The 144,179-nt window shown below is 40.0% G+C and overlaps 1 protein-coding gene across 1 annotated transcript; it reads left to right on the top strand.

Moving 5' to 3' along the window:
• Nucleotides 1-30,822: 30,822 nt before the first annotated feature.
• On the top strand, nucleotides 30,823-136,429 carry MDFIC (MyoD family inhibitor domain containing). The gene is given in 6 exon segments (XM_070947873.1): nucleotides 30,823-30,871; nucleotides 32,931-33,068; nucleotides 34,397-34,513; nucleotides 115,214-115,480; nucleotides 136,192-136,218; nucleotides 136,221-136,429. Coding segments are annotated over 6 exon segments (807 nt in total).
• The last annotated feature ends 7,750 nt before the right edge of the window (nucleotides 136,430-144,179 follow it).

Below are 144,179 nucleotides of genomic sequence, written 5' to 3'. Positions count from 1 at the left end.
GCAGCATACAGCATAATAAAAGCAAACATTAAAGATGTAAAGGTTTCCCAACTTCCGGTGGCACCGTAGGCGTTGAAGACGCTCCTTTGTGAGCGCCAGCCCCATGATCATGTAAAGCTGTTAGAACAGCACAAATCAGCTGTCTAGCGGCTTGGAAACTTTCTCCCCGGGAAAAGGAGAGGAAGAGAGCAGACAGGTGTAGGTAGAGCTCCCCAAGAGCCCCAGGAACAATTCTGGGGCTCGAAGGGTGAGAGCTCTCTGGAAGCCCAACAGAGCTCCAGATCTGGAATGTTTCTGCTTTAAGCAGAACAAGACGTCATGACCTCCCCTGCAAACAACGCTTTGAATAAAACATTGGATTTGGAAACAGGCTGAGCAAAGCCAGGAGAGATCAGATTTGCAAGTACTAAACTTTAACTCTAAATGTGTATTACTTCCTTCTGAACTATTAAGGGAAGAAAGTGAAAGCAAGATGGCAATTGAGTTCTAATGGGGCATGGAAAGTGAAAGCTAAAAGGAAAGTTTCATTTAGCACTGGCAGCCCCTGTTTAAAACTAGAGATTTTTGCTTTGAAAGAAAGAAGATTTAAAGGCTAAAAAGACTATAGTAGTGATTTTAAAAAATGATATTATTAAGGACTGGAAATTTTTGGACCTGGTGGATTTGTTGTTCTGGTTGCTGAATAAATTCAAATTGAAAACTAAAAATAAGGACAGTTGTCCCTAAAAGTGCTGGGAGTTCGCCAGATCAAATGTCTAAATTGCAGTCTCTCTCTGCTCCAACAGTACCACAAATATTAACACTTGAAATGTTGCAGGAAGCCCTTAAAACACAAGCCTCTGTTACAGAGAAAAAAATTACTTCTGTGTTTGAGGATAAATTTCGAGATGTCGCTGATGAGATGGCTGAAATTAAAGAGTTTATTCAAATTCGAAATCAGGAAATTAGAGAAGATATCGTCATGGCAGTTCAAGGTCTGGCAAGCCATATTGAATTATTAGATGAAAAAGTGGAAGAAATTAAGCAGTCTAATGTGAATTTGGAAAATAAGATGGGAGAGGTTCGGAATAAGATGGAAAGAGCAGAGGCCGACGTAATAATGATACAAATAGAGACATGGAATTTGCTTTGAGAATAAGAGGTCTGGGACTTCCGGTTGGCTCCACGCACTTTGAGACGCTCCTCTGTGAGCGCCCGATCCCCAGCACCGTAAAAGCCTCCAGAACAGCAAAAAAACAGCTGTCTGGAGGCTGGAAACCCTCTCCCTGGGCAAAGGGGAGAGAGGAGAGCTGACAGGCGGAGGTAGAGCCCCCCAAGTGCCCTAGGAGAAATTCTGGGGCGCGAAGAGCGAGTGCTCCCTAGAAGCCTGTCAATCTGCTCCGGACCTGGGTCGACTCTGCTAATTAGCAGAGCAAGAAGCCGCGACCAATTCTGCTAAATACAAATGAGGGGAACTACAACATCCTGAGTTGCTGCAGGCAGAACAAGCCAGGAGAAGTCAGACTGCAAGTATTTAACTTAACTCTAATGTTTATTGCCTCCTTCGGAAGTAACAATTTAGTAAATTTGCAACAAAATGGTAATAGAAGCTTGAAAAGGGCGTGGAAGGTGAAAGTTAAAGAAAAGTTTCATTTCGCTGGAAGCCTCTTGCCTGAAAAGAGCTTTTGTAATGAGAGAAGGAGGATTTTAAGACATCAATTTAAGATTGGGGAAAACTTTTGACTTTGATGAACTTTTCCTTTTGGCTTCTGACTAAAATATAAAGATTAATTTAACCTAAACTGAGAATGGCCTCAAAACCTGTAAAGACTGTTTCCACTAAAGGAACTGGGAGTGCTGGAAGTTCCCCAGCTCACACTTTTAAAATGCAAGCCTCTTTACCCCCAACAGACCCACAGACTTTAACGATTGAAATGATACAAGAAGCCCTAATAGCTACACAGACTAAACTTGCCACTGTGATTAACGAAAAAATTAATGAAACTAATGAAAAAATACAGGCTGTTTCAGAGGACATTTCAATTTGGAATCAGGAAATTAGGGAAGATATATTACTGGCATTTAAAGGTCTGGCAGGCAATATTGAAATATTGGATGACAAAGTTGAAGAAATTAAGCAATCTATAGAAATTTTGGATAATAAAGTTGCAGAGACTCAGAATAGAATTGAAAGGGCTGAAGCTGATGCAATCATGATTCAATACAGGGATATGGAATTCGCTTTAAGAATAAGAGGGGTGAAGGAAAACAAACAAGAGAATTTGAAAGAAGTGATGTCAGAGGCATTGGCACAGATGTTAGGGGAGAAGAAAGTGGAGTTAGGCTGGCAGATTAACAAGATATATCGTGTCAATTCGTGGGTGGCCAGACAGAAACATCTACCAAGAGACATTGTAATATATTTTACTACAAGGAGATTATGCAATGAAATTTTACAGGCTACCTTCAAAAACAAGCTTCAGGTGGAAGGCCAGGAGGTGATGACAATGAAAGAAATTCCTCCCAAAATGTTGAGAGCTAGAAGGGATTATGCCTTTCTGGTGGATGAACTGAAAAAGCGTGAGATACAGTATAGATGGGAAGTGCCAGCCAGCCTAGTGGTGACATATTCGGGAGAGAGATATCGCCTTAATACAATATGGAAAGCAAGAGATTTTTACGTCAATGTGTTAAAGGCTGGGACATCCAAATCACCAGAAGGAAAAAGAAAGAAGGAAGTAATGGAAGGAGAGAGAGAAGAGCTGATGACAGTAGTCCAGGGGGGAGTTTCAACGAGTCAAGAAGAATTGTTACAGATTGCTGTTCAAGATTTGGATTTAATTGATATATCAGAAGAACCGAAGGATCAAAGACAGACTAGAGCAGCAACAGCTAAATGCAGGGAAGAATTAAGACAGCTACAACTTCAGATGGCAACTCAAGAAACTACCAAAACAGAAGCAGTGGGAGGAGCCAGACCTAAAGGTCAAATGAGGCAAGAACATCAGAAAGTGCTCCAGATGCTTCAGAGGCCCAGAGATGGGAACTAGATTTTTAACCTGGAATGTCAACGGTTTGAATTCGCCACAGAAGAGGAGGAAAATATTTCACTATCTTAAATAATTTAAGAAAGATGTAATTTGTTTACAAGAGACTCATATTAGGATACAAGATCAAAAATATTTGACAAATACAAGATTAGGTACACATTATGTAGCAGCAGCACCAGAGAAGAAAAATGGTATAGTCATATATTTGAAAAGAGACTTAATTGCCAAATTAATTGAAGCAGATGATCAAGGAAGATTTTTAGCGATTGAACTTTTAATAAAAGGAGAAAAATTACTGGTAATTGGAGTATATGCCCTGAACCAACAACAGGAAAAATTTTATAATCTTCTACATTCAAAGTTGATACAATGGGGATACAAGACTTGTATCCTATTGGGTGACTGGAATGGTGTTTTGGACGTAAAAAAGGATAAGAAGGGACCTAAGCAAAATGTTTTAACAAGAGCAAGATTGCCCAAGTCATTTTTGGAGATGATGGATGATTGGGAGTTGAGGGATATTTGGCGTGAAAGAAACCCAGAAGAAAAAGATTTTACTTTCTTTTCGGATAGACACCAATCCTTTTCAAGGACTGATTTTATACTAATTACTAATGATCTTTTTTCTAGGGTGAAGAATACAAAGATTTGTTCAAGAACATTGACAGACCATAGTCCAGTTTGGTTGGAACTGGAGTATGGAAAAGGGACTAGGAGGTCCTGGAGGTTAAATGATAATCTGTTTAGATATGAAGAAAATGTAAAAGAGTGTAACAAATTTATGAAGGAATTTTTTGTTATGAATATGCAAAAGGGTACATCTATGGAAATGGTATGGGATGCAAGTAAAGCATATATGCGAGGCATTTTGATATATTTGAATAATAAATATAGAAAAAAAAACAGGGCGGAAAAAGAAAAGAATTAGAAAACAGGAACGAGCTTTGATAGCTAATCCAACAGATAAGAAAATTAAAGAGGCAATTAATTTACTGAAAGGTCAATTTAATATGTTAATAGCAGATCAAGTGGCAACTAACTTACAATATGCTAAACATAATACTTTCTGTAATGCTAATAAACCAGGCAGGTGGTTAGCATATATGTTAAGGAAAAAGCAGAAATTAAGGACTATAGAGAAAATAAAACACAAGGGTAAAGAGGTTTATAAGCAAGAACTGATTAAAAAAACTTTTTTACAGTTTTATTCAAGGCTGTATGCTGGTGAGAAAATTCAAGATATAGATATAGATAGATATTTGCAGAAAGAGAACATCTACATAACTTCAAAAGAGCAGAGGGATAGTTTAAATCAATTGATAACTTCCGAGGAAATTTTGTTTGCAATTAAGCAGTTGAAAGTGGTAAAGCTCCTGGGATGGATGGTTTGACAGCTGTTTATTATAAAAGCTTACAGGAGGAAATGGTGGAACCATTGAAGGAATTATTCAATAATATACAACAGGGAGGAGAGGTACAGCTTTTATTTCTTTGATCCCAAAAGAGGGTCAGGATCATACAGATCCAAAAAACTATAGGCCAATTTCACTTTTAAATACAGATTATAAGATTTTTGCTAAAATATTAGCAAATAGATTAATGACAGTTATACAGCAAATGATTCATTATGATCAAACCGGTTTTATAAATGGTAGACAAATGAAAAGTAATGTAAGGCAAGTTGTTAACTTACTAGAGTATTTGGGAAGGAACAACCAGGTGCCCTCAGTGCTAGTATTTTTGGATGCTGAGAAACCCTTTGATAGATTGAATTGGCATTTTTTATTAAAATTAATAGAAAGGATGCAACTTGGAGAATGTTTTATACAATCCACCTATTATTTATTGTATGATAAGAAAGTAGATTTATTTATTTATTTTATTTATTTGTTTAAATTTCTATACCGCCCTTCTCCAATGTAGGACTCAGGGCGGTGAACAGCCAAAGTAAAAACAAGACATACATACAAAGCATACAAAATCTAAAACTGTTTAAAATAATTAAATAATTTTGGCCGTAATTAAAACATTCCAATTTAAAATCCGTTTAAAATTTGGCTCAAGCCAGCCCAGCTAAAAGTCATATATTAAGAAATGCTCTATTATGTGTCTGGAAAAAGTATCAATATAAATTAAATGATAAATTACCAATATGGACAGTACCCAGTACACGCGATAGAGAATATAAATTTGGAGCAAAAGCAAGATAAGACTACATACAAAGAACTCCTTTATAAAGAAGGAATCAGACTACAATTAAAACCTATGGAGCAATTAAGAGAAGAAGGAATAATTAGAACTTGGTTTCAATATGGGCAGCTGCAGGCCAGGTGGAGAGAAGATCAAAAAATTGGTATTTCGCAACAGGATGAGAATTTGATAAAACAAATAAGAGACAAAAGTCAAATGCATATAAAAGGGTTGTATAATGTGTTAGTGGAAATAGATTCAGAAACAGAGCTAGTCAAGGATTGTATGATAAAATGGGCACAAAATATAGGAGAACCAATAATGATGGAAACATGGGAAAAGATATGGGTTAGAAATGTAAGATTTACACAAGCTCAAAACTTAAGAGAGAACTTTTATAAAATGTTTTATAGATGGCATTTAGATCCAAAAAAACTAGCCTGTATGTATCCAAATTTACAACCTAAGTGTTGGCGATGTGGATGTGAAGATGCTACGTATTTTCATATATGGTGGACATGTAAAAAAATTAAGGCTTTTTGGATAAAAATATGGTGGATTATGCAAAATATTTTAAAGAAAAAGATTAAATTTGCACCACAGTTTTGTTTTTTTTGTTGGGAATAGTTACAGATTGTACTGTAATAGAAACTAAGTTGGTTTTGAATTTAATAACAGCTGCCAGGTTACTGGTGGCACAGTATTGGAAGAAGGAAGATCCACCTACTATTGAGGAATGGACACTAAAAGTTGTGCATTTGGCAGAGATGGCAAAAATTTCAGCATATTTTAAAGACCATTCAAACGAAAGATACATAACGGAATGGAGAAGATTGATTGACTATATTCAAAACAAGTATCAGACTAAGAAGATTCATATAGCTTATGAGTGAAACACTTTTAACTTTTAGCTTATGTTTATAGTGTTTTGAGTTATAAGGAGTTAAAGACCTAGAAAGAATTGAAGTCAACAATTTGTTAGCATATTTTAGTTTTATGTTTGTGGATGCTATACCCTGTGCTTGTTCTGGGAAGTCAAGGGAGGGGGGTGGGGGGAAGGCTGAGGGGGGATGGGTGGGAGGGCAAGGGGGGAGGGAAGGGCTGAGGGGGGAAGGGCGGGGGGGGAGAAAATGTTTGTATTTCTTATAAAACTTTCAATTAAAAAAAAGAGAATAAGAGGTCTGAAGGAAAATAAGCAAGAGAATTTGAGAGAGATTTTTTTCAGAAGCATTTGCACAAATAATGGGAGAACAAAAAGCAAATTGCCAGACAGAAACATTTACCAAGAGACATTTTAGTCTATTTTACTACAAGGAGGATACACAATGAAATTTTACAAGCTACTTTTAAAAATAAACTTCAAGTGGAGGGGCAGGAGGTTTTAATATTGAAAGAAATCACCCCTAAAATGTGGAGAGCCAGAAGGGATTATGCCTTTCTGGTGGAAGAACTGAGAAACCGTCAGATACAGTACAGATGGGAGGTTCCAGCTGGACTAGTGGTGAACTATTCAGGAGAAAGATATCATCTTAATTCAGTGTGGAAGGCAAGAGATTTTTACACCAATGTACTAAAGGCTAGATGCCCACAGTCCCCAGAAGCTAGAAGGAAGACGGAAGCAGAGGGGGCAAGAAAGTGGGAGAAGGAAGAATCGCTGGCACAGGCCCAAAGGGGAGCTTTGATTATTCAAGAAGATTTAATACAACTTTCGACTACTGCTCAAGCTTTGGGTGTATGCGAAAAAATAGAAGAACCTAAGGATCAAAGACAGACCCGAGCAGCAGCCAAGCGTCAAGAAGAAATAAGAGTGCAGAAACTCCAGATGACAACTCAAGAAACTACAAAAACAGAAGCAGTGGGAGGAGCAAGGCCAAAAAGCAATATGCATGAAGATTTCCAACAGATGCTCCAGAAATTTCAGGGAGCCAAGAATGGCAACTAGATTTCTGACTTGGAATGTTAATGGCCTAAATTCACCACAAAAGAGGAGGAAAATATTTCATTATTTGAAACAGTTTAAAAATGAAGTAATCTGTCTACAAGAGACTCATATTAGAATGAAAGATAAAAAATATTTAATAAATGCAAGGCTAGGTACACATTTTGTTGCATCTGCTCCAGAGAAGAAGAATGGTATAGTTATATGCCTAAAAAAAGACTTAATTGCTAAACTAATTGAAGCAGATGATCAAGGAAGATTCATAGCAATTGAACTTTTAATAAAAGGGGAAAAATACTTTTAATTGGAGTATACACATTGAATCAACAACAGGAAAAATTTTACAAGCTTTTACGTTCCAAGTTATTACAATGGGATTATAAATCATGCATTTTATTGGGTGATTGGAATGGAGTTTTGGACACTAAAAAAGGTAAGAAGGGGCTCTTGCAAAATATCTCAACGCGCGCTAGATTGCCAAAATCTTTTTTTGAAATGATGGATGACATGGAGTTGAGAGATATCTGTCGAGAGAGGAACTCTGAAGAAAAAGATTTTACCTTTTTTTCTGATAGACACCAATCTTTTTCTAGGATTGATTTTATATTAATTACCAATGATCTCTTTTCTAGGGTGAAGAAGACAAAGATATGTCCAAGAGTTTTAACGGATCATAGTCCAGTTTGTATGGAATTAGAGTATGGAAAGGGATTTAAGAGGTCTTGGAGGTTAAATGAAAATTTGTTTAGATATAAAGAAAATGTAAAAGAATGTAAAAAATTTATGAAAGAATTTTTCATTATGAATATGCATAAGGGTACATCTATGGAAATGGTTTGGGATGCAAGTAAAGCATGTATGAGAGGTATTTTGATATATGGCACGCAGCAAAGAGGGGGTTGAGGGGTTTTTTAAAATTGTCATTATGTAATCTTTTAAGGGGTTTTAGGGGGAGGGAGGGTGTTCTGGTGGGGGGTGAGCCAGGCCCGGCACGGGATTGTGTCCGAGGAGGTGTGGAGCGGGGAGTGGAGGGGGTTAGTGTCGGTATGGAGGAGGGCGATTCCATCGGGATTATTGGTGGGAGGGGCAGATATGGTGGGAGCAGGGGTCACATCGTGTGGGGGGGGCACGTGCCCGCTGTCTTCAAGCAGTGAGGTGCTCCGGTCCCCAATGCTCATCTCATTCCCTGGGTTGTCCAGAGTCTCAGAGCCCTGGTCTTAGGCTGATGCTGTGCAATGCCAGGTCCGTGGTCAATAAAGCCCCCCTCATTTGCGAGTTAATTCAGGAGGGGGGAGTGGACCTGGCGGGTATTACAGAGACCTGGTTGGGCCAGGAGGGGTAGTTCCCCTCATTGAGATGTGCCCACCGGGTTTCCGCGCATTTCATCAGCCAAGGGCTCAGGGTAGGGGTGGATGAGTGGCGGTTATTGTAAAGGAGGGTCTCAATCCTAGGGAGGCCACTGTACCTCAGATTGCCGGATGTGAGTCTCTCCTTGTGAAGTGGGGCCATGGGATGCAGGTGGGCCTGCTGGTTGCGTACCTGGCTCCCTGCTGCATGGCAGCGGCCCTGCCTGAGCTCCTCGGCGTCATAGCCGGGGTGGCGGTTGAGACCCCCAGGCTAATGGTCATGGGGGATTTCAACCTGCCGTCTATCGGTGAAGCGTCTGAGGTGGCTCGGGAGTTCATGGCTTCCATGACAGCCATGGACCTGACTCAGTTAATTCATGGCCCTACTCATATAGGAGGACACACTCTGGACCTGGACCTTGATATAGGGGATATAGTCATTGAACCCCTGTCATGGTCAGACCATTCTCTCCTTAGACTTGACCTTCTGACTGCCACACCCTGCCGCAGGGAGGCGGAGCCGACTAGGTGGTTCCGCCCCAGGCACCTGATGGATCCTGATAGGTTCCAAATGGAGCTTGGGTCATTTCCTGAGGCTCACGACTTGACGGAAGACCTGGTGGCCGCCTGGGATAGGGCGGCCGCTGGTGCTTTAGATCGGGTCGTGCCCTTGCGGCCTCTGACCTGGCGCCGAATCGGCCCAGCTCCTTGGTTCTCCGAGGAGCTGAGGGAGATGAAGCGCCGGAAAAGACGCCTAGAGAGTAGTTGGAGGGCTAGTCGTTCTGGATCTGACCGAACACTAGTGAGGTCTTATATCAAGACCTACTTAGTGGCGATAAAAGCGGCGAAGTGTAATCACTTCTCCGCTCTTATCGCGTCTGGGAGCGCGGGAAGACCCCTTGCAAGGGCATGCTGAGGATTTTGCATGTTATCTGCACGATAAAATCGCTCAGATTCGGGACGGCTTGGACTCTGACTGGGTGGGTTCAGGCGATGTGTCTGAGGCGGGTCTTGAGAATGTCATCTGGGAGGAGTTCGATTCTGTGACTCCCGAGGACATGGACAGGATGCTGGGGAGATTGAACGCAACCACATGTTTATTGGACCCGTGTCCCTCCTGGCTGGTGCTGGCTACCCGGGAGGTTACACGAGGCTGGCTCCAGAGGATCATTAACGCTTCTCTGAGTGAGGGTGTTTTGCCTCCCGCCTTGAAAGAGGCGGTGGTGAGGCCCCTCCTCAAGAAGCCTTCTCTGGATCCGGCTGTTTTGGCAAACTACCGTCCTGTCTCCAACCTTCGCTTTGTGGCGAAGGTTGTTGAGAGTGTGGTTGCGTGACAGCTCCCACAGTACCTGGATGAAGCTGTCTATCTGGATCCATTCCAGTCCGGCTTCAGGCCTGGGTACAGCACGGAAACAGCTTTGGTCACGTTGGTTGATGATCTCTGGAGGGCTCGGGACAGGGGTTGTTCCTCTGTCCTGGTCCTATTAGATCTCTCAGCGGCTTTTGATACCATCGACCATGGTATCATGCTGCGCCGGCTGGAGGGGTTGGGAGTGGGAGGCACCGTTTTACGGTGGTTCTCCTCTTATCTCTCTGACCGGTCACAGACCGTGTTGGCAGGGGGGCAGAGGTCAACCCCGAGGCACCTTGTTTGTGGGGTGCCACAAGGGTCGGTCCTCTCGCCTCTCCTGTTCAACATTTATGTGAAGCCGCTGGGTGAGATCATCCGTGGATTTGGGCTGCGATGCCATCTGTACACTGATGATACTCAGCTGTACATCTCCACCCCAGACCACCCCAACGATGCCCTTGAAGTGATGTCCCGGTGCCTGGAGGCCGTGCGGGCCTGGATGGGGAGGAACAGGCTTCGACTCAACCCTTCCAAGACCGAGTGGCTGTGGATGCCGGTGTCCCGATATAGCCAGCTGGTGCCAACTCTGGCTATTGGGGGCGAGTCAGTGGCCCCCACGGAGAGGGCTCGCAACTTGGGCGTCCTCCTGGATGCATGGCTGTCTTTAGAAGAACATATGACGGCCGTGGCCAGGGGGGCTTTTTATCAGGTTCGCCTGATACGCCAGTTGCGTCCCTTTCTGGATCAGGACTCCCTATGCACGGTCACTCATGCCCTCGTCACCTCTCGCCTGGACTACTGCAATGCTCTCTACATGGGGCTCCCCTTGAGGAGCACTCGGAAGCTCCAGCTGGTCCAGAATGCGGTCGCGCGGGTACTTATGGGAGCGACCTGGCACTCCCATGTGACACCTTGCCTGCGCAAGCTGCACTGGCTCCAAGGTATTGGTTCTCACCTTTAAAGCGCTCCATGGCTTAGGGCCCGGCTATTTGCGAGACCACCTTCTGCCACCGATAACCTCCCACCGGCCAATTCGGTCCCACAGAGAGGACCTCCTTAGAGTGCCGTCGGTCAAGCAATGCCGACTGATGACCCCCAGGGGGAGGGCATTCTCTGTGGGGGCACCCACCCTCTGGAACGAGCTACCCCCAGGAATACGACTAATCCCGGACCTCTGGACCTTCCGTCGAGCTTTGAAGACCTTCCTATTCCAGCAAGCTGGGCTGGCTTAAAATTTTTAAAGGATTTTTTAAGGGTAATGGGTTTTTAAATATTTCGGGAAGCCAATTGGATTTAATTCTGTTTTAAATTATTTTAAATTTTGTATTGTATGTATTTTAATTTGGCTGTGCACTGCCCTGAGTCCTTCGGGAGAAGGGTGGTATACAACTTTAAATAATACATAAATAAATGAATAAAATAAATATTTGAATAATAAACATAGACATAAACAGGAAAAAAAAGGAAGGACTTAGAAGAGGAAATTAAGAAAAAAGAACAAGCTTTGATATTGAATCCAGCAGACAAGAAAACAAAAGAGGCAATTAACCTACTGCGAGGGCAATTTAATATGTTAATGGCAGATCAGGTTGCAACTAACTTGCAATATGCTAAACACAATACTTTTTGCAATGCTAACAAACCAGGCAGATGGTTAGCATATCTGTTAAGGAAAAAACAAAAGTTACGGACTATAGAGAAAATAAAATATAAAGGTAAAGAGGTTTATTAGCGAAATATGATTAAAAAGCATTTTTAGAATTTTATACAAGGTTGTATACTAGTGATAAAATTCAAAGTATAGATATAGATAGATATTTACATAAAGAGAATATTTCTCTAATTACAAAAGAGCAAAGGGAGGGTTTAAATCAACCAATAACTTCTGAGGAAATTATGTTTGCAATTAAGCAGTTGAAAGAGGGTAAAGCCCCTGGGACGGATGGTTTGACAACCGCTTATTACAAATACTTGCTGTTAGAAATTGTGGGACCGCTTAAGGAATTATTTACCAATATACAATCTGGAGGAGATGTACCCCATCTTGGAGGACAGCTTTTATTTCTCTGATTCCAAAGGAGGACCAAGACCACACCCAGCCAAAAAATTACAGGCCTATATCACTTTTAAATACAGATTATAAGATTTTTGCTAAAATACTAGCAAATAGGTTAATGCCAGTCGTGCAACAAATGATTCATAATGATCAAACTGGTTTTATAAATGGTAGACAAATGAAAAGTAATGTAAGGCAAGTTGTTAACCTATTAGAGTATTTGGGGAAGAACAACCAAGTCCCTGCGGTGCTAATATTTCTTGGTGCAGAGAAAGCATTCGATCGATTGAACTGGCATTTCTTATTGAAAATAATAGAAAAGATGCAGTTTGGAGAACATTTTACACAAGCTATTAAGGCAATATATCAGAAACAAACAGCACAAATAATAATCAACGGAAGTTAAATAGATACTTTTAATATAGAAAAAGGAACAAGACAAGGAAGCAAATCAGGAGAACACAAAATGCAAGTATTAAACTTTAACTCCATTTAAAAGAAAAAGGAAAAAAGATGGCGCTTAAGGGCGTTTAAAATGAAACTTACAAATGAAAGTGATCGTTAAAGCTGCAACATTGCAAAAACTACCGGATTACGCAGCAAGAAAAAGATTTAAAGTGCTAGTGAAATGAAAAAGACTATGGTATTGACCTTAACTACTTTATATTTCTAAATTGTGTGGAAAATTATTGGATTTATTGAGCTGATAGCTGAACAAACTTAAACTGGGAATTGAAATATGGCTGACATCAAGGATGGAGGATCATTACTATATGAGCCAGCAAATTCACAAGTTGTTACTGTAGAGGTTTTACAAGAACTTTTAAATTTCTATACTTCTGCTATACTGGAATCAATTAAAAGGACTATTCAAAATTGTAATCTGGAGAACAAAAATGATTTGCTGGCCGGAAAAAAGGAAGAAAATCAAATTAACTTGTCTTTGGAGCAGGGAAAAGAGACTGTCAGGAACACAATGGAAGTTACCACATTGAAAACAGAGGTGACAGTTCTTGGTTTTATAGACAGAATCAACTTTTAAGAGACGAAGTGATTGATTATATAAGCAGGAAGAGTCAAAATGGAGGTTTCAAAGTGAAGGAGATAACTTTTAGGAGAGAGCGATCTTCAAAGATGCATCAGTCTCAAATCTACATTCAAAAATTTTCAAAAAAAAAAAGCAGGGGGAGGTGCAATGCTGAAGGAGAAACTATTATTGAAGATGAAGGATTGGAAAAAATATAGAAAGAAAGGGAGAATTGAAGATTAATTTCTTTTGGGGAGGATTTTAATAATAAATTTGAAAAGTCTCTTGAAATTAGCAAAAAAAAAATTAAGTTTAAGTAAAAATGTTTAACTAAAAATGGATAGCTTTATTAAAAAATGACTGTGGTATTAAAATGGTTAACTTTAAAGTGAATGGATAGTTTTCTGAAAGTTTTGAAATTGATATTTTGAAGAATGAACTGAAGAGTTAGAAATAATTAAACTCAATGGATTAATAGTATCTTTAAGGTTATATTCTGAAGAATATTCTATTGAAGTATTTTTTTTTTTTTGAGAGAGAGAAGGAGGAAGGGGAAAAAAAGAAAAAAAAAGAACTTAATGAAGTACTAAAATGGTTAATTTAAAATTGAATGGATGCAAAATAATATTCCCCCCCTTTTTTTCCTTTCTTTTTCTTAAAGAGATATGCTTTAAAGAAAGTTTTAAAATGTTTAAATTAGAATTTTAAAAGGGGAGGCTGATGAACAATTTTTAAAAGAGGAGTTAAAGAGGGTGAGGGAGTTTTGAATCTTGTAGCAAGTTAGCATATTTTAGCCTATGTTTAGTTTAATGCTATACCCTGTTTTTGCTCTGGGAAGTCGGGGATGGGGGTGGGGGGGTTGAAGGTTGTGTGGGGATAAAATGGTTGTCTAATTTTTAATATAATTAAAAGATAGATTAAGGTATTTATAGAGAAGTAAGAAAAATGGGGGAAATGTTATAATAAAGGGAATGACAATATTAAGATATGATAAATATTGGAGGAGTAAAAAGAAAATTTAAAAGATGTATTCAGAAGATATATTGAATAATTGATTATGTATTATTTGTTTGTTTGTTTACAATATTAAGATATGATAAATATTGGAGGAGCAAAAAGAAGATTTAAAAGGTGTATTCAGAAGATATATTGAATGATTGATTATGTATTGTTTGTTTGTTTATAAAATAAAAAAAAATGTTTAAAAAAAATAATAATTTTGTCTGGGCAGGAAAGAGACCGAGAATAAAGCAAAAAATAATGCAGGATATATGTGAAAGAGGAGGTCTCAAAATGCCCAATTTAAGATTATATTATGAGGCAGCTGCCCTATCAGCAATTAGTGACTGGATGAATTCAACAGAAGAAAGAATATTGAATATTGAGGGATATGATTTGGTTTACGGTTGGCATGCTTACTTATTATATGACAAGAAAGTGAATAAGACTTTTAAAAGTCACATATTAAGGAATGCTTTACTGCGTGTCTGGAAAAAGTATCAGTATAAATTAAATGATAAGTTACCAATGTGGGCAATACCCAGACACGCGATAGAGAATATAAGTGTAGAGCAAAAACAAGATGTGATTACTTATAAAGAGCTTCTTAATAAGGAAAGAGGTATACTACAACTTAAGTTGTAGCTGTCTGGTAACAAAAGACCTGGAGTATTTTCAGAGAAGTGATTGGTGTGTCTCTTGCCAGCTTTTCTTCTTTCCAATGTTACTAAAAATTGCTCTACAGTGTGTGAAAGAGGTACTTCTGGTAGGCATAACAAAGAGATTGCCAGTCTCCCCAGTTTTCCAAAGTTAATTCCTTCTCATTTAGTTTATATTTAGCAAATGGAGACTGTCCAGTGAGTTTGATGAGCTGTGTTACCAGCAGCAGTTCTTGTGGCTCAGAGGTGGTATTCAGCCGCTTCACACCGGTTTGGGTGAAACGTTAGCAGAAATTTGGCATGGTTTGCTGAACCGGTAGCAACCTCTGGCTGGCCACACCCCTGAACTGGTCGCCCAGTCCCCATTCACTCGCCCTGCCCGCCTGATGCTCGCTTGCCCTGCCCGCCTGCTCGACGCTTGTCTTGCCTGCCCACCCACCTGGCCCAGCCACTACTTGCAGAATCTAGCCATGTACTTCTGCTCACCGCTACTGGCAAAGGTAAGGACAAAGAGCACAGGCCAGTGGGTGGGGGAGGGAGAGCTGGCGGAGGGTGATACCAGCAGTGGGTGGACCGATGCGTGCAGGGAGGAAGGGGAGCACACGGGAAATTGCGGCACTGGAGCTCTTCCCATGTGTTTCCCCAAGTCGGCCTGGCCTGTGAGGGAAGTACGAGGAAGATCCTAGCTGCAGTTTACTTATGAGTAACATTGGCCAGGAGAGGCAGGGAGAAAGGCCAATGGTGCTCAAGAGTAAACTGAGGCTCCTAAGGTGGGGGGGTCAAGCCTCTTTGCTCACAACATCTTCACCTGAGGGCATCGCTGGCAGCTGCTTCCTGTGTCAGGAGGTCCGTGCTCTTCCTGCTGCTGCTCAGCCTCCTCGATGCACGGAGGCAGGAGGCAGTTGTTTCTTTTGCTGCCTGCGACTTGCAGGTGGCGAGCAGCAGAGCGAGTAAGCCAGCAATCTGCTGGTTGCCTCTAATCTGCAGTTTACTCATGAACACCATAATGTTTAAAAGAAAATAGAAAAATGGCTCTTTGAGTGTTTAAGGCTGCAGATCCCTGAGTTAGCCAAACACCATGGTCATTAAGTGAACTTTGTCATCATTAAGTGAACACTATGGTTGTTAAACAAGTCCATTTTCCCCAATGGGCATTTTTAAACAGAAATCAGAAGGAATTGTTGGAAACTGGCAAAAAACATAGAAAACCTCAGTCACATGACTGTGTGGGATGTTGTAACTGGTCATAAATGTGTGTTTGTGTGTATGTGTGGGTGTGTGGGTATATGCATGGCTGTCAAAACTCCAAAAATAGGTGAAGTAGCTCTGGGGAGATCAATCGTAAATTTGAACACTTGCTAAGCAACCAGCCATTAAGTGAGGAACACTTGTTTTTGGTTTGCCTTAAAGGTTCAGAATTGTATGGAATCTGGTTTCCTTTGACCCTTTGGGGGATTGCAAAAGGTCCAGATGCAGGAATCCTCGTAGGGGGAACTAGGATTGTAACCACCTAGTCACACCAGCCCAGTCACATGACCACCTAGCCACGCCCACCCAGTCACATGACCATCAAGACACGCCTACCAAAAAGCCACACCCCCAGAACCAGTAGTAAAAGAAATTGAATACCACTACTGTTGTGGCTCCAATAAAAGGGGCTATCGAAAAGCCAGGAAAAGCACCATATTAACAATGTCCAAAATATTCTTTTAAATGCCACTTGAAGACAGCTACAAATTTCTAATCAGATCATTTGCAGAATTCCACCAAAGCTACGGTTGCCTCCCATTCCAAAAAGTCCTGGGCTAAATTACTGTATGCTCAGGTTAAATTGATGTAATTAGCATACTGGAATAAAATTGAAGATCTCTTTTTGGTGGTGTTCTTAAGGGAAGATATTTTCCAAATAACAACTACAACTCATACATTTGTATTCATAATATTTCTTTTTTGTAGAATGTTTTCTTTTCTTACCAATGAGAATATCAATGTCATGGTAGACTTGCATTTGGTCTTACACATAACTATTTTAACCCCAAATAAATTTAATCTCAAAAGAAATAGACTGTGCAAACAAAGAGTCTGAGAGTCGTATCTAAAATGCCTTTATCAAAAAGAACAGTGACTGCCAGCTTAGTATCATCTTCAAATTTGGTGAGTTGCCCTTCATTCCCTCATCTAAGTCATTTATGAAGATATTGAAGAGTACTGGGCCTAAGACACTTGTGGCACTCCACTGCTTATTTCTCTCCATGTAGACTTAGACCCATTAAGGACTACTCGTTGAGTACGGTTTGTTAGCCAGTTGCAAATCCATCTGGTGGTGAAGCTATCTATCTATCCCACTTCTTTCTAGCTTATGAAGAAGTAGGTTGTGGTCTACTTTATCAAATGCCTTGCTGAAGTCTAAGTATATTAGACAGGGGTTATTCCTCTGTTCTGGTCCTATTAGATCTCTCAGCAGCTTTTGATACCATTGACCATGGTATCATGCTGCACTGGCTGGAAGAGTTGGGGGTGGGAGGCACTGTGTTGCGGTGGTTCTCCTCTTTTCTCTCCGACCGGTCGCAGTTTGTGTTGGCAGGGGGGCAGAGGTCGACCTCGAGGCCTCTCATCTGTGGAGTGCCGCAGGGATCAGTCCTCTCGCCCCTTCTGTTCAACATTTATGTGAAGCCGCTGGGTGAGATCATCTGTGGCTTTGGGGTGAGATACCATCAGTACGCTGATGACACCCAGCTGTACATCTCCACCCCAGGCCACCCCAACGATGCCCTTGAAGTGATGTCCCAGTGCCTGGAGGCTGTGAGGCTCTGGATGGGGAGGAACAGGCTCAAGCTCAACCCTTCCAAGACTGAGTGGCTGTGGCTCCCAGCATCCCGATATAGTCAGTTGACTCCATCACTGACTATTGGGGGCGAGTCTTTGGCCCCCACTGAAAGGGCTCGCAATCTGGGAGTCCTCCTGGATAGGCAGCTGTCTTTGGAGGAACATCTGACAGCTGTTACCAGGGGGACCTTTTATCAGGTTCGCCTGATTCGCCAGTTGCGGCCCTTTCTCGATCGGGAATCCTTGTGCACAGTCACTCATGCCCTCGTCACCTCTCGCCTTGACTACTGTAATGCTCTCTACATGGGGCTCCCTTGAAGAGCACCCGGAGGCTCCAGCTGGTCCAGAATGCAGCAGCGCGGGTAGTGATGGGAACAACATGGCGCTCCCATATAACACCGCTCCTGCGCGAGCTGCACTGGCTCCCGGTGGTCTTCCGGGTGCGCTTCAAGGTGTTGGTTATCACCTTTAAAGCGCTCCATGGCATAGGGCCTAGCTATCTGCGAGACCGCCTGCTGCTACCGACGACCTCCCATCGACCCGTGCGCTCCCACAGAGAGGGCCTCCTCAGGGTGCCATCAGCCAAACAATATAGGCTGGTGGCCCCCAGGGGGAGGGCCTTCTCTGTGGGGGCTCCCACCCTCTGGAATCAGTTGCCCCCGGAGATAAGGAGAATCCATGACCTCAATGCCTTCCGTCGTTCCCTGAAAACCCATCTTTTCCAGCAAGCCGGGTTGGCTTAAGAAGAAATTTTTAAATTCTTTTAATTAGTCTGTGATTTTTTAACTTTCGGGCCAAATTTATATATATTTTTAAATGTTTTAATATTTGTATTCTATGTTTTTTATCTTGGCTGTACACCGCCCTGAGTCCTCAGGGAGAAGGGCGGTATATAAATTGGAAATTAAATTAAATTAAATTAAATTAAATTAAATTAAATTAAATTAAATTAAATTAAATTAAATTAAATTAAATTAAATTAAATTAAATTAAATTAAATTAAATTAAATTAAATTAAATTAAATTATATTGACAGTATTTCGCTGGTCTACTAATTTAGTCACTATGTTGAAGAATGAAATAAGATTGGTTTGGCATGATCTGTTTTTAACAAACAGATGACTGCTAGTTATTACTTTACTCATGTCTAGGTGTTGGCAGATGTTTTTTTGTTTTTTTTTAATCTGTTCCAGTATCTTCCCAGGTATTGATATTAGGCTGATTGGTCTGTAGTTTCCTAGGTTTTTTTTTTTTTTTTTTTTTTTTGAAGATGGGAACCTGATCAGCTCTTTTCCAGTCCTCTGGTAGTTCCCCGGTGTTCCAGGATTTTTGAAAGATGTGGTGCAATGGTTCTGAGATGACATTTGCCAGCTCCTTTAGAACTCTGGGATGTAATCCATCAAGTCCTGCTGATTTGTATTCATCAAGATCAGACAGATATTCTCTTGCTTGTTTTAACTTTTATTTCCAGTCTGTTTTTTACAGTTAAGTTTCTGGTAGGTTGGGCTATAGTTTCTTTTTGTGTGAAGACCGATGCAAAGAATGAGTTAAGCAGCTCTGCTTTCTCTCTATTGCCTGTTACTTCCTTGCCATTTTCTCTCTTTAGTGGACTGACTGTTTCCTTGATTTTTTTTCTTGTTATTTTTCTTGTTATTGTGTGTTGGAAGAAACTTGTTATCTTTGACTTTTGTTGCAACTCTTTGTTCATTCTGAGCCTTTGTTTTCCTGATTTTGTCTTTGCAGATTCATTTCATTTTTTTTCATTTTCATTTTATTAGATTTCTATACCGCCCTACTCCCGAAGGACTCAGGGCGGTGCACAGCCAAACAATAAAAACACATACAATACAAAATTTAAAAAATAGAATAAAATCAAATTAAATAATTTTGGCCCCGACAAATTTAAAACCCCAAACTTTTAAAACCAATTTAAAATTGAATATATAAATACTAAAAGATATTTAAAATTTTAAAAATCTTTATAATTAATAATAAAAGATTCTGGCTGTCTGCTGATATCTTGCCTTAGTTATGTGTCCCTCTTTCCATTTTTTGTATTTGTCCTTTTTGTCTTTTAATTTGTCAAAGAGATCTTTGTGTAGCCATGCTGGTTTCTTCTTGGATTTCTTGTTTTTCTTTCTCAGTGGTATTGCACTGGTCTGGGCTTTTATGATTGTATTTTTCAGTTTCCCAAGATTCTTGAGTTGTTTTCCCCTTAGGATTTTCATCCAAGGAATCTTTCCCAAGTTCTCTCGAGTTTATTAAAATCAGCTCTTTTAAAATCTAAGACTCTGGTATCATTTTGTTCTACTGCTTGTGTTTGTATTATGTTGAATTCTAGTATGACATGGTCACTCTCACCCAAGGTTCCTGCAGTTTCAACTCCCTCTATCACTTCTTCTCTGTTTGTAAGTATTAAGTCCAGTATGGCTGTCCCTCTAGTTCCGTCCTCTAACTTTTGGACAACAAAGTTGTCAGCTAGGTTGGTTAGGAACCTATTTGATTTTTCACTTGGTACAGAATTAGTTTTCCAATTGATATCAGGGTAATTGAAGTCCCCCATTATTATTGTAGTGTGTTTCTACATATGTTTGTTAGTTGGTTGGCAAAAAGGATATCTATTTTTCCTGCTTGATTGGGTGGCCTATAGTATACACTTATGGCCATGTCATTCTTTTTATCTTTTATGTTGACCCATATGCATTCTAGGAGGTTTTCATTTTTGGTTTCATGCAATTATGTAGCAATATAGTGGTCCTTTACATACAGTGCAACTCCACCTCCTCTTTTATGGGGTCTGGTTTTTTTGAAGAGTTTGTATCCTTCTATCAGTATGTTCCAGTCATGGGTTTTGACTGGATATTTTGAATAAAAAAGGGGAACTTAAAACTAAGCAGGAATGTCAATTATTGATTTGGCATGGTGGTCACATGTGCAAATACAATGAAGACATGAGAAAGATGCTAAAATGTATGGTTTTTACAAAGAACCAACAGAACTGGATCAGATATTAACAGGGACAGATGAAAACTAATTTAAAAAATTTATAACTACCTACTAAGCATTAAAATGGAAGAAGAGCAAGTAAAGGAAACAATGATATATGGTCCAAAAATTTTGGTTATATACTATAGAATTAGATAAATGGCAGAAATTGTGGGATAGGAATTATAAACTAACAATGTCAATTGCATAGAAAGAAAATTTATATAAAATGTTTTATAGATGGCATTTTCCACCAGCAAGATTGGCAAAGGTGTTTAAGGATATGTCTGCTAAATGTTGGAAATGTAATCAGATACCGGGTTCGTACTATCACATGTGGTGAACATGCCCAAAGGCAAAAAAAAATTTGACAAAAAATACATGCACGGTTGGAAAAAATAGTAAAGCAACACATAGATCTAAAGCCAGAAATATTTTTGTTGGGTATTCTACCAGAAAAATATAATAAAGGGAATACATATTTAATTTTACATGTGTTAACTGCTGCTAGAATTGTGTTTGCACAACAATGGAAAAATGAAGAGATCCTTACAGATAAAAATGTTATTTAAAAAAATTAGAATGTGCAGAAATGGATAGACTAACATTCAAAATTAAGGAGAAGGAAGAAACTGAATACTTTTTAACATGGGATTTGTTTTATCAGTGGCTAACTAGCAGAAACAGAAGTTAGAAACTTAAAAGCGTAAGGGAATTATTAACTTCATTGAAGACTTACCAAAATGGATAAGCAAATATTATTACTATGTGATTATTATTAATGTTATGAAAATTGTTATTATTATTATTGTGTTTCCCTGAAAATAAGACAGGGTCTTATTTTCTTTTGGGCTTCAAGATAAGCACTTGGGCTTATTTCTGGGGAGATCTTACTTTTTTAAAGTGCTACTGCTGGCCCCGCTCTCTCTGTCATGCTGTCTACTCCCCAAAAGCAGCAAATGGAAGGGAAGGAAATGGGTGGGGGGAGAAGGGAAAGAAGGGATCCCAGAAGCAGCAATGGAAAGGAAAAAGAGTGGGGGGGAAGGGAGAAGGGAAAGAAGCAATCCCAGAAGCAGCAAAGGAAAGGAAAGAGACTGAGGAGGGGAAGAGGGAAAGAAGCGATCCCAGAAGCAACAAAGGAAAGGAAACAGACTTGGGGGTGGGGAGGAGGGAAAGAAGCAATTCCAGAAGCAGCATGGGCCGAGATCTGCCTCTCATTCTGTCTCTCTGCAGAGGCCTCCCAGTGCTATGCGCTGCCACAGCTTCAGAGCAAACCTCTGCCTTCCCTGCAGAGGATTGCAAGGCTGGAGGCTTCCGATCAGCAGGAAAATCCCCCCACTTTCTCTGCCAATCGTTCTATCCTTGGGGAGCTCTGCACAGACACAGATCCCAAAAATATTCCCTCTGAAGCCTTCAGCCTTGCAATCCTGCGCAGGGAAGGTGGAGGTTTGCCCTGAAGCTATGGCAGAGAGACAGAGAGGCAGCTCCTGGCCCTTGCTGGCTTAGCTGATCTGCGGGCCACAATTAAGGTGCTGAGCTTCCATAAGGTAACCAGGGAAGGGAAGGGCTGCCTCCTGTGCTGCCCATGCCCACCCCTTCACTAGGGCTTATTTTCAGGGGAGGGCGTATATTTACGCCCACCCCAAAAATCAGGCTTGGCCTTATTTTCAGGACATGTTGTATTTTCGGGAAAACACGGTACTATTTCTCAAAAACAACTGTACTCGGACAACACACTGTTTATACAGACATTGAATTTTTATGTTTAATATTTAAAAAATTAAATAATAATACGCTCCCACAGAGAGGGGCTCCTCAGGGTGTCGTCGGCCAAACAATGCCGACTGGCAACACCCAGGGGGAGAGCCTTCTCTGTGGGGGCACCAGCCCTCTGGAATGAGCTGCCCCTAGAGCTATGTCTTAGCCCCGACCTGCGTACTTTTCGCTGCGCCCTTAAGACCTTCCTGTTCCAGCAAGCCGGACTGGCCTAATATGAATTTTATTATGGGTCTATGTGTGTTTTAAATTTGCGGGCCAATTTTATATATTGATTTTAATTTGGTTTTAAATTTTATAAATCTATGTGTTTTAATATGGCTGTACACCACCCTGAGTCCTTCGGGAGAAGGGCGGTATAGAAATCTAATAAACTTGAAACTTAAACTTGAATAATAATAATAATAATAATAATAATAATAATAATAATAATAATAATTCTTCCTGATTCTGCCACTGAACAGGCAGTTAGGCCTCTTTCCTACCCCCCCTGCTAAGTCCTCAGACTTACGACTGGTCCTCGGACATACGACTTATCGCTCCCATTGGCTAAGACGCACCCAGAGCCGGCAGGAGAATTCCAGCAGCCCCATTGGCTGAGGGGTTTGACAGCTACTGTATAAATAGCTGTCAAACGCCTGAGTTGCTGTTCTAGTTCTGAAGCTGTTCTGTTAGCTGTTAGCAATAAACCTTTGTTCCTTTTACACCTGTCTTGCCTCAGTTACTGCCCACCGTCACTCTACAGAGCACTGGCGACGAAGGTGGGATCCTGGGCATGAGGTAATAGGTAGCTAAAGTCACTACGAGCTGGAGCTGGCCATGTTAGCCAAGTGCCACCTGAGTCACTTGCGACAATACATCGCCCAGACAGCTTCGCCTGAGAACTAGAAACCTGTCCTTGTCAGGATGGCACCTCCAACCTTCGCTCCCTTCAACCCACTGACGGAGACCTGGAACTCGTACGAAGCCCGTTTTGAATGCTTCCTTGCAGCAAATGACTACACAGGTCTGACCAGCAACCATAAAAGGGCTCACTTTTTGAACTCATGCAGCCCAGAAATGTTTACCACAGCGATGGCTTTGATGGCCCCTGTTCCTGTCCAGTCGGTCCCCTGGGAGGTCTTGAAGGAGAAGCTTAAGAATCACTACGCGCCAACCCCCTCATGCATCGCTCGGAGGTTCAACTTCAGGCAGATTCTCCAAGGTGAAGGGGAATCTATCAACCAGTATATAGCTTCCCTCAGAACTGGAGCCTTGAACTGTGAGTTTAAAGACTTGGAGGATTCCCTATTAGAGCAATTTGTATGCGGGGTTAAAGACCCGCGCATACAACGCCATTTGCTTGAAAAAAGGGAAATCACCCTCCTGTCAGCTATTGAAGAGGCACAGGCGTGTGAGCTGTCAAGCAAATCCACCACGGAGATAAGGAAATCACAAGGTTCCATCTCTGCCAACAAGCCAGTCACATTCGGAAGAAATGGAACCTGATGAAGAGGACAAAGAGGAGGACAACATAAGTCGCCTCAGAACAGTGAGGGGCAAAATTAATGCCCCGGAAAAAGAGTTTGCCGGCCCACCGTGCCAGGGCTGTGGTGAAAAACATTCCAGGGCCAATTGCCGCTTCAAAACAGCAGTTTGCCGCAGGTGTGGAAAAAAAGGACATTTGGCGCATGTCTGTAGAGCCAACCTACTGACCTCCCTGACACCCACCAGCAGACAGCCCTTCCAAAAAAACTGCGAAGCCTCATGGGGACTGCTACACCATTCATTGGGAAACCAGATTCCCTGATGTGGCCACCTGCCAATCCAAAACACCATCCAGCCACAAAATTTACCTTACAATTACCATTGAGGGTGTCCCTTGCCGCATGGAGGTTGACACCGTATCCTCAAAGTCCCTCATCTCATGGGACACCTTGCTAAAGCTGGTCCCCACATGCAAGAAACAAACCCTGGAACCCAGTCATCTGCGACTGCGAGATTACCAGGGGAACCATATCCCCACACTGGGCCAAATCAAACTCCTAGTGGAGTACAAGACTTTCACAGTCAGCCTACCCTTAATCATCGTAAATGGCCACCTCCCCAGCCTGCTGGGTCTCGACTGGTTTGGCGCCCTTGGGCTTGGCATTACTGGCATCTGTTCAACCACCTGTGACGACTTCAAAGATGTCCTGACTGAATTCGCTGAGGTTTTTGACAACGAATTAGGTAAATATAATGGGTCACACATCTCCCTTAATCTAGACCCCCAGATTGCACCAATTAGGTTAAAGGCCAGGAGAGTGCCTTTCGCACTTCGTCCCTTAGTAGAAAAGGAACTTGACAAGCTGATAGCCCAAGGTGTTTTAGTGCCCACTGACCATGCCCCCTGGGAGACCCACATAGTCATACCCATCAAGCCAGATGGGTCTATAAGAATCTGCGCTGTGTCAGCGTCTCAGCACTGACATAGAAAAGGGAGGATGAAGTTTGAACTTTTGCCTGCTAAATCCCTTTGAAGTTTCGATCTCCTTGGAGATGAAGTGGGGAGGGGGAACATTCCTGTGAACTGACAGGAAAAGAAATCAGGAGAGTGACTTGGAAGATAGCCAATGAGAAGCAGAGAATTGGGGATCGGAAAGGGAGGGATTGGGGGGCAAAGGTCAGTACTGACCGCACAGAGTCATGATCCGGTTGCCGTACTTGAATAAAGCGAAAATTTCCTTAAAGATTGGCAGTTTGGAAAGTCATTTATTTTGAGATAGCACCGAAGCTTGACAGACGGTCAGTACTCACAACTTTCCAAGCCAAACTGGCAAACCTCCAGCCCTCCAGCTCTCTGCCAGATGTTTGGATGGAGTGGCGCCAAAGTTCCGAAGCCATGGCAGGAAGCCAGCTCTCTACTGAAAGTTTACTTCAAGTAGCTGTGAACCAGCCCCCCTCCCTACTCCAGCCATCTTGGATGCAACAGGGCCACCCCCTCCCCCAGCAAAGCTGCAACCCCCCCCTTCCCCCCCCACTGCCACAGAATTACCAAGGACAGATGATCATGCTCCAGCCCAAGAGAAGAAAAAATGATGAACCTTGGTGGATTTTGCCAAAATCTGCAGAAGCTGAGTTCCCCTTTCCAGACGCTAAAGGTAAGGGGAAGCCTCTGAGTGAATTGGGAAGGGCGGATTGGTTATGGGAGTGGCAGTAGGCCAGACAGCAGAAAACTTCAAAGCTGCCACTTGAAAGCCCCATGGAGGAGTTAAAGCAAGATTTTGAATGTGCCGTCAGACTGGAAGAGGGTCCATCCTGCAGGCACAAAGATAGAGGGAGAATACACCCCGTTTTTCACAGTAGCCTCCTGAAGCCTGTGGTAGGTTCAACTTTAAGGCCGGTGCCACGTCATCCCCCAGGGCCCTTGACTGTTGGAGGCCAAACCCACTATGAAGTACAGCGAATTCTTGATTCGAGGTGGCACAGAGGACGCCTCCAATACTTAATTAAGTGGAAGGGTTACCCCTTGTCAGAAGCTTTCTGGGTGAAGAGCATGAACATTCAAGCTGACCGCCTCATAGCTAAATTCCATGCAGATCACCCGGACAAGCCGGGAGGGGGTGGGACACACCCTCAGACGGGGTAAGATACTAAACTTGTTGTTTGTCTCACACAGGCCTCACCGGGAGAGTGAAGGGAGAGTGGCCAGATGTCAACATCTCAGCACTGACATAGAAAAGGGAGGATGAAGTTTGAACTTTTGCCTGCTAAATCCCTTTGAAGTTTCAATCTCCTTGGAGATGAAGAGGGGAGGGGGAACATTCCTCTGAACTGACAGGAAAAGAAATCAGGAGAGTGACTTGGAAAATAGCCAATGAGAAGCAGAGAATTGGGGATCGGAAAGGGAGGGATTGGGGGGCAAAGGTCAGTACTGACCGCACAGAGTCATGATCCGGTTGCCGTACTCGAATAAAGAGAAAATTTCCTTAAAGATTGGCAGTTTGGAAAGTCATTTATTTTGAGATAGCACCGAAGCTTGACACGCTGACTATAAATGTACAGTGAATAGGACCCTCCAAGCCAACCCCTACCCAGTGCCAGTGGTGCAGCATCTGCTGCACTCTCTTGGGCGGGGAACCATTTTTGCAAAAGTAGACAAGCCTACCAGCAGCTTCCTGTGGATGCTGCCATGGCTGAGGCTCAGACAATAGTGACCCACTGGGGCGCTTTCAAGTGCTAACATATCCAGTTTGGCATTAGCGTCACCCCGGGCATTTTTCAGGGTCTTGTGGAATGACTCTTGCAAGGCTTGCAAGGAGTCGTTCCCTATTTTGATGACATGCTCATCTCAGCCACCAATCAGGCTGACTTGAAGCACAAGCTGAGGGCAGTCCTGCGCCATTTCCAAATGGCTGGGCTCAAGCTAAAGAAACAAAAGTGTAGAATTGGAGTGTCGAGGGTGGAATTCCTAGGGTACCTCATCGATGCCACCAGCATCCATCCAACACCCTCTAAGGTAGCTGCCATCAGGAAAGCCCCAACCCCAGCTAACAAAACTGAATTACAGGCTTTCTTGGGGCTTCTCAACTTTTATAGCATTTTCTTGCCCCATAAAGCATCTGTTGCGGAGCCTCTGTACAGGCTTCTGGACAAAAAGACCCCTTGGTCCTGGGGCCCCACAGAAGCCGCTGCTTTTGCAGCTGTCAAAACCCTTCTAACCTCTGATGCTGTCCTAGTCCAATATACTGACAGCCTCCCCCTGGTCCTAGTTGTTGATGCCTCCCCCTTTGGCATTGGGGCTGTTCTCAGCCATGCCTTGCCCAATGGCACAGAAGCCCCCATTGCATTCTATTCAAGGACCTTGTCCTCCATGGAACGCAATTATGGCCAAATAGATAAAGAAGCTTTGGCTGCCGTCGCAGCCATAAAACTTTTCCATGACTATTTATACGGCTGTCCTTTTACATTAGTCACTGACCACAAGCCCCTACTGGGGCTGGTGGCAGGAAACAAACAACCCCCCCCCCAAGTCCTCTCACATGCATGTCAAGATGGGTAGAATTCCTAGCTTCCTACTAGTACCACCTCATTTACCGCCCTGGCAAGCATCTTGCCCACGCAGATGCCCTCAGCCGCTGCCCACTTCCACTGTCCGTGCTAGACCCCTCCACAACCTCATCAGTGCTCCTCATTGACTTCCTCAATTTGCCAGCTTCTGATGTCGATGCGCTATCTGTCAAAGACCCCGTACTGTGCCAGGTCCTTGACTGGGTGAGTAGGGGCTGGCCTATGGGGAAAGTGCCGTTGGAGTTCAAACCATACCAGGCTAGACAGCACGAGCTGTCAGTACAGTGAGGGTGCCTCCTGTGGGGAAACAGGGTAGTTGTGCCATCCCAGCTACAACACAGGGTCATGGAATACTTCATGAAGGACACCCTGGCATCGTCAAGATGAAGGCATTGGGTCGCAGTTACGTCTGGTGGCCCAATTTTGACCAGTCAGCCACTGCGTCGGTCACAAGTGCCAGGCATGCCAACTATTATGCCCAGTTGCCCCAGCAGCCTCTGTGAGAGAGTGGGAAATGCCCAAAAGCCCATGGCCCAGGATTCATGTGGACTTCGCAGACCCCTTCCATGGGCAAACATTCCTGATCGTGGTGGATGCATATTTGAAGTGGGTTGAGATAGAATTGATGGCATCCACCACAGCTAGCACTTTAATCAGGGCAATGCGGAGACAATTTGCCACCCACGGCCTCCCTGATGTCCTCATCTCTGATAATGGGCCGCAACTAACTTCTGCCTCCTTCCAAATCTACCTGGCAGGGCTTGGCATCCATCATGCCAGGGTAGCGCCATTTTGCCCGGCCAGTAATGGGCTGGCTGAACCCGCCGTGAGATCGGCCAAGGATGCCCTATCCAGGTTCACAAAAGGAGACTGGTCAGAGAAAGTGGCAAGGTACTTATTGACCCAACACGTAACCCCCTGCCCTTTTACCAACAGCAGCTCTACTGAACTGTTAATGGGCCGTCGGCCTATACCGGCTTGGTCGTCGCCCGGGTTAACAAGGACCACGTCGGGTGTTGGGGAACCTGGGCATCCGTCGACAAGTGGGCTACAGGCCACAGGTCCCATAGCTGAGCAACCAGGGCATGGGCCTGCAGAGCTACTGGAAGCTGAACAACCTCAGAAGTGGCAGAAACACATCATGTCAGAGAACTGCACAGTAATGAAATGCTACTACAAAGCAGAACCAGAAAAACGAGGCTATCAAAAAAGGATGTACAAATTATGGAAACAAAAATACCCAGACTCAAGGATAACTGAATTACGATTAGCTGATCAACAACGATTCATCACTCAGAACAAAGTGCTCAGTGAAATCGAGCTTGAAGAAATACGGAAAAATTGTGAAACAGGAACACAGACTGCTGAACAGCAGTCTGCTGAAGTGGCAGCAGAAAATACTCCAATAACATCTGGAGCAACTGAACAGTCTGAATTCGAAGAAAATGCGGATATTTTGCAAGATTAGGATCAGCAAGGGTCTGAAGTCATCATTGACGCACCAGGAGTACTCAATGCGAGGCATTGAACTGAAAGCTAAAATCTTGGCACATGCTGCAACAAATGCGGAAAGAAGAAGGCTTCCAACATTGAAGACTGTGCCTAGAAAACATTTGGTGCCATTGATGATAGATGTGAACTATGCACTTGCAGTAGTCCAGATAACATCAATTGAACAAACAAATCAGCTTGCCTACAGTACAGCAGTCATAGTCATAGAGGCCGATCCAACTGCCAATCAGCTGCTCATGCTGAATCAGGCTGCAATAACGTGCTGAAGCTGACCGGGCTGTTTTCTGTTTGCTGCAAGGACGCTAGCCAGATGAATACTGGTAGGCAGAGGCAGAATTTTTTTTTTCTGGTTTTCCTTCCCAAAAACTAATGTGCGTCTAATACTCCAGAGTGTCTTATACTCTGGAAAATATGGTATTTATAAAAATAAAAAGGCAGGATTAAAAATCTAAATAAAAAATAAAATCAGATCAAAAGTTTTCCACTAAATCTTGTAATTCCATTCTTCTTTTATAGATTGTATATACAACTTTTCCTGTGAATAAATCGTCCCTCCTCTGCTGGAATATACTATTAAACAGTTTGTCTTTTAGTACAGACTCCTTTTTCTAGTGGAATGTGATGCTAAACTGTTTCCATTTACTCATTTAGAATGCTTCTAATTTCTCATAGTCTTTGAATGGTTGTTCTTCTATTGATGTAAATTGACACTTGTCTTTCCATGGTCAAAAATGGTATATCAACTCATTTATAATATTTCTAATTTCTTTTGCATTGCATACGGGAAAAAGATTGTGTGTACGAAGTGATTGTGGATAGACTAAAGATCTGCTGAGTTTCTCAACAATTAGTATAGCCTTTATTGTCATTGTACATCATGTATACAACAAAATTGGTTTTAGCCTCACTGGTGCAGTCCATGACAAAAAAATACAAACAACATAAATAGTATAAAGAATAATCCCTATGCAAGCAATTAGGAGGAAAAAAGAAAAAGAAAGAAAAAGAAAAACTAGTCATATGTTTCCGCATGTGTGTGGAGTGATTGTAGTTGTGTTTAAGAGTCTGACAGCTCAAGGATAGAAACCATTTGTTCGGCTGGATATGCTTCGATGTCTTCTGCCCGATGTGTGAAGAGACACTGAGCAGGGTGTGAATCATCTCTGAGTATCTTTCTTAGTCTGCTAAAGCAGCAAGACCTGGCAATGTCATCCAGTGGTGTTAGAGGGCAACCAATCGTTTCTTGTGCCAAATTGATCACTCTCTGTAGTGCCTTCCTGTCCGCAGCAGTTAAACCAGTGTACCATACTGTAATGCAGTATGTGAGGACACTTTCTATCGTGGACAGATAGAAAGAAGTAATCAGCTGTTGTTTCACCTGATTTTTTTGCAGGACTCTAAGGAAATGAAGTCTGTTGGGCATTGCCAATCACCAGGGATGTGTTGTTTTTCCAGGTAAGATCTTGACTAATAAGCACTCCCAAAAATTTAAAAGAGGAAACTCTCGCCACACAGCCCCCCTCAATATACAGTGAGGCAAGTTCCTCTCTGTGCTTTTGGAAATCTAGCACCATCTCCTTTGTCTTACTAATATTTAGAAGTTATTTTTTGAGCACTATGTGGATACCTTCTGGATTTCTTCCCTGTATGCTGATTCATCCCCTCCAGTTATGAGACCCAGCACCATTGTGTCATCTGCAAACTTTATCATGATGTTGGATGGATCAGAGGATATGCAGTCATGTGTATACAGCAAGTACAGGTAGGGGCTGAGCACACAGCCCTGAGGGTAGCCTGTGCTGAGCTTCAGGGTGGAAGATGTAAAGGAACCAACTCTTACTGCTTGTGGATGATCTGTCAGGAAGTTTTTGACCCAGTCACAAGTGAGGGGAGGAAAATTCAGGTCAGTCAGATTTTCAATGAGAATGCTGGTAAAATGGTATTAAAGGCCGAGCTATAGTCTATAACAGGGGTCGGCAACCCACAGCTCTGGAGCCGCAAGCGGCTCTTTGGGCCCTCTGTCATGGCTCCCTGTCCCATCACTGGTTGGCTCCGCCCCTCACCCCTCTTATTTCTTTTTTGGACTCCAGCTCGAAATGGCAGGAAGCAAAGGCTGCCTTACATGCAAATGTGACGTGAAGGCAGGTACAGGGCCACTTCACTCCTGCACTCTCCCCCTCCTCCTCTCATAATCCCCTGGCCAACTGTGTCTGAGCCGGGAGCGTGCACATGTGCAGGGAGACCCTCCTTAAGCAAACTGTTTCCTGCCCCGCATGCGCCTTTCCTGAGCTTTGGCGCTTGCTTGAGAAAGGTCTTCCCATGCATGCACATGCTTCCGGCTGAGCCACAGTTGTCCGGGGCATCCTGAGAGGAGGAGGGGGAAGAGGGTCATCAGAGAGTGCAAGAGCGAAGCAGTCCTGTACCTGCCTTCACTCCACTTTTGCATGTAAGACAGCCTTCACTTCCTGTTGCTTCGGGCTGGAGTTCGCACGCTCCGTGCTCGGCTGAAGAGCTGCCGGGGATGGGGGATGACATGGCAAAGCAATGGCCGGAGCATTAGTGCAAGAGAGAAGCTGTGTCTTGTTAAGACCCTCCTAAGAAACAGCCGCCCACCCTGTGCACGTCTTTGCTGCACTTCGGCGCTTGCTTGAGGAGGGTCTCCCCGCGCATGCACATGCTCCTGCTCAGCCACAGCTGGCCAGGAGGTTACGAGAGGAGAGGGGAGGAGGAGGGCGGTCGCCTGAAGGGAGGGGGGAGAGAGAGACACACACACATACAGAGAGAGAGAGACACACACACACACAGGGTGATACGTAGAGTGGGGGAGAGAGAGATACAGAGGGAGAGAGACACAGAGGGGGGAGATAGGGAGAGAGACATAAAGAATGGTTTTGTGGCTGGGTAGGCATGGCTAGGGGTCATGTGACTGGGTGAGAATGAGTGACATCGAGTTGGCCATGCCCACCCAGGTTTTGTGGCTCCCTGTGTGTTTTTATTTCTGTAGGAAACTGGTACAAGTGGCTCTTTGAGTGTTTGAGGTTGCCGACCCTTGGTCTATAAAAAGCATTCTGACATAATTCCCTGATTTCTCAAGGTGGCTCAGTGCAATATGTAGAGAAGTGGCAATGGCATCTCCTGTCGACCTCTTGCTTCTATAAGCAAACTGGTGTTGATCAAAATTTGGTGGAAGACAGGACCTGAGGTGTTGTAGGACCAGTCTCTCAAAGCATCACTATAGACATCAGTGCAATGGGTCTATAATCATTCAGGCTGTTTATGGCTGCTTTCTTCGGAACTGGGATAATTCTGGCTACTTTCAAGCATGATGGGACTCTAGCCTGTTGCAGGGAGATGTTAAAAATCCTAGTCAGGACCCCTGTTAATTGGTCAGCACAGGTTTTTACCACTTTCCCCAGCACCCCGTCTGGACCTGAAGCTTTGTTGGGATTTACAGCCTTCAGCACAGCTCTCGCTTGATGTTCATCCAGGGCGAGTGGCTGGAGGTTATAGGGCCTTTGGACTAGAGCAGGGGTCTGCAATCTTAAATACTCAAAGAGCCATTTGTATCCATTTCCCACAGAAAATAAAACACCGGGAGCCACAAAACCTGGGTGGGCATGGCCGATGTCACTCACTTCCACCAGTCACATGACCCTCCTAGCCACACCTACCCAACCGGTCATTAGGGCAGAGAACCAAAAACACCAGGAATCACAAAATCCTTTTGACATATATCTCTCTCTCTCCCCTCCCTCCCTCTCTCTCCCCACTCCCCCTCTCTCTGTATCTCTCTATGTCTCTCTCTCTCCCCCTCTCTCTGTATGCCTCTGTCTCTGCCCTGGCCACTTCTACATCCCCTGCCGCCGCCCTTACCTTCTCAGGCCAGGCAAGGAGTGACTGGGAAGGGCGGGTGAGGGGTGGGGCCAGCCAGTGGTGGGATCATCTGACAGGGAGCCACAAAAGAGCCGCTTGTGGCTCCGGAGCCATAGGTTGCTGACCCCTGGACTAGAGCCACAGAGACAAGTCTTTTGACCTCAAAGCGGGCAAAGAAGCTATTTAGTTCCTCCACCAGCAGGGCATCAGCATTGGCTATTTTTTTTCATATTGCCCTTATAGTTGGTTAGGTGTTGTAGCCCCTGCCACACCTGTCTTGACTTATTATCTTCCAGATGCTTCTCTACCTTTTGTTTGTATTTCTGTTTAGCTGCCTTAATGCCTCTCTTCATATTTGTCCTGGCCTCGTTGTATTCATCTTCATTTCCTGCCTTGAAGGTGGAGTTTCGGGCTCTCAGTACAGGGGTACTCCCTGTACCCCTACTGACATCCAGGGTTTACGATTACTGTAAACTCTTATGGGCTTATTCACTGTTACATTGTCTGTGCATGTTTTAATGTAAGAGAGTACAGCATCAGTGAATTCTTGCAGCTCCAAATGTTCAAATATACTCTACTCGGTAGTCTCAAAGCAGTCCTGCAACTTGCCAGTTTGCCAGATTTTGACAATTTTCCTGACTGGCCATATCCTTTTCCTAAGAGGGATATACTTTGGATACAGTAGCAGAGAGATGTGATCAGACGTACCCAGATGGGAGAGGGGGATTGGTCTATATGCCTGTCTTAAGTTTGAGTACATATGGTCTAGAGTGTTCTTATCTCTGGTGGTATACTGCACATACTGCACAAACATAGGGAGAACAGACTTTAGTCAGGCTTGATTAAAATCCCCAGCCATGACAAAAGCGCCCTCAGGGTAAGTTTGCTGCTGCCTCTCAATGACGTCATATAACTTAGACAGTGCTGTGCTAACATTTGCATCAGGTGGAATATAGACAGTGGTGATAACTATAACAGAAATCTCTCTAGGTAAATAAAATGGCCAACAAATGACAGTTAAGAGTTCCACATCTGGAGAACAGTGTGTATAAGTAACTCTACTGTTAGTACACCAGTCATTATGTGTGTAAATACAAAGTCCTCCACTTTTGCTTTTACTAGAGTTGCTGTTTCTGTCGAAGCAGTGTGTGGTGCAGTTAGTTAGCTCCACTGATGCATCTGGTACAAATGGATAGCAGTCACGAATGAGCTTATTTGCTGCTACCCATAGGTCTAGTTCATCAGTTTTGTGGACAAAGGAACTAGAGTTGATTAGAAAAATGCTTGGTAATGCTGGTCTGTGAGGCTGCTTCTGTAACCGAGCTAGTAAACCAGCTCTGCATCCCCGCCTCTGCTTCCATTCTCTTCTCTGCCTCCTAGGCCCAACAACAATCCATGGAGAGCCTGGGAGTTTTACTATGCCACTTGGTATATTATGAGACCACTGGAAGTCACTGGTAATATCTAATCGACTAGAAGATCCAATCTTTAGTAACTCCCCGTGGGTATAGACTAGTTTTTGCCTACACACTCCACTGTGATATCAGGAGCTCAAAGCTGCAGCGTCTATGCGCGCCGCCATAGTCTTCATGTAGTATAATAACGGTAGTATATTGAATTTTTGTGAAAAACTATTCTTTGTAGAGTGTATCAGTAGAGAGTCTTTGTAGAGTGTATAAATCCCTAAAGGTCTATATGTCAACTAATTGGTGAAACTCATTTATCACAGTAAATTTAAAAATGGAAAAATAAAATGTTAATCTTAATGTTTTGTGGTTCTTAGAAAACACGGTTAAGACAAAACAGCTGTAGGAGTGCTAAGAGGACCAGAACATTCACATAATCAAAACATACAAGCAGATACACATGCCCAGTCCATCTGGGGAAATGGCAGTGATGGTAATCTCATTAGAAGTAAGTATTTACAAAATAGCAAAGCTACTGTCCTTTTTTTTGAGGGATGGGGAGGAAGCGGTTTTCAATGTAAACTGCCCTATAGGCTGTTAATGTACTACAATATGTTACCAAGTATATCAAATTTCTCCCCAAGAATTATTTCTGTAAATCTTATGTATCAAAGAGGAGAAACTGTGACACAAATACATTATATTGGTGATTTTGGTTAGCTTCATATGTTGTGCTGAATTATAAATAGTTTATAAAGTATAAATAGTATAAAATAGTATAAAGTATAAATAGTATAAAGTATTCACATAGTGTTCTACCCTAACTAAACAAACCACATTGTAATTTAGATTGGTAAATAGATCCATCCAGTATCTCAATTGCTCTTTTTTTATAATTATAGAAATATGTGTTATATAGTTCTAAGATGACATATTTTGTTAAACTGCAACAGGATCTGTTTGTGGTTTAGAACAATGTTTCCCCATCATTATTGTTCATTATTGCCCATCATTATTGTTTATAAACCAGGATCATTATTTTTGCATTCTGGATGACCCAGTCTGTTATATTTGTCCATAAAACATAGCTAAAACAAACTATGGCTTAGCATGAGGTATAGCCTTATTGGTTGGTGTATGAGTGTGCAGGAGCATTGTAGGATAACTAGAATATATTTCAAGTAAGATTTATTATGGTATCATTTAAGTTTCACATAAGAGGCTGAACAAACCCAATAGCAGCAATACTATTGTGGCAGTTGAAGAATTTACTTTTGAATAATTACTATGGAATTAAAGGATTGTAACATCTAACAGTGTTTTGATTTGTAGGCTCTACAGTAGATAGAATAGAACAGGGTAGAATAAAAACTTCATTGTCACTTTAAATGTATACTAATCAGCATACATTAAAATGAAATTTTGTTGCATTCAGCTTTCAAAAGATAACCATTATGCATATTCCCATATACACACACTTATATGACACAGAGAAACATCACATTCTAGTTGAAATGTATACATATACTTGAGGGAAAAAAATCCTGCAAGTTTACAAGACGGATAGCATATGGAACAAAGCTATTACAGAATCTAGTAGTCCTGCTATTTTTGAAACCTCCTCCCAGAGTGGAGCAACAGAAACAGACCATGAAATGGGTGTGTGGGGTCTCTAACAATGCTTTGAGCTCTAAGCACATAGCCCTTATAAGCAGTATCCTGAATATCAGGAAGTGAGCTTCCTATAATCTTCACAGCTGTCCTTCCCACTCTCTTTATGGACTTTCTATCTGAGGCACTGCTACCAAACAGTGGTGCAGTTTGTTAAAACGCTCTCAATCTGTAAGAAGTGGCCAGGACAGAAGGAGAAAGATGTGCTCTCCTCATCCAACTCAGGAAATGCAAACACTGATTTGCATGATTCACTGAAGATAAAGTATGAAGAGACCAAGTCAGGCTGTTAATTATCTGCACTCCCAGATACTTAACACTATTGATCACCTCCACAGCTTCAGCCTTGATACAAAATGGTGTATGACTATGCTGGTTCTTTTTAAAACAAACAATGATCTCCTTTGTTTTGTTAACATTCAAGACCAGGTTATTTTAATTGCACTGGTCCACCAAAGCCTTCACCTCCTCCCTGTAAGAATCTTCATTGCCATCCCGGATAAGACCCACCACTGCTGTGTGTCATCCACATACTTCACTTGGCACAGCAGTCATGGGTCATCAAGGTGAACAGTAATGGACTCAAGACATAGCACTGTGGGGAACGCATACTCAAGGAGATGGAATTGGAAACGTTTCTTCCAGCTCATACAAACTGGGGCCTATCAATAAGGAAATCAAGTATTCAGTTACATAAAGAAGTATTAAAACCTAATAGACACAGTTTGTTCACCAAATGCTGAGGAATAATTATGTTGAACACTGAACTAAAATCAACAAACAGCATTTGCACATGAGTATACTTCTCCTCCAGGTGCGCCAAACTAAAATGAAGTACACAAAAAAGTATTTTGATATGTAGGCTCTATAGTAGATCATGTGAATAAACAGAACACGAGAAGAACTTATTTGTTCCAAGAATCTGTGCTAATGTGATACCTCTTATATAAGACAAGGACCTTCCATCTGGATTCAATTCTGATTAGGGATTCATTAATTTACAAAGCAATCTTTTTATTTCTTGTGAGTAACAAGTGCAAAAGTATTTCATCAAGATAGAGCTCTTGGTCTTGTGAAATGCTGAAACAAATCAAAATTTATAGAATATGTTAAACAAGATATGTATTATAATTCATGTTAGTTAAGTTTATAGAATAATGTAAATGTTTATCACATTATTATTTCATGTATCACATTATTTCATGTATGAATCCAGGTTGGATGCACGTCGATACTATCAAGTCAAGCAAAGATGGTCTTGATTAATATAAGAATTGGAAATTATGAGGAAATCTCAGGAGTATAGCTTTCTGTAGCTATACCAGAAAGTCCAAAAACAAAACAAAACCATCCTGGGAGAAGATAATAGCAAACTATTTTTAAGTTTGTTGCCAAAAACAGTATATGCAAGAAGTAATGAAAACAGAATTAAAGAAAATGTCAGTGCTTTAGATTTTTGATCTGTTAACAAAGCATAGGTAGGAATAGAATAGTTATTTTAATCTTGCTTTTGTTTATATAATATAATATAATATAATATAATTATTTATTTATTTATTTATTTATTTATTTATTTATTTATTTATTTATAATCAAATTTCTATACCGCCCTACTCCCGAAGGACTCAGGGCGGTGAACAGCCAAGATAAAATACAGATAATACAAATATTAAAAATCCCTTAAAATTATTAAATATTTTGGCCGAAACATAGATTAAAACACCCAATTTATAAAGCCACAAATTAAAAAAAATTAAAAAATGTAAAAGAGGGGAGTTAGGCCAGGCCAGCTTGCTGAAATAGAAAAGTTTTGAGGGCACGGCGAAACGTGCGCAGGTCCGGGATCTTCTGTATCTCTGGGGGGAGCTCGTTCCAGATGGTAGGTGCCCCCACAGAGAAGGCTCTCCCCCTGGGGGCTGCCAGTCGACACTGTTTGGCCGATGGCACCCTGAGGAGCCCCTCTCTATGGGAGCGTACTGGTCGGTGAGAGGCTGTTGGTAGCAGAAGGCGGTCTCGTAAATACCCCGGTCCGATGCCATGGAGCGCTCTAAAGGTGGTAGCCAAAACCTTGAAGCGCACCCGGAAGACCACCGGGAGCCAGTGCAGCTCACGCAGGAGGGGGGTCACATGGGAGCGCCACGTCGCTCCCATAACCACCCGCGCGGCTGCATTCTGGACCAGCTGGAGCCTCCGGGTGCTCCTCAAGGGGAGCCCCATGTAGAGAGCATTGCAGTAGTCCAAGCGGGAAGTAACGAGGGCATGAGTGACCGGCATGAGTCCCGATCCAGAAAGGGGCGCAACTGGCGAAACAGGCGGACCTGATAAAAAGTCCCCCTGGCCACGGCCGTCATGTGCTCTTCTAAAGACAGCCGTGAGTCCAGGAGGACACCCAAGTTGCGAACCCTCTCCGTGGGGGGCAATGACTCGCCCCCAATAGTTAGTGATGGCACCAACTGACTATATCGGGATGTCGGAAACCACAGCCACTCGGTCTTGGATGGGTTGAGCCTAAGTCTGTTTCTCCCCATCCAGATCCGCACGGCCTCCGGGCACTGGGACATCACTTCAAGGGCATCATTGGGGTGGTCCAGGGTGGAGATGTACAGCTGAGGATCATCAGCGTACTGGTGGTACTTCACCCCAAAACCACGGATGATCTCACCCAGTGGCTTCACATAAATGTTGAACAGAAGGGGCGAGAGGACCGACCCTTGTGGCACCCCACATACAAGGGGCCTCGGGGTCAACCTCTGCCCCCCTGTCAACACAGACTGCGACCGGTCAGAGAGAAAGGAGGAGAACCACCGTAGGACAGTAACCCCCACCCCTAACTCCTCTAGCCGGTGCAGTATGATACCATGGTCGATGGTATCAAAAGCCGCTGAGAGATCTAATAGGACCAGGACAGAGGAGCAACCCCTGTCCTGAGCCCTCCAGAGATCATCAACCAACGCGACCAATGCCGTTTCCGTGCTGTACACATTTATTGGCCAAATGTGATTGAACACACAAGGAATTTGTCTTTGGTGCATATGCTCTCAGTGTGCATAAAAAGACAAGATACATTCATCAAGAATCAGAAGTTATAACATTTAATGATAGCCATAGGGTACAAATAAGCAATCAAATCATACCAGGAAACAATCAATATAAATCGTAAGGGTACAAGCAATAAAGTTACAGTCATGCAGTCATAAGTGGGATGAGATGGGTGATAGGAACGATGAGAAGACTAATAGTAATAGTAGTGCAGACTTAGTGAATAGTTTGACAGTGTTGAGGGAATTATTTGTTTAGCAGAGTTATGGCATTCAGGGAAAAACTGTTCTTGTATCTAGTTGATACATTCATGACTGAATATTCCTTTCTCCTGAATGGATTATTTATATACCTACATAGTTTCAATTATTGTTTTTTTGTTATAAGAGCTTTTAATTTTTTTGCTGTAATTATTTCCAGATGTTTCTTTTTTATTTTTATATTATGCAGTAAGATAATAAACCATGGACCAATCTTACTGGCAAATATCCATGAATGTTATCATAGTGTCCAAGAATATAACTTTATTTATTAAAATTGGAGTATTGGGAGGGGGGGTTGTTGGAGATAAACTGCTGTCATTTCCTCAGTACCTGAAGAATATTGCAAGACCTGTCTAGGCTGCTGTTATTATAAATTGCTTTCTGAATCAACTCCTCCTCGCTTTCTGAAAATTCTTCATTTAGTATTCTTTGATTGAGATATAGTATATACAGTGGTAGGATTCAAATAATTTAACAACCGGTTCTCTCCCCTAATGATTTCTTCCAACAACCAGTTTGCCAAACTGCTCAGAAAGTTAACAACCGGTTTTCCCGAAGTGGTGTGAACTGGCTGAATTCCACCACTGAGTATATAGTCTTACTTTTGATTCTAATGACTGTTCATACTTCTTTTGATTTGCTCAGGAACCATATATGAATGGCTTATAAACAATTTTATTTATTTGTTTATTAAATATATATGTTGCCCATCTCACTGTCACACAACTCTGGAATTAAGATGCTGATGCAGAGTCCTTGTTTCTTTATGTCTCTTGATGCAAGAGAGCAATATATTTCTATTAGAAATTTAATTGACTTGATGAAGATATTTATATAGGGGCCATTAGTGAGAAACATTTATACTCGTATAGATTGCCATAAAGTTTAATTTTTATTAATACAGTACTATTACAATACTTAGCTACAATCAGGAATTTGTTACTCTTTCAGTTAAAATACTATTCTATTTAGAAAATTAAAATTGTAGAACAAGATCTGAATGCAATTATAAGCATACTCTTGAAAAATAGTAACTTGTGTTCATAAAGAAAATCTCACTTTGTAGTCCCTAAGAGCTGATAATATTTATAGCAGATAATTAACACTTTTGAAATGGTTGTCATCAATTCATATTTACTTAATTGCAGTGATAAAGTGAAGATGGACTTGACCATTTTAAGTATGAAATTAAAAACAAGGTGTTGCGGTGTTCATTTCAAAAACACATATTTACTTCCAAAATGTTAGGCTTACTGCTAAAGCAAATTAGATATTCCCTGCTCATATTATCCTTGTTGTAATAAAAATTATTGCAAATATAGGACTGTATTCTACAATTCTGCTTGTTCTGTAACTTTAAGAAAGGTATAAAAGATATTATGTTTGTTGTAAAGAAAACAGTTTAAGACATTCCTTCCCAGAAAGAAATATTGCATACTACTATCTTCCCTCATCTGCTTTCATTACCATGCTTCAGTATCTTATGATTACACTCATTTTATAACAATAATTAATTTGGGAACTAATCTAAGTCTTCCTTTCAGGTAAATACGCTTAAGTTGAAATAGCAGTAGACATTGAAGATTGTAGTATCTTGTACATTTACTCAGATTTAATCTTTCTGTTGCTCAAACAGGACGTCTGCTTTGTGATATTTAACAAAACAAGAAGCATCTCCCATATATTCAAACTGTCATGAATAATTGATTAATAATAATCCAGTTCTCAAGATTAAATAGCCTATTATATGCTGATGTTTTACAGATAGAAAGGTCACTGCCATCCATCACTTCAGCTTCAAATTTATCCTCTTTTTCATTAAACATATACCTTTTTTTCCCCCTGAAAAGGCATGTTTTCATCCATATGGGAAGAAGAAAAACTTATGATGGACATGTTTTACTATCTTATAAGTCTACTCTTCAGTAAGAGGAGAAATTTAAACTATCTAGATATGTCAAAAATGAATGCCTTTAAAGGTAAAGCATGACATTTTAAAAATTCAAATTCTCTATGGTACTTGAGAAATTGAAGTGGCTATTTTTGCAGAGTCCCCATTTGCAAGAATTAGTGAATTGTCTTCTGAGAGGTAATCATTTAAGGTGGCTTCACATGATCATCTTTTATCATATGATGATTACAAATATGCTAGTGAAATCTCTATTGCAAATCAGCTCTTACTATTAGAGATTCCTTATTGGGACAGTTGACCGAGGCCTCACTAAAAGCTAATTTGTGCTGAAGTTTTTCCAATCAGACAAAATGATAGTTAGCAGGAAGTGATTTTAATCATGCATGGGATTTTCATTCATAGACAATGTGATATTTTGAAAGTGACTTTAATTTGTAAATCAATACATGAATGAAAAAGCACTATTAGTACATATTTCAGTGATGTACTTTTATATCAGTCATTATTTCAATAAGCTCTTCCACATACAGGGTAATCTTAAATCTGAGAAGAGGCAAGGATTCCAAAGGGATTTCCCCAAAAGTAGTGATTATAAAGTAGATTAAATTTTATTACAGGGAATGTATTACATAAGCAAAATAACTTTTGTTTCTTGGATAAGATTTGATGTTTTTATCTTGTTTTTATGTTTTACTTAACTAAAATTTACTTGTTTGGAATAAGCCCCAGCAAGCAAACTGAAATTTTATTTGGTAAAGCATGCATAAAATTATGCTATGTGTGTGGTAATTGGTCATTATTTGTTTTTTAATAACATGGCACATTTACATCACATTTTGATGAAAACAAGATAAAAATACAAAATATGAAATCTAAAATATTGTAAACATATGTCTAGTTTACAGATATATTTTTTTCTGCTTCATTTGTCACAGCCAGGAAATCAGCAAAGCTCCATTATAGGCTCTGTTTTGACACTTCATCACTATATGTTGGATAGTTTGTTTTTTGGCCCTGCAGTAACAATTCAGTAATAGTATTTTGCTCCACTTATAGAGAGCATCTGCACATTTACTGTGCTTCCCCGAAAATAAGACCCGGTCTTGTTTTCTTTTAAATTTGAAAATAAGCACTCAGGCTTACTTTCAGGGAGGTCTTATTTTTTTTGATGCGCAGGAGGCAAATGCAGTCACCTCATGGTGGCTCAGAGCCTTAATTGTGGCCCACGGATCAGCTGAGCCAGCGAGGTCCAGGAGCTGCCTCTTGTTCTGTGTCTCTGGGCACCTGGAGGTGTTTCCAGCACACTCCTGCCATCTCCCACCCTATCCGTGGTGCCAAGCAACCTCGCAGCCAAGGGCCCCGCTCTCCCAGAGCTCACCTTGTGGCTCTGGAGTGGCGGTGACCACGGTTTGCACTCCACCAGGCCTGGAGCTCGGGTCTTGATCAGGCTGCTGCTATGATGAGGCAGAATGCCATGTGGTGTTTCAGAATCAGCTTCCCCCACCTCTCCCCGGCTGCTGGGCCTGCTGTACCTGCTGCTGCTGGCTTCATCACCCTCCTAGCTGCACTGCACTCAGGAGCCCTGCTGGGTTGCTCCTGCCTAGCATGGGGTCCTGGCAGGCCCAGATCTCTGGAGCACGTCCCCTGCCAGGCCCCCTTTGCCAGCGGTCACGCTGCATTGTGCGAGCTCCATGCAGTGAGATGAAGAAAGGGGGAGATTACCCCTTCTTCCTTTGCATCCCAAAACCATGTCTTCCCTGGCTGCCAAGCCCCCAGTCTGCATCCCACTCACTGGAGCAAGACGTGCAACTCAATATTACCTGCAGAGGTCTCCCAGTGCAACGTTCTGCCTCAGCTTGGGAGCAAACCTCTGCCTTCCCTGTGCAGGATTGCAAGGCTGAAGGTTTTGGATGGAGCCTTTTTGGGATGTGTATCTGTGCTAGTCTCAAAGGACGATCAGCAGGAAAATCCCTTCCCCCCCCCCCCCATTTTTTTGTTGATCACACATCTCAGGGAAGGCAGAGGTTTGCTCCCAAGCTGAGGCCGAGCATTGCACTGGGAGGCAACGTAGCAGCAACCTGACCAAGACCCGAGCTCCAGGCCTGGCGGAGCACAAACCGTGGTCGCCGCCTGCTCTAGAGCCACAAGGTGAGCTGCAGAAGAGAGGGGCCCTTGGCTGCGAGATTGCCTGGCGCCACGGGCAGGGCTGGGGCTGGCAAGAGTGCAGTGGAAACACTTCCAGGTGCCCAGAGAGACAGAATGAGAGGCAGCTCCTGGCCCTCACTGGCTCAGTTGATACATTTCTGTTGTGCATTTTAAAAATCTTGTGAAAAATACTGCTAAAGTCTGTGTTTAATTGGAATTCCAATGCTTTTGTTGTGTTGTTAGTTGTATAATATATAAGAAATAAGAAACTGCCCACACTGTACTTTAAATAATGAGTGAGCTGACATTGTAGTAGCCTGCAATTTTCTGTGGTAATGATATATTCAATTATCCATATTTAGCATTTGAAATATAAAAGTAGATGTAAAAACTGTGAGCCACAGGATATGCCCCTACTATATCCTGGTTAATAAAACATTAGCCATCTCTAGAATAAGGAAAAGATCAACACAAAATATTTAAACAAAAAATGAGTTGTAATATTTCTAAATGCCTCCAGACTTATAATTCTTATATTCAGATGTAAATATGGGAGATACATTGTATGAAATAAATTTCATCTACGCTAATATAGGAAGTTTGCAAATTGATTTCTTTTACAGTAGTTATGGAAGACACAGCATTTACTAGAAAACCTGTATTCCAACAGCAAGTAATAACTCCTGCTAATGAATGCTAAAATTGTTGGATAGTTGTACTTATTTCATATGCTAATAAGAGACCCTCAAAATTTTGCACCCAGAGTTAAACAATACATTCAACAAAACTACCACAGGAACAAGTTGGTTTCAGGAGAAGCAGAAGCACCAAAATCACATTGTACAAGTACACAATTACTAACAGAAAAGGCAAGAGTTCCCCAAAATATTTTTGCTTTATCAGTTATTAAAAACTAAATTTTTTGTTTGTGTAGACCTATACAAATTATGGATAGCCTTTAAAAGTCATCTCCATCTTGAAGAATTTGAATGCTGATTAGGAAGCGACAATTTAGAACAGAATACGGATTAACTAAGAAAGTAGTTCTTTAGCTCAAAAATCCACAGGTGCTGTGGTTATACTCCTGAACAAATAAAGTAATATTTGTTTCTTGGGAAAAATGTGAAAAATCTAGACACTGTACCACAGTGTACAGATACTATAGTGGCAGCTAAAATATGCACTGGCTGTGTGATTAGGAAAGTTGGACCATCAGAAAGGCTGAACAAAGAAAAATATGTGATTTTGAACTATGGTGCAAGAGCAAGTAGTTGAGGTCACCTTAGAGAGCAAGCTGAATGCAATATTGTATTTGCCCCTGTTCAGTTCTGTATCTAGTGTTACTCCCCCTACTGTTCACTTGGACATGGAACCAGGTGTAGAAAATGGAAGATAAGTAGAATCTGGAGACTTGGATATATGCGTAATATGGGATTATGACTGTACAGAATATTACAATAATCACATTCTTATGGGTTGTACAGCATTGCAAAAATAGTTCAAGTTTTGTTTATTTTATCCTTAATAAGGTAAATTCTGGTGCTAGTAAATGCTTCAGCAATTCATTCTACTATTAGTAAAAATAAGGTTTATTATTAAACACACACACACACACACACACACACACACACACACACACACATATATATATATATATATATATATATATATATATATATATATATAAAAGGGTAATATAATTGCTTTTGGAAATATACAACAAAGACACTGGAACAAGACTACACTAATTTTTCTTGATATTTCTGGAAAAAGCAGTGTTCAACTTTTAACTGAAGAAACTTGTCATCTCTAAATTGTTGCATACATATTACAGAATGCCTTAGTTCTTCAAAAATATTGAAGATCAAAGAAAATAGTCTAAATATATTGGTTCCCATTCAGTTAATTCCATAAGATAAGGACTTTTGAGTACCCTGCCCTCAGCTATATTGAAACTATGTGAGCAGAATAGAGATTTATATCTTGTCTGAACTGAAAGGAGGAACAGAATTTTAACTTGGAAAAAAATTGCATGGATAATTTCCTCCCATTACAGCAGTCTTTACCATCTCTTCTGTGAATGTTCTATTACAAATGTTCAAGATGAATATGAAAAAGTTTGTCCTGTTCACTTTCCTTTTAACACTCCTTATTAGTGATTTCACATAATCTTATATTCTAGTAGTAAGAATCCTGCAACTATTAGGGAGTTTGAAATTAAAATAACTACCTTTTATGGCATTGTAAAATAAGTGTAATGGCATAACTTTTCAGCAATCCATGGCTATGTATGTATGTATGTATGTATGTATGTATGTATTTAGTTATTGGAACTCTCATACACCTTTTGATTTGACTCCTTTACTTTTTGGTTTTCCCCTACTAAATAGGCCTGCATCGTGGGTTGTATGGTGAATGAGTGAGTGGCTTGGTCACCCAATGAATTTCTAAAGCTAAGAAAGACAACGATTGGGGTTTCTCAGTGCCCACCTAACATTGCATGGGCTTCTTCATGCTTTATTGTAGTAAAATATTCATACGAGAGGCAGATAAGAATTATATTAGTAATATAGCTAAAATATCTTTGCCATGTCATGAATATTACATGTGAGACTTGCTGTATTTAAGGCATACCTGAATTCTCATTTTTTCCCACTATGGAGTGAATTTGAAAGACTTTCTCCTAACAAATAAATCTAAAGTTAATATTTTTCTAATTATGAATACTGAATGCATATTTCATTGATGTCCTCATTATGTTACTTTGTTGTGTAAAATGTCTTAATGTGAGGACATAAGTATTTTGTAAAAGATTTAGACTCTTTTGGAACTTGTGCAAGTTCAGCATCTCTTGGTTATTCTGTAGGAAGCCACTCTTTCTTGGACTGTGGCACAAGCCTGGGGTGGGAAACTTTCTTACCTTAAGGAATGGATTTATAATACAATTCCTAAAGAACTATGCTCCTTATGGGAGCATAAGATAGCATTCTTCAAATACATGAAATAAAGTGAAAGCCTATTCTGTTATTCCAGAATGCAAGACATGAAATAATTGATTTAAGTTAAAGAAGCAAATTCTGATTGAATGTTAAGAAAAAGCATTAAAAATCGTTACCCAAAGACATGGACTTCCAGAGCAGTTCAGAGCCTGGACTGCCAAGCAGATGCGAAAGAACCATCAGTTTGGGAAATTTTAATTTGATTTTAATTTTATGGTTAGATATGTATGTAACTGCCAAGTGGGTACAAGAATAATAGATGTCCTAATCACACTCAGCTGCAGGAAATTATATTACATACAGTATTTGCCTACAGTGTATGAAAATCATATTTAACTCCAATATTCAGGTTCAGGTAGGTAGTTAAAAACTTTATAAAAATTATATACACACGTTTTCAATAGTAAGTCAGGGCTCTCCCTCCCTCGGATGTGACTGCCAACAAATAATTTTAGAATTCTTTTTTTCTGCCAGAGTTTTCAAGAGATTGACCTTTGAGTTGATTGACCTTCTGCATCATTAGAAAACTTTATTATTGTCTTACTATTTTGCCTTACTATCTTTAATCTTCTCTTCATTCTTTATTAAATTTCTGAGAGGTTTTTGCCAAAACAATTTATCTTTCTATCTGAAAGAGGGAAGAGGGGGGATTTTCTTTTTTTCATGTCTGCACTTACTTTTTTTTCATTTCTCCTGTCATGGGCTTGTTGCGTTCAGCCTTATGGCATAAGGTCTGCTTTATGGATTATTAAAGGATGATTAATATACTGAATGTATGGGAGAATATATGATAAAAAAATAAATACAGATTGTCCTCAGATTACAGCCACAATTGAGCCCAGAATTTTTGTTCCTAAGTGTAAGTGAGACTGTTGTTAAGTGAATTTTGCACATTTTACAACTTTTCTAGCCATAGTTATTAAGTAAATGACTGCAGTTATTAAATTAGTAACATAGTTTGTTAAGTGAATCTGGCTTCCCCATTGTCAGAAAGTCACAAAAGGTGATCACATGACCTTGGAACACTGCAACCATCATAAATATGAGATAGTTGCCAAACATCCGAATTTTGATTGCATGCCCATAGGGAATGTTGAAATGGTTGTAAGTGTGAAAAACAGTCATAAGTCATTTTTTTCAGTGCTGTTGTAAAAAAAAGCTTATTATATCAGGTGAAATGGATGGATAAATGAAAATGAGATAAGAATTCAGAGAAACAAATGAGACACATGTATGTTGAGAATAAATATTTTAAGTATAAACCTATTTCTTTATACATACAGTAAAGGGTGAAATATAAAAAAGCATATTGATTTATGATAAGATTGAGAAAATATGTATCGATACAAGTTGAGACATTCTGAATATGGGTCAGAATTTTATTTGCTAATGTCAATATCAGATTATTAGGGGGAAAACAGACTTGGAAGAAAGATAAAAATTAAAATGAGAATGAAAGAGATTGATTGCAGGAAGAGAAAGTAGAAATTTCACATGTAAAGTATTAGGTGATAGGGCCTAATCACCTAATACTTTCAATGGAATGAATAAAAAGTGGACATGTGGAAAGATGATAATGGCTGGTTAGAACATAACAAATGATATTATTTCATGTGCCCTAGGTTGAATGATATTAATAAGAATACAGTAGAAATACTTTTCCTTCCTCATCTTCCCTTTCCTCCTCCTCCTCCTCCTCCTCCTCCTCCTCCTCCTCCTCCTCCTCCTCCTCCTCCTCCTCCTCCTCCTCCTCCCCTTTTTGGGGAATATATCAAACAACATTTTTTTAAAAAGAGTTAGGAGGGTTGAGACGAAGGGAAGGGTAAGACTAATGATTAGATGGAACCGACACTATCTTCAAAAAGAGGAAAGAGATAAGATTAAAAGACAATGGCCTTCCTCAATGCCCAGAAGGCTTTCGACAACTTAAATTGGCGATTTTTGACCCAACAAATCCAAAAAATGAACTTCAGGGGGTATTTTGAAAACGCGATAAAAGCAATTTACGATAAACAGAGCGCAAATATTATATTGAATGGGGATGTAACTAAATCCTTCCGGATTGGTAAAGGGGTGAGACAAGGCTGTCCACTTTCTCCACTCTTATTTATATTAGCCCTGGAGGTTTTGTTAAGGAAAATTAGGCAAAATAAAGAAATACGGGGATTGGAAATTAGGAATGAAACCTTTTAGAATCAAGCTTTTGCCGATGATGTAGTGTTGATAATGGAGGACCCACTAACAACAGGACCAAAAGTATTGAAAGAATTAGATGAATACGGGAAACTGTCAGGATTTAAATTAAATATGACAAAAACTAAAATGTTAACAAAAAATATCCCAATAAGAGAACAGGAAATACTAGTAAATAATTTGGGTATTCAAATAGTTAAGAAGATTAAATATCTAGGGATTTGGATTACTGCCAGATGCTCAACCTTAAAAGAAGATAACTATACACCCTTACTGACAAAGATAAAGCAAGATTTGGATAGATGGGGGAAATTGCAAATATCATTCCTCGGTAGGATAGCCACTGTTAAGATGAGTGTTCTCCCCAAATTACTATACTTATTTCAAACTACTCCTGTTAGTATTGACAGAAAATATTTTTCAGACTTAAATGGGATAGTAAGGAAGTTTATCTGGGGAGGGAAAAAACCGAGAATTGCATTACGGTCCTTGCAGGAAAAAAGGAATAGGGGCGGATTCGGACTCCCAGTCTGGGAACTATACCATAAAGTGGCCAATTTAGTATGGCTACGAGAGTGGGCCTTATTAAGAGATAAGAGAATTTTACAACTGGAAGGGCACGACCTATTGAGAGGTTGGCATGCCTACCTCTGGGACAAAGGAAAAGGGACATGTTTCCACCAACACAAAATTAGAGATACATTAATGAAGACATGGAAAGAAATCAGGCATAAACATTATTTAAAATACCCAAAATGGATATCCACAATGGAGGCACTGGTCCATCCAAATACGTTAGGTAGGGAGAAAATGGTCACCTACCAAGATATCCTGGATAACAGTGGTAACCTTATACCCAATGAGATGCTAAAAGAGCAAGGGATCCATATAGATTGGTGGCCCTATTTACAAATTAAATCCCGTTATAGTAAAGATAAACAAGAAAAGGGAATAGAGATGGGGACAAATAGTTTGGATAAGGTATGGCTAGGTAGTGAGAACAAATTATTAGCTAAATTATACTCCTACCTTCTCGAATACGACAGAGAAGGAGAAATATTAAAAGATCAAATGATCGCTTGGGGGAAAAACATCGAATCAAAGATAAATCTTGATGATTGGGAAGAAATATGGAATAGCAATCTTAAACTGACAAGAGCAACAAGCTATAAGGAGAATCAGTATAAGATGCTATATAGATGGTACTTAGCACCATCTAGAATTTATTTATTTATTTATTTATTTTATTTGTTTAAATTTCTATACCGCCCTTCTCCAATATAGGACTCAGGGCGGTGAACAGCCAAAGTAAAAACAAGACATACATACAAAGCATACAAAATCTAAAACTGTTTAAAATAATTAAATAATTTTGGCCGTAATTAAAACATTCCAATTTAAAATCCGTTTAAAATTTGACTCAAGCCAGCCCAGCTAGTTGAAATAAATGGGTTTTCAGGGCCCGACGAAAAATCCGGAGGTCTGTTATTGTACGTAGCTCTGGGGGGAGGTTGTTCCAGAGGGCGGGCGCCGCCACAGAGAAGGCTCTCCCCCTGGGGGTCGCCAGCCGACATTGTCTGGCGGACGGCACCCTGAGGAGGCCCACTCTGTGGGAGCGTACTGGCCGGTGGGAGGCTATTGGTGGCAGAAGGCGGTCTCGTAAGTACCCCGGCCCTAAGCCATGGAGCGCTTTAAAGGTGGTCACCAACACCTTGAAGCGCACCCGGAAGACCACCGGGAGCCAGTGCAGCTCACGCAGGAGAGGTGTCACGTGGGAGCGCCTCGTCGCCCCCAAAATCCCCTGCGCGGCCGCGTTCTGGACCAGCTGGAGCCTCCGGGTGCACCCCAGGGGGAGCCCCATGTAGAGAGCGTTGCAGTAGTCCAGGCGGGAAGTGACGAGTGCCTGAGTGACTGTGCGTAGGGAGTCCCGATCTAGAAAGGGGCGCAACTGGCGTATCAGGCGGACCTGATAAAAAGCCCCCCTGGCCACGGCCGCCAAATGATCTTCTAACGACAGCCGTGCGTCCAGGAGGACGCCCAAGTTACGAGCCCTCTCCGTGGGGGCGAGTGATTCGCCCCCAATAGCCAGCGATGGCGTCAGCTGGCTATATCGGGACGCCGGAAGCCACAGCCACTCGGTCTTGGAGGGGTTGAGTTGGAGCCTGTTTCTCCCCATCCAGGCCCGCACGGCCTCCAGACACTGGGACATCACTTTAAGGGCATCATTGGGGTGGCTTGGGGTGGAGATGTACAGCTGGGTGTCATCAGCGTACTGATGGAACTCCACCCCGAAGCCACGGATGATCTCACCCAGCGGCTTTACATACATGTTGAACAGAAGGGGCGAGAGGACCGACCCTTGTGGCACCCCACAAGCAAGGTGCCTCGGGGTCGACCGCTGCCCCCCTGTCAACACAGATTGCGACCGGTCAGAGAGGTAGGAGGAGAACCACCGCAAAACGGTGCCTCCCACCCCCAACCCCGCCAACCGGTGCAACATGATACCATGGTCGATGGTATCAAAAGCCACTGAGAGGTCTAACAGGACCAGGATAGAGGAGCAACCCCTATCCCGGGCCCTCCAGAGATCATCCACCAATGCGACCAATGCCGTTTCCGTGCTGTGCCCAGGCCGGAAGCCGGACTGGAGCGGGTCTAGATAGACAGCTTCATCCAGGTACCGGGGAAGCTGTTGCGCCACCACACTCTCAACAACCTTTGCAATGAAGCGAAGGTTGGAGACTGGACGATAGTTAGCCAAAACAGCCGGATCCAGAGAAGGCTTCTTGAGGAGGGGCCTCACCACCGCTTCTTTCAAAGCGGCCGGCAGGACCCCCTCACCCAAAGAAGCGTTAACAATCTTCTGGAGCCAGCCTCGTGTCACCTCCCGGGAAGCCAGTACCAACCAGGAGGGACACGGGTCCAATAAACATGTGGTCGCGTTCAGCCGTCCCAGGACCCTGTCCATGTCCTCGGGAGCCACAGGATCAAACTCCCCCCAGATAACACTCTAAGATCTACCCAAATGCAAGCCCCAAGTGTTGGAAATGTGGTCACCACCAAGGTACCTTCTATCACATGTGGTGGACGTGTCTGGAAGCGAGGAAGTTTTGGAAAAAAAAATACAAAAATGGATCCAAGAAATATTAAAGGAGGATATTAACTTCCTCCCGGAAATCTATCTCCTGGGAGTGCTAAAACGAACATTTGGAAAGGACAAGAAATATTTGACTATTCATATTGTCACAGCTGCTAGACTCTCCTATGCCAGATATTGGAAAGAGAAAAAAGGACCAACCGAGGAACAGATAGTCAATAAGATACTTGACTGCGCAGAAATGTGCAGATTAACGTATGTGTTAAACAGAAAGGAGGATTCAGAATTTTATACGATCTGGGATCTGTGGTATAGGTGGTTAGAAATTAAATGCAAAAGTTAATACTCATGTGGAATAATGCACAATGATTAGTTAACCCTATATATTATTGTACTCTAATTAAACAGTAATCAATTTTACACACAAGAATTTTTGTACAAACTGTATAAATAATTAGATAATTGACTAGATACCGGACTTGTAAATATACAATATGACTACACGTTGCCGAACCGTATAGTTTGAATTGTAATATGTTCTTAATTCAATAAAATTTGAAGAGCCTTGGTAGTACAGGGGTTTAAGGCATCCTGTTATTAAGCTGGTTATTAAGACCAGCTGCCTGCAATTACTGCAGGGTTCGAATCTCGCCAAGGCTCAAGGTTGACTCAGCCTTCCATCCTTTCTAAGGTAGGTAAATTGAGGACCCAGTTGTGGGGGCAATAAGCTGACTTTGTATAAATATACAAAAGGATGAAGGCTATTGCTGAGCACATTGTAAGCCGCCCTGAGTCTTCGGAGAAGGGCGGCATATAAATCAAATAAAAAAAAAAATTCATAAAAAAAAAAAAGATTAAAAGACAATGGCAATGGATTGTTGTAGTGAACACAAGAATGTTTTACAAGGATAAGCACATTTGGAAAGATGTAGTGAATTGTATTACTTTTAAAAAGATTTAGTTCTATTTTTATTTTCTGTTTTCTCTTGCCTTTAACTTTGTTTTGTCTTTGACTTCTTTAGTCAAGTACTTGTTCTGCTTTTTCTATTCATCCCTACCCCAAGAAGCAATAACATAATGGTTAGGTACATATGTTTAAAAGAAGGTTCCTTCTTCAGAGTTACAGCTCTTCCTTCCATTGTTACTTTCATCTCAGTCTCTTCAGAATTAAAGAGATCCTTTTGAAAGTAAACAGTCTAAGTCATTATGAAGCATGTTTCCATTTAAGCTCCCTTTCTGATTGTCTATTCTTTCTTTTTAAGACTATCTAGGCAACTAGATGATACTAAAGCTGTATTGGATGATCTAGATTTTGAGACCATTGGCTTCATCACCTACAATTCTTTAAAAAGTATTGCTCCTTTTGAATTTTATGAGTGCTTGCATGTACAGTACTTGCCATATCGGCAAATAAAATAAGACAACATGATCAGAGGTTCATGTTGATAATACTGATAAATAAAGGGAGTTTATGTGTAAAGTTTATGCATGTTTTTTGTATCATAGAACTATACGTCCTTTTCTCCATGTCTGTTTTATTTCCATGAAGAGAATATAGGTAACATGCATCCCTAATCAGAAAGCTTCCAAAAATGGTAAACATTTAAGGTCACAGTCCCCTTTCAATAATTACCTTTGAATCTATCTAGTATAATTTGCAGCATTTATATATATTGTTAGTGTATTTTAGCTTACATTTAGCTTGGTTAAAGTACTGCTATAAAACAAATTAAAATAAGCTCCAACTTATTTTAGAATATTAAAAAGAAAAAAAAATAAGGAAAGTAATTCTTAGAAGAATAACTAACTGCCTTATCTTGAGACTTCATAATTTTTATGACAAAAACAAAACACCCTTGATAATGTGATTTATGAAAGTGTAACATGCTGATCAAGAATACTAATACATAAAATATTAGATTATAAATTAGTTGATCACTATTGTAATTGGTTATAAAATCAGTAATACAATGCATATGTTTAAAACTAGAGACAACTAGGATTTGGTAAAGCAAAACTAGGATCTGGTAAAGCAACTTCAATATTCATTTACTAGAATTCATAGCTTGCATTCATTGTGATGAGTTATTTGAATCTGAATGAGATGTATTTGTTTTGTTTGATTTGATTTTCTGTACCTTAAATGCCAAGCTTTGCATTTTTCTTTGTTGAATGTCATTTTAATAGTTTGCCCCAGTTTTTTGTTTTCTATCAAGTTCAGTTTCAATGTTAGTTTTATCTTGCAATTCGGTGTCAGCGTGGCACCTGGACTGTTCCAAAGTCTCATGGAACAGATTTTACAGGGCATCCCTGGGGTGGTGCCCTATTTTGACAATGTCCTGGTGTCCGCTACCAATAAACCAAGCCTGTTCGCCCGCCTTAGGACTGTCCTAGCCAAATTCAGGAAGACGGGTCTTAAAGTTAAGCGCGAAAAGTGCAACATTGCTGTGCCCAGAGTGGAGTTCCTGGGTTACATAATTGATGGCTCAGGGACCCAATCAAATCCAAAATTGCCACCATTAGGGACGCCCCAACCCCCCAAAATAAGTGGGAGCTGCAAGCCTTTCTAGGGTTGCTAAATTTTTATACCATATTTTTGAGGCATAAGGCCACTGTTGCCGAACCCTTACATAGGCAGCTGGGAAAGAAGGCTTCCTGGGTATGGGGCTGGGCCGAGGCAGCTGCTTTCACCGCCGTAAAGAACCTGCTGACTTCTGACAGCGTATTGGTGCATTACAGTGACTCCCTGTCCCTAATTTTGACTTGTGATGCTTCACCTTTTGGGGTTGGGGCTGTCCTCAGCCACCAGCTTCCTAGCTTCTTGCTTTCTATTCTCACACATTGTCTGCCGCCAAGCGAAATTACAGGCAGCTGGACAGAGAAGTGCTGGCTGCAATCTCTGGGGTCTGGCGTTTCCATGACTATTTGTATGGCAGACATTTCACCCTCATAATGGACCACAAGCCCCTGCTGGGTTTGTTGGCTGGCGACCGCCTGCCTCCAAACATACTACCCCCCTGGGATGGTGCACTGGTTGCTGTTTCTCACTGCCTACAGCTACCGGCTTCTTCACCATCCCGGAAAGTCCCTGGGGCATGCAGATGCCCTTAGCCATTGCACTTTGCCTGCCTTGGTTGAGGACCTGCGCTGGACTGCCAGGTCCTCCTGCTTGAGGACACTGCTGTGGGTCCCGTCACCATGGCTGAAATTGCTCAACTTACTGCTAAGGACTCTGAACTATTGCAAATTTTAAACTATGTATGGAGGGACTGGCCCGGCAAACTGTTGTCGGAATCAGCACAGCCTTATTTTTCATGCAGAAATGAATTGTCTGTGTTAAAGGGGTGCTTATTATGGAGGGAAAGGGTAGTCATACCTGCCAAGCTATGAAGAAAGGAGGTGTTAGAAATTTTGCATGCTGGGCATCCTGGTATAGTCAGAATGAAAGCTCTGGCCAGGAGTTACGTCTATTGGCCTAAAATGGATCGTGGCATATTGGAATGGGTCGCCACCTGCTCCCCGTGCCAGGAATCCTGACTGGCTCCACCTGTTGCCCCACCAAAAACATGGGAGACCCCCCCCCAGGCACCTTGGGCCAGAGTGCACATTGACTTCGCAGGGCCAGTAAAGGGGCAAACATTCTTAATTGTGGTGGATGCTTACTCTAAGTGGTTAGAAGTAATTCTAATGGCATTGACCACTGCCGAGGCCGTAATCAAGGTACTTAGATAGCTGTTCACCACACATGGCCTCCCCAATGTACTAGTCTCAGATAATGACCCACAATTGAGGGCCTTCCCATTTGAAACATTTTTAGCTGACTTGGGCATCAGACATGCCCTGGTGGCACCATTTCATCTGGCCAGTAATGGCCAGGCTGAACGATTAGTGAGATTTACTAAGGAAGCCTTGGCTAGAATGGAACCAGGGGATTGGCAGGCCAGAATTGATAAATTCTTATTAGTACAGCACATTATTCTGCCCCCAACAGAAGCCCCTCGGAACTCCTCATGTGAAGGAGACTCCGATCACAATTGGATCTATTGCACCCAAATTACATTGCAGAGACTCCTCCAATTTAACTGGAAAAATTCGTAAATTCGAGATTGGGGACAAGGTTTATGCCCACAATTATGCTGGGGGTGCCATTTGGATTCCTCGCAGGGTCGTAGGAATATCTGATCCTCGCTCCTATCAAATTGACTTAGAGGATGGACGATTGTGGCGTCCATCTCCGTGGACCAACTCCGTGACTGACTTTCTAATTCTACACTCCGAACACCAGACCTAGCTCAAACCGACCAGCGGCTAATCCCTGACTGTACTAAACTGTTAAATCCAATGTCTAACACTGACTCAAACCCGATTGTGCAGCTTGAATACCCACCTGTGGAACCAAGACTCCAGCAAAGATCTCCAGAAGGGTTGGAACTTCCAGTCCACGCCACGCCCAAAGACGTGTTCCAGGAAGTTCCATTGGCAGGTTTAGAAACAGCAACTAATCCACCCACTCAGGCTGATGCCCAGGACCATACTGAGCTGCGCAGGTCAACTAGAACTCGTACTAGCCCCGCCTACCTGAGTGATTACGTTGTAAACATGTAAATATGTAAATATGTAAATTTGTTCTAGGAAGGGAGGGGTGTTAAATACAATATAAGGAAGTAAGGAAGTGAGCTGCAGGCTTCACTCAGGTCCACCAAATAGGCAGGAAAATACTTGAATCTCATTGGCTAAGCCATCTGGCAGCCCTCTATAAAAGAGGACACTGCCAGACAAGCAGGTTGTTCGGTTGTACTGGTCTACTATTAAAGAGCTGTTGTTACTGAAGAACTGTGTCCGTCTCTTCTATCATCGAATCCAACATGAACTTCATCTCCCATAAAGTTTAAGTGACATAATCAAAGGAAAACTGAATTAAGAGAAAGCTGCCTATATCCTTATGAACTAGAGCAAATTTTCAAAAGCTCCATTATCTTTAATTGTAAATAAGCCATCATTTACTTTCACTTTTGTTGAGTTTTGGTTTGTTACTATAGTTTGCATAGTTGCTTGGTAAGGATGCTTGGTAAATATGGTGCTAATTACAGTTTTGTTAGAAAATATAATAATGATTTTCCTTTTTATAAAATAAATACTGTATATAGACTAAATTTTATGCCTGTAGTTTTCTTTAACAGCTACTAAGAAAACTGTATAGATGTGGTAATCAGGAATCTGATCCATCTTTATAATTTTTATTTATTTGTTTTATTACAGATAGTTTGCTTCTTCAAAAGCATTATATGTAGAAGATCAATCAATCACAAAACAATTCATCCAACTAAAGAACATGTCCGCCCTGAGTCTTTGGAGAGGGGCGACATACAAATTGAATTAATAAATAAAAATAAATAATAAACATAATTGATATATTGCTTGATTTATTTTCTCTTTAATAGGATAAATTTTGTGTGGTGTGGGTAGTATTTTCTTACATTGAAAACAGAATATAGCTAAGCGTGCATTTCATGGATTTAAAAATTATTTGAACGTTTAATATTTAATTTGCAGTGAAAGAGAATATATAAGCATACATAATGTAAATAGGCAGATGTTTTTGACAGCTGGATATGAATTTAAAATCTAAATAGGGACTATTAATTTTTTTATTTCATGTCTATGAAATCTTGGTAATAAATACATGCTTTTATGCTATCTAGTAACCACACAAGTAAATTACAACATAATGTTGGATAAGTAACACACAAATTATTATATTAAGGTTTGCTTATGAAGTGGCCAATAAGAGTGCTTCAGTGAAACATGCTAATAGATTACAGGCTATAGCAATATATTGTCTTTGCAATAGTATTTGCTGTTTTTCTTTCAGAAATGATTCATTCTATTTAATCATTAATCTAATTCTGATAAAAATTTTACTAGTAATAACACTGTAAAATATTGAACAAAATCCACTAGTTTTGTAATATCATGAGAACAATTTAACAATTTAGATATATGATATGTAATATTTTAGCATTCTACATTGTTTTGGGTTTTAAAAAAATGTTTCTCCAGTGCTATCCTGGATTTAAGGTGCTGAATGTTCCTAAATCTAATATTGGAATTCTGATAGATATTGCATTAATTATTGAATGGGAAGAATAACATTTTGCTCATACATAGTGGAAAATAGAGTCTTTTGTAGCAGCACATGGTCTGTTTGGAATGATATAACAGACACTGCATGTTCACATATCAAAAAAAATGCCATCTTACTATAGAAAAGAGGTGTCAAAAAATTTCTTTGTACCTTTAACGTATGTGATTATGTAGTACAAAATGCAGAGTTTGTAAAAAAAAAATTCAATATACAGGCAAAAAATGAATAATTCAAAACAACTCATAAGTTCTACATTCTACTGTATCTTTTATAACACAGGCAGAAGATAGCATTGTGTTCCCAGTAGGGCTGAATTTGCACAAGTTACACCTCTGAAAATGCCAGATGGTCTATGGTCTACTTTTGAGAGCTGTCATATATGTAAAGATTTTTTAAAAAAAGAAAGACAGCTGAATGAGAGTAGTGGATCATTAAAGAGAGAGTAAGAGTCCCTTGGCATCACTGTGTTTTAAGAAAGCATTGTGTCGTTTCCTCATATTAAGCTTTTCATTGTTTTTTCCTTTTTTCAGTTGTATATAGCCTTTAAAAATAAGGGAAAACATTTTGATTTTAATTTGAATTATAGTGGTTTAATCATAAAAACTTTCAAATGTTTTTTGTTCTGTATATTAGAATTCAGGCATACACATAGATTCTAATTGGTTTCAAGTGCATTTTAAGCACAAGATTCAAGTATCTTTAGTGAAAAATGATCGATAGTTAAAATAAATTTAAATTGCTATAATTAATACATGGGTAGGCGAGGGCTTACTCATTTTTTTATTTAACCTGTATATCATTTCTGAATACTCCAAAACCATTCAGCTAAAAAGTTATATGCAAATGTTGAAAAAATAAGCCTACTTGGAAACAGAATTTATCTCTTTATCCTAATAGAAATCATAAAATTAAACTAAAACAATTGCATAGGGTTTGCTTTTTGCATATTTCATATTGCACATTATGATTTCATATTGCACATTAATTGCAATATGAAACTAGTGAACATATGCGATACATTATAATAAGACTTCCAATCTATCAGTAGTCTAAAGCAGGAATGTCAAACTGGCAGCCCTTGGATCAGATGCATCATGCACAGGCCACGCCTACCCCAGCTCCTATGTCATGTGACGGCAACGTGATGCTGTAGGTTTGATACCCCTGGTCTAAAGCATCACTGTCAATTCTAATAACTCTGTCATTTAGGTTTATAGACTTTTTCCTACGTTCTTGCCATTTACTTATTGACAAAGAATTAGAGCTTTTCCAAGAGCTGCCCAGAATCACTTTAAAATGAGATGGGCAGCAAATCCATTTAAAAACAAACAAACAAACAAACAAACAAACAAACAAACAAAATAAACACTGAAGCACTGAACGTTGAAAGCATATAATATTGGAGAAGGAAGAACTGGCTCAGAAGATAAGAAGTGCTAAACAAAACTATTTTGAAAATGCGAATAAACCAGGCAGATGGCTAGCATATAAATTGAAAAAGGAAAGAGAATCAAGGAACATAACACACCTTATTGATGAACAAGGGGAAAGCAAATTTGGACATAAAGAGATGGGAAAGATTATATGGGAGTTTTATAGAAAACTTTATAAAAGAGAGACAATAGAGGAGGAGGAAGTGTCCAAGTACTTACAAGATGCAAATTTACCTCAGATTAGTAAAGATATTGAGGAGATGTTGGAAAGAAACATAACGATGATGGAGTTAATAGAAGCAATTAAGAAACAAAAAAATGGCAAAGCACCAGGGCCTGATGGCCTACCAGCTGAATATTATAAGACATTACAAGAACCTTTGACCATCCCATTACTGGAGGTGATGAATGAAGTGATGATAAAGAAGGAAATACCCAAATCTTGGACAGAGGCATATATTACTTTGATTCATAAGGAAGATACAGACCCACAACAAATCAAAAACTATAGACCTATATCTTTGTTAAACTCGGACTACAAAATTTTTGCTTCAATATTGGCGGAGAGACTTAAGAGATACTTAAATAATTTCATACATTCAGATCAAAATGGATTTCTTCCAAAAAGACAAATTAGGGACAACATAAGAATAATCTTAGACACTTTAGAGTATTATGAAGCACACCCTGAAAAGCAGATGGCTTTGGTTTTTCTAGATGTGCAAAAAGCCTTTGACAACGTTAACTGGAAGTTTATGACCCTTCAAATGGAAAGAATGGGCTTTGGGAGGAAATTTGTGCAGGCCATTGAAACTATTTACTCTAAACAAACGGCAAAAGTAATGATAAATGGAGAATTGACGGATGCGATTGAAATAGAAAAAGGCATGAGACAAGGATGTCCTTTATCCCCATTGTTGTTTATATTGACATTAGAAGTTTTAAATAGACATGTCAGAGGAGAAAAAGAGATAAAGGGCATGAAGATTCGAAAGGAAGAATACAAGTTCCAAGCTTTTGCAGATGATTTGGTTTTTATTATTGAAGAACCATTAACAACAATAAGTAAATTAATAGAAATTATTGGAGATTTTGGAAAAGTAGCTGGTTTGAAAATTAATAAGGATAAAACGAAAGTAATGACTAAAAATATGTTGAAAAAACAGAAAGAGGAGTTGATAGAGATTTCAAAAATGCAGATTACAAACAAAATAAATACTTGGGGATACATTTAACACCAAGATGTAGTGCTTTGAAAGAAAACAATTACAACAAGCTTAAACAACAGATAGGGCAAGATTTGTTTTTTTTTTTTTAATTTTTATTAATTTAAGAAACCACATAATACATTTATAAATGCAAGTAAAACAATTTACAACAAACATCATCTTTATAACATCTACCTAATATCTGAATTATTATTACAATATCAATATCCTATATTCTTCAATATACAATATTTCTCTCACCTTATATAATGATATTATTTTATTGATATCTCGTGTCTCTTTTTTAAATTTCATTTGATTTAAAAATTTATTTTACTCTATTGATATCTTTTCTTTTATTCAATTTTTCTTTCTTTCTTCTTCTCTTTTTTTTTCACTTCACTTTCATTTGTTAAAATGGGGCAATTTACAATTGTCTTTGATTGGTAGGATTTCAACCATGAATGTCTTGCCTAGAATTCTGTATTTATTTCAGACAATTCCAATTAAGCTGGATAAATAATTTTTTATAGACTTAGATAAAATGATAACGAGATATATATGGCAAAGGAAAAAGGCGAGAATAAAGTTAAAGCTATTACAAGATGCTAAATCAAGGGGTGGCTTCGGTCTGCCCAATTTTGAATGGTACTATCAAGCTGCAAGTTTAAGGTGGGTGAAAGAATGGATAACTCTGAGGAATACTAGACTATTAAATTTGGAGGGACATGATTTGTTGATGGGTTGGCATGCTTTCTTATGGTACAAAGGAACAAAAATACAAGGGTATTTCAGAAGACATCAAATACATGAAACTTTATGGCTGAATTGGGAGAAGGTTAAGAAACTTTATTATTTGAAAATACTTGTTTGGATATCTACAGCAGAGGCTTTTTCTTATCCCGTAATATTTAGAAAGGAACAAACTATTAGGTATAGTGAACTATTGGATGAAAAGGGTGAACTCAAATTAAAACAGGAACTAGAGGAACAAGGATTTAAGATGGATTGGTTTTCATATATGCAAATATTTTCTAGGTATTGAGAAGATTGTAAGCAAGAAGGGTTTTACAATGCTTTGACTAATTTGGATCAGATTTTAATGGGAGCAGATGATCATATTATTAAAAAGCTGTATGGGTTTTTGCTAGAGTTAAAACTGGAAGAAGAACAAGTTAAAGAATCGATGGTAGCATGGGGGAAAAATTTTGATTATGGGATTGATTTAGAAAAATGGCAAAAATTGTGGTCTCATAACTATAAAATGACAATGTCTACAGCATATAAGGAAAATTTGTATAAGATGTTTTACAGATGGCATTTATCCCCATCGAGAATCGCCAGAATGTTCCAGAACAAATCGGAGAGGTGTTGGAAATGTCATCAGACCCCAGGATCCTATTACCATATGTGGTGGACATGCCTAGAAGAAGATATTGGACCAAAAAATGACCAAGAGACACAGACTTTAAACCAGAGATATTTTTATTAGGGATTTTACCAGAAATATATAACAAAGAACTGCAGTATTTAATTGTGAATCTTCTAACAGCAGCTAGAATTGTATTTGCTAAAAATTGGAAAGTGGAAATGATACCTACAGATGAAGAAATTATTAGGAAAATGTTGGACTGTGCCGAAATGAGTAAACTGACATTAGAAATAAGAGAGCAGGAAGAAAAACAATATTATTTGATATGGGATTTATTTTACCATTGGGTAGATAATAAAAAATGGTGATATATAAGTAAATGCTGAAATACTTTAAATGATGATACAACTGATATATTTTACGTAAGAATAAATTTTGGATATGTAGTGATGTTGTAAAGAGAGGAGAGCGCACTAGGGATGGAAACCGACTGATGTACTGTCTGTACTTGATTGAATGAATGATGTTTGTATGTTTTATTTTTCTTTCTTTTTTAAAAAAAAAATTAAAAATAATTTGGAAAGCATATGATTTTATTTCCAGAAATTCTAGGAAATATACCTCTCTGTTAGACTACTAAATGACAAGATGCTTGCATATTCAGGAAATATTTACACTTTTATCAATACTGATTTAGGATGAAAATGGAAGTAGATCAAGTTACTCATCCATAGGAAAAAAATGTTGAGTTCTAATCTGAGCTCTTGATTGATTAAATTGTGTCTGCTTACCCATGTAAATGGAGTCTTCTGTATAAAAGTGATCATATTTTAATATCTTTGGAGATTTTCTTTTGTTGGTGAATTGCCAGTATACTTCTGTTCACTGAAGATGCTTGATGGAAATTTATCGTTTTTGTTAATGAGTGAGGCTTTCCTGTTGTGTCTTTAGAATTTAAATTAAATTATTAGTTATCAGTCTTGCAAATAAGACCACAAAAGAACATCCCCCCCCTTTAAATAGCCTGCCTGTCCATACATATATAAAGTTTGCCATGAGACTTAAATTAACACAAAGAACCAAGGGGATTTTTTTTCCTTTTCTTTTTTTTTGCAGAACTACTGTTTGTCTGCCTAGAGGCATTGCATGCTCCTGGGAAGACCATCAGACATGTCTGACTGTTTTGACAAATATTTTTCTTTATTTTATACAAAGATATTTTAGATAAGGTGCTTTTACAAATGAGAATTGTGTTTTCGGTGAGTGAATGATTTTGAATTGTCTGCACACATTAGAACTGAAGGTGATTTTTTTTTTCACCTTATGAGAGTTAGGATAAATGTTTTAATGTATGAGTCTCCTATAGAAAATAGATTTCAAGAACTAAGGTTTCCTTTGTCCATAGTTAAATTTATGCTTCAAAAAATAGTATTAATATATAAGCTCCTGCCAATAAATTTTCAGTGCATTTCAGCTTTATATTTTCCCTGAACTTGCATTATTACACTTTAAGAGGCAGTTACTATATAATTTTATTTTTTTTTAACTTGCTGTAGCTTGTTTTCTAGCATCCTGAAACCTATAGTAGTAGTCAACTTTCAGCAACTCTTGGGAAATCTTCCCATTGTAAATAATTTGCAATGTTAATGGTTAATATGCTGCGTTATGAGCTGATGTTGAAGATTCTCAAGGAACTGATTTTAAGGTATCAGTCCAAGTAACCTCCACCAACACACTGCTCTGGATTTCTTGGCCAGATGATCTGTTCTAATATAAATTGAAAATCATCTGTTCTAATATAAGTTGAAGCTAAGACATTTTGTAAGTCTGTGATGTGGTGAATGAGGGTCCTCTGACCTCCTGGATTGGTTAGGATTAGGGCAGAGGTAAAATTCACTTACCTTCTCTACCGGTTTGCAAATGTGTGCGTGCCATCATCTGCATATGTGCAAAGCTTTCTGCGCATGCTCAGAGGCTTAAAATGTTGCAAAAAAGCGACATCATGATGTCCATGTGGATGGGCAGACCCTCCTGCAGCCGCCGCTACCAGTTTGCCCAATCCAGATAGAACCAGCTGAATTTTACCCCTGGGTGAGGGTTAGGGTTAGGGTTAGGGTTAGGGTTAGGGTTAGGGTTAGGGTTAGGGTTAGGGTTAGGGTTAGGGTTAGGTCAGATGAGGTTCTTGTGATGGGTCTTGTGATGGGTCAGGTGTGGGTCATGTCAGGTGAGGGTCTCACTTCACCTGACATGACCTTCCCATCACAAGACCCAATGTCCACATGAAGCCCTTATAAGCAGAACACCAACATGGATATCCCCTAAACTTCACTGAAGATGTTACCTAGCCTGGTAATGAAACATTTGGAAACCAACCCACAAGCTCGGAGAACGAACCTCCACCCTCATTCTGTAAGTTGTATCACTTTGATTCTTTGTATTGGAAGTGACATTTATGATGGGGAGAAATATCAATCACAAGTATTTCTTGAGTTACGACTGTAATGGAGCCTGGAATTTCCATTGTAAGTCATGATGGTTGCAAGCCATCATGTCATTGAAGAGTTCTCTTGAGGGAGTTCTGGTATAGGCACAAATTCTGTGCCAGTGGCTACTTGAAAGCGGGTGAATCCAATACTACTGTGTATGAATTATTGTATGCCACTATCAGACCTGTCCTAGTCTGATCCTTTAGCGAAGAAAAACCTTCAACTCCATTTGATTGAAATAAAGGTACTTTTACTAAGAGATGCTATCTGCAATAAAGCCAGGCAGAATCTAAGTTCCCTTGCAAAATGACAAAAGAATATTCCACACAGTTCCATCCCTTCCCCCCATGACTAGTCCAAATGCAGCCAGTGTGGTGCCGCCTGGATCTTTTGAGAACTCTGAAGGGTTTGTCTAGTAACTTTCCACACTCAGGGCAAATGGCCTTGAAGTCCCCTTAGCACAAACCAGTCCTGTGATGCTCTGATTTTCTTCAACAGGCATACCCTCTCCCAAATTCCCACACAATGGGCCCTATCTAACAACATGAAATTTAATACAGAGAAAAGCAAGGTTTTATACCTGGGCAGGAAAAACCAAAGGGACAAGTATAGATTAGGTGAAACCTGGCTCAAAAACAGTAACTGTGAGAGGAACCTTGGAGTTCAAATGGATCATTAGTTCTAATGTTCACTTAAACATGAGCCAGCAGTGTGTGACAGCAGCCAAAAAAGCAAATCCAATCTTTGGTTGTATAAACACAGGCATAGAATCAAAATCATGTGAAGTATTAGCACCTATTTATAAATCCCTAGTAAAATAACTTCTGGATTACTGCATCCAGTTTTCACCACATTACAAAAAAGATGTTGAGACTTTGGAAAATTGTAAACAAGAGGAACTACGATGATTAAGGGCCTGGAGACAAAAACATATGAAGAACAGTTGGGTATGGCCAGTCTAGAGAAAAGAAGGACTAGGGTGACATGATAGCAGTATTCCAGTATTTGAGGACTGCCACAAAGAAGAGGGAGTCAACTTATTTTCCAAAGCAACAGAAAGCAAGTCAAGAAACAATGGATGGAAACTAATCAAGAAAAAAAGCAACTTGGAATTAAGGAGAAACTTCCTAACAGTGAGAGCAATTAACCAGTGGAATAGCTTGCCTTCAAAAGTTGTAGGTGCTTTATCACTGAAGATTTTTTTAAAAAGACTGCCCAACCACCTAACTGAAATGGTATAGTATAGTATAGTATAGTTTATTGAATAGCCCGAAGGCCTTTTCAAACAAAACAGAAAAGAAAAAGGGAAAAAGATAAAACAGTTACAAAAATAGCAATCTAAAAATATATGATAGATGACATTAAAATTTTACCATATCAAATTTCAATAGCTAAGTTGCCAAGACTAGAAGACTAGATAACCCAAATAGGATAGCTCCTCTCTAACTGAGCTCATCTTTCTTACAATCGATAAAATTTTCCTTGATATAACTGGCTCGTATTGCCGTCAACCTTTTAAGGTATCGAGTGATCGCTCTTACCAGGGGAGGAGAGTCAGCCCTCAACAGAAATGCTAATTTTTGGCTTATATTCCAGTGGAGAAATTTATTTATAATTGGGGACAGATATTGATTTCTAACTTCCTGATAGAGACTACATTCGAATATTATATGCGCCGTGTCCTCCACGACGTTTACCCCACATATGCCTATTCTTTTGTCATACAGGATTTTCCGATAACAGCTGAATCTAACGTTGGTATCTAAAAGTTCGAATATAAACTTAACAAATAACTGTCTCTCCACTGATGGCATTTCTAGATGTAAATACTTTTCCAGGGTGAAAGTTGTTTTAACTGCTATCAGCAGTTTAAGGGAATGATTAGTTGAAAGGATTGCCATGTCCATTTGCCCATGTATATCTTTAATCCGTTGTTTAACTTGCTTCAGCGTGTCACACAACGGGAACCCTACGCCATATCGGTTCAATATTTCTGACAGCCGGGTTAGCCAGGAATATCTTTGAGGATTTGAAATCTGCTGTTCCTCTAGGCAGATATTGGGGAGTCTGCTGGCTTCCATCTGAGTCATTTTTAGCCAGTAGGCTATCGCCCTAGTGATTGTATAGGTGTACAGTGAGAAATGTCCCAATTCAGCTCTGACGGCTGCAGCTGAAGTGGAATTGTTTACCCCAAGCATCCTCCTTAACAGATTATTTTGAGTTCTCTCTAATATGGGGGCCTCTGTAAGACCCCAAATTTCAGCACCATAGAGCATAATCGGAACAAGTTTAGCCTGAAAGACTTTACGAAGAGGTAAAATGGAGGTTGGTTGGATTTGTTTACTTAATTTAGATACAAGGCTTGCTCCTGCTCTAACCTTTTGAGAAAGGTATTGATGGTGCGGAGTCCAACCTCCTGCACTGGAAAAAACAATTCCAAGATAAGTATATTGGGTAACTTGTTCAATTTTTGTGTCGTTAATCTGCCAATTGTGCTTTTTATTCTTGTTGCCAAAGACTAAAACTTTTGATTTAGCTACATTTAGCTACATTTATAGTCAAGTGGTTTGCAGTACAGTAATGTGTGAGCTTGTCAAGAAGTCTCCTCATTCCTATTTGGGTTCTAGAAAACAACACTAAGTCATCGGCATACATTAATACGTTAATAAATCAAGAGCCTATTTGGGGGCTGTGCGTCATAAGATCATCCAGCTGCGCTGGGATATCATTTATATAAAGGTTAAACAGAGTAGGGCCCAGCAGGCAGCCCTGCCTCACTCCTCTAGTTGTTGGTATGCTGTTTGTTGAGGCCCCATTTGCTGCATATCTGACTCTAATTGCCGTATTAGTATAGAGAATCCTGATCAACAAAATAAGTCTGGGGTCCATCCCCATAACTTGTAGTTTCCTCCACAAATGGTTCCTATCTATAGAATCAAAAGCAGCAGTAAAATCAATAAAGGCGGTATACAGCTTTTTCCCCTGGGCCTTGTATTTATTAATTAAGTGGGAAAGGACAAAACAATTGTCTATGGTAGACCTACCTGATCTAAAACCTGCCTGCTCATTTGCCAGAATTTCCTTATCCAAGCACCAGTCCTCTATTTTATTTAGGAGATGTTTCGTATACATTTTTGAAATTATATTAAGAAGACTGATGGGGCGGTAGTTGGATGGGGCGGCTCTGTCACCTTTCTTAAAAATTGGAAAAACTATAGCTAACCTCCACCCTTCAGGGATTATCCCTACTTTATCGATATAAGTAAACAGTGCTACCAGCACCGGTACCCAAAAGTCAATGTTGGACCTAAAGAGTTCAGGAGGCAACAAGTTCTCTCCAGGGGCCTTCCCGGCCTTTAAGGATTGAATTATATGCTTAACTTCGGTAGGGGTAACTGGTGTCCATTCCGGACATTTCCTTAATTCTTGCTGGAGGATATCCAATTGCAAGACATTTGTTGTATTGTTACCATCAAATAAAGCAAGATAGTGCTTCTCCCATTTTACTGCTGATATATCAGTGTCCATAAATGGGGAACGTTGTTTTAATATACTGGCTATCTTATGCCAAAAGATCGTAGGGAATTGGGATTTCGCTGCCATTTCTACCTCTTTTCACATCCTGGTGTTATAGCTACTTTTCTTGTTTTTCAGGAGGGATTTGTATGCTCTCCTGAGTTGAACCATATTTGAATAATCACCATCCTGTCTGGATCGGTTAACTTTCTTAACTGCGGCTCTTAGATTTGACCTCAAGTTATGACAATCATCATCAAACCACTTTCTAGAGATCCCATCTACTTTTCTATCATTCTGGATCATTAAGTTCCTAAGAGTAGAAGTTAGCTCTGTATAAGCTGGCATTGGGGTGTTGTCTCCGGGCTTAGATTGGGAGATTTCCCTTGCTAGGTGTCTGGCTTCGTCTGAGCCCAAATAAGCAGTAACAGATTTGACATCAAGTCTGTGCCAATATAACCTTTTATAGTTATAAACCCGGGCGTTTGCTAAGGTGTCAATTTCCTCTCTTGAATGAGGCCTAACTTCTGAAGAGAGTGAAACCAGAGCCGTGATGGGAAAGTGGTCACTTTCCTCTCTAAATATAGCTCTTACTTCTGAAAAATGGTGTACTAAACTAGAGGAAGTGCAGATATAATCGATAGAGGTTGAGGTTTTGTTGGATGAGAAAGTATAGGGATATATATATACCCATCACTCGAGCCGCTTAATACTTGCATATCATTCATAAACAGGAAGGAAATTAACCTCTGGGCATATTTATTGGTCCTCTTGTCCATTGAGGACCAAATGAACTCATTATAAAAGTATCCAGTTGGTACCAGGCCTCGGTTAGCATAGCTCTTCATTGAGGGACCTAGTCTTGCATTAGTATCTCCAGCTAATATAATTTTTGCTTGGGGAAAGTGTCCCTTTAAGGTAGCTAATACTGAGTCTAATTCATCCCACAAATCCCTTCCTAGAAGGTGGAATGAAAAAGGAGCGATATATACATTGATTAAGATTAAGTCCATCCCCCTGTACGTACATCTAATAGGCAGAATATATTGGAATTGAGGATCTAAAGAAATTTCTTCACCCTTCCATCCCATATCCCTTTTGACCAATGTGGTTAAGCCCCCAATTGCCCTCCCTCTTAAATTGACTTTGCCTGCTGGTTTATGCCATGAGGCAAAACCCGGTAAGCTGATCTGTGGATCATTAGTAGTCAGCCAGGTTTCTTGAAGGAGGATAAGATGATGTGTTGAAATCAATTTTATAAAATCCATCCGGTTTGCAATGCCTTTCCAGCCCGCTATATTCCAGGACAGGAGGGAAAGGCTGGGGATATAAGGTACCCTAGTTGTTGGCCATTTGTTGTCTAGTCAATCACCCCGAGGCACTACTCCTTGTGTCTCTTCCTCCACCCTTCTGGTGGAGGGGTCCGGAATTACTACCACCGCCTTCTCTGGAGTGCCAAAGGAGTCAAAAGTGGCCTCTGTTTGTTGCGGAAGTGCCTCCTCCATTCTTAAAGAAGATGAGACAGGTGAGGGCAGTTGCACTGTTGGGGGAGGGTGAACTTCTGCTGCTACGTTCATGGTCTTTGTTTTTTTGAAAAGACTTTTGCCTTCCCTTCTATCCCGCTGGACGGACTTTACGACTTTAGGCCTTGTCTGCACATGCTTTCCCCGTTCTTCCGACTTGGATGGCCTTCTCATTGAACTGCAGGCTTCTGCTAGTGAAGATCTTAATAAGTCAAATTCAATTAACATTGACCTTTGCTCCTTTGGAGACAAGGAGACAAATTCGCTGATTATATCATCCTCTGGCTTGTCAGTGCTTGCCTTCATATATGGGACCTCCCTGATCTGGCCTGCCTCCATAGTTTCTCCGGATTCTGGAGGAAAGACCCTGGAGGTAGCAGAGTGGTTCCTAGGTACCATTTTTGATGTTTGGTTAAATCCTTGTAAAAGCGGTTTAATAGGCCCACTCGAGAAGACTCTTGTAGGAATGACTTCAAATCTGAGCAGGGATCCTTTTCTTTTCATTACAGCATTCGGTATAGTATTGCTGTCAAAATGCAGTATTAGTCGGACACAATTGCTATGCTGGGGAAGTTTTTCATATCTGAGTAGATCTATTAATAAAGGATCAGATTTCAATAGCTGTGCAAGTGAGAGGATTATCCTTTCCTTTGAAGTCCATCGTCCTCTATTGCATGGGATTTTCCTTATCCTTAAAGCGATTTGTTTCTTTAACAACCTTCTTCCTTGATGAGGGTTAGCATCAGTACTTGCAATGCTTTGTTGTTTGGGTTGAGGTCTTACACCCTCCCATTCTCTCCGCGCGTCAGGACGGTGTGCAATCTCACCCTCCTTAGCTGCAGAGTGAGGGCCATTTAAGAATTGGAAGATCCTCTCGATGTCTCTTTTGATCGATGTCAGTAAGTCATATATTGAATCTACTGTGTGCGCAGTTAACATACTCTGAGTACAGACCATCTCTCTGAGGTCTGAATATGTCGGAACTTCTTTTAAGCAGCTAGAAGTAGGTGAGGGGATAGAGCTTGAAAAAACCCATTCTAGCAGGCAAGTTTGAATCTGAAATCCGGGAAGAAAACTCCCCTTCTGTATCTCCCTCTCCCAGTGATACAGTCGATAGAGACAAAGTTCGAAGTTCAGATTGGGGTTCTGGATTACACCTCTCCATACAGTCATCCAATTTAAGCTGTTTAAGAGGCTTGGAGTAATTAAGTTCCATCATAGATTCTGGGGAGAGAGAACAAGCTCTCTGCCTCTTACTTTTCTTTCCCATTCTGGTAGGCAGTTGATCCAGCTTCTCCCAGTGGAATTAAATATCGCAATAATTTATCCTCCCTCAGCCATCGTAGTTAAGGTAGGCCTTAATGATGGTCTCAGCCGAGGCACAGAGATAAAAACCAATCTCCTTTCCAAACAACGGCTTGTCTTTTACTCCTACTTCTTTGCTATCATCTATTTTCAGAATTGTTTAAATTGTTTAAATTATTTCACAGGGAAATATGTGGGAGAAGCAGACTAAAAGCTGATAGGGTTTCATTAAAGGCAGTCCTACCGGGAGCGTCTGCAGCCAGTTCCTTACTGTACTCGTTCCAAAAACAAACAGCTCAAAGTCCCCTCCGAAGTTAGGGGCCTCCAGCGAAGTTTGTCAACAAGTCCGATAATCCGAATTTCAGGCCTTGCGAGGAGGAGTCACGGGAGTAGCCTAGGCCAGGAATGCAGGTTGTAGTGTTGTTAAAATATGTCTAAAGCAAACAGTAGCCACACTATATGTGCTTTGTAAGAGTCCGGTATAGATTAAAAATAGATTAAAAATGAGTTAAAAATATAAAAATACTTTAAAACGTTAAAAAAAGAAAAACCTAATTTGCTTTTGGGAGAGCTCCTTACAGCCGTTCTCCCTCCGACTAGCAGCTTCCTACAGATCCAAATGGTATAGGGTTTCCTGCTTGAGCAGAAGGTTGGACTAGAAGACCTTCAAGGTCCCTTCCTGCTCTATTCTTACTATATTGACTTGCAGGGATGTACAATTTAGCCCCTACTGAGGCTAAACTGTTTTGCATCGTGCATTCATTTCTATGGTTTTGGAATCACATGTCATTTTCTAATGCCACCTTTATGGTTGTTTCTACATCCTTGCCTATTTGAGGCTTCATTTTGTCTTGCGCACAGGTGATGACTGGTGTAGCAAGTTGGTGGGATGGAATAACTGGTTGGATCACCTCTGAAGACCCTACTTGGATTGGGAGGCTCTCCTCACAGTCACTCATGCCCTTGTCACCTCACGGTTAGATTATTGCAATGCGCTCTACATGGGGCTACCCTTAAATAGTGTTCGGAGACTACAGTTGGTTCAGAACGCAGCCGCGCAAGCTGTCGTGGGTGCACCTAGGTACACCCACATTACACCAATTCTCTGCAAGCTGCACTGGCTCCCTATTGGTCTCCGGTCACAATTCAAGATGTTGGTTATTACCTTTAAAGCCCTACATGGCTCAGGGCCAGGGTATCTTCGAGACCGCCTTCTACCGCATAACTCCCAATGACCGGTAAGATCCCTTTTTTTTTTTGATTTTTATTATAACATATAGTGATACAATCGGTACATTTTCGGTTCATTGGTGCAATTATATACATATATACATCTACATGCATTATTGCTTGTCTTTTGTTGATATTGTTTCTTGAAGCTAGATTTAATTTCAAACACTTAAAAATAATAGTGCTCAACTCTCTAAGACTAAATCTAATACTATTCATATAGATTTTGTTAATTAGTTAAAATTTAATCTCTATTACCTTCTTTATTTCTTTCCCCATCCATTCGTACCACATGTCCCACACGCTATAAAATTCTGAATCTTCTCTGTCATTAATTTCTGAAGTCAATTTGTTCATTTCGGCGCACTCCAATATTTTTCCAATAACATGTTCTTGAGGTGGTATTTGTTTTTCTTTCCAATACTGGGCAAAGGAAATTCTAGCGGCTGTCAGAATATGTATAATTAAATACTTTTTCTTTTTTGCATATTCAGTTTTCAAAATTCCCAGGAGAAAAGCTTTTGGGTCAAAATCAAAATTTTCTTTTATTATTTCTCTAATCCACACCCATATCATCCTCCAGAATTTTTGTGCCTGATTACATGTCCACCAGCAATGATAAAAAGTACCCTGCTGATGGTCACATTTCCAACATTTAGGGCTCGAATTGGGGTAGATCTTCGCTATCCTAGCTGGGGCCATATGCCATCTATAAAACAGCTTGTATTGGTTTTCCTTATAAGTCGTCGCCTTTGTCATTTTAAGGTTATTATTCCATATTGAATCCCATTCGTTCAAATTTATATTCTGTCCTATATTTTTGGCCCATGCTAACATCGGTTCTTTAACTACTTCCTCTGCCATATCGTACTCCAATAAATAATTATATAATTTAGCTAGAATTTTGTCGTCCGTACCCATCCATATCTTGTCAAATCCATTTATGCTCATTTCAATGCCAAATTCCTCCTTATCTTTTTTATATCTGGATTTAATTTGGTTATATGGCCACCAGTCTATAGAAATACCTTGTTCCATCAATTCTTCCCTTGTTTTAAGGTTCCCTCCCCCATCTAATAATTCATTGTATCTGACCGTTTTACCCACTTCTAATACATTTGGATATATTATAGCCTCCATGGTGGAAAGCCATCTCGGAATTTTCCTATAGTGCTTCTGTCTCATCTCTCCCCATATTTGTATCAAGATCTCCCTTATTTTATGTCTATGGAAGTAAGTTTTTATCTTCTTCCCAGTATCCCAGAGATATGCATGCCAACCCTTCTGGAGATCATACCCTTCTAAAGTTAACAGTCTTTTATTTCTCAGGGTTGCCCATTCTTTCAGCCATACTAGGTTTGCAGCTTTTTGATATAACTCCCATTTAGGTAATCCGAAACCCCCTCTTTCCTTCTTGTCCTGTAAATTCCTAATTGCTATCCTTGGTTTCTTTCCCTCCCAAATAAATTTCCTGATGATGCTATTGAGCTCCAGAAAGAATTTTTTATCTAATTTAACAGGGACCGTTCGGAATAGATACAATAACTTGGGTAACATGCTCATTTTTATTGCCGCGATTCTGTCTAATAATGATATCTGTAGTCTTCCCCACTTTTCCAGATCCTGTTTAATATTTCTAATCAATGGTAAATAATTATCCTCTCTGAGGGCCGAGCACCTTGATGAAATCCAGACCCCCAGGTATTTTACCTTCTTGGCGATTTGGATCTCCATTGATTCTTCCAGTACTTTTTTCCTTACCTCCATCATATTTTTTGTTAATAATTTAGTTTTGGATTTATTTAATTTAAGGCCTGCTACCTCCCCGTAATTGCCCAATTCTTCCAGAATTTTAGTGCCTGATTCTAATGGTTCTTCCATGATTAATACCACATCATCTGCAAATGCCTGTGTCTTATATATCTCTTTTCTGATTGTCAGACCCTTTATTTCATTATTGTTCCTAATCTTTCTCAAGAATACTTCTAGTGCTAAGATAAATAGAAGTGGGGATAGAGGGCACCCTTGTCGGACCCCTTTTCTAATTTGAAAAGTCTTAGTTAGTTCTCCATTCAGTAATATATTAGCCTTTTGTTTTTGATAGATTGTGGATATCGTATTGACAAAATTTGATCCGAATTCCATTTGGATAATTTGTTGTTTCATAAATTGCCAATTAAGATTGTCGAATGCCTTTTGGGTGTCGACAAAGACCAATGCCATTTCTTTGTTCGGGTGTTCCTCATAGTATTCCAATATGTCTATTATCATCCTTGTATTATTCCTGATTTGCCTCCCAGGGAGGAATCCATTTTGGTCACTGTGTATTAATTTATTCAAAATTATTTTTAGCCTTCCTGCTAAAATACCCATATAGATTTTGTAGTCCGTATTCAGGAGGGATATCGGTCTGTAATTTTTAATTAATTTTGGGTCTTCTCCTTCTTTTTGGAGGAGAGTAATATACGCCTCTCTCCATGATTCTGGAATTTTGGATACTGTTAGGGCCTCATTATAAATTTCTAACAACTTTGGTAACAAAATTTCTCCCAAATCCGAATTTTTATAAAATTCCCCTGGAAGCCCATCTGGGCCTGGGGATTTGTTCTTTTTAAGTTTTGATATTACCATCCTTAATTCTGTCATTGTTATTTCTTTATTAAGTATTTCTTTATCCTCTTCCCCGATTTTTGGAAGACTTTCTTTTGACAAGTATTGGACCACCTTTTCATTAGGAATTTGTTCTTCCGCATACAGAGCCGCATAATACTCTCGGGCAATCTCCAATTTATCTTCCTGTTTATTGTTGAGGTGGCCTTCCGGGTCTTCCAATTGATGAATTATGCCTTTCTCTTTTTCTTTTTTTAACCTATAGGACAGCCACCTGCCCGGTTTGTTTGCATTTTCAAAATAATATTGTTTGGTTCGTTTCATTTTGTACGCCAATTCCTCTTGATCTATTACGTTTAATTTGTGCCGTATAACCATCCAATTTTCTTTAACATCCTTATTATCTGGTTTATGTTGTAGTTCCCTCTTGGCTTTCCCTAATTCTTCTATCAGTGCCTTCTGCCTCTCTCTTCTTTCCTTATTCCTGTGTGCACTATACGATATTGCTAGTCCTCTTATGTACGCTTTCATTGTATCCCATATGATACCTTGAGATGTTGCTTCCTTTTCATTTACTTCAAAAAATAAATTTAATTCTTTTTTTACTTTCTCAACATTTTGCTTGTCCTTTAGAAATTGATTATTTAATCTCCATCTTGTATTTCTTCTCTTGTGCGTACATTCCCATTTAACCTCTAATGGATTATGGTCTGCCCAAATGTTGGGCATGATTTCTGTTGACTTAATATCTAACCCTATATCTCTGCTTATCCACATCATATCAATCCTAGACCAAGATTTCTTAGGATTAGAATAATATGTATACTGCCTCTGATATGGGTGCAGAACCCGCCAAATATCCACTAGATTGAGTTCTTCTACCATATCAAAGAATGGGTTTGGTAAATTTTTCCTCTTTTTCTTTTTACCCTTGGTCCCCTTATAATCTCTGTTTGAATCTATTACCCCATTAAAATCGCCAATTATGCAAATCTTGCTCTTATCCATCATGCTTAATCTCTCTCCTAATTTTTTATAAAAGTCTCCTAGGTTTTCATTCGGGGCATAAATTGCTGTTAATAAGATTGGACAGTTGCCTCTTTTAACTTCCACGATTAATACCCTTCCCTTCGGGTCTGCATATTTTAGTTCGGCTTTTATTTCCTTCTTGATGTACAATGCTACTCCCCTTTTCTTTTTATCAGCTAGGGATGCATAAAGATTCCCCAATTTCTTATATTCCAATGATTTTCCTTTTTAATATGGACCTCTTGAAGGCACACTATATCCATATTTTGTTTAGCTAATTTTGTAAAAAATTTTTTCCTCTTTTTGTTATCGTTTAGGCCATTTACGTTAACCGATATCAATTTCCAATCTTCCGGTTGGTGAATCCCAGCGATATGGCGCTGTGACAGCGATCGCTGCTTGCAGCGCCACTTTTTTGTTGCGTTTTGGGGTCCCTTCGAGGCGTGGGAGCTCGGAGAGCTCCGCGGACAATAGCGGGGTGTCAGCAGGCAGAGCGGTGAGGAGCAAGCACTCTCTGCTGGACCGACTACCGCTGTCAAACTAACGCAGCGCGTCTGCTTTAAATGGCAGACTTGAAGCTGTGATAGCCAACAAAAGACAGGAAGCAAGAAGATTTCGGTGAAGTTGGTGCCTATGATCATTCGTACTACTCTCCCTTAAACACGCTCGGAGTGAGTTCAATTGGATTGTGCTGGCTGCGTCGGATAAGAAGGATCCTGGAAGGAATTGGCGGCGATTGTGAGGTTGGAGGAGATTGGTGGGAGACGAAATCGCAGACGTGCTGGTGAGACTGAGGATACTTTTAGAAAGGGAGACGGAGCCTTCAGTGGATTGGATTGATACTTTGTTTTGAGCAAACAAACTTTGGAAAGTTAAGAGTGTGGAATAGACTAATTGAATAAAGGAACTGGATTTTGGAAGTGCGGTAGCTGTCAGGACTAACAATAAGACTGTCTTGAGCTGAGAGACTGAGAAGGAGCACTTGGGGAAGATAACATGGCTGATGAAATCTGAATGACAATGCAAATGGAGAGTGATTGAACTTAAGAGCAACGCGAAGCAGATCATACAGCAAAGCGTGCCTGCTGCATCATTGTAAAAGAATTTTTTTATATTTTTGGTTGCTTTTCCCCTTTGCTCTTTTATGACTGAGAGAAGTTATTGAGCAATTAATCAATTAATTAATCAACGAGTTGGGCAAATAACAACAACAAAAAAAAATATTAGAAAATTTATATATCTACAAGTATATATCTATATTAATATTATATATATTACATATTACATTTTAGATAATCTAAATTAATTGTGAACTTATTTAAAATTTATTAAGTACTTTTTAGATTTTTTATTAAGGAATTTATATACGCTATAATCCTTTATATTCTATAATTGGATTTTTCCCTTTCTTCTCCTCCTTTCTTCTTTCAATTATTAATTCTTAATTTTGATTAGCTTTTTATAACTTAAAATATTGAATATTGAGATTGCATAATTAATTATCTATATGTGTACTTAGATTGCTCAAGATATATTAGAAAGTCATCAGTGCTTAAGTGTTAAATAAGAGTAGGTAAAGATAATTTGCTTAAGTAGTGGTAGCAGGTGAGAGGGTTATCTTAGTTCAAATTAGTTTAACTATTAATTGATCAATAAGTGACTTATTACAAGATAGGTTTGTGCAATAGATAAAAATTTGAATTATTGATTTATTGTATTACTAAACAATATTGAATAGTGGAACGGAAGGGAACGATTTAATATAAATTCATTTGATAGAGGCAGTTAAATATTGGTGGATGACAATTTGGAAAAACATTGAAAATATAACAAGAAAACAGAAAAAGGTATTAAAAGAGATGATGAGCTTCTCATCCACGGTGACAAAAACAGGAAAGAAAACATCCTCAAATCCCACGATCACAACGACATCACCTGCTACACAGAAATTGACTGAAGGTTTCTCTAAAATGGAGAAATCAGGAATGCTACCCACAATGCAAGCAATGCAATCAACATTGACAGCAATACAGGACACGATGATTATGTTACAAGAAAAAATGTCTAGTAACCATACTGAATTGAAGACAGATATTAGGGCATTAGATCAAAAAATGATTGGTATACAGGAATCGATACAAACTAATACACAGAAGATTAAAAAGATGGAAGTTAAAATGGAACAACAGGAAAAAAATTTAGATACGGTTGACCAAAAACTGATGGAACAGAACAGGGAATTGGCAGACTCAATTACCCAATTGGAAATGGATCGAGCCTCCTTCTATCTCCGTTTCCAAAACATTGCGGAAGATAAGGAAGAAGATCTGTGCCAGGTGATGGCAGAATTAATTGCTGAGGTGTTGCAACAAGATAAATTGGATATTATAAAGGAAATTGACGAGGCGTACAGGGTCCAGACAAATTATGCACGAAGAAATAAATTGCCAAGGGAGGTGCATATAAGATTCGCAAGGAAGAAGGTAAAGGATATCCTCTATAGTATGGCAAGAGATGAGCCAATCATGTATAAGGGAAAGGAGGTGGTCATACTGAAACAAATCCCAAGGAGGGTAAGGGAGATAAGGAGAGATTATAGGTTTTTGGCTACTCAATTAAACAAAAGGAATATTCTCTTCAGGTGGATCTTACCAGAAGGCATGTGGATCACGTGGCAAGGGAATAAAGTTAAGATAGATAGCTTAGTAGCAGCTCAAGAGTTCCTGGATCAATTACGAGCGTCTGAAGAGGATCAAAGTAATAAAGAGGAGTTAGAGGCGGAAACATCGAAAGAAGAAGTAACCCAGCAGATAAGAGAGAAAGAAGGGACATCGAAGGAAAAGGAGGAGGAAGATAAGGATAGTAAGGAGACAAAGAAAGACCAAAGTCCACAAAGAGTCACACGTGCCAAGAAGTATTAGGATAGTATACAAAAATTAAGAGATGGATGACCGGTAAGATCCCACAGAGCTGGTCTACTCCAGGTCCCATCCGCTAAACAATGCCGGCTGGCGGGCCCGCGGGGAGGGCCTTCTCTGTGGCTGCCCCAGCTCTCTGGAACCACTTACCTCCTGAGGTCTGGACCATCCCCACCCTATTGGCTTTCCGAAAAGTGATGAAGACCTGGCTTTTCTGGTAGGCCTGGGGCCGTTGATCTCACTCTTGCGATCCAGCGAGATCCGGCCATGAATGGTGTGAATGAGTTTTAATGTTTTTAATATTTTTAATTTTAAAATGTTTTTTATAATGATTTTAAATGCATTGTGAGCTGCCCTGAGTCTTTGGAGAGGGGCGGCATACAAATTGAATAAATAAATAATAATAAATAAATACTGGGTGGACTTGCCTGAGTGTCTTTGGAAGGAGTAGTTCAACTGCTACTGGATTGCTGACTCTAGTGATGGGGAAAGGTCCAATGAACTTTGGCCCTAGTTTCTTTGATGGTTGTAATGATTTCAGGAATTTTGTAGATAAGTATACTCTGTCTCCAACATGAAAAGTTTTGGGTTCCATCCTTTTCTTGTCAGCTTGAATTTTAAAAGCTTCTCTAGCTTCCTTTAAGGCTAATCTAACCACTGGCCATGTGTTTTGCAAATTATCCATCCACTCCTTAAGTGAGGGGATGGTGGGTTCTTCTGTGGGTAGTTCAGATATGGGACTTAAATCCTGGCCTGTCACTACTCTAAAAGGGGTAAACCCAGTGCTTGAATGTACAGTATTATTAAACGCAACTTCAGCAAAAGGCAAAAGTTCAGTCCAGTTATCCTGTTGAAAATTAATAAAAAATCATAAATATTGCTCTAGCACCGAGTTCAAAATTTCAGAATTTCCATTAGTAGACGGGTGGTGAGAGGAGCTCAACCCTTGGCCAGTACCAAGTAAGTCCAAAAATGCCCTCCAATATTTGGATGTGAATTGAACCTCTCTGTCAGAGATGATCCTTTGTGGAGCTCCATGAAGTCGATAAATGTGTATTAGAAATAATTTGGCTAAACCTTTAGCAGTTGGGATCTCTTGGCAAGGTATAAAATGTGCCTGTTTTGAAAACAGGTCTGTCACCACCCAAATAACTGTTTGGCAATTTTACAATGAAATCCATTGCAATCTCTCTCCATGGAGCTGAAGGCTCAGCTACTTTCTGCAATAGACCTGGGGTTTTCCCCTGACGTCTTTTTGCTGCTGCACAAATGGGGCAGCTAGCTACATAGCTTTCTATGTCCTTTTTTAGTGATGGCCACCAAAATTGTCTTTTAATCAGGTGTAAAGTTTTCACAAACCCAAAATGTCCAGCTAATTTGGAGTCATGGCACTGTACCATTAAGCATAGTCTTTGGCTTGCAGGGACATACAACTTCCCTCCCATCCAAGCCAAGTCTTCTTTCATCAGACAGCTGGATTTGCTGCTCAAGAACCATTCATCGGTGGCCAATGCTTGTTTAAAAGTTTGGGTGGTATCATTGTCCGTCAATGTTTCTTGTTTTGCCTGGGATCTGATGATTACTTTAGTGGCTAGTTGATTGTTTTATACTATGAGTTTGATTACATCTGATTTAACACTATTGTATTGCGGTTTTCTGGATAGCGCATCTGCCAGAAAGCGCATCTTTCCCCCCCAGAAGTTATTTTAGAGTAAAATCAAACCATTTAAAGTACTGAGCCCATCGTACTTGTTTTGGGGAGAGTTTCCTTGGGGTCTTTAGGGCTTCTAGATTTTTATGATCAGTCCAGGCTTCAAAAGCGGTCTTACTGCCTTCTAGGAAGTGCCTCCAGGTTAACAGTGCCCAACGAACTCCATAAGCCTCTTTCTCCCAAATGGCCCACCTTTGCTCAGTCTCATTCAACTTTTTGGATGTGTAAGTGCATGGTTGTAGTTGGTCTTGCTCATTTTTCTGAAGCAGGACCGCTCCTATTGCCACATCGCTGGCATCTGCTTGTATGACAAATGGTTTCTCCATGTCTGGGTGTTTTAGAATTGGTTCTGCCGAGAACAGCCATTTAAGCTTTTCAAATGCCGCCTGGCATTCCATAGTCTAATTCAACGGCTGCTTCGGTTTAGGGTTGCCCTCCCCCTTCATTTTTAAGAGCTTGGTGATGGGGAGGGCAAACTGAGCGAAAGCAGGGATAAACTGGTGGTAAAAGTTGGCAAAACCCAGGAAGCTTTGTAACTGTTTACGCATGCATGGAGGTTCCCAATCAAGTACAGCCTGCACTTTTAGAGGGTCCATTTCTACGACCTGGTGTGAAATGCAGTACCCCGAATAGTCAATCTTCTCTTGGTGGAATTCACATTTAGAAAGTTTAGCATAAAGTTTGACAGAGTGGAGTTTGTTTTAAACCGCCCTGACTAGTTTTACATGTTCTGCTTTGGTCTCAGTATATATTAAAATGTCATCCAAGTAGACCAGGACCCCCTTATACAAATGCTGATGTAGCACTTCATTTACTAACTGCATAAACACTGCAGGGGCTCCTTGTAACCCAAAGGGGAGCACCTTGAATTGGTAGCACCCGAGCGGGGTGTTAAATGCTATTTTCCACTGATCCCCCTCCTTATTTCTAACATGGTAGTAAGCCTCCCTTATGTCCAGATTTGAAAATTTTTTTCCCTTTAGCGATGTGTGTAGCATATCTTTCATAAGGGGGAGGGGATACATGTTCTACACACTGATCGTAATCAGATTTCGAAAATCAACACAGAGACATTTTGAGCCATCTTTTTTCCCCCTAAATATTTATGAAATATTGAAGGCTTATCATCCTGAAACTGACGGCGGGACTGAAAATGTCATTGGAATATTGGAGAAATACCTGCGCTGCTTTGTCAATCAGCAACAGGACAATTGGACAGAATACTTAGCAGTCGCAGAGTTTGCTTTTAATAATTCCCAGCACACCTTCACTCAAACCACCCCTTTCTTAGCCAATCTGGGCTATCACCCGCGTTTCTTCCCTCTCACGCCCCTTGACTCCCCAGTTCCAGCAGTGGATGAATTCTTGACTGAGTTACAGGCCATTCATCAACTGGTGAAACAATATCTCGACAAGGCCAAGGAAGATTATAAAAGGGTCGCGGACTGCTCTCGGCGGGGACACCACCGTTGGCTGTTGGGGATTGTGTGTGGCTGTCAACAAAACATCTCCCCTCAGACCGGCCAGTCAGAAAACTAGACTATCGTTACATTGGGCCTTTTCCTGTGGAGGCGGTCATCAATCCAGTGGCCTACCACCTGACCCTGCCTCGGTCTTTGGGGGTACACTCTGTGTTTCATTGATCCCTCCTGGTTCCCGAACGGCCTACCTGTCCACTCCGCCAACTTGACCGTCTTCAGCTGGCGCTTCATGAAGGAGATGAATCGCTTGAGTACGAGGTCACTAGCATTCAAGACTCCCGGTGGCTGAAGGGTCGGTTCCAATACCTCATCAAGTGGAAGGGGTATGGGCCGGAGGACTTCACATGGGAGGATGCAACTTCTGTTCATGCTCCAGATCTTGTACGCGCCTTTCACGTGCAGTTCCCGTCCTGACTGCATCCAGATTGACAGACTTGGGGGAAGGGTGAGGGATAGTGTTGTGGCCCGTATGGGGCCTGTGCAGCTAGTAGCTGATTCAGTGAGGAGGCTGGTGTGGTGCTTTGCCAGTAGCCTGTGCAGCTGGCACTCGAGTCAGACAATGAGGAGACTGGAGAAGATGGTGCCAGAGGCGGGGATTCAGCCAGGGCCTTCAGAACCTCCAGAATCTCCCTTAAGTGAAGAGGACGAAGAGGAGGAGCCTCTTCTCGATGCATGGGCGTGCAGAGCTGCCAAAAGGCAGGAGTGGCTCCTTAGGAGGAGGTCTCCTTGAGAGTAATGCTTGGGGCTAATTGGCCACTCCCTTAGTCTATTTAAGGAGGAATGTCGACTGAAGCAATTTGCAGGGAACAACTTAGTTCACATATCTTCATGTCTTGTCTTGCTTATCTTATCAGCTTCCTGCAAAGGAAGAGCCTTGGTGGCACAGCAGACTAAAGCACTGTTAAGTAATACCAGCTGCCTGCAATTACTGCAAGTTCAAATCTCACCAGGCTCAAGGTTGACTCAGCCTTCCATCCTTTCGGGGTAGGTAAAATGAGGACCTGGTTTGTGGGGGCAATAAGCTGACTTTGTATAAAAAAGAACACCGCTTAGGGGGGCCCGAAAGCCCTACTAAGCAGGTATATACAAAAGTATGAAGGCTATTGCTTAACACATTGTAAGCTGCCCTGAGTCTCTGGAAAAGGGTGGCATATAAATCGAACCAATAAATAAATAATAAAGAAATATTTTGCTTCTGGGCATTCTGCCAACCATAGTAAGCTTTCAGTTATTATTCTTTGAATTCTTGGCAGCTGTTAATGCAGTTAATTAACAACCATTGTTTTAAAAGACTGGTTTATTTAGTGAACTAAGGATTGAATGGACTTCGTGTGTGCTGCGTTCTTTGGGATCCGTAGCTGGGGCAGAACAGGGGGAGGGTTTGCAGGGTCTTCTCCCACTGCTGCTGTGCCATCTGCTCGATAGGAAAGCTCCAGAAGGGGGGTGCCTCCTGTGGCATCATCCGCAACTGCTGCCCTTTCAGAGCTCTTTGGTTCCCCTTGGATGTTGAGATTTTCCAAAGTTTCCATCACCAATTGGGTTATATGCCTCTTCAGACAATCCTGCCTCAGTGGTGCTTCAGTTAGTCCCCCCTGATCAGCAAGAGCTTCTAGTTCCAGTTTCCACCCTGGTTTTTGGTTGCCACAGCTGAGGGTGACTCCTCTGGTTCTCTCATCCCAGCTATCTTTCTTCCCGATGCTAATCGGGAAGCGGGGCTTTTCAAGATTCTCCAGGGTTACCTCATCCTCTCTGATGGGGTGTACGAAACAGGCATCTGGGTGGCAGTTGATGTCTCCCCCCAGCATTCAACTTCTCCCAGTTCTCTGCTTCATTCAGACGCAAGGTTTGCAAGATCCCCTCAGTAGAGCAAAGATTGCTTCTCTGGGTTGACGTTTTGCAGATCTTGCTTTCTGTAAGGATTGCCTCTCCTTCCAACTTAAGAAAGTAAAGACTCTTGAAATGTGGTAGTTCAAAAGGATCCTTTTATTAAGCAGAAGTGATAGCAACCAAGTTAAAGCAAGATCTGAATACCCTTAGGCAAGACAAGTAGGATTAAAGCAGTAAAGACCCCTCCCTTTAAGTCAGAATGCAGATTTTAGCCAATACACAAGTGTGAAGTTGTTTTCTTTACTAGTTTCCCTGAGAACCCGAACAAACATGTATCCACCTTGAATGGGGTAAAACCAGTACTGCTGTGTATAGAGTTATTATAGGCGACCTCTGCAAACAGCAACAGGTCCACCCAGTTATCTTGCTGATAATTTATGTAACATCTAAGGTATTATTCCAATATCGAGTTAGTTCTTTGACAAGCCTCTTTGGTCTGAGGATGGTGGGTTAACCCCTGGGCGGAGCCTAACAACCCCAGGAACTCCTTCCAGAATTGGGAGGTGAACTGAACACCTCTGTCTGAGATTATTCACTCAGGAACCCCGTGTAATCTATACACATGCTGGACAAACAGTTTAGCCAGAGTTTTAGCCAAGGGGATCTTGGGACATGGTATAAAATGCACTTGCTTGGAAAACAAATCTGTAACCACCCAAATGACCATATTTCCCCCCCACTTTCGGGCAATTCCACAATAAAATCCATGGATATCTCCTTCCATGGAGCTCCCGGTCTGGCTACACTCTGAAGTCACCCAGGGGGTTTCCCAGCAGGCTTCTTCACTGACACACATACAGGGCAGCTTGCCACATAGGCTTCTATGTCTTTCTTTAGAGCCAGCCACCAGAATTGTCATTTAACTAAATGTAATGTCTTTAGAAACCCAAAATGCCCAATGATTTTAGCATCATGGGCGTGTTGTAACACCGCTCCCCTCAGGCTGGTGGGGACATACAGCTTCGCTCCCACTCAGGCGAGACTCTCACGAAGTGTACACTCATTGGAGTGAGCTAAAAACCACTCATCAGTTTTTAATGCTTCTTTTAACTGCTCACTCAAGTCGCTGGACAAGGTTAGGTCCCTTTTCACCAGGGCTCTGGTAACTACTGGAGCAGCCAGCTGTTTCGAGGGGATAACCGGGCATATCACTTCCATTCGGGCACTATTGTATTGAGGTAGTCTCTAAAGAGCATCTGCCATAAAGTTCTTTCCCCCAGGAAGGTAGTGCAGAGAGAAATTAAAGGGGTTAAAGTGTTGGGCCCAGTGGACTTGCTTAGGTGACAACTTCTGGGGCGTTTTTAGGGCCTCAGTTTTTGTGATCAGCCCACACCTCAAAAGGGTGCTTTGCCCCTTCCAGGAAGTGCCTCCATGTTAACAGTGCCCAGCAAACAGCAAAAGCCTCCTTCTCCCAGATATCCTATCTCCTCTCGGTTTCAGATAATTTCCGAGAGGTATAGGCACAGGGTTGTAAATTTCCCTCGGCATTGGCTTGAAGTAACACTGCCCTGATGGCCACATTGCTGGCATCGGCCTGGACAACAAATGGAGCCTCCATGTCAGGGTATTTAAGGACCGATTCAGCAGCAAACAGTCATTTCAGTTTTTCAAAAGCCGCCTGGCATTCCATAGTCCACTCAAGAGGCCGGGAAGATTTTGGCTTCGCCTCTTCCTTTGTTTTCAGGAGGTTAGTAATCAGTAAGGCAATCTTCGTGAATGAGGGGATGAACTGTCGATAGAAGTTAGCAAAGCCCAAGCAGCTTTGTAGTTGCTTGCAGGTACTTGGAGGCCCCCATTCCAGGACTGACCAGACTTTCTCTGGGTCCATTTCTATCCCCTCATGCAAGATCCTGTACCCCAAATAGCCAATTTTAGTCTGGTGGAATTTGCATTTTGACAACTTAGCATACAGCTCAGCAGCTCTAACTGTTTTCAGGACAGCCCTCACCAGTTTTACATGGTCATCCATGGTCTCAGTGTAAATAAGTATGTCATCCAGGTAGACCAGGACCCCCTTGTAGAGGTGCTCATGCAGTACCTCATTGATCAGTTGCATGAATACTGCTGGGGCCCCTTGTAATCCGAAAGGGAGCACCCTAAACTGGAAAAAACCCAGTGGGCAATTGAAAGCAGTTTTCCATTTGTCACCTTCCTTAATCCGAACTCTGTAATAAGCTTCCTGTAAATCCAGTTTAGTAAAAATCTTCCCCTTGGCCAGGTGGGCTAGCATGTCTTTCATGAGGGGCAGTAGGTAAACATTTTCCACACAAATGGCGTTGAGGTTCTTATAGTCAACACAAAGGTGAAGGCACCCATCCTTCTTCTCCCAGAATAGCACCAGGGCGGCTACTCGTGGCCTAGCTGGTTGGATGAAGCCATGTTTTAGGTTTTTATCGATAAAGTCTCGTCGCTCCCCCAGCTCCCAGAGGGGGGGTGTCATGGGGTAGATTTTTGGTTTAGGGAGTTTCACCCCTGGGAGGATTTCTATACTACAGTCTGTAGGCCAATGGGGGGGCAGCACATCTGACGCCTTTTCACTAAATGCTTCCTGGAGGTCCTAATACTCTTTTGGGATCTTTTCCTCCCCCACAAGGTGTTCTGTTGTGGCCGCCACCAACTCACTCACCACTTTGCCCATGCAATAGGGGCTCTCCCCCTCTCTTCCCTTGCTGGCTAGAGTGGATGCACAACATGCCAGTCCTCCAATTTACATGCGGGTTCCATTTTCGGAGCCAGGGCAGTCCAAGTAGAAGGGGTCGTTCCATGCCAGGGGCCACAATAAAGCTCAGAGTTTCTTGGTGATCCCCCATCCACATCTCAACTGGTTCAGTCACAAAATGGGCTGCCCCCTCCCCAGCTATCAACCCGTCTAACTGACAGAATGTGATGGGCCTTTTCATCATTCTTAGTCTTAAACCCATCTTTTCTATGACTTCAGGGCTGATGACACACCTTGTGCACCCCGAATCTAGAAAGGCTAGCATCTTCCCTTGGGCCCCAGTAGATGGTACCTTTAGTTCCACTGGGATGGTCATGGGTTCCCCACTCTGACTTACCATGAGGTCCTCATCGGAATCAGTTTCAGTTTCACTGTCATTGGCAGTGGTCGGAGTTCCCCCCCCCTGGTTTGGGGGAGCAAACTCAATGACTTCCACCCCTTTTAGGGTGGTCTCATGGGGTTTTGTGGGCGGTTTGTTGGCTCTTTTCCCTCCACCAGGGGGCGCCTTGGCTCCAGGCTTGGAGAAACAATCAGCCACTCTGTGCCCCTCTTTTCCATATCTGATGCATGCGGTGGACTTCAGCTTGGAGCCTGAAGGTCCCCCGGTAGCCTTTGGGGCCCCTTTGTGGGGTAAGGACGGTGGCTTGTTCCAGGTGCGACCATCACGGTAGCGATCTCTGGCCAAATCGATCTCCACATCAGCAGCCTACACATACCAACTTTGCAAATCCCCTTGGAGGATTTGGGCCCCTTGGGAGCAGCAATCCTTGTAGACATCCTCATTGAGGCCATCCTTATAGCATTCCAGCAGGGCAACTTCTGACCACCCTCTCATGTGGCGCACCAGCTCGCAGAAGTCCTGGGTGTATTCAGCCACCAATCTCTGCCCCTGATTTATGGACTTCATCCTGATTCTCGCCTTTCGTTCAGCTAATGGGTCCTCAAAGCACACTCTGAGGGCTGCCATAAACTGGTCATAATTTCTCATCAAAGGGGAATCTTCATTATGGAGTCCCACCATCCACTCAGCCGCCACCCCCTCCAGGGCCATGGTAACGCACATCACACGTGCGGCATCTGAGGTGAAGTCCTCCCCCCATTCTTGCATGTAGTTCCACACTTGGGTTAGTAAGAATCCCAATCCCTTGGGATCTCCCCCGTATTTTACTGATAGCAAGGGGATTTTGGGCTTTTTACGCCTCTGTGGCAATGCCTGCCCAGCAGGGGGGCCCTGGATCGCAGCCGCCGCTTGAATTCCAGATGCCTGAACTGCGTCTTCCCGGGCTTTGGGTCTCTCTTCTAAGTGAGCAGAAGCCTCAATTTCACGCCCAGGGCGATCAGCCTCCCCCCCCCCCCGGACAGGCAATTCATGGGCAGGCAATCCATACCTTTTGTGGGCTTTTCAACTCTCACAAGCCTCTCTCAGTAGTTGTAAAGCCTGGGTCAGCTCTTCCTGCCAGGCAGCCTCTCTGTGTTGGCATCTGATAGTTGTTACTCCATGGGGAATCTCCTCCAGCTCTGGCATCTTCCCCATGCCCAGCGAGCATTTGGCTCTCACTGGCTTTTCCTCAAGCCGTAAATCAGCCATCCACTCTGAAGCTTCCCAGCTGCGGCATGACTGGGAGGTAGGGGTCCAGCAGCTCCCATGTCCTCCTGGTCCCTGCCTTGGTCATACATTCTTTGCTTAGCCTTCACGGTAGTTTTATCCAGGATGGCTGTTAAGGGAGACCTTGCTTAATGTCAGGTATGCCTCCTTTCAAACTCAAGAAAGAAATACTCCGACTCCATTTTCATAGAGAAAGGTACCTTTACTGAGTATGAACTGAATGCAACCAAAGAAAAGCAAGGTCTGAGGCAATAGGTGTGAAAATCACATATAGAAAGCATCCCCAAACCCCTCCCCCAAGGGTCCAGACAGGATTATCCAATCAACATCCCCCCAAGGTTTCATGTGGGGTGCAGCTTCAGATGGCCCCATCCTTCTGGTATGACAGGACAGTTGACCTTGACTTGTTATCAGCACGCCTTCCAGCTGCAGAGAAAACGCTGAGAAAAACTTTCTCCAATTCACTCCCTGTTACAAGACATATCCACCAGCTCACTTCCCCCATTCCAAATACCCAGACAGCTCCCCCCTCCCCCCGTTACAATGGCAGCCGAAGCAAACAAGCAATATAGAGGCGGAGGCTGACACCCAGGCTGCGTCGCCTGGGTACATTGTTCCATGTTGTGCCAGGCTTGAGCCAAGAAGTGAGCCAGGTAGCCTGAGCATCCATCAAAACAAACCATGAAGAGGAGTGGCTGGTGCTAGAACAAACCCCTGTGGTGGAATTCAGCTGCTGTCATTGATTCCAGTGCTGGGTTTCTGGCTGCGGCCATGGGTGCCGGTGCTGCCAGCTGAAGAGAAGAAAGAGGAGTGACGAGGTTTGCTGCAACTTCTGTCTGTTCTGGGACTCTGGGCATCTGTGTCACTGGCTGAAGAAGAGATGGAGAAGGAGTAGCCAGGGTTGCCTAGGTTTTGGTGGTTCCTGAACCCGGGGGGTGTCTGTGGTCTCTAGTGTTGCTGCCAGATGAATCTTCATCCCTCCAAACTTCTCCTTCAACTGCTCCATGGATAGGCTTGCAGTGATGACCAAGAGTTCCCACTCAACTGGGTCATCCCACTTTGCTGCCTGCCTGGTTCTCCACTTGCTTCCATGTACCACATTGACTCCAGAGGGAGGGAAGGCATTCTTAGTCTCCACTGCCTTTCCCATGTTAGCTGCCCAACAAGTCTTTGTTCACTGGTATGGAACATCCTTTGCCTACTCTCTAGTGGCTGCAGACTGTTGCTTGGATTTTTTGGTTTTTGTCTTCAGTAGGTGCTTTTACCCCAGCTTGGGGCAGTGCTGGGGCTTCCTGAGCCAGAGCTTCACCCAGCTTCTTTCTCTCTTCTGAGTCTGCCTATCACCGACAGTTTTGCTCAAATTTCCTGGTAGGATCCAAGTAGACTATGAGAATTGGCTTAATGTCAACCATCTTACTGGTTGAGACATCAAAGGAGATTCCTCGGACATCTGTTACCAAGAGTATAACTTTACTGAACATTCCATGTGTGTATAGAAGTGGAAAAGCCAATTCTAACATTTTCACATGCAAACAGCATAGGAAAACTTTCCCCTTTCCCCTGGTCCTCCCAGTATCTATTTTCTAGCCAATTGGTTACACTTGCGTTTTGGGAATGGCCTTTCCACATCGAGCTTTCTCAGCCGAAGACCTTGAGGAGCTGGATCTGTCTCAGTTGGCACACTTGCGTTCCTTTATCCTCCTCAATATCCCCCTTGCAGTCCAGTGCCTTCTTTCCCATCTCCCATTGTTGATGTTTGGTGGCAAGCAGGATTGGTATAGTGAGGCGACCATGACAACAATTGAATTTTATGACTTTTTTTTGTAGTGGTCATTAAGCAAATACCCTAGTCATAAAGTACATGTTTTGGTCATTAAATGAGTCAATGCATTCCTGCTGGTGTTTTTTGAAAAACTGGTTTCCAGCAAAAAACATGATAAACCATGTCATATGCTTAAGAATACTGCAATTGACCATAAAGACAAGCCAGTTGACAAGCACCCAAAATATGGTTGTCAAGTTTCTGAAAGATGCCCTAATTAATTCATGAGCCATGATCCAAACTTCAAAGGAAATACAGTCATTTATTAGGAGCAACATTCGGCAATATTCGGATGCAGTTAGGACTGATCCCACGTAGATTTATGTTCCCCTATGACCCTGTCTCTCCCTTCCTCTCTGGCCATGTCATAAATCACATTCTCCAATTAACCATTTTGGCTGGCTGTGAAACCTAACACCCTCCTTCTGATTGCGGTCAGGAAGAATGTATGGAATTCACTTCAGTTCTTCCTCCCTCCTGCTCATGGCAACTTGAAAGCTTTGCAAGTTGACAATGGTCATGTGAGGGAAGCCGTCTTTGGAAAGCCAGGCCTCTTGGGATTTGTTATAACTTGGGCCAGTTAACTAAGTGAGCAGTCATTAAGAAAGAACTACCTATACTTCATTTGGGATATATCCTTATCTGGTATGATTTGGAATTATGATATTTAAGAATTGTGTACAAGAGTGGGCTCATAATTTCTACTCACACGGGAAGCTGTGTTTGAGAATTTTCTGCAGATATAGCAAGCCTTCTTGTTGGCCATGGACAATTTTTTTGACTTTGTCTTTGGACAAGAGAGTATAGTAACTTTGTGGTTTCCTTAGCTGCTGCTGTTAATGGGCAACCATGTATGATTACAGTATACGATCCTACTGAACATAGCTTAGATTCTCTTTGAACAACTATTCCATAGTGGTGAAAAAGATATTTCACTTTCTGATTGGTGCATTTGCCCAGTATCATATAGTGGAATATGATAATATTATAAATAAATTATTGCAGATATGAACATGAACATATAGAATTATCTGTATAGATGATATTGAGTTTCTCAGGATTTATATAACCACTTATATCCATTTTGCCTTGGTTTTACATCTGAACATAAGGAAAATTCATTTTACCTTATAATTAAATGCAATTGCTTGAATGTGTTTCAGTTCACTTTGAGGATAGGTGACAAATTCATGTTTGACTATTGTCTTCCTTGACTTATGCCAATAGGCCCAATTGACTCTAGCTAGTATGCTCAGCTATATGCACCTCATTTACCTAATGGTCTCCATCTGCAACTTTAGGAGATTCAGGATTCTACTTATTGCTTTCTCTTCAGTAAATAAAAGTTGAGGATAAAAATAAAAATAATGGGAAAATATAAGCAAAGGTTTCTAATAAATATGTTCTTTTTTCTTTTATCAATTTCAGAACAGCCTTGACAAATAATGACCAAATAAATTAATTTTTGTCCCACTTATTAGTGACCAAATTTCTAAATGTATTTTGTGATAGTAAAGTTCCAGGTTGAATTATTTTTTAAAGTGGAAGATCTGTTTGAATCTCTTAAGAAATTAAGAATTTTGTGAAAAAGTATTTGTCTCCAACTCTGTTACTCTATTATTTTATAAGACTAACATCCAAGAATAGAAATTTCCATTTAAATTTTATTTTTAAAAAATCTTCTACATTTTCAGCATTATGAAAATAAACTTCTAGATTTTTTTGGGGGGGGGGCTGGTGTTCCAGCTAAGAGATGACACAGCTGGAATGTGATCTAGCTATGAGGGGTCTAGTGCCCCAGCTGAGAGCCTGGCACCCCAGTTGAGAGATGGAGAGGCAGCCCAGCAACCCAGCCAGGCATCTCAGTGGAGGTGGTAAGGTACAAACTGAGGCCACTGAGCAGAGGTGAAACAGAGCTAGGTGACAGCAGACCAGTGGCTGAGAGCAGCATGGTGGACCCTGAACAGCACCTGGGCAGAGCTAAGTGGCAGAATAGAAGAGTGCCCAGAGCTGGGATGAGAGCAGCATGTCAGATCAGCAGTGGCTGAGAGCAGCGCGGCAGAGCAGCTGAGCAGCAGCGGTACAAAGCTAAGTATGACAGCAAGCTGAAGTGCCCACAGCAGTGGCTGAGAGCAGCATGGTGGACCAGGAGTTGCTGAGAACAGTGTGGTAGAGCAGCTGAGTTGTGGCTAAACACCAGGCATCGTACCAAAAACCCCAGCAGTGGTCAGGCAACCAAAGAGCAAGAGGGCAGGGAGGAAAAGGATAAGTACATAACACTTGTGGACAGAGAGGAAACTTTAAAGGCAGGTTGTAGAGGGTTAAGAGCTAAGCATCTAGAAAAAGCCTGAGATTTCTAATATAAAGAAGTGCATAACACTTCATAAAGGGCAAAGAACTCTTGTAAATTCTTAAATTTTTAAAATTTCTGAAGTTTTTTAAAATCTTTTTTCCCAAATTTTTAAATTTCTTTTTTCAATTTTCAATTTCTTTTTTCAATTTTTCAATTCTTTTTTGAATTTTAAATCTTTTTTCAACTTTTAAATATCTTTTTAATTTTAATTTTCAATTTTTAAATCTTTTTCAATTTTAAAAGTCTTTTTTCAATTTTTTTTATAAAATTCTTTTTTCAATTTTTTTCAATTTCTTTTTTCAAGTAAACATTTAAAAAAACAGTTTGCTTCTATTAATTCTTTAGAAATTTTTAAATTCTTAATGATCTAAGAGGGAAAAATGGAAAAAGACAGACTTAAAACAGGGAAGATATGAATTTTTGAAAATGGAGAACAAAGGTCAAGAACTTTTGTAAACTATTGTAAACTGACACTTTGCAACAGGGAAATTTTTTTTAACTTTTAACTTTTTAACAAAGAAAAGAAATCACAGACACAGAGACTGACCTATTGACTTGCAAGATATTTCATCCCAATGTTCTAAAGAAAATGGACAACTTTCCTCCAGGCCTTCGCCTCCTCTACCATCCCCCGGAATCCATTTAAGCTCATGCCGACTGCTTCAGTGACTCCATCCAGCCACCTCATTCTCTGCCGTCCCCTTCTTCTTTTGCCCTCAATTGTTCCCAGCATTAGGCTATTCTCCAATGAGTCCTTCCTTCTCATTAAGTGGCCAAAGTATTTCTTCTAAAGTGCAGTCAGGGTTGATCTCCTCTAGGACTGACTGGTTTTATCGCCTTGCAGTCCAAGGGACTCGCAGGAGTCTTCTCCAGCACCAGAGTTCAAAGGCCTCAATTCTTTGGTGCTCAGCCTTCCTTATGGTCCAACTTTCACAACCATATATTGCAACTGGAAAAACCATAGCCTTGACTATATGCACTTCTGTTGGCAGGGTGATGTCTCTGCTTTTTAGTATGCTGTCTAACTTTGCCATAGCTTTCCTCCTCAGAAGCAAGCATATTCTAATTTTTCAATTGTAGTTCCCATGTGCAGTGATCTTGGAGCCCAGGAAAATAAAATCTGTAACTATCTCCATTTCTTTCCCATCTATTCTCCAGGAATTGAGAGGGCCGGGAGCCATGATCTTAGTTTTCTTAATGTTGAGTTTCAAGCCAACTTTTGCACTCACCTCCTTCACCTGCATCAGAAGGCTCTTTAGTTCCTCTTCACTTTCTGCCATTAGAGTGGTATCATCTACATATCTGAGGTTGTTGATATTTCTCCCAGCAATCTTAATTCCAATTTTTGATTCATCTAGCCCTGCCTTTCTCATGATGTGCTCTGCATATAAGTTAAATAGGTAGGGCAACAGTATACAGCCTTGCCAAACTCCTTCCTCAATTTTGAACCAATCTGTGGTTCCATGTCCAGTTCTCACCGTTGTTTCTTGACCAGCATATAGGTTTCTCAGGAGTCAGATAAGATGGTCTGGTACTCCCATCTCTTTGAGAACTTGCCACAATTTGTTATGATCCACACAATCAAAGGCTTTAGCATAGTCAATGACGCAGAAGTAGATGTTTTTCTGGAACTCCTTAGCTTTCTCCATGATCCAGGGTATGTTGGCAATTTGATCTCTAGTTCCTCTGCCTCTTCGAAATCCTGCCTGCACTTCTGATAGTTCTTGGTCCACATACTGCTGCTTATAGGATTTTGAGCATAACTTTGCTAGCATGTGAAATGAGTGCAATGGTGCGGTAGTTTGAGCATTCTTTGGCATTGCCCTTCTTTGGAATTGGAATGTAAACTGACCTTTCCTAATCCTGTGGCCACTGTAGAGTTTTCCAAATTTGCTGGCATATTGAGTGTAGCACTTTTACTGCATCGTCTTTTAAGATTTTGAATAACTCATCTGGAATACTGTCACCTCCACTAGCTTTGTTGTTGCTCAGACTTCCTAAGGCCCATGTGACTTTGCATTCCAGGATGTCTGGCTCAAGGTCAGTGGCCACCCCATTGTGGTTATCAGGGACATTAACCTCCTTCTTGTATAGTTCTTCTGTGAAATTTTGCCACCTTTTCCTAATCTCTTCTGCTTCTGTTAGGTACCTGCCATTTTGGTCTTTTATCATGCCCATTTGCATGAAATGTTCCCTTCATATCTCCAATTTTCTTGAAGAGATCTCTGATTCTATTCTATTGTTTTCTTCTATTTCTTTGCACTGTTCATTTAAGAAGACATTCTTATCTCTTCTAGCTATTCTCTGGAAATCTGCATTCTCTTTCTCCCTTGCCTTTCATTTCCCTTCTTTCCTCAGCTATTTGCAAAGCTTCCTCAGACAGCCATTTTGCTTTCTTGCATTTCTTTTTCTTTGGGATGGTTTTAGTTGCTACCTCTTGTATAATGTTGCGATCTAATTCCTTAAATCTATGTCATCTCTACTGTATATTCATCAGGGATATGGTTTAGTTCATACCTGAATGGCCTAGTGCTTTTCCCTACTTTCTTCAATGTAAGCCTAAATTTTGCCACGAGAAGCTCATGATCTGAGCCACAGTCAGCTCCTGGTCTTGTTTTTACTGACTGTTCGAGCTTCTCCATCTTTGACTGCAGAGCACATAGTCAATCTGATTTCTGTGTTGACAGTCTGATGATGTCCATGTGTAGAGATGTCTCTTGGGTTGTTGGAAAAGAATGTTTGCTATGACCATCGTATTCTCTTCTATGATGATGCCCTGCCTCATTTTGTACTCCAAGACCAAACTTTATTCCGGTTATCTTTTGACTTTCTACTTTACCATTCCAATCTCCCATGATGATAAGGACACCATTTTTTGGTGTTAATTTTAGAAGGTGTTGTAGGTCTTCATAGAACTGGTCAACTTCAGCCTCTTCAGTACCAGTGGTTGGGGCATAGACTTGGACTACTGTGATGTTGAATGGTTTGCCTTGGATTCAAATTGAGATCATTCTGTCATTTTGAGATTTGTATCCTAGTACTGCTTTTCCTATTCTTTTACTGACTATGAAGCTACTCTATTTCTTCTGAGGGATTCTTGCCCACAGTAGAATACCTGATGTTCATCTGAATTAAATTCACCCATTCCTGACCATTTTAGTTCACTGATTCTTAAGATGTCAATGTTCAGTCTTGTAATCTCTTGTTTGACCTAATTCAGCTTGCCTTGATTCATGGATCTTACATTCCAGGTTCCTATGGAGTATAGATCTTTACAACATTGGACTTTCCTTTCACCACCAGATACATCCACAGGTGAGCATCCTTTCGGCTTTGGCCCAGTCGCTTCACTCTTTCTGGCACTACCAATACTAGCCCTCTGCTTTTCCCCAGTAGCATGTTGGACACCTTCCGACCTGAGGGGCTCATCTTCCAGCGTCATATCTTTTTGCTTTTTGGTACTGTCCATTGGGTTTTCATGGCAAAGTTACTGGAGTGGATTGCCATTTCCTTCTCCAGTGGATCACGTTTTGTCAGAGGTCTCTGCTATGACTTCTCCATCTTGGGTGGCCCTGCATGGCATAGCTCATGATTTCATTGTGCTGCACAAGCCCCTTCCCCACAACAAGGCAGTGATCCATGAAAGGGAATGGAATCCTAAATTGCATTAACAGAGGGATTCAATCAAGATCAGTTACAGGAACTGGGCATGGCTAGTCTAGTGAAGAGGAGGACCAGAGGAGACACAATAGCAGTGTTCCAATATTTGAGGGGCTGTCACAGAGAGGAGGGCGTTCAACCTATTTCCAAAGCACCTGAAGGCCAGACAAAGAATAATGGATGGAATCAAGAGAGATTCAACCTAGAAATAAGGAGAAATTTTCTGACAGAATAATCAACCAATAGAATAGCTTGCCTTCAGAAATTGTGGTAGTTTCACCACTGGAAGCTTTCAAGAAGAGACTGGGCTGCCATCTGTCAGAATCTCCTGCTACAGAAGACCCAAACTATATATGTGTATCAAATGTAGATCATATAAATTACTAAAAGAAAAAGTAAAGAGTCTAGAAGGAACTCTAGCCACTCTGAAACTCAATGAACAAAGCAAGAATCCCCAACCTAAACAAGAAGACTACACCAAAATTAAACACAATAGGGAGTGAAGAGCTTTTTAAAAAATGAGTCCATATATGAACAAAGAAGAAAACCGATACACCCAAATTGAACACAATAGGGAACAAACAGCTTCAGAAAAAAATGATCCTATATATGAACCTAAAGATGAAGACTGATGGAAACATGTCATTTTTAGAAGAAAACAGCAAGAAAGAGCAACACCCCTATCATCTATCCTAGTCCATTCCAGTGAAGCCTCTCTGGAACTGAACAATTGCTTTCATAACCTCCCATAGAAGAAAATATGCAGATACCTATAAAAGAGCAGTTATCAATAGTTTCTAAAAAGGAGATACAACCCAACATTCCTGTGACAGGAAGAATAGTATCCCAGATTTTCCTAGGGTAAAAACGGTGAATATTGGTGATAGGAGATTTGATTCTTTGGGGATAGAAACTATAGTCTGCAGACCAAACAGTCAGTCTAGAGAGCTATGTTATTTCCCTGGAGCAAAAATCAAAGATGTAACTAAGAACCTTACTAAAATAATCAGTCTCATGGATTACCACCCCTTTCTTCTCCTACACATAGGGACAAATGACACAACAATGAATCTGAAAGCAAGAAGAGATTACAAACAGATAGGGAACAAAGTTGAAGAATTAGGAGCTCAAGGAGCTCATCTATACAAAAGGCCAAGAGAACTTTGGTTTCCTAGACCATGGTCTGCATTACCTACATGAAGGGCTACTGGCAAGGGGTGGAGTGAACCTCACAAGAACTGGAAAGAATGTATTTGGAAAACAACTGGCTCATCTTATCAGAAAGGCTTTAAAATAAAAATGAGGTGGGGAGAGGCAATCTTCAAGGCCTTTAGAACCTAATTCCAAGCAAAAACCACTAGATAATCAACCATATAAGGAGGTAGGAAGTAAAGAGAAAGGAGGAGGAGGAGGAGGAGGAGGAGGAGGAGGAGGAGGAGGAGGAGGAGGAGGAGGAGAAGAAGAAGAAGAAGAAGAAGAAGAAGAAGAAGAAGAAGAAGAAGAAGAAGAAGAAGAAGAAGAAGAACAACAACAACAACAACAACAACAACAACAACAACAACAACAACAACAGGGGGAGGAGGAGGAGGAGGAGGAAGAAGGAGAAGGAGAAGGAGAAGGAGAAGGAGAAGGAGAAGGAGAAGGAGAAGGAGAAGGAGAAGGAGAAGGAGAAGGAGAAGGAGAAGGAGAAGGAGAAGGAGAAGGAGAAACAGAATGAAGTAGAGTGTGATGGAAAGGATGGAAAATCCAGATACAAGGTAGGAGATATAAGAAACATACCCAAGACCCATAGAGGACTCAAATGCATACACACAAATGTTCAAAGTTTATGGAACAAACAGGATGAACTTGAAGTACTAGTGCATAAAAATAAATATGATATAGTTGCCATTACTGAAACTGTTGAAAATGTAAACAAACACCTGGCACATATTACCACATATGGTGGACCTGTATAAAGGCAAGGAAATTTTGGATACAAATCATATGTCGTTAGAAAAAATGACCAGACAACATATAGAGTTTAAGCCAGAATTATTTTTACTAGGTATTATATCAGATGGTTATGATAAAGGGACAATATACCTAATATTACACATCTTGACCACAGCAAGAATTGTGTATGTGCAGCAATGGAACAGTGAAAACACCCCTTCAGAGGAGGAGACGATAAGGAAGAAATGGACAAACTAACATTAAAAATAAAAGATAAGGGAGATACAGAATACTATGCTACATGGGATAGTTTCTATTAATGGTTAGAAACATGAGGTAGAAATTGCAATGCAAAAGAATCAGGTTAGATGGACATGGAAAGAGACATATATGCGCTGTTCTAGCGGCTTTACGAGATTGCAGGGCTGGCGCTCAAGAAAAGAGCATCCTCAGAGCCTGTGGTGCTACCAGCAGCCATCTAGCGGCTTGAAAACCTTCTCCCTGGGAAAAGGGGAGGAAGAGAGCAGACGAGCGTAGGTAGAGCTCCCCAAGGAGCCCCAGGAACAATTCTGGGGCTCGAAGGGTGAGAGCTCCCTGGAAGCCCGACAGAGCTCCGGATCTGGGACGTTTCTGCTTCAAGCAGAAGAAGACACCGCGACCACCCGTGCAAACAATGCTTCGAATAAACATCATTCGGAAGCAGGCTGAGCAAACTCAGGAGAGATTAGATCTGCAAGTACTGAACTTTAACTCCAAATGTGTATTACTTCCTTCTGACTTATTAAGGGGAGAAAGTGAAACCAAGATGGTGATTGAGCTTTCATGGGGCGTGCAAGCGAAAGTTAAAAAGGAAAGTTTCTTTTAGTGTTGGCAGCTCCTGTTCAAAATTAAAGATCTGTGTTTTTTTTTTTTAAAGGAGAAGATCAAAGATTACAGCAGTGATTTTTTAAAAAAGGATTGATATTATTTAAAGACTGATTTCTGGATTTGGTGGATCTATTGTTCTGGCAGCTGATTAAATTTAAATTGGAAACTAAAAATGGCCTCAAAACAAATTAAGGCTATTGTCCCCAAAAGTGCTGGTGCTTCACCAGCTCAAACGTCCAGATTGCAATCTCTCTCTGTTCCAACAGAACCAACAATATTAAAATTTGAAATGTTGCAGGAAGCCCTCAAAACACAAGCCTCTGTTACAGAAAAAAAAATTGCTTCAATGTTTCAGGAGCAAACTCGAGAAGTTGCTGAAGAAATAGCTCAGGTCAAAGAGACTATTCAAAAATGAAACCAAGAAATTACAGAAGATATTATTATGGCAGTACAAGGATTGACAGGACACATTGAAGCAATAGATGAAAAAGTGGAAGAAATTAAGCAGTCTAATGAGAACTTGGAAAATAAAATGGGGGAGGTCCAGGACAAGATGGAAAGAGCAGAGGAGGATGTGATAATGATACAATATAGACACATGGAATTTGCTCTGAGAATAAGAGGCCTCAAGGAAAATAAGCAAGAGAATTTGAGAGAGATCTTTTCAGAAGCATTTGCACAGATAATGGAAGATCAAAAAGCAAATTTTGAATGGCAAATTGACAAAATTTATTGTGTCAATTCATGGGTGGCCAGACAGAAACATCTACCAAGATACATTGTAGTTTATTTTACAACAAGGAGATTACGCAATGAAATCCTACAAGTCACTTTTAAAAATAAACTTCAAGTGCAGGGGCAGGAGGTTTTAACACTGAAAGAAATTCCTCCCAAAATGTTGAGAGCCAGAAAGGATTATGCCTTTCTGGTGGAAGAACTGAGATACCATCAGATACAGTATAGATGGGAAGTTCCAGCTGGTCTAGTGGTGAATTATTCAGGAGAAAGATACTGTCTCAATTCAGTGTGGAAGGCAAGAGATTTCTATACCAATGTATTAAAGCTGGATGCCCCCAGCCCCAGAAAGCTAGAAGGAAGACGGAAATAGAGGGAGCAAGAAAGGGGGAGAAAGAAGAATTGTTGGCACAGGCCCAAAAGGGTGATTTGATTATTCAAGAAGAATTAATACAATTTTCGACTACTGTTCAAGCTTTGGAGATAGAAGAACCTAAGGATCAAAGACAGACTCGAGCGGCAGCCAAGCGTCAAGAAGAAGTAAGAGTGCAGCAACTTCAAATGATTCAAGATACTACAAAAACAGAAGCAGTGGGAGGAGCAAGGCCAAAAAGTAAAATGCATGGAGATTTCCAGCAGATGCTTCAAGTGCTTCAGGGAGCCAAGAATGGCAACTAGATTTTTGACCTGGAATGTTAATGGCCTAAATTCACCACAAAAGAGGAGAAAAATATCTCATTATTTGAAACAGTTTAAAAATGATGTAATTTCTTTACAAGAGATTCATATTAGAAGTAAAGATCAAAAATACTTAATAAATGCAAGGTTAGGTATACATTTTGTTGCATCTGCTCCTGAGAAGAAGAATGGTATAGTTATATACCTAAAAAAAGACTTAATTGCCAAATTAATTGAAGCAGATGATCAAGGAAGATTTATAGCAATTGAACTTTTAATAAAAGGAGAAAAAATACTTTTAATTGGAGTCTACGCACCGAACCAACAACAGGAAAAATTTTATAAGCTTTTACATTCCAAGTTATTACAATGGGACTATAAATCATGTATTTTATTGGGTGATTGGAATGGAGTTTTGGACACTAAAAAAGATAAGAAGGGGCTCTTGCAGAACATTTCAACGCGTGCCAGATTGCGAAAATCGTTTTTTCAAATGATGGAGGATATGGAACTGAGAGATATCTGGCGAGAGAGAAACCCCGAAGAAAAAGACTTTACCTTTTTTTCTGATAGACATCAATCTTTCTCAAGGATTGATTTTATATTAATTACAAATGATTTCTTTTCCAGAGTGAAGAAGACTAAGATTTGTCCAAGAGTTTTAACGGATCATAGTCCAGTCTGGATGGAATTAGAGTATGGAAGGGGATCTAAGAGGTCTTGGAGGTTAAATGAAAATCTGTTTAGATATGAGGAAAATGTAAAAGAATGTAAAAAATTTATGAAAGAATTTTTTATTATAAATATGCATAAGGGTACATCTATGGAAATGGTTTGGGATGCAAGCAAAGCATATATGAGAGGCATTTTGATATATTTGAATAATAAATATAGACACAAACAGGGAAAAAAAAGGAAGGATTTAGAAGAGGAAATCAGAAAAAAAGAACAAGCTTTGATATTGAATCCTGCAGATAAGAAAATAAAAGAGGCAATTAATTTATTGCGAGGGCAATTTAATATGTTAATGGCAGATCAGGTCGCAACTAATTTGCAATATGCTAAACATAATATTTTTTGTAATGCTAATAAACCAGGGAGGTGGTTAGCATATTTGTTAAGGAAAAAACAAAAGTTACGGACCATAGAGAAAATAGAATATAAAGGTAAAGAGGTTTATCAGCAAAATATGATTAAAAAAGCATTTTTAGAATGTTATACGAGGTTGTATGCTGGTGATAAAATTCAAGGTACAGATATAGATAGATATCTACAGAAAGAGAATATTCCTACAATTACAAAAGAGCAAAGGGAGGGTTTAAATCAACCAATAACCACCGAGGAGATTATGTTTGCAATTAAGCAGTTGAAAGTGGGTAAAGCTCCTGGGATGGATGGCTTGACAGCTGCTTATTATAAACATTTGCAATTAGAAATGGTGGGACCACTTAAAGAATTATTTACTAATATACAATCTGGAGGAGATGTACCCCCATCTTGGAGGACAGCTTATATTTCTTTGATTCCAAAGGAGGAGCAAGACCACACCCAGCCAAAAAATTATAGGCCCATATCACTCTTAAATACAGATTACAAGATTTTTGCTAAAATATTAGCAAATAGGTTAGTGACAGTCATGCAACAAATGATTCATAATGATCAAACTGGTTTTATAAATGAGAGACGAATGAAGGGTAATGTAAGGCAAGTTGTTAACCTATTGGAGTATTTGGGGGAGAACAACCAAATCCCTGCGGTGCTGATATTTCTTGATGCAGAGAAAGCATTTGATAGATTGAATTGGCGATCTTTATTGAAAATAATAGAAAAGATGCAATTTGGGGAACATTTCACAAAATCTATTAAGGCAATATATCAGAAACAAACAGTGCAAATAATAATTAATGGTAGTTTAACAGATACTTTTAATATAGAAAAAGGAACAAGACAAGGATGCCTTTGTCTCCATTATTGTTTATTTTGACTTTGGAATTTTTGTTAAGTAAGATACGTGGGTCGGATAAAATAAGTGGAATTAAGATTAGGCAGTATGACTATAGATTACGAGCATTCGCAGATGACTTGGTTGTTACTTTAACCCAACCATTACAGTCAGTTGTAGGTCTAATGGATATAATTAATCAATATGGACAAGTATCTGGATTTAAAATAAATGCAGGGAAAATGAAAATAATAACTAAAAATATGACTATAAATCAAAAAGAAGAATTAGAAAGACTAACAGGATTTGAAATTGTAAAAAAGGTTAAGTATTTAGGGGTCTATATTGTGACATCAAATGTGAAATTATTTAAGTATAATTATGATCTGTTGTGGCAAAAAATACAGAAAGAGATGGAAAACTGGAAAAAATTACAATTATCTTTGTTAGGAAGAATAGCAGCAGTAAAAATGAATGTTTTGCCTAAGTTTTTGTTTCTTTTTCAAATGATACCAATACTTAAAAAAGATGAGAATTTGAAGATATGGCAGAAGGATATTAATAACTTTGGGTAGGGAAGAGACCGAGAATAAAATAAAAAATAATGCAGGATATACGTGAAAGAGGAGGTCTCAAATGATTTGGTTTACGGGTGGCATGCTTATTTATTCTATGAATAATAAATTATAATAATGAATTAAAAGAAAGTGGACAAGGCTTTTAAAAGTCATATATTAAGGAATGTTATATTGCATGTCTGGAAACAGTACAAGTATAAACTAAACGAGAAGTTACCATTGTGGGCAATACCCAGACACGCGATAGAGAATATAAGTGTAGAGCAAAGGCAGGATGTGATTACATATAAAGAGCTTCTTAACAAGGAAAGAGGTATACTACAATTAAAATCTTTGAATCAACTAAGAGAAGAAAGTATAATTCGAACATGGTTTCAATATGTACGGTTGCAAGCTAGATGGAGAGAAGATCAGAAAATTGGTTTTCTGCAAAATGAGGAGAACTTGGTAAAACAGATTAGAGATCAAAGTCAAATGCACATAAAAAGGTTGTATAATGCGTTGGTAGAAATAGATTCAGAAACGGAGTTACTTAAGGACTGTATGATAAAGTGGGCACAAAATATTGAAGAACCAATAATGATGGAAACATGGGAAAAAATATGGGTTAGAAATGTGAAGTTCACGCAAGCCCAAAATTTAAGAGAGAATTTTTATAAAATGTTTTATAGATGGCATCTGGATCCTAAAAAGCTAGTCTGTATGTATCCAAGTGTGCAACCTAAGTGTTGGAGATGTGAATGTGATGATGCCACATATTATCATATATGGTGGACATGTAAAAAAATTAAGGCATTTTGGATAAAAATATGGTGGATTATTCAAAATATTCTCAAAAAGAAGATAAAATTTGCTTCACAGTTCTTTTTGTTAGGCATAATTACAGATTGTACTGTTATAGAGATTAAGTTGATTTTAAATTTAATAACAGCAGCCAGACTCTTGGTGGCATAGTACTGGAAGATGGAAGACTTGCCTACTATTGAAGAATGGACACTAAAAGTAGTGAATTTAGCAGAGATGGCTAAAATTTCAGCGTATTTGAAGGACCATTCAAATGAAAGTTATATATTGGAATGGAGAAGATGGATTGACTATATTCAAAAGAAATATTGGACTAAAAAGTTTCTAATAGTTTATGAATGAAATCTATATTTTCTTTTTGAATATGTTTAGCTAGTTGAAAGGGGAGTTAAAAAGCAAGGGGGAGTTTGGAAACCACAGAAAGTTAACCTATTTTAGCTTGTTTGTTATGCTATACCCTGTTTTTGCTCTGGGAAGTCCGGGGGGTGGGTGTCGGGGGAGGGGGGTTGGAGGGAGAGGGGGGATGGGGGAGTGGGAGGGGGGGAAATTGTTGTAATGATTGTTAAAACTTTTTAAATAAAAAAAAAAGAAAGAGACATGTATGTATTAGAATGTAGGTATTAGAATGACAGATAAGTTGACATACTAGAATATGATGGTCAGCCACGGTGGTTATGAACACATCTGACTACCAAACCAAATTAACCAACTTACTCCAAGACTCCACATACAAACCCCTAAACACAGATCCCACCACCTACCTGGAAAAAACCACCAGATCCAAAATAAAAGCCTCCCCCATCAGTGAAGAGATCCAGCAAAGAATCATTCCCAGAGAGAAATCATCCAGATGCCCTAAACTCTATGGTCTCCCCAAGATACACAAAGAAGGAACCCCACTTAGACCCATAGTCAGCTCCATAGGCTCACCTCTACAAAACCTAGCCAAATTTCTCGCCAAACAACTACAGCCCTATGCAGAATCCATCAACTCACATGTAAAAAACTCATTCCAGTTCATAGAGATCATAAAGAAACAAAACTTACAGCCCAGCGACCTACTCGTGAGCATCGATGTCATATCCCTCTTCACCCAGGTGCCAATCAAAGAAGCCTTAACAGCTATCCAAAACAAATATAACCCCCCCAAGCACATCCTAGATCTGACCAACCACTGCCTATCCAACACATACTTCATCTATAACGGACAAAAATACAAACAAATAGAAGGAGCACCCATGGGATCACCCCTCTCACCTGTCATTGCTAACCTCTACATGGAACACTTTGAAACCCAAGCTCTAGAAAAATCTGATCACAAACCCAAACTCTGGCTCAGATACGTAGACGACACCTTCATAATCTGGCCACATGGGAAAGAAAAACTGGACAACTTCCTCACACACCTCAACAGCCTACACCCCAAAATACAGTTTACCATGGAAACAGAAGACAACAACCAACTTCCCTTCCTGGATGTCTTAGTCTACAAAAAATCCAATGGCTCCCTAGGACACACCATCTACCAGAAGGAAACACACACAAACCGCTATCTGCACGCACTCTCACACCACCACCCAGCACAGATCAACTCCGTAGCCAAGACACTCATCTCCAGAACAAATCGCTTAGCTGACGAACAACACCTAAAAACCGAACTACACACCCTCACTAACGTACTAACATCCAATGAATTCCAAAGAAATAAGATTACCAACCTAATCCAAAAAGAAACCCCCACTAAAATCCAAGACAGTGAACAAGAAAACGGCAAAGCCCTCCTCCCATACATAAAAGGCACCACAGACAGAATCAGCAAGATCCTCCACAAACACAACATCAAGACAACATTCTGCACAAACCGAAAAATATCCACCATCCTAAGAAACCCCAAAGACAAAATTGAGTTAGAAAATCAAGGAGTATATGAAATCCCATGCACCGCCTGCCCCACCACATACATCGGACAAACCAACAGAAGAATAAGTGCACACATTGAAGAACACAAGAACTCAGTCAGAAAAGAGGAACTAACTTCTTCCCTGGTCCAACATCTCAAAGCCACAGGACATGATATTGATTTTAAAAAGACCAGAACTATCGCCAAAACTGAACACTTTAACAACAGAATAATCAGAGAAGCCATCGAGATAGAAAAATGTCCACACAGCATGAATAAACGCGATGATACCTCCCGCCTACCAGCCATTTGGAAACCCGCCCTTATTGACAAATGAGTCCCTAACACAAAGAATGACAACAGACCCACACTCACGAGAGCCACACAGGATGTAGCCACCACACATCCACGCAGAAAGCAGACTCGAACCCACACTGATAATGAGGCACGACCCCAGACCAGAAGCCAGACCACAGCTGCATCATTAGCCACCTTAAACCCCTCCAATCCATACATGAAGCAGACTGACACCCACCATGAAGAGATAGCACGGCCACGAACGCGAAGCCAAACAACAGCAACACAGCTCACCAGCTCAAATCCCCCTGCTACTCAGACTGACCCGAGCACAACCAAGCCCCCACCTAAACAGAGCACACACCCAGCCAATCAAAGCACAGCCAACCCCCCATCCAATCAGAGCACAGCCAAACCCCCAACCAATCAGAACACACCTCTGCCCAATCATAACACAGCCAAGCTCCCACCCAATCAGTTCACACCCCCACTGGCAGTTAAAAGGAAGAAACAGCTGCGATCACACACATTGCTCCTAGAAGCACGAAGCCGAGAACACCAGCCTGAAGATGACGAATGAGACTTCGTCGAAACGTTGCCAAGAAACCTCCAATTTTACGCGGGAGAAAACCCGAATAACCAAAGACCTACATACAAACACCCGCGAAAACCTCAGAAAACACATATATATATATATATATATATATATATATATATATATATATATATATATATATATATATATATATATATATAAAAGTAAAACTTCATAATTTTCCCTCCCAGAGTCTCAGTCACATGATCCAATCAGCATTGCAGGGCCGAGCTGAGGACTTTGTGCAGTATCTGTATGACAAAATCGCTCAGATTCGGGAAGGGCTGGCCTCTGACTGGGTATGTCTGGACGGGATGACTGAGGCAGGTCTTGAGAGTGTTATCTGGGGGGAGTTCGATCCTGTGGCTCCCGAGGACATGGACAGGGTCCTGGGACGGCTAAACGCGACCACATGTTTATTGGACCCGTGTCCCTCCTGGTTGGTACTGGCTTCCCGGGAGGTGACACGAGGCTGGCTCCAGAAGATTGTTAACGCTTCTTTGAGTGAGGGGGTCCTGCTGGCTGCTTTGAAAGAAGCGGTTGTGAGGCCCCTCCTCAAGAAGCCCTCTCTGGATCCGGCTGTTTTGGCTAACTATCGTCCAGTCTCCAACCTTCGCTTCGTTGCGAAGGTTGTTGAGAGTGTGGTAGCGCAACAGCTTCCCCGGTACCTGGATGAAGCTGTCTATCTAGACCCGCTCCAGTCCGGCTTCTGGCCTGGGCACAGCATGGAAACAACATTGGTTGCATTGGTGGATGATCTCTGGAGGGCTCGGGATAGGGGTTGCTCCTCTATCCTGGTCCTGTTAGACCTCTCAGCGGCTTTTGATACCATCGACCATGGTATCATGTTGCACCGGTTGGCGGGGGTGGGGGTGGGGGCACCGTTCTGCGGTGGTTCTCCTCCTACCTCTCTGACCGGTCGCAATCTGTGTTGACGGGGGGGCAGCGGTCGACCCCGAGGCACCTTGCTTGTGGGGTGCCACAAGGGTCGGTCCTCTCGCCCCTTCTGTTCAACATTTATGTAAAGCCGCTGGGTGAGATCATCCGTGGCTTCGGGGTGGAGTTCCATCAGTACGCTGATGACACCCAGCTGTACATCTCCACCCCAGGCCACCCCAACAATGCCCTTGAAGTGATGTCCCAGTGCCTGGAGGCCGTGCGGGCCTGGATGGGGAGAAACAGGCTCCGACTCAACCCCTCCAAGACCGAGTGGCTGTGGCTTCCAGCGTCCCGATATAGCCAGCTGACGCCATCGCTGGCTATTGGGGGCGAATCACTCGCCCCCACGGAGAGGGCTCATAACTTGGGCGTCCTCCTGGACGCACGGCTGTCTTTAGAAGATCATTTGACGGCTGTGGCCAGGGGGGCTTTTTATCAGGTTCGCCTGATACGCCAGTTACGTCCCTTTCTAGATCGGGACTCTCTACGCACAGTCACTCAGGCACTAGTCACTTCCCGCCTGGACTACTGCAACGCTCTCTACATGGGGCTCCCCCTGGGGTGCACCCGGAGGCTCCAGCTGGTCCAGAATGCGGCCGCGCGAGGGATTATGGGGGCGACGAGGCGCTCCCATGTGACACCTCTCCTGCGCGAGCTGCACTGGCTTCCGGTGGTCTTCCGGGTGCGCTTCAAGGTGTTGGTGACCACCTTTAAAGTGCTCCATGGCTTAGGGCCGGGGTACTTACGAGACCGCCTTCTGCCACCAATAGCCTCCCACCGGCCAGTATGCTCGCACAGAGTGGGCCTCCTCAGGGTGCCGTCCACCAGACAATGTCGGCTGGCGACCCCCAGGGGGAGAGCCTTCTCTGTGACGGCACCCACCCTCTGGAACAACCTTCCCCCAGAGTTACGTACAATAACAGACCTCCGGATTTTTCGTCGGGCCCTGAAAACCTATTTATTTCAACTAGCTGGGCTGGCTTGAGTTAAATTTTAAATTGATTTTAAATTGGGTTGTTTTAATTTACGGCCAAATATTTAATTATTTTAATACTGTTTTTAAATTTTGTATGCTCTGTTTTTACCTTGGCTGTGCACCGCCCTGAGTCCTATTTGGAGAAGGGCGGTATAGAAATTTAATTAATAAATAAATAAAATAAATAAATATAGTCCAGTTTCAGGATGACCTCAGCCTTCACCTTGCAGACACCTGCATGAACGCCCTTGATTTCCAGGGGAAAGATTTTATTTAGACTACAACACCCAGCTAATCTCTACCAATGCCCTCCCTAGCCCCTTCACACCAGGCTGTGTCATCCCTGAAGTTGAGAGAAAAGAAACCTCTCCAGCAACCGCACACACACACAAAAGGCCACAATTCGGCCAACTTTGGGGCTGACATACTCCTCACAAACTAGGGGAAGAGAGCCGACTGTCAACTTCGAACTGAACCTGGCCGCAGTCATCTCTCTGTTCCTCAGTTGCTACACAGGGGGAAGGAGGTTGGAATGCATTACTAGACACAACAAAGAGCTTTCTCATGAGAACCAAGGTCATCTCCACTGGCAACAGATAAGGTTGGGAAAGGAGTGCCTGAAGAGCCTGCCAATTAACTTAATTGGCCAACATGACCTGTAACACTTGGGGATGGGGTTATTTCCTAGTTTAATTGTACTGAAACTGCAGGAAAGATTTAGATTTGGCTCTCCATTAAAACTGTGCCAATATGATGTACTCATTAAAGGACCTGCTTAGGACCTGGTTATTTACGGGACCGCCTACTACCACCAATAGCCTCCCACCGGCCAGTACGCTCTCATAGAGAGGGACTCCTCCGGGTGCCGTCAGCCAAACAATGTCGGCTGGCGACCCCTAGGGGGAGAGCCTTCTCTGTGGGGGCACCTACCGTCTGGAATGAGCTCCCCCCAGAGATATGGAGGATCCCGGATCTGCGCACCTTCCGCCGCGCTGTGAAGACTCTTTTATTCCATCAAGCAGGCTTGGCCTAATCTCCTCCCTCTTTTAATATATAAATTTTAAATCTGTTCTTAAATTATTGGGGTGTTTTAATTTGTCTGGGCCAAAAAATGATTTAATTCGATTTTAACTGGTTTTTTAAATTTTTGTATTTATGTATCTTATTGCTTGGCTGTTCACCGCCCTGAGTCCTTCGGGAGTAGGGCGGTATACAAATCAAATAAATAAATAAATAAATAAATAAATAAATAAATAAATTAAAGAAGACCTTTGAGAAGCAGCCAAGTCTCAGGGTTGTGATTTCCTTGATTTCCTTAGTTGAAGCCTTGACAGGGAGACTTTAACTACCCTGATATCAACTGGGAGACAAACTCTGCAGCAAGTGAGAGATCAAACAGATTCCTAACTAACCTAGATGACAACTTTATCATCCAAAAGGTAGAGGAGGGAACTAGAGCTATACTGGACCTAATTCTTACTAATAGAGAAAAAGTGATAGAGCGAGTTGAAATTGACAGAACTTTGGGCAAGAATGGCCACAACACATTGGAATTCAATATAATGCAAACACAAGTAATAGAATATAATCTAACAAGTGTCTTAAACTATAAGACCTGATTTTAACAAACTCAGAGACAGCCTAAGAAAAATTCCATGGATGAAAATCCTAAAGGGAAAAGAAGCACGGGAAACTCTGAAAAATATTATCATAAAAACCCAATCCAGCACAATACCACTAAAAAAGAAAAAGAAGAAATCCAAGAAGAAACCACAAAGATTTCTCTGATAAATTGAAAGACAAAATGGACATGTACAAAAAAATGGAAAGAGGGAACTTCCAGTTTGACGTTGCGGCGAGACAGTCGGGGAAATAGCAGGCTCCGACAACCCCCATGAAAACCCCGACTGCCAAACCGCCGCTGATGGGTCTTCGGACTGGAACCATCCTGCAGGGACGGGGATGGAAGAGAGGCGCCTCGACAACCATGAGGAACAGGCAAATTCCTCGGAGGTCAGAGGGAACTCTCTGTAAGTCGGCGGTGGGGGGCGGCAGCCATGGTGGCTGCCACAAAGCTGGGACAAACCGGGCAAGTGATGTGCAGGAGAAAAGCGAAGAGAGCGATGCCTTTTGAAGCCAGGTGAGTGACAACCAACTTGGTTTTCGAAAACATGGTCGAAAACATAGCCTTAAAACAATGGCTGAGGAGCTATGGGGCATAGAAGATTTTAAGATGAAATTTTTAAAAGAAAAGAAAAAGACCCAACTGAAAATTGATATTTGAGTAGATTAAATTGGAAAAATAAACACTGAGACTTGGTTCAAAATTGAACAACTTTAAATTTGAATTGGATTTTTAAAGAAAAGAAGATAAAGAAGAATTATTATCTTTAAAATACAGAAGAAGGAGAGAATTAAGCTGGAACATTATATAATTGGAACAAAATGGCGATTTGCATGACTAAAGGAAATTGTGGATTGTAGTGGGACACCTTCTGGTTTAAAAAGAAACATTGTAACTTGCTTCTTGTTTGGGAACATTATGAATACTACAGGTAACAACCGTAGGGATTTTGGTGGTGGAGCTGTTTTTTGTTTGTCTGCAGGCTATTTGTCTTTGGTGAGTGGGGGGAAGGGAAAGTATGATGGAACTCTTATAATTGGACTAATTGGTGCAGGAACAAAAGAAGTCAAATGGCGCAGGAACAAAAGAAGAAAATTGATGTGATTTGTTTGAAATAGAAGTAAGAAAAAGAACTAAACTGATATATGGAAAATTAAATTGTGAACATTGAAATTGAAATGAAATATCTGCTAACAGACAAGGAAATGAGGAACGATATACACATGGCTGGAAAAAAGAAGATAGAAACAATGTGACTAAAAATAAAGCAATGCATAGATGGATAGTAATAATAAAAATGAGGTTTCTATAGATGAATAAAAATGAATATGGATATGAGAAGAATTTGATATAATATATAAAAAATTGAAATAAAGAAGAAAGTAAGAATATGAGAGGAATAGAATATATTAACAGAAATTTATTAATTTACATAAGGATGTGTTTGGAATAAGAACTAACCCTTAATGTTAAATTGTTATAAAGATGATAATGACAATGTGATTGAACATTAATAAGCAATGTATAGATGGATGGTAAAATTTTTTAAAAAGGTGATTATGCTGGGATAAGCAGCAAACTAAGGTGATTATGCTGGGATAGAGAGCAAAACATAGATGATTATACTGGGTATAACAGTAAAAATAAAAATAATTATGCTGGGATTGACAGTAAAAACTATGATTATACTGGGCGTAACAGTAAAACTTAAGAAGATTATGCTGTGATTAACAGCCAAAAGAGGATGACTAAAATTAAGATTATATACTGGGATAAACCTTTAGAAATAAAGATGACCATACTGGAATTAATACTAACAATGAAATGATTATGTTGTGATTAAAAGGGTTAAGATGAGATAAATAGTAAAATGAAGATGATAAATGCTAACAGTTAATACTTTGATGATTTATATTTTTAAGTTATATCCATCCATATTAAAAGGAAAAGAAATTGAAATGATATTGAATTAAGGACTTTAAGATGAGTGTAATGGGTTTTTTAAAAAATTTTCTTTTATCAGATAGAATTTATGGCAACAATGGTAGAGAATATTAAGTTGTGTTATTTGAAAATTAAGATTTGTGGTGAAATAATAGAAGGTAATTGATTTGTGTAAAATGATATGTTAGATAATTTCTTTTTTTTTTTCTTGCTTTTTTTTTAAAAAAAAGGATGGTAATTAGTGGGGATTTGGGAAAAGCTTTTGTTAAAGAGGAATTAGTGATTGTACCTACTTATGACCGGATCAATGGCTCGTTCGGAAAAGATTTTTGTATGTTTATGTGTTTTTAAAAAATAAAAAAAAATTGTTCAAAAAAAAAATGGAAAGAGGGACACATAACTAAGGCAGAGTATCAACAGATAGCCCAAAGATGAAGTCCAAAAAGCAAAGGTTCAGAATGAACAAAGACTTGCAACAAAAGTCAAACATAATAATAAAAAAAGTTTCTTTCAACATATAAATAACAAGGAAAAAAAATCAAGAAAAAAGTAGGCTCACTTAAGAGAGAAGATGGCAAGGAAGTAACAGACAGCAAAGAGAAAGCAGAACTGCTTAACTCATTTTTTACATCAGTCTTCATGCAAAAAGAAACGATAGCCCAATCCACCAAAAGTATAACTATAAAGGACAGACCAGAAATAAAAATTAAAATAAGCAAGAAAATGGTTAAAGAACACCGATCTGAACTTGATGAATATAAATCACTAGGACCTGACAGATTATATCCCAGTTATCTGAGATGTTATCTCAGAACCATTGTGCCATATCTTTCAAAGATCCTGGAACACCAGGGAATTACCTGAGGTTTGGAAAACAACTGATGTGGTTCCCATCTTCAAAAAAGGAAAAAAAACAGACCCAGGAAACTACAGAACAATCAGCTTAACATCAATACCTGGGAAGATACTGGAAAAGATAAAGGGAATAGAAGATAAAAACAGATCATGTCAAACCAATTTTATTTCATTCTTTGACAAAGTGACTAAATTAGTAGACCAGTGAAATGCTGTAGACTTCAGCATGGCATTCAGCAAAGTAGACCACAACCTACTTCTTGATAAGTAGAAAAATGTGGGATAAACAATATCACCAACAGATGGATTTGTAACTGGCTGACAAACTGTAATCAACGTGTCGTCCTTAATGGTACTACATCTACATGGAGAGAAGTAAGCAGTGGGGTACCACAAGGTTCTGTTTTAGGCCCAGTACTCTTCAATATCTTCATAAATGACTTAGATGAGGGAATAGAAAGGAAATTCATCAAATTTGCAGATGACACTCAGTTGGCAGGAATAGCCAATACCCCAGAAGACAAACTCAGGATCCAAAAAGATCTTGACAGACTTGAACAATGGGCCCTATCCAACAAAATGAAATTTAATGTGGAAAAAAGCAAAGTTTTACGCTTAGGCAGGAAAAACCAAAGGTACAAGTACAGATTAGGTGAAACCTGGCTAAATAACTGTAACTGTGAGAGGGATTTTGGAATCCAAGTGGACAATGACTTAAATATGAGCCAGCAGGGTGCGGCAGCAGGCAAAAAAGCTAATATAATTCTTGGTTGTATAAACAGAGGCATATAATCAAAATCACATGAAGTATTACTACTACTACTGTTTTATAAAGTCTTAGTAAGAACCTGGAATACTGCATCCACTTTTGGTCATCACATTACAAAAATATATTGAGACTTTGGAAAAAGTGCAAAGAAGAGCAACTAAGAAGATTAAAGACCTGGAAACAAAAACATGAACAGTTGCAGGATTTGGGTTTGGCTAGTTTAGAGGAAAGAAGGACTAGGGGGGACATGATAGCAGTATTTCAGTACTTGAGAGGTTGCCACAAAGAGGAAGGGGTCAGCTTATTTTTGAAAGCATCAGAGGGCAGGACAAGAAACAATAGATGGAAACTAATGAAGGAGAGAAGTAACCAATGGAATTAAGGAGAAACTTCCTAACTGAGGACGATTAACCAATGGAATAGCTTGCCATCAGATGTGGGTGTTTCATCACTAGAAATTTTTAAGAAGAGACTGGATAGTCATTTGTCTGAAATGGTATAGGATCTCCTGCTTGAGCTGGGGTTGGACTAAAAAATTTTGAAGGTCCCTTCCAGCTCTATTCTGATAGATTGATTGATTGATTGATATTCCAAATTCTTGCCTACCTTTGTCCCTAGATGTTATCAGAGGTTCATTCAGGTCCTACTGAGATAAAAAGAGTCTCAGTGAAGAAGTAACTTCATATTTTGGTGCTTGTTTCATTTATTTAATAAAGTTAATCAATGTTAATATACCAGTGTGTAAAATTTCTCTTAGTTCAAAGGACTGATGGTAAGAGTACTTTTAAATAATCAGGGATGATTTGAGTCAGCCCAGCCCAACCTCTCAATATTTTTGGCTTTCTTTTCCACAATGAAGTTCTTACCATCCAGTTCTAGACATGCCTCACTTAAATACATTTTTGAATAACTCCATAGAAAGAATCTTAAACCTTCAAAAAGGATGCAAAACATTTTCCCTAGCAATCAATAGAAAGAGGTTTCTAATCTTGAAATTGACAAAATTGGAAGGCTTGTAAAACAGTTGTCCTGTTATTTACTTTTTAGTAACTTGGAGGTACATCTGTAATACATGCAAGGATTACTTTGTGTATAATCCAAAAATTAGTGAATATATTCCACTACTATATGAAACATTTTAAAATATTTTCATCGGAATCTGTTTGTTTATTGAAAGCCCAAAGGATTTCTACCCTAGTTGTCTTAGGAAGTGTATTTTATGAGCTCCATATGCATAAACCATTCATTTCCTAAAGTAGATTTTCTATAATTAAAAAATAGGTATGGTGGTTTCAGAGTTCTGCCTTGGTGTTTTTTTCAAAGGGAACCAAAATATATTTTTTCTGAATTACTTCTGGAAATGTATATAATTGTGTATTATGTATTATATAAAGAGGGGGGAGTCTCATTTTTTTTTGTTTTAGTTTTTATATTCTGCCTTTATAAACTGTAATTTTTTTTTGCGCTTTTAGCAATATTGTCTTAATTATTTTTTAAAATTCTAATTTTAGTTTAACAGCCATGGGAGCTTGTTGCCTACAGATACGTTAATTTTTAATCTATTTTAGAGAAACTTGGTTTGACTCAGAATATTTAACAATCTCTGAGGTTTTAAATCCTTAAAACCTCAAAATTTCTTACAGTAAATAAGTAAATCTCTTAACATGGTTTCACTGGGAGATCAAAATTAAATCCATAGTTAGTGTTTAAAGCAGTGTTTCTCAAACATGGCAACTTAAGATGTGTGGAATGAATTACCCTGGGGATTTTGGGGCGTTGAAGTCCACACAACTGAAAACTGGAATATCATCATTAGTATATAGTAGTAATTTATCTCAAACTCGAGCCAGTATTATATCTAAATATATTTGTGTAATATGGCAGACCATTTGCTCCAATAACAAATTAAAAAAAAAAAAAGATTTGAGGAACTTCCTGGATGATCCTGGACACTCCTTATAGATGAAATTCCATTTGTAGTAAGTCCAACAGAAAGTATACTAGATATACTAATCCAATTAAAGTAGGAGAAATACATATTTACGGAAAATTTGTTCCAGAAATTTTCACTGCATTATATAAAATATTTTTTCTGTATTCAGTGACACTGCTACAATGATCTCAATTTTTAAAATATATATTCAGACTGTTCATTAGTAATCAAATATTAGCAGATACTTGATGACTTTATCAGTCCTGCATAATGTGATTTTATAATCAAAGATAATATAACTTATAATAAAACCCCCAAATGTATTAGTTAAAGCAATTTATAATCTAATATATTGCAATCAGTATTTTTAATCTGATGAACTTTCATAGTTAGCAGGTCATAGTTATGTAAACGTGACTGAACATTGGAAAACTTTGTTTAAATAGGCATCATTACAACAGTTAACTGCTCTAATTCTTTCTTTTCTTTAACATATTTTTAAAGCACAATCTCAGTGTTTGCCTCAGCCAAATACTTTGCCACTTGACAAGTGTAAGGAAGGAACCAGCAAAAAACAAAATAGCCTCAGAAGTCTGAATAGTGAAAGTGGATTTTGCAGTGGAGTCAAAGTTGATGCACCAGATAACCAAATATTTTCTGCATCTGTTTCCCAAAAGATACACAGAAAAATTCAGTCCAGCCTGTTGGTCAACATTGAAAACAGTAAGAAAAGCTCTGCTTGTTCTCATAAACTAGGTACTTTTCCTGAAGGTAAGTTGATAACAAAGGCCATTCCTGATAATAATTAAGCAATCGTCTAAAAATAATTGAAGAGTCTTGAGTCATATTTCAGAAGTGTTGGAAGAAATATCCTTCTGGGTTCAGCTCCAAGTGGGGAAAAAGACACTGGAAACATGGAGACTGCTTGGAAAGATGGTTTAATGGTGTACAGGATCACATGGTTTGAGTTCCTGAACAGAAAAGGTCCGAGATGCTGAGAGTGCCTTGGTTTTATGCCCTCTCTGGCTTTGAACTTCCTGGGGCCCAGGAAGAGTATCCTGATTGGTTGCTGCCTATTGAATCCTAGAGGCAGCACACGGAGGCCTGTTGCTTCTAACAAGTCATTTATTAACACAACTCTTATAACAAGGAACACTCTGGTAACAGAACAGAACAACCCCCTTCTGATAGGCGCTTAAATAATTGCTGTCAGATACATATTAACCAATCCGAACTCTGGTAACTTCCCGCTCTTGCTGTTGCTAGCGGCTGGGCCAATCAGCACCTTCCTGCAGGGGGAAAGCCCGATGAGGGCTGTAAATCTAAGGATTCAACACTGCCAAAGGTCATAGCTAGCCTTTTAGGTTGTCTGTGTGCCAAGTTTGGTTGAAACTTGGTGGGTGGTGCAATAAACGGCAATTAAATGGCTCTGCCTGAAGGAGTTTTTTGTTATGTAGAATAGACTGGCTCAGGCCTTAATGGCCCATTAACAAAGGTGGGGGGCTGAGTTTCTGCTTCTCTTGAGTTTCTGCTTCTCTTTTAGGGAAAATATTCTGCCTTTTTAGTATATCCTAAAATATTTCATTTTTCTAGGAGAAGGGTGAGTACTAACTTCCTTCAGAAGGAAGTAGAAATCATTATTGTAAAACATAACTTATTTCCCCAAAGGAAAATGTTTGGTGGAAATTATAGCAAGTATTTGAAAGAAATGAGAAGTATTTCCCGCTTTCAGATATTAGTTCATCTCACTACTAATCATGGAGTTTTTTTTAATTACTAACTGGCAGTATCATTACAGAGGCAAGACAAGCAAAATGTGTAATAACTTGTTGTAAGTGCAAGGACTGGTTGTAAGTAACTTTTTTCAGCACCATTGTAACTGTGAACTGTCACTAAATGAATGGTTTTTAGTAGAAGACCATATAGTTCAATGGTACTGAAAAAAGTCATTTATAACTGTCCTTGCACTTACAACTGTTTCAGTTGCCTAAGGCCACATGATCAACATTTGGGTGCTTGGCAACTGGCATGTATTTATGATGGTTGCAGTGTCTCAGGGTCATATGATTGTGATTTGTGACTTTCCTAGTTGGTTTCTAAGAACCAAAGTCAATGGGGGAAGTTGGATTCACTTAACAACCATGTGATTTGATTAACTGCCTCACCCAAAATTTGGGCAAGACCTACCTAGCAACTTAGTGATGAAAGTTCCAGACCCAGTTGTGATTGTAAATCAAGGATTACCTGTAAATGCTTATTTATTTCCATACCCTCAATATATAAATAAATTTTATCTTGCTTCTGCGATTAATCTATTGATCCAACTACTGTAAAAAGAGCAGCAGAAGTTAAAAAAGAAAAGGAGAACAAGGCAAAATATCATTTTAGCCCCTTTCATAATCTTCTCTCAACATTATTGTGAATATGCCAGAAACAATTGTTCTGGAAGATTGATCATCTTGGCAGTTTCCTCTGTTTCCTCTATTTCAAATGTACATTGACTAACTTTATACACTTTCTTTTATAGATTACTAGTTAAAGCAGTTTTTATTAATTGGCTTGATCACAGGATCCACACAATTCTCATTATAATGAGAGGAAAAACTCCCACATACAAGGTTCTCTCTCTCTCTCTCTCTCTCTCTCTCTCTCTCTCTCTCTCTCTCTCTCTCTCTCTCTCTCTCTCTCTCTCTCTCACACACACACACACACACACACACACACACACACACACACACACACAGAGTGGAGGGATTCAAATTTTTTATCAACTGGCTTGGTGGTCATGTGACTGGGTGGGTATGACTGGGTGGTCATGTGACTGGGGGGTATTGCCAACTCAACATCACTCACGTCAAGGGGCACTTCACCCGGCCCCTCCCCTCCCAGCCACTCCTTGTCACACCCTGCCTCAACGTGTCTATAGTTCTGTAAAAATGTTGTTCACCTTTTTTCAACTTTATTTTTTATTATTATTATTTTTTTCAAACATAAACATAAAATATATCTTTTAAGAACAAAGTCTTGATCCGGTCATAAACAGGTACAATTGCTTACATTTTTTAACAAACTCCATTCAAAATTTCCTCATTGCATCTTTTAAAATTACAAATCAAAACAAAATTTTTTACCATAAATTCTAACATCTTAATTTAGGCCATCCTATTATATCACCTCAAATCTTAATTCCCAAATAAACTCCACTCATTTTTATATCCAAATATAAATCAAAGTTCATTCTAACTCTTTCCTAAATTTTCTCCATTACTTCTTTTAACATCAATATCAAAACACAAATTTAAGAAATATTATAACCTCTCGATCTAAGTATTTACCTTACTATTTTATCACCACAAATCTTAATTTCCAATATATACAACTCTATTTTTATTTCAATTTATAAATCAAAATTCTATCTGTATTTCTTAATGTCTGGACCCATTTCATCCAATCTTTAGATCTTAAACTTTGTCAATTTACACTTAATTTTCTTGAGCTTATCATCTATTACACATTTCATTTTACACAGAATAATCTCAAAATCGTTTCACTTCATTTTAATTGTCTTCTAACATATTCTTTTTCACCCCATATTAATTTGACTATTTTCCAATATATTCTCCTCTATATCTCCAGCTATTGTTTGGCTGATTTCCAGCAATTTTTATTTTAGCTGAATTTTAGCACATTCTCCTCCATAACTCCAACTGTTGTTTGGCTGGTTTCCAACATTTTTTTTTATTTTGGCTGATTTCCAGCATATTTTTCCTCCCTACCTCCAACTATTGTTTGGCTGATTTCCAGCATATTTTATTTTGGCTGATTTCCAGCATATTGTCCTCCACATCTCCACCTCTTGTTTGGCTGATACCCAGCATATCTTATTTTGAGTGTTTTCTTTTCAGTATATTTATCTATTATTTAATTATTTCCAAATATACTCTTCCAGGGTGTTTCCCAACCTATTTCTTAATGTTGATCATTTCCAACATACATTAAATTCAATCGCAATTTGTTATTTAAGTCTGTGTTTCTTATTTTATCATCCAATAGTTCATTAATCATTCACATTTAATAATATTTACCATTCTCAACTTTGTTCACCATTTAAAATTAAAACATGTTACATCAATCATATTCTCCACTTGTTCTCCCATAGTCTAATAAATTTTACAATTTAAAATTACAACATATTGCATCAGACATATTCTCCACTTATTCTCCCTTAGTCTAATAAATTTTCTTAAGTTTGTCTCATATTAATATATACTCTTATGCTTTTGTAAAAATATCGTTTTTAACCACCTTAACATCAAATTTCTATTTTAGTTACCTTCTTTTATTTTCCATCTTTATTTTTCCATAGACACTTTCTGCTTATATTTAAAACTCATTTAAACATTACATTTTAAGTTTATCTATTTTATTTCTTCATTTTCCTATCTGTCCGTAAGTATTCCACTTCAAAATCAGTATATCCATGTTTGAAACTCTATATATCATTTTAATTCTATTGTAAAGTCTGTTCCATGTAGAATTCATCAGTTCCTTCTTTTGTTCCTGCGCCACTTCTTTTGTCCCTGCACCAGTTAGTTTCGATTTTATTAGTTCCATTATATTTCTTCTTTCTTTATAAAACCACCCATAAGCAGAATAGGTATCTCCAAAATCCAAAAATCCAGTTATTTTCTAAGTAATCCAGGGTAAATAGCCAGTCAAAATAGTTCTTTTTCAAGCAGAAGACACTTTCACTTAGTCACAGCAATCTCCATTTTGTAGCAATTATGTAACCATCCGTTTGCCTTGCTTCATCTAACTTTTAAAGGTTTTAAGTCCTTATTTGTCGCTTTTCTCTTTTTCAAAGATCTGTTCCAATTTGAAGGAAAACTCAGTTTTCTGATTTGTTAATAGCCAATTTGTCCAAAACAATCAGTACTAAAGTCGTTATCCCCTATTGTTACTTTACAAAATCTTCAAGCCCCACAAATCTACAGCCGCTGTTTAAGGCTGGGGGTCTTATTAGTAAAAGTCCATAGTCTAACATGGTTTCTTGCCTGGGTTGGTGTCACTCACCGGCTTCAAAGCACATCGTTCTTTCTTTCTTCTTTCCTCCTGCACAATTCTTTCCCTGTTTGTCCCAGCTTCGTGGCAGCCGCCATGGCTGCCTCCCCCTGCCGCTGACTCAGAGGGTTCCCTCCAGCCTCCGAGGAACTTGCCTGTTCCTCTTGGTCGTCCGAGGCGCCCCTCTCCTTCCCCTGTCCCTATAAGACGGTCCAAAGACCCATCGGCGGCGGCTCGTCAGTCAGGGTTTTCGTGGGGCTCATCAGAGCCAGCTATTTCCCTGACTGCATCGCTGGGACGCCAAACCGGACACCTTTTTTCAACTTTATTATCTGCATTGACGTACTATAGATATACTTTCATGGACCACTAAAAGGAGGAAATGGCTCACATGTTTTGCGCAAGAGTGTGATAGGCAGGTCACAAAACAGGTTTTTGAGGGGCTGCCACAAAGAAGGGGGGGCAATATATTTTCCAAAGAAGCAGAAGGCAAAACAAGAAGCAATAGATGGAAACTGAACAAAGAGAGAAGCAACCTAAAACTAAGGAGAAACTTCCTGACAGTGAGGACAATTAACCAGTGGAACAACTTGTCTCCAGATGTTCTGGATGCTTGACCACTGGAAGTTTTTAAGAAAAGACTGGACAGCCATTTCTCTGAAATGGTATAGGGTCCCCCCAAAGTCCCTTCTAAGTGTTATTCTGTTAATCTGATACCTTTCCCAGGCCCTCCACTCAGATTTTGGCATCCTCAGTTTTCCTGCCTGATCAAGGGGCTGGACTAGAAGACCTCCAAAGTCCCTTTCAACTCTGTTATTCCATTATTCCTGAGAAACACACACACACACACACTCAATTTAAGCAAATTCCCTTGTTTTGGAGACTTTAGAATTAGAAGGTATCTTGGAGCAGTGGTGGGCTGCAAATTTTAACAACCGTGCCCTAATTCTGGGTGGGTGGGCATGCCTCTGTGGGCCTGGGCAGGGGGCGTGACAGCACTCACCCTCCTGCAGTACTCTGCCAGTCAAAACAGGGCACAGGGGTTAATTACAAAATGTGGGCTTTGCTTTGTGACATCCAGACCCAGTGAGCAAGGAGTGTGAACTGTACAGAAAATGCACTTTTGTTTTGTTATGAAGAAATATCCCCAAAGTCAGATGTACACTAAATGTAGACTGACTTTTAGCTACACATCTTCCTAGCAAATAGCAAATTTTGAAGCTCCAGATAAAGAGGATTCATTTTAGGATGAGTAACCACAGTTTGCATGTTGGAGGTTCCTAAAGGAATGCTGGGAAACTCTGTTTTTTAAATAACTTTTGAGGGAGGGGTGCAGAATAGCCGTTCTCTGCCTGAGGCTGTAGAGACCTGGCACCAATCAAAACACTGTTTGTGAAGCAACAGATCAACATTGACAGGGTAAGCCACTAGTATATGAAAATAAGAGCAACTCTACTCCCTTCTAGTACTGATGATGTTACCTAGTTTGGTAATAAAACATCTACAAGAAAACTATCAAGCTCAGAGAGCACCAAGGACCCCACAGTTCAACCCTGAGCTACGAATATTATCTTCTATCGATAAAAACTTTTTGGTTAGAGGGACTCAGAGCCTGCCTTATATGAAATGGCTCCCAGTGAATTTCATTCTAAATTTTAATATGATTTCTGTAAATAAGGAATGTAGAATTATAATAGCTGAGTATTTGATCCTTCATACATCAAAAAAATACAAAACTAAGGGATAAACAAATAAAAAACAGATTTGAAAAAAGAAAAGGCTCCAGAAAGAAAAAGAGTGAAAGCATAAGAAAGAAAGAGGAAAAGAAGGAAAACAACAAAAGAACGACTTCCAAGTTTCTTTGGTACAGATATAAGTACAAAATATATCAAACTCTTACTCTAAGATTAACATTTGTCTATATTATTTCCATAATCGCATATCTAATCATCAGTGCACAGATCAACTTTTAATTTCAGTTTCTCACAAAAAGTCCAGTAATGGTTCATATTGCTTTAATCACTATTTGTTAGGGAAACCACAACTGATTTATTTAATTGCACCAAACTCTAAATTTTGGGGATTTTAATTTTCATATTGGTTTTAGCTGTTATTGTTGTTGTTTTATTTGTGTGAGCCGCCCCGAGTCCTTCGGGAGAAGGGTGGCATATAAATTTTAATAATAAATAAATAAATAAATAAATAAATAAATAAATAAATAAATAAATAAATAAATAAATAAAAAAACAGGAATGGAAAATGCTAAACTGTAGTGTACACCTATGCTTCTTAACTTAGGCAACTTTAAGGTGCATGGACATTCCCAGAATTCCCCAGGCAGCATGAAGTTCACTCATCTTAAACTTGCCAAGACTGAAAAATGCTGATCCACAGATAAGGATTTTTCCATTCCTTTTTACTGGTTCCTATTTACTTATGAGCAATCATAATGCAAAATCCGCACTTCCACATCAGTCCAAAGCAACCACCATTTCCTCACTAACCTGCTTTCCAGCTCCATTCTTCTGCTTGCAGGGCAACAAAAGAAGGCCATGTGACTACCAGTTTTTTAAAAAAAAACTTCAGTCAGATATTCCAACTTCTCAGGGGAAAAAGATATCGCGAAGTTGGAAGATCTGACTGAAGTTTTTTTTAAGTGGTAGTCTCATGGTCTTCTTTTGTTGCTCTGCATGCCAGAGAACTGAGTTGGAAAGCAGGTTAGTGAGGGAATGGTGGTTGCTGCAGGAGTCTGCAGGAAGCTCTCCAAGCTAAAAATGGACTGCGGGTGGGGGGGGGGGGGAGGGAGCAGCCTCCCAGCTGATTGGCTGGGCTGGTCCATTTGCAGTGACCCAGCTGACCAGCGTGGCTCTCAGTCATGCCCCTGCAGTTTCCCCACCCTGAATGGCAACCCCTGATGGGCGGGGCGGGAACAGCCAGCAATTTAACAACCAGTTCAGCTGAAGTGGTGCAAATCAGTTGAATCCAGTGGTGAAGTCTAAAAATTTTCACCACTGGTTCTATGGGCATGGCTTGGTGGGCGTGGCCATCATGACATCATTCATGTCACTCTTTCTTTCCTTCTTCTCTCTCTCTCTTTCACACACACACACTCACACACACACCTGGTCTGAGCAGGAAGGAAGAAAGTGCTCTGGGAGGGTGGGTGGCCTAGCCCGGAAGGAGCGTGTCCCCATCATGGGCTGGATTCAGGCAGCGGGACCCAAGGCGAAGGGGAAGGCAAGTGGATGGCAGTCGCCCAAAGGCCCCACAGAAGCCTAGCGTGCCAAGCCCAAAATGTGAGTGAGCCCAGCCATGCTCCCCCAAGGTTTGCTCTTTGGCCGAGCACAGCCGGTCTCCCTTCCCCACAACCAGCGTCAGCCTTACATCTGCCCCCCTCCCGCTGAGATCTGCCGATGCACACCCCAGTGGAGCAGCAGTCTTGGCTCCAGCGGCAGTGGCAGGAGAAGGAAGAAAGCGAGCAGCCCCTCTCAGCGCCAGCGCCGCCACCCCTCTCAACCCCAGCACAACAGTTGTGTCTTCCCCAAGCCAGGGGGAAGCAATTCCCTCCCACACAAAGGCTGGATTCCCACCACAAGTGACAAGAAAAACTAATCAGTCCTCAGGTGGGATGGGGAGGGTTTCTCTTCCTTCCTCATGAATTAAAAACCCATGTTAGACCTGAGGAGGAGGAAAAGGGGGGCTTGCTGCACAAAAGCCCCAAAGGCTGTGCAAAGATGCAAACCTCGGGCAAGCTTGCAAAACAAACTCAATGAACCCCGCAAGGAGGAGGAGGAGAAAGTCATGATCGCCTTGCCTTCCCATTTGTTGCTCCGAGCCCTGCCCAGCCTCAAAGCTGGCAGAGGAGGAGGGCTGCTTGGTGTGATGCCTGCACTCTCCACCCCTCCCACGCCTCCCAATTGCTTCCAAAAGATGTGAGAGAGGTTTTGGGCAAAGGTAGCATCTGCTGCATCTCCCCCAAGGGTGTGGGGGTTAGGGTTAGCTGGACACTGATCTCGGAAGGCAAGTGGGCATGGGGGACTGCTGGGAAGGCAGTGTGGAAGGCAGGCAAGTATGGCAGGGCTGCGGGGAAGGAAGTAAGCTGCTAGCTCCTTCCCCGCAGCCCTGCCATGCTTGCCTTCCTTCCATGTGGCCTTCTGCTTGCCTGCCTTCGCAAGCTGGACACTGAGACACCAGGAAGACAGTGTGGAAGGCAGGGAAGCATGGCAGGACTGCAGGCTGCGGACCAGCTCGGGGCCTGGCCAGCCAGCGATTGCTACTGGTTGGTCGAACCAGCCCCAATCTCCGCTACCAGTTCTCCTGAACCAGTCTGACCCGGTAGCATTTCACCCCTGTTTGAATCCCACCACTGCACACACATACCTCAACTATGTATTGAGAACCAATTTGGTTAAGGCATTAGGCTACAAAACAGAAGCCATGAATTCTAGTTCTTCTTTAGGCACAAAGCTGGGCTGGGTAAATTACCCAGCTTAAGTAATTTTGGCTGATCTCTCGCAGTCCTAGGAAGCAGGCCAAAACCACTCCTGAAATATAGTCAAGAACACTGTAGGGACTAATCTAGGCAGTTGCTAGGAGTTAACACTGACCTTAAGGCACAAAATAAATAAATAAAAATTTGTACTGTATACTATAGAATCATGTTATATAGATATATTTAAATTGGCTGCCTTACAATCAGTTGGTTAAATCTTGATACACAGAACAAGATTTTATGGAATTTTATGGAATTATTCCATGAGGGAAGAGTTTGTCCTTTAAAATATTAGGAAAAACTAACCTAAGAAAGAGTAGAATAAATATTATACAAATTATAAATGTGACGCAAATGATTTTCAAAACATTATCAATCAACAGTGATAAATCACAGAGAATGTTTCAAGGTATTAAAAAACAAAGATAAATATAAAAATACAATTTTATATGCATGATCACCAAATGTATATAGCATCTTGTTTGTTTAGAAATTGATGTTTTCAGCTAGACATCTTGTCAAGAGGAACTCTTGTTTGCTTGCAAGAATTATGTCATCTCACATCTCCTGTCACCTTTCTGATCCTTCAGGTTCTGTATGTAGTTTGTATGATATGCCAATGTCTGAAGTTCTTGCTTTCAGCCTCTGCAAATTTGTACTTTTCTTCTCTCTTTTACATACTCTGGTGCTTCCCACCATTCACTGAAGTAATTTAAATGTCACTTTTCTTCTTCTCTCACAGTATTCTCACAGTCTCACATCAGGTTTGTATCACTGTACCTCCTGATGCTATAGTGCAATAATCATGTCTGATTTAAATTGAAAAATATAGTGTATAATGTATTTTCTAAAACAAAAAGTATATGTCATTGACTTCTTGTGTTGCTTAGAGATGGCAATCCCTGTATTCCCAATTGTCATCGTTAACTGAATCCCAGGAATTCAGTTGCAGGAAATTGCAAGTCCCAGGCCTCTAGGTAAGTAAGTGACTACTGCTGGTGGGGGAGGGCATGAAGGGGCATGGAGGAAGTCAGGGAGGGTGCACAAGAATTTCTACACAAATAGAGGAATGAGTGGGAGAGTATACGGAGTTTTGCATTAGGATTGTTGTGGGTTGGGCGAGAGTTGTAGTGCAGATGTTGGAGAGGATGCACAAGAGGCACAGTGTGAGTCAGGGAGGGTTCACAAGTAACATGAATCATAGAGGGTGTATAAGGGTCAGGGAAATTGTAAAAAGGTGCTGTGCAGGTCAAGGAGAGTGCATGGTCCTGTGCAAGTGGGTGGCATAATGTGAACACAGAGGGACTGGGGAATGGTGCATAGGTTGGGGAGACTTATCCCAGTGGCATTCAACCTTCTCTGCTAGCTTCCCCATTGACATTCTGGAGAAGCTAGCTGGGAAATTTGCAAAAGGCAACTATGTGATTGCAGGGCACTTGGCAACTGGTTGTAAGTGCTGGGATGGCCAGAACTCTAAAGACCCATCATTTTGTCCAACACCATTGTAACTATAGTCACTGACTGAATGGTCATAGATTGAGGATGGCATATCCAAGAACCTTTTAAAAAGCTATAATAGGTACCTTAAATTATACCAATCAGCAGGCAATATGTAAGGCAAGCAACGATTTTCATCCACTCTCCAGTCATCAGCTCTCCCTCAGATTGCCACTTCCACCTCTGGAAATGGATTATTTCCTCAGATGCTTGTTAAGTCTACAAGCTTCCACTTTACTTAGAATGTGGCAATCTCTCTCTGTTACATGGAGCTCAGTTGAATTTATCAGAGAATAAATACTATGTCTCTGATGTTTCCATTTATCTCTGTGGTCCCTTTCTAATTCCACAAGTAAACAATTTTATGACTGTGTATATAATTTGGTTTTTTTTATTGAAAAGTTTTAAAATGTTTTACAAACAAATTCCCCCCCTTCTCCCACCCCTTCCCCTCTCCCTCCCCCCCTGACTTCCCAGAGCAAAATACAGGGTATTGCATTTAACAAACATAATCTAACATAAGCAAACTAACTATAAACTCTTAACTTCCCCTTACTCTTTAACTCTGCCATAGATACTAAGATATCAAAGTAGAGGGGGGAAAAAAAGGAAATCATCTGAATATTTCATTCATAAGCTATTTGCAACTTTTTAGTCCCATATTTGTTTTGTATATAGTTAATCCATCTTCTCCATTCCAGTACATATCTTTCATTCAAACGGTCCTTCAAATATGCAGAAATTTTAGCCATCTCCACCAGATTGGCTACTTTTAATGTCTATTCTTCAATAGTAGGTATTTCTTCCTTCCTCCAGTATTGCGCCACCAAAAGTCTGGCTGCCGTTATTAAATTCAAAATCAAATTAGTCTCTATAACTGTACATCCTTCAATTATACCCAGTAAAAACAACTGTGGAGTAAATTTTATCTTCCTTTTAAGAATATTTTGTATAATCCACCATATCTTAATCCTTAATTTTCTTACATGTCCACCATACATGAAAATACATTGCATCATCACATTTACATCTCCAACATGTAGGTTGTAAATTCGGGTACATACAGGCTAACTTTTGGGGATCTAAGTGCCATCTATAAAACATTTTATAAAAATTTTCTCTTAAATTTTGGGCTTGAGTAAACTTCACATTTCTAACCCATATTTTCTCCCATACATCCATAGATATTGATTCCCCAAAGTTTTGTGCCCATTTTATCATACAATCCTTCACTAACTCAGTTTTTGAATCTATTTCTATCAGTGCATTATACAACCTTTTAATATGCATTGGGCTTTGATCTCTGATCTGTTTTATTAAATTTTCTTCATTTTGCACAATACCAATTTTCTGATCTTCTTTCCACCTAGTATACAATTGCCCATATTAAAACCAGGTTTGAATTTTCCTTTCTTCCTTTAATACCTCTAAAGATTTTAATTGCAATATATCTCTTTCCAAAATAAGAAGCTCTTTATAGGTAGTCACATCTTGTTTCTGCTCCACACTTATATTTTCTATCATATGTCTAGGTATTGTCCAAATAGGTAATTTGTTATTTAATTTATATTGATACTTTTTCCATACACGTAACAATGCATTTCTTAATATATGACTTTTAAAATTCTTATCCACCTTTTTATCATATAGTAAATATGCATGCCATCCATATAACAAATCATACCCTTCAATATTCAATATTCTCTCTTCTGTTAAATTAATCCAATCACTAATTGCTGAGAGCACAGCTGCCTCATAATACAATCTTAAATTAGGCATTTTGAGACCTCCTCTTTCACGTATATCTTGCATTATTTTCCGTTTTATCCTTGATCTCTTTCCTGCCCACACAAAATTGGTAATACCCTTCTGCCATTCGTTCAAATCTCCATCTTTTTTCAGTATTGGTATCATTTGGAAAAGAAATAAAAATTTTGGCAAAATATTCATCTTTACTGCAACTATCCTTCCCAGCAATGATAATTGCAATTTTTTCCAACCTTCCATCTCTTTCTGGATTTTTTGCCACAGTACTTCATAATTATACTTGTATAATTTCGTATTTGATATTGTAATATAAACCCCTAAATATTTAACCTTCTTAACTGATTCAAATCCTGTTATTCTTTCAATTTCTTCTTTTTGACTTGCAACCATATTTTTAATTATTATCTTCGTTTTCCCTGCATTAATTTTAAATCCAGAAACTTGTCCATATTGGTTAATTATATCCATTAAACCTATAACCAAATTTATTGGTTGGGTCAGAGTCACAACCAGGTCGTCTGCGAATGCTTGTACCCTGTAATCCTCATTCCTAATTTTAATTCCCCTTATTTTATCTGAAACACGTATTTTATTCAACAAAATTTCCAAAGTCAAAATAAACAATAATGGAGATAAAGGACATCCTTGTCTTGTTCCCTTTTCTATATTAAAGGTTTCCGTTAAACTACCATTAATTATTACTTGTGCTGTTTGTTGCTGATATATTGCCTTAATAGATTGTATAAAGTACTCTCCAAATTACATCTTTTCAATTATTTTCAATAAAAAATTCCAGTTCAATCGATCAAACGCTTTTTCCGCATCTAAAAATATGAGCACCGCAGGGACCTGGTTGTTTTTTCCCAAATACTCCAATATATTAACTATTTGTCTTACATTACTCTTCATATATCGCCTATTAATAAAACCGGTTTGGTCATTGTGAATCATTTGTTGCATAACTGGCATCAACCTATTTGCCAATATTTTAGTAAAGATCTTGTAATCTGTATTTAACAATGAAATAGGCCTATAGTTTTTTGGCTGAGTATGATCTTGGTCTTCCTTTGGAATCAGGGAAATAAATGCTGTTCTCCAGGAAGGAGGCACTTGTCCTCCAGTTTGTATTTTATTAAATAATTCTTTAAGTGGTTGCACCATTTCTGCCTGCAAATTTTTATAATAAACTGCTGTCAACCCATCTGTCCCAGGTGCTTTTCCCACCTTCAATTGTTTAATTGCTAAAATAATTTCCTCCACAGTTATCAATTGATTCAATCCTTCCCTTTGTTCTTCTGAAAGTATGGAGATATTCCCCCTCTGCATATATTTATCTATATCTATACCTTGAATCTTATCACTAGTATATAACTTGGTATAAAATTCTGAAAATGCTTTTTTAATCATATTTTGCTGGTACATCTCTTTACCCTTATATTCTATTTTCTCTATAGTACGTAGCTTTTGTTTTTTCCTAAGCAAATATGCCAACCATCTGCCTGGTTTATTCGCATTACAAAAGGAGTTATGTTTGGCATATTGCAAATTATTGCTACCTGATCTGCCGTCAACATATTAAATTGCCCTCACAATAAATTAATTGCTTCTTTTGTTTTCTTATCAGTTGGGCTTAAAATTAATACTTGCTCTTTATTTTTTATTTCTTCTTCTAACTCCTTCCGTTTCCTTTCTCTTTTACATCTATGTTTATTATTCAAATAAATTAAAATACCTCTCATATATGCCTTACTTGTATCCAAAACCATCTCCATAGGTGTACCTTTATGCAAATTCATAACAAAAAATTCTTTCATAAATTGTTTACATTCTTTCACATTTTCCTCATATCTAAACAAATTTTCATTCAGCTTCCAGGACTTCCTGGGTGCCTTTTCATATTCTAATTCCATCCAAACCCGGACTATGATCTGTTAATGTTCTTGGACATATCTTCGTTTTCTTCACCCTAGAAAGGAATTCATTGGAAATTAATATAAAATCAATCCTGGAAAATGACTGATGCCTGTCAGAGAAAAAAGTAAAATCTTTCTCTTCTCCATTCCTCTCATGCCAAATATCTCTCAGCTCCATATCCTCCATCATATAAAAAAAAAGATTTAGGCAATCTAGCACGTGTTTGAATATTTTGTAGAGATCTTTTTTTATTCTTTTTAATATCCAAAACTCCATTCCAGTCTCCCATCATTATATGTGTTTTATAATTCCACTGTATTAATTTAGCATGTAAAGTCTTATAAAAACATTCTTGTTGCTGATTTGGTGCATATAGTCCAATCAATAATGTTTTTTTCCCTTCTATTAAGATTTCAATTGCAATATATCTTCCTTGTGGATCTGCTTCAATTAATTTAGCAATTAAGTCTTTTTTTTAGGTATATAACTATACCATTTTTCTTCTCCGTTGCAGATGCTATAAAATGTGTCCCCAATCTTCAATTTGTTAAATATTTTTGATCTTGCATTCTAATATGTGTCTCTTGTAGGCATATAATATCATTTTTGTACTGCTTCAGATAATGAAATATTTTCCTCCTCTTTTGTGGTGAATTTAATCCATTGACATTCCAAGTTAGAAATTTACTTGCCATTTTTGACACTTTGAAGCTTTTCAAGCATCAGCTGAAGGTCATCTTTCACTTTGATCTTTGGCCTAGCTCCTCCCACTGCTTCTGATTTTGTGGTTTCTTGTGCTTTGATCAGAGCTTGCTGCACCTTTAATTCCTCTTGGCGTTTCTTTGCTACTCGAGTCTGCCTTTGATCCCTCGGCTCCTCTATTTTGCCAAATAACTCCATATCTTGGGCAGAGCTCGTAAGTTGTAATGAATCTTCTTCAACAATCAAAACCCCTCCTTGAACCTCTGCCAAGCCTGGGTAATTTCTTTCACTCCCATTCTTTTTTCCTCTATTTCATTTCTTCTTCTGGTTTCTGGGGAAGAGGAACCTCCAGCCTTCAATACATTAAAGTAGAAATCCCTTGCTTTCCATAATGTATTAAGACGAAATCTCTGTCCTGAATAATCCACCACCAATCCAGTTTGAATCTCCCATCTATACTGTATCTGACGTTTTCTGAGTTCATCCACCACAAAAGCATAGTCCTTCCTTGCTCTCAACATTTTGGGAGGAATTTCTTTTAGTGTTAGAACTTCCTGCCCTGCCACTTGAAGTTTATTTTTGTAGGAAGCCTGCAATATCGTATTTCTTAGCCTTCTTGTTGTAAAGTAAATTACAATATCTCTTGGTAAATTTCTCTGCCTGGCCACCATGAATTAATGCGATAAATTTTATCCATTTGCCAATCCAGATCCTCCTTTCTTTCTTGAATTATCTGTGCAAAGGCTTCTGCAAAGATCTCTCTCAAATTCTCTTGGGTATTTTCTTTCAGGCCTCTTACTCTTATAGCAAATTCCATCGATCTGTATTGCATCATCATCACCTCTGAATCTGCTTTTTCTATCTGAGTCTGAACTTCTCCCATTTTATTCTCCAAATTCACATTTGATTGATTAACTTCCTCTAGTCTTTCATCTAACCCTTCAATATGACTTGCCAGACCTTTAAATGCAAAAATAATGTCTTCTCTAATTGCCTTATTGCGAGCTTGAATTTCATCCTTGATTTCTGTAACTTCTAGAGTTACTTCATCCATTTTATCAGTCACCACTTTTATTTTTTCATCAAGAACAGAAGTAAATTTTTCTTCTAAAGAGAAGGCTTGCAGCTTTAAGGCTTGCTACAAGGCTTCCAGGGTTAAAACTTGTGGTTCTGCTGGAGCTGTCAAAGATTGTGGTTTGGGTGGTGGAATAGGGGAGCTCACAGTAATTTTAGCCCCAGCAATCTTTATTTGCTTAGAAGCCATTTTCAAATTTTCAGTTCCAAATTAAAACTTTTACAGCAACCACTTCCAGAAGTTAACTCAATTTCCAATTAATTTCAGTCCTCAGTAAATTTAAATTTCTCTACAGTCCAATTTAATTCTTCTTTCTTTTGAGACCAGTCTCGTTTATTAGCAGCAGAAACTGTCAGCGCAGATGAGTACTTTGAAGTTAACTTTCGCTACCACACCCAATTAAGGCTCGGCGCCATTTCCTTTCATTTTCTTCCCACAGCAATCTAGAAGGAAGTATTCAATACACAGGAGTTAAAGTTTAATACTTGCAATTGGAGTTCCTCCTGTCTTTGCTCTGCCTGCTTTGTATCCAAAATAGTGTTAAAATGTTGCAGGGATGGTCGCGGCGTCTTGTTCTGCTAAATGCAGAAGCGTTCCAGGTCCGGAGCTTGTGTCAGGCTTCTAGGGAGCTCTCACCCTTCGTGCCCCAGAATTGTTCCTGGGACTCTTGGGGAGCTCAACCCAAGCCTGGCTGCTCTCTTTCCCCTCTTTTCCTGAGGGGAAAACTTTCTAACCGCTAAACAGCTGTTTTTTGCTGTTTTAGCGGCTTTAACAGATCGCGGGGCTAGCGCCCCGAGAGGAGCTGCTCTCGACGACGTGTTGCCACTGGAAGTCCCTATAATTTGTTGATATGAAGGTTGGAGGCCAAGCATCTCTTTCAGAAAGCTTCAATTCCTGCATTGTGTCAACCTCAAAGCCTATGAGGCAAAGTTTACCAAGGTAATAAGACATCATCAGAATTTCAGTTCTTGAGGACTTCCGGTTTGTCATCACGGCAAGACAGTTGGGGAAATAGCGGGCTCTGATGAGCTCTGCGAAAACCCCGGCTGCTGAACTGCCGCCGATGGGTCTTTGGACCGGAACCATCCTGCAGGGATGGGGGAAAAGGAGGGGCACCTCGGACAACCAAGAGGAACAGGCAAGTTCCTCGGAGGTCAGAGGGAACCCTCTGTGAGTTGGCGGCGGGGGGCAGCAGCCATGGCGGTTACCACGAAGCTGGGACAACCAGGCAAGAAATGTGCTAGAGGAAAGTGGATAGAAATGGAGCTGTTTGAGACTGGGTGAGTGACAACCAACCCAACCTAGAACAATGCCCATTAACATCTATTAACATCTATGAGACCTCTAGCTATAAAATAGCGGCTGAATAACAAAGGGGCTGAAAGTTTAAAATGTTACCTTAAAGAAACAAAGACCCAATAAACAACTAAGTTTTGAATAGAACTAAAGGAATTAAATATCAAGATATGGGACAAAGACTGGATATTTTAAAATTTGAATTGGATTTTTTTTAAAAAAAAAAAAAGATTGGATACTTTTAAAATTAAAAAAAGAAGAAATAAATTGGTTTGTTACATAATAGCACAAAATGGGTACTTGCATGACTAATGGAAAATGTGGATTGTAGAGGGACACCATCTGGTTCAAAAAGGAACTTTGTAACTCTTTTCTGCTATGGGAAATTTTGAGTTCTACAGATAAAAGTCTTGGGATCTTGCTGAGGAGGGGTTTTTTCCCTGTCTGCAGGCAGCTTGACTTTTGTGAAAAGAAAAGGAAATTATAATGGAACTCCTATAGTTGAAACAATAATAACTTAAAAAATTGGTGCAGGAATAAAAGAAGGACTAAGCAGAGGCCCAACAGAAGATTTGATATATTATATCTGGAATAAAAATAACAAAAAGATATAATATGACTTATGGAGGACAAAATTGAAAACTTTGAAAATGGAAGGAAATATAAGTTTGCAGGTGAGGAGATGAAGAAATAAGATAAACACGACTGGAAAAAGAAAAAAGAAGATTGAAACAATGTGATTAAAATAAAACAATGTACAGGTGGATTGTAGTAATAAAAAGAAGGTTTTTACAGAAATTAAGAATGTTAAAAGGAATTTATAAACATATCTAAAGGTATGTTTGAAGTAAGAATTGTGTGTTAATGTTAAATTGGTTTGAAAAAGGATAACGATAAATATGGTTAATTTAAAATGTTAAAAGGAATTTATAATTTAAGGTATATTTTAAGCAAGAACCATGTCTCAATGTTAAATTGTTATGAAAAAGAATAAAGATAAATATGATTAACTGAAAATAAGCAATGTATAGATGGATGGAAACAACAAAGAAAGGATTAAGTAGGGATAGTTAAACCAACTATGATTATGCTGTGTTTAACAGCCAAAAAATAAAAATAGACATACTGTATAACAGCCAGAAAATAAGCCATTGTATCTTCTTGAGCTTTGTCATGACACTTATTTATTCAGAAAAGATTTTGATTCATGGATAATCTATAAATAGACATGAACAATAAAAATGGTGAAATAGATAAACTGTTTAGAATTATTTTTTAAGTGACACTGATTGATAATAAGATTGTGTTAACAAAATGATACAAAAATGTTATGGCATACACTGCCACCTGTTTAGATTATTATTATTTTTTATTTTAGTTTTGCAAAAATAAATGAAGAATGTACAGGTAGTTGTTACACAATGTTGGTAATCAGGATCAGAAACTTTGTTGCTAAATTATTTTGGTGAATTCTTCTCCTTTTTTTTCTAAGTAGGTTTTTAGAAAATAAAAACTACAAGTGGTCTTCAACTTATGCCCACAGTTGAGCCCAACATTTGTATTGCTAAGCAAGATAATTTTAAGTGAATTTTGCCCCGTTTTATTACCTTTCTTGCCACAGTTGTTAAGTGAATCACTGCAGTTGTTAAGTTAATAACACAGTTGTTAAGTGAATCTGGCTTCCCCATTGAATTTGGTTGTCAAAAAAAATCACAAAAGGTGATTACATGACCTGGGACATTGCAACTGTCATCAATATATGCCAGTTACCAAGCAACCAAATTTTGATCATGGTCATGATTTGATCATGATCAAATTTTTACTATGGGTATGCTGCAACAGTCATAAGTGTGAAAAACAGGCATAACTCACTTTTTCCATGCCATTGTAACTTTGAATGATCATTAAACAAATGGTTGTAAGTCGAGGACTACCCATGTTTTGGTATTATTTTTGTTCACAATAATTGTTCTGCACCTGAGCTAATGTGTTAGTGGGTCCCTGCTGTGCATGTATTTTATTGTAATGGCTGTTTTTGTTGGTATTTTTAGTTCTGTTATGTTACTAATTGTTTTAAATTTTATTCTGGATGTTGTATGCTACAGAGTTTTGGAATGTAGTGGCTTTAACAAATTAAAATACTAAGATGATGATAATGATGATATAATTATTTATTGTTTTATTTTCACAATCATTGCTCTGCATGTAATGTCATTGACATTAATTGCATGGCCGTTTCATTTTGTTTACTGGTAGTTATAATTTGTTGTAATTTGGAAACTTTTCTTTCTTTTCTTCCTTTATTTGGTGTTCATTGTCAAGATAGAGAAAAAAAGTTAAGCTAATCTTGAATTATCAATACTGAGACACCTATTTCTTCTTAACTCTTCTTCGTTTACATTATTTTAAAAAAACCATAAGAGGAAATTGTTAGTTTTATTCCATGACAATCTCCATGACAACAGTCTAATTAATCCCCATCAATCTGGCTTTGGTTCTCTTCACTGAACTTGTACTCCCCAGCTTCATTTCATGTGTCATATCTGCTAAGCACTGGATGAAGGTCACTTGTAGGTATGGTTATTCTTCATGAAAAACATCATTTAATATATGTAAGCATTCTTCTTACTAGCTGGTTCTTCTTTCCTTTTTTTGTTACCAGTGAACATTTTCTATTCATCGTGTTTATGTATTACTGTCCATTATTTATAGAAATGAGCTAACAGATAAACTAACAAATTAAACAAAAATGCTTATGTAACACCAGTGGCTAATTTCTTTTGATTGTGGATGAATCAAACATGCATCTCTCCCAACATTGTTTGCATTAAAAATAGTCTTTGACTTACGACCACAATTGAGCCCAACATTTCTGTTGCTAAGCGAGATAGTTGTTAAGCAAACTTTGCCCCATTTTACAACCTTTCTTGCCACAATTGTAAAGTGAATCACTACAGTTGTTAAGTTAGTAGCCTGGCTATTAAGTGAATTTGGCTTTCCCATTGACTTTGTTTGTCTGAAGGTCACAAAAGGGAATCACATGACCCAGGACATTGCAACTGTCATAAATATGAGTCAGTTGCCAAGCATCTGAATTTTGATCACATGACCATGGGGATCCTGCAATGGTCATAAGTATGAAAAACGGTCATAAGTTATTTTTTCAGTGCCATTTTAACTTCGAAGGGTCACTAAATGAAATATTGTAAGCAAGGACTATCTGTACCTGGTTCATTTATAAGTGACAGACTGAATAATCTCTTTGGAAGATTTTGTTTTCATTTTTCAACCCAATTTATTTTTATATTTTATAGCTAGCATTTCTTTATTAGTGTTAGGATATGGTGTAAACCTAACAAGTTGTCCAGGCAATATATGTGTGCTATAACTTTACATGTATTCTGTAACTTTAAGATGTAATGTTGAGTAATTGTACTGATGAGTCATTGCACTGCTGACTTCATTTATCTTAAGTGGATAATTACTAGACTATTGAAAGGAAGGTAAGCTGGCATGCAAAAGTGCTTCTCATATTATGCATGCATATAATGTAATGTGGAAAAAAAGAAAATGGTTCTGTTTACTCTTAAGGTGTTTTGTTTTCTCCAGAATGGTCATACAGAATGTAGTAGGAAATTTCTTCTCTTTATTCCTTCCCTCCCTGTCTACTTTCTCAAGATTGCTGTGTACACTGTATTTTGGCTTGTTCTGTGAATTCGTCATCCTCTGTGGCCTCATCCTGGAGCAAACCTCATGTAGAATCTGCCCATGGGTGGCCTGCTGCTGTGGGGAAGAAATGGGAGATGACTGCAACTGCCCATGTGACATGGACTGTGGCATTATGGATGCCTGTTGTTAATCAGCAGACTGTTTAGAAACATGTATGGAATGTTGTGGGATTTGTTTCCCATCATAAGTTTCTGTTTATTCTGGTTTTTGTTGTTGTTGAGTTTTGAAAAACGAAAGAGGGCTGTTCTCTGCATCTCTCTATTTCTAAGAAAGTCTTTCAAAAGACACTATTAAATGTCCTTGCAGCAACCTACTACACACTATTAATCTCAGTGAAAAATTGAAGAGAATTTTTGAATAGTAGGCCATAAAGAATAAATGCAGGACAAATCGCTAGAGATGTGCTATGTTCCTTCTTGTTTCAAATGCTCTACTATCATCCCAGTGCCAAAGAAGCCCACCATCAAGGAACTGAACAACTACAGACCAGTTGCTCTAACATCTGTAGTTATGAAAACCTTTGAAAGGCTAGTGCTGTCTCACTTGAAAACCATCACGGATCCGCTGTTGGACCCCATACAACTTGCATACTGAGCAAATAGATCAACAGATGATGCTGTTAATATGGCTCTGCACTACATCCTACAACATCTTGAATCTCCAAAGACCTAGGCAAGGATCCTCTTTGTAGACTTTAGTTCAGCATTCAACACCATCATTCCAGACATTCTTCTAACTAAGCTAAACCAGCTAGCAGTACCTGAACACACTTGTAAATGGATCATAAGCTTCCAACAGACAGGAAGCAGCAGGTGAAGCTAAGCAGAATCACATCAGATACCTGTACAATTAGCACAGGGGCCCCACAAGGCTGTGTGCTCTCTCCACTTCTCTTCTCTCTATATACCAATGACTGCATCTCAAACGATCCATTTGTTAAACTACTGAAGTTCGCAGATGACACAACAGTGATAGGTCTCGATCGAGACAATGATGAATCTGCATACAGATGGGAGGTTGAACAACTAGCCTTGTGGTGCGACCAGAACAATCTGGAACTGAACACACTCAAAACTGTAGAAATAATGGTGGACTTTAGGAGAAATCCTCCCATATTACCACCTCTTACAATACTAGACAACACAGTATCAACAGTAGAGACCTTCAAATTTCTAGGTTCTACCATATCTCATGACCTAAAATGGACACCCAACACCAAAAATGTCATCAAAAAAGCTCAACAAAGAATGTTCTTTCTGCGCCAACTCAGAAAGCTCAAACTGCCCAAGGAGCTGTTGATAAAAATTCTACAGAGGAATTATTGAGTCTGTCATCTGCACCTCTATTACTGTCTGGTTTGGTTCTGCAACCCAACAAGACAGACACAGACTTCAGAGGATAATTAGAACTACAGAAAAAACAATTGCTACCAACCTGCCTTCTATTGAAGACCTGTATACTGCAGGAGTCAAAAAGAGGGCTGTGAAATATTTACAGACCCCTCGCATCCTGGACATAAATTGTTTCAACTCCTACCCTCAGAACGATGCTATAGAGCACTGCACACCAGAACAACTAGACGCAAGAACAGTTTTTTCCCGAACGCCATCACTCTGCTAAACAAATCATTCCCTCAACATTGTCAAACTAGTTACTAAGTCTGCATTACTATTAATCTTTTCACCTTTCCTATCACCCATCTCCCACTTATGACTGTATGACTGTAACCTTGTTGCTGGTATCCTTAAGATTTATATTGACTGTTTCCCTATGACTATCATTAAGTGTTGCACCTTATGATTCTTAATGAATCTATCTTTTCTTTTATGTACACCGAGAGCATATGCACCAAGACAAATTCCTTGTGTGTCCAATCACACTTGGCTAATAAAGAATTCTATTCTATTCTATTCTATTCTATTCTATTCTATTCTATTCTATTCTATTCTATTCTATTCTATTCACACAAATGAAACAATTTGATGGCTGTATCTGGAAAAAGAAAGAAGGGATAACTTCTTTGAATTTTTGTTATTTGATCTTTCTTTTTATAGCTGGACAATCAAACAAGAAAATTTATTTTAATGATTCTTGTTTAGAGAAATTTGTAATTGTTTTCAAGCAAATACAACAATATTTTATGTTAACTGGAATGCAAATTAATTTATCTGATCTAGTCATATTATTAAGGCCTGAAGAATAATCTTGTTCATATTTTATAGTACAGTCTTGTGCGTGTCTATTCTAAGTAATGACTGCAGTTTTAAAGTACTTCTATAATTTTTGCATACCTTATGTAATATTGTAAAGAGAGTAGCGTAGTGGCGTAGTGGTGAAGGCGCTTGCCTCCTACATGGAAAGCTGAGAATTCAATCCTAGGTAGTGGAAGATGTTTCTGTCCTAGTACAACATATCTGCTGCAAACGCCACATAGGCATCAGGAAGGGCATCCAGCCATTAAACGCTCAACTCCATCCAATCAGTCTGACTCTACCACAAATTAAGAGACTACAAGGTCACAAAAAGGGAGTATGTAATATTATAAAGAGTTAGGTTGGTTTGTCCTTCATCTCCCTCATCTGGATGATAAACAGTAAAGTCAATAAATTTAAGTAAATAATCAAGAATGAGGGAAAACAGTTTATATTGAAAGAAAATGAAGCTAGATGTTCAAAAAATGCTTTTCCATGCAAAAAATAAAAAAGGTTTAAATAGATTTTTAGAAAACTTCCAATAGTGTATGAAACCATTATGCAAGAGATTTAAAAACTATATTTAGATTTCATACAGTATTTGAAGTTGTTTAATGGAGAAGGAATGTATTTAGAAAAAGGTAATACATATCTTGATTTAAATATTCCTGAATTCTTCTCATGGAGTAATTAAAATCTAGTCCAATGTTTTTAATAAATAACAGAATTTTCCGTATCTTGGAATATTATGTGTATTATGTCTCTTGGAAATGTTATTGTAACTAATAGCTTATATATACTATAGAGATCCTTTTAGCTGTTCCCATTTATGTCAGTATTTTCTTGATCTCAATCAATTATTAATTATTTCTATTTAAAGAATAACCCATTTTATGATAAATAAAAATTAAAATCTGAATTAGAAATAGTGATTTATCAATAATTGCTGCTAAGTTTTTAGTGGCAAGAAAATTTACAGTATTCTCAATGTACCTGCTTGCATATGTTGAAAATTAAGTTAACTGTTCTTATTTCATAGAATGCTGCAACAATTGTTTTATTCCCAGGAGGGCCTACTGTTTGATTTTTCATGATTTTCACTTATTTTTTGGTCTTCGATAGATATGAAATATCTTTTGATAAAATTCTTTGATCTTGAGTTTTAGTGCATTGGCAAATGAGTTAGGGGAAGAGCAGGAGTATCTTCTGCCCAACCCTTTGATTCTGAAAAATGTGGGTGGATGCAGTGTCATTTATACTGACAGAATTTAAAGAACATTGTATAACCAACATTTTAAACAAAGTTTAAACAAAGTTTACATTGAGTAAACAAAATCAATCTATATGCCCTTAATTATAAATTTTGAAAGGTTAAAGCACATTTGTAAATGAGAGAGGCATTCTTTTCCTTGGGTTATTGGTTTCTTAAGCATATCTCTCTATTATTATGGCAAGCAAGAGAGATTTGTTACATATTGGAAGATCTTTCCTATTACAAAGCAAATAGCTGGACATAATCTTTGGATAAAAGGGAATATACTGTGCCCTGAGCAGTCTGCTTTCAGCCATCTATTTAATGCCACACAATTATGTTTACTTCATTATTTAAAATGGATTAGCATTGCCAAACAAACATTACAGATCATTAGATGGAAGGAAGAACAAATGTACTAATTTTGTATTTAAGGTATGCTACCTTAAGCATTGCTAAACTTTGCCTTTTTAGAATGGGATTGTATATTAACTGCCTGTTAACTCAGACAAATACCAGTAAATAACTTTTGTGGCTAGTCTAGTACTATGTTTATCTGCTAAGACTACATTTTTATCTTCTTGTTGCTGGGGCATTTGCCATTTTTTGCTCTGTTGAGTACTTCAAAATTGCATAGAATATTATGTCATTTTGAAATTAAAAATATACTACCATCCTTCATAGAAACTGATTTTATTTTTTTAAAGCAAATGCAAGGAAATGTATATACTTTTCTAAAATGTCAAACTACTTAAATATAATAATTCCATATGTATTCTTCAAATGGGTATATTTTTATTAGTACCTACTTCATCTGTAAAAGTAGAAGTCTTCAGCTGAAACAGGAAGTTTCCATTAAGTTTAATTCTCTGTGGACTTTCTAGTCATGATTGTGTGTGTGTTTGTATTTACTGTATATTTGTGATGGTGGAAGGAAGGAATCTTTATTTATTTTATTTTATTTTATTTATTTATTTATTTTATTATTCATATTTCTATGCCGCCCACTCTCCGAGGACTCAGGGCGGCTTACACCATAGACAGTATACTAAATAGCATATTGCCCCCAACAATCTGGGTCCTCATTTTACCCACCTCGGAAGGATGGAAGGCTGAGTCAACCTTGAGCCGGTGAGATTTGATCCGCTGATCTGCTGAACTAGCAGTCAGCTGAAGTAGCTGCAGTACTGCACTCTAATCACTGTGCCACCTTGGCTCTTATTAATTTTTTTAATAATAACTTTTATCAAGTATTACATTTATGCATATAAAAGTTAATACAAACTACTAATAGAAGAAAAAAGTGAAGAAAACTATGTAATATAACTTCTATTTTTCTGTAGGAATAATTTTGAAACACAACTATTTTGTTTATTTTTTTTAGTTACTTTACTTCATTTCTCCAACTCTTCTACAGTATAGCTATATCTTAGATTGTAAAAGCCTGAGACAAATAATATTTCAGAAAAAATAGTTACTTTATTCCTGGAAGTGATATATCCCACATATATGTTTCTTCTACTCCTTTCAATTTGGTTTAGAAAATTGTGTCAGAATGATAGACAACACATTACCCTTGATTTATTAACCACAGTTATCCGCCAGTTCATAATTGACTGACTTATGCACATTGAATTGATTAAGTAACTCCACTATAATTGAGTAAGTTAGGGGAACCCTGCTTTTCTAGGGAAAAATGCATGTTAAAGGTGGTCTATGACTCTTTGGTCTGATATAGTGGTTAAAGCACCAAGCTATAAACCAGGAGACTGAGTTCTAGCTCTGCTTTAGGCTTAAAGGAAGTTGGGGACTTTGGGCCAGTCATTTACCTTCAGCCCTGGAAAGCAAGCAATGGCAAACCATTTCTGGGTGGGAAAAAACCTTGCAAAAATTACTGTAAAGACTAATGCTGGCAGTTGCCAGAAGTCAACACTGACTCAAAGACATCAAAACAAACAAACAAACAAACAAACAAAAAAAAAAAAAACCTCTGGTCTACTTATCAGAATGCTTGAGAACAGAAAAGATTTAGTTACATACCATACTTCACTGTTTACAAATAAAGTATGCAGATCACTGAAGAAATCATACCAAGTTGAAACAAACCAAATTATTAGGGCAATATTTATCAATCTTTGAGACTTCAACTTCCAGAACTGAAGTCCACATAGCTTAAAGTAGGCAAGGTTGAGATACACTGTGTGGGTTGGAGTGATGTGTGACCTGGATTTTTGTCTGTAATGTCACTCTCAGTTCCTGCCAATCTCCCTCAGCAAATTGCAGTATGGCTTTGAACTTTCCATGCTTGTCTACCATGCTGTGGACTAAATCACTGTTCCACTTTCAAATTTTAGTATAGTTCTAAAATATTAAGAGTTGTTATACTTCAAGCTTTCTCTAAATGCATATTATTTTTTGCACTGAGATTTTTCTACACAAAACTATACAATTAAAAACTAAGCAAGAATCTATATTATAGATTCTGTACCAAGGCCAACCTTTATTTATTTAGAAGTAAACATTCTCCTAGCATCCAAGGGGTAAAATATAACATGTACTTAGAAGCCTTTAAATGAAATGCAAAATCAGTTTAACATAAAGTGTTTTGGGGTCAGAGCCTTTGTGCCCCGTAATACTTGTTTTCAAATCACTCTGCCAACCTTTTGTTGCTTTGCTTACAACTGAGTCCTTGATTTGAAAAAAAGATGAAGTAGGCTTCAGCTGCATTTATGAGAAAATCATTGATTACTTCATTAAAAGTGTATTTTTAAATCATTCTAAGGTCAACCATGCACATTCCATTTATAATCCTAAATTGCATACATTTACATTACAAACATTTACCCTCCCTCTATTACCCATGTATTTTCTTACAGTTTTATGTGTTTACTAACTAGCTGAACTGGTTAGTAGTATCTACTATAGGACAGTAATTACATTTTTCCATTTGTAGTGATCCCACACTCAATTTGAGAAACTCATAGATTAAATTCCAGTGTTTGCTTTTTAATAATTGCATTTTTTCCAGTGTATACTTATATAGTATTTTTATTTTGTTATGTTACACTATTGTAATTGGAGGGTAGAGCCGAGGATTTTGCTCAGTATCTGTGTGACAAAATCACTCAGATTCGGGACGATCTGGACTCTGACTGGGTAGTCTCAGGGGGAGGGACTGGGGCAGGTCTTGAGAATGTTATCTGGGATGAGTTTGATCCTGTGACCCCTGAGGACGTGGACAGGATTCTGGGCAGACTGAACGCGACCACTTGTTTATTGGACCCGTGCCCCTCCTGGTTAGTGCTGGCTTCCCGGGAGGTGACGCGAGGCTGGCTCCAGGGGATTATAAATGCTTCGTTGTGTGAGGGTGACTTTCCTGCCACCTTGAAAGAGGCGGTGGTGAGGCCCCTCCTCAAGAAGCCTTCCTTGGACCCAGCAATGTTGGTAAACTATCGTCCGGTCTCCAACCTTTGTGGCAAAAGTTGTTGAGAGTGTGGTTGCGCAACAGCTCCCCCAGCACCTGGATGAAATGACGTATCTGGATCCGTTCCAGTCGGGCTTCAGGCCCGGGTACAGCACGGAAACGGCATTGGTCGCATTGGTAGATGATCTCTGGAGGGCTCAGGACAGGGGGTGCTCCTCTGTCCTGGTCCTATTAGATCTCTCAGCGGCTTTTGATACCATCGACCATGGTATCATGCTGCACCGGTTGGAAGAGTTAGGGGTAGGAGGCACCGTGTTGCAGTGGTTCTCCTCCTTTCTCTCTGACCGGTCGCAGTCTGTGTTGACAGGGGGGCAGAGGTTGACTCTGAGGCCCCTCATATGTGGGGTGCCACAAGGGTCAGTCCTCTTGCCCCTCCTGTTCAACATTTATGTGAAGCCGCTGGGCGAGATCATCCGTGGTTTCGGGGTGAAGTACCACCAGTACGCTGATGACACCCAGCTGTACATCTCCACCCCAGACCACCCCAACGATGCCCTTGAAGTGATGTCCCGGTGCCTGGAGGCCATGCAGATCTGGATGGGGAGGAACAGGCTCAGGCTCAACCCATCCAAGACCGAGTGGCTGTGGTTTCCGACGTCCCGATATAATCAGTTGGTGCCATCACTGACTATTGGAGGCGAATCATTGGCCCCCACGGAGAGGGTGGACAACTTGGGCGTCCTCCTGGATTCACGGCTGTCTTTAGAAGAGCACTTAACAGCCGTGACCGGGAGGATTTTTCATCAGGTTCGCCTGATTCGCCAGTTGCGTCCCTTTCTGGATCGGGACTCCTTACACACGGTCACTCATGCCCTTGTCACCTCCCGCCTGGACTATTGTAATGCTCTCTACATGGGGCTCCCCTTGAGGAGCATCCAGAGGCTCCAACTGGCACAGAGTGCAGCCGCGTGGGTGGTAGTGGGAGCGACATGGTGCTCCCATGTAACACCCCTCTTGTGCAAGCTGCACTGGCTCCCGGTGGTCTTCCAGGTGCGCTTAAGGTTTTGGT

This window comes from Pituophis catenifer, unplaced genomic scaffold (genome assembly GCF_029215685.1).
Source record: "Pituophis catenifer annectens isolate HBS135680 unplaced genomic scaffold, rPitCat1.0.hap2 SCAF_7, whole genome shotgun sequence".
Taxonomy (NCBI): Eukaryota; Metazoa; Chordata; class Lepidosauria; order Squamata; family Colubridae; genus Pituophis; species Pituophis catenifer.
This window is presented reverse-complemented; position numbering and strand designations above follow the sequence as displayed.